A 144,179-nucleotide genomic window follows, 5' to 3' on the forward strand; every position below is an offset into this window, starting at 1 on the left:
TATGTACTATGTAGTGACAAATCAACAATCACTATGACTGCGGTTCTACTTCAAGGGCCGGCAGCACATGGGCGTACAATTCAACGTGCCGCAAATTATATTGAAATACATAATACATTGTCTCTTATGAGCCAAAGTAGACGAGGGTATGCGAGCATATACCTATAATACTTTTTTGCGTTGGCTCATAATAGACACTGTATTTCAAAAATGTCTGCACCGGGTCTCTTTAAGACTGATTTTCACCAAACGAACTCGCTTGCGACTAGTTTCGTTTTCAAAAACAGAAACAAAACACTTGTTTTAGTTTCGAAAACAAACTCGAATTCCACCAAACAGACAAAAACTAGTCTGAGTCTGAGGTTTTGAAATGTTTTCTGTCGTTTCCACAACACGAACAGTTTTTATCTTGTCTTCTCTAGGCGATGTTTTTATAATGGCCTGCGGATTTTTTAAAATTGGAAAAGAAAAAACAAGATATTGATTGAATGAGATCATTGTTAAGAAGACGAATATATTAAGGAACAGGATAAATTATGGCAAATTTGATAAATGATGACAGAAATGAATGGAGAACTGGGATCATCGAAATTATACCCACCACTGATTAACACTTTGAATGAAGTAATAATCTCACATGGAGTCACACAGTTAAACAAAATGATGAATGGAATAGTTTGTTGTTGTCGCCGACCGTTTCCACATAGCAAACTCTGATTACAAAAACAGAGACAAAACACCAAAACCTTCTAAATTTTCCGCCTGCCGACGGGACATTTCATTGTTTACAGTCGGCTGCGACACAAAGTCTTCAAAAATGTTTCTTATTTTGAAAACTCAAGTTTTTGTTCTGTCGAAACCGACGACACAGTTGGCGTTTTGTTGTGGTTGTTGTCCGTTTGGTGGAAATTCGATTTTAGGTCCGGTACAGATGGTTTAAACTACATAGGCCTAACTCATAGATGGCGCTAGTCTTATTACTTTCACCGCTTTTTCAGTTATAATAGTTATTATTATTATTATATATATATATATATATATATATATATATATATATATATATATATATATATATATATATATATATATATATATATATATATGCCATAGGCGTACTGCATTCAAATTATTTACTCTCAACGAATTGAATAAATGAATGTATACGACGAAAATACAATATTTATTCTTGAAAAATATCATTCATAACAAACAAAATAACAAATCTATTATGACAAATGTTTGAATATGTCCAGTGGTAACCAAAACATTCTCCAACAAATAGGTATTTAGTTGAAGGGGATTGAAAAAACATTGTTTTTTTGAAGGCGGTATAAATAGATATTCCTTTGAATTATACTGTCAACAGATACATCGCACCCATCAATAAGACTGACTTGGCTTTTTAGAGGGGTTATTCGTGATATTCTTCAGTTTACTTCGAGAGCGCATTGAATAAACAGCCATACAACATGGAAGCTTCCGAAATTGTCACCATTGAATATAAATGAAAAAACAATTGTTATGAATGTACATAATTGTTTAAGAATACAATATCCGCCCGAAATAAAAAGTAAAGAGGAAGTAGTGCAAAAATGCGCGAGTATGACTGGTGTCAATAGATCGACAATTTTTAGAATTCTCAAGGAACTCAAGGAAAACCACAACTTTGTCGAGCCTTCTTTTTACATAAAAAACAAAATACCTACATTAAATAAAGTTTTGTCAGTTATTCGTGAAGACAGTTTTTTTCCTGATATAAGAAGAACTCGATTATGGAACATATTACATGAGCTGAATTTCACTTTTGGAAAGCAAGATAGAAAGAGCGTGTTAATAGAAAAATCAGAGATTTTAGAATGGAGAAGAAACTATTCAAGAGAAATAAAGAAAGCCAGAGCACTGAGTAAATCTATTTTTTATATGGATGAAACATCGGTCAATGAGGGTCATACCGTCTCGAAGGTTTGGCAAGATCAGAACATCAAAAGTGGAAGACAAGCCTTTATGGAAGGTTGGTCCACTAGTTTGAAAATTCCAGTTGGAAAATGTCGTCGTCTTATCGTTACTCACATATAAGCAGCAGTGAAGGATTCGTGAAAGATGGATTGATTGTGTTTGAATCGAAGAAAAATGGGGATTATCATCAAGAAATGGATGCCACGGTATTCGAAGAATGGTTTGAAAACATACTTGTAAAACTTCCGCAGGGATCCGTAATAGTAGTGGATAGCGCAAGTTACCACAGTAGACGAGTCGAGAAGCTGCCGACGTCGTGTTGGAAGAAAGCAGAAATTACTGAGTGGTTACAAATGAAAGCTATTCCTTTTGAATCGACCATGTTGAAAGCGTAGCTCCTCAACTTGGCTAAACGTCATAAGTCAAAATTCGTCAGGTATGTCCCCGATGAGATGGCGAAGACTAAAGGAATGTCGGTTCTTCGGTTGCCGCCCTATCACTGTGAATTGAATCGAATAGAGTTGGTTTGGGCTCAAGTTGAAGGATTCATCGCAAGGAATAATAAGACCTTCAAAATGTGTGGAGTAAAGAAATACCTACACAATTCTCTGGAAACAGTCGACCAAAAAGCTTGGGAAAAATGTATCCACAAAACAATCAGAATCGAAGCAGAGATGTGAGATCTGGATGATCGCATAGACTCATTATCAGAAAAATGATTCCAGTTGTCATCAATCCTAATGAAATTGATTCTGAATCAACTATACAATCCAATAAGGAATATGATCTTCATTTCCAAACCAACAAGAATATATAAAGTGTATCTCTCAGTGCAGCCACACTTTTCTACTTCCTGAAAATGTCGAAGTCGAAGCCGAACGTCGAACAACGCAAAATTTTGAACGCGGTTCAACTCGAAATCAGATGTTCAAATTTCTAACCGCGGAAATCTATTCTATTTGTATACTTATCCGGTGATGTTTCGAATACTTTATCCATCTTCATTATCATACCGATGATCAATTTGATATTATCACTGTCAATGATAAAAATAATATCAAATTTATTTATATCAAAAGACGAATCATAACTACAAATTATAATGTTTTGATTTAAATAAGTTGGATAAAGAAAATGGATAGGGTCTTTAAAACGTCACCAGATTATACATATTTCTTTTAATATGCAAAATTTTTTAAATTTAAGTTAATGACAAATTAAATTTGATTCAATTCTGTGATTATAAAACAACGATAAAATTTTTTTTTCCAAATAGCTAATTCATCAAATGCAGTAACTTTTTGCCCTTTCTACATTTGTATTTATTCGTAAATTTAATATTCTGATTATTTTATGGATCTGTAGAAGGTAACAATTTTAAACAATAAAAAACTATTTCAAATATAAATTGTCCTTCCCAAAATAAAATATATATACAAAATTAGTTTTCAACGTATTTTAATTATCTTCTCATCATACAGAATATATCAATGGAAAATTTATATTAATACCCCCAGTCCGACGCCTAATATTATCTTAAACGTAATATCAGAAAAAACCTCGAGCGGTTCTTTTGTTGGTATTTTCGCATTCTTTGTCGGTGTTTTCACGCTCTTTGTCGCATATCCCTATTTTAATGGCTCGTTAGCGGCGTCCTCTAGGGATATATAGGGTAGACATATCTCAATGATTTTGTGAGTGAATTGCAGTGCTATATAACGACTATGTTACTTTCTTTGATGTAGCGACATGTTTGCATTCTTGAAATTCTTTTACTGTCAGACAATACTGAACGAACTATAGTACTAACCTTCAAAAGAAAGCTGTTACAATTTCATGATATTCTACTCATAAGTTTGTGAGTTATTGTGCTAAGAGTGACACTACTTTTGTTATTTTCAAAACAATGGATCAAAAACAATTTCATGTTTTAATTTCACACTGCTTCTTGATGGGAAAAAATACCGTTCAAGCGAAGCAGTGGCTTATAATTATATAAGCCATAATTCGAGAAGAAGTAGAACAATATATCAGGCTCCTATTATCAGAGCTTATACGGACTTCGATCGTACTTCAAAGATAAGATCCTCCTCATTTTTTTTTCAGCTTGTTTGAATGCTTTTATGTCCATATTAACTGGGGTCTTATTTTCAAATCACGTGAACTCTCACACCGAAAGATATATGTCTCCGTTTTAAGGTGAAATTACATCTTGAAAGGTATCTTCAGAGTAAATCCTAATCGAAATTTGAAATACAAAATGTAGATTCTTGAAAATTTGACCCCGTATTGTAGGTATTTTTGTGTACATCAGTTTATTAGGCGTCTACAAATCCATAAAAAATGTAGAAAAGAAATATACATGAAGGACATACATAGATATAGGACATATCATCGGCTCATTAGAAATAGCTATCTATTTGATGAGTAATTATATATTGAATTAGGTGTTGGGGGACTTTTTTTCCCTATAAGGGTTCTTCCTACAAATACTAGGTAGGGTAGATCTAGTCCAATAGTATCACCTGATTGAACGGTTTCAATTGCTCTCCGAAGATTTTCGGCCTCCACTTCGATAACTAGAAAAGGATTATCTCATTATCGGCATGCAATGGTACTTTTATTTTGGTATCAATTTACGAGAAGAAAATCGTGCTTTTGAAAAAAGGTGCCGTTGACAGGTAGAGATGATTTTCTTTGATTTTGAATCATGAAACAGACTAAACTATATAATATTATGCTTGAATTTATTTTAATACTAGATAATTTTTACCACTCATCTATTCTTTAGGCGTATTATGACGTGTCATGTCTGTCGAGCACCAAATAATTTATTATTATTTATTATATTAAATCGACTAATATAAAACTGTGCCGATAATAATAGGTTTGTTCTAGCAGCGATTTCAAACGATACGGAATCGTACGAAGCATGCGCATACGAATATAGGCGTTCTAGCAAAGCAAATCCAGGATTCGAACTAATAGTCGCATGTTCTAGCGAAGACGAAATCCAGTTTGCAAACCGTATGAGAACTGTCGAAGTAGTCCAGAGGAATTCGTAAGGATTTTCAGTTTGTGACATGCGCAAATATTCGGAGTGATCAAGTGATCCGATATCACGTTTGTTATGATTTTGGAATATGGATTTGTTGATTATGTTATGTACTAAAGAAATGAGAAACCAAAATAGAAATATTTAGTGGCCTGATAATTGGTTTAAAAATCTTGTTTTTTATAGAACGGCAATCCTCAAAACTGTCAATTTTTTCATATTTGCGTTTGGAAATTCAGGTAAAATGATTTTATGTTTTTGAATGAAAATCAAGCAAGCATTTGGTGATTTTCAACTAAGCATCAACTATTCAACTCCATTATTACAGGTAGGATTAACCGAAATGTCATCAGAGTCATGAAGCTCTGAATCAAATTGGGGAAATAATTCTGAATCATCCAATGATGAGGAACTTATTATCGAAATGCTGTTTCATCACCATGAGGAAGAGGATGAAGATAATCACATCAATAGAGATGCTGCAGACCACAGAAATTTTGTAGCTTGACGAGTTTTAAGATAGGAATAAAATTGTAATATTTCTGTTTGTTGATGTTCATTTCATTGTTTGGCATAAATTAAATAAACATCCATTCAGGTAAAATAAGAATGATTTTTAAAACAGTATAAAAATATAATTTGCTCAAGGGTGGGTACTTTACGACAGGATTAAGAGTCAATTAAAATAATCGGTGCTGAGAATGACACCACATCCTGTCATTTGCTAGAGAGACAGCACAGCCCCAGCACTGATTATTTTAACGGGCTGTTAATCAGGTCGGTAAGTACTCGTCCTAACACATAAACTAATAACTTCTTTCTATATAATATCACATAACAGGAACCCTATGTATGACATAAGATATCAAACTAAATCCCTCCTACTAACATTGAATTCAGAATATTTATCAACATCTAAATTCTTATTTTTGCTCATTTGTCTGAGCAAATTATTTCTTGTTTCTAATAATTCATTTCTCTTCTTTCTTATTAATAACTTTTCTTTTTCCAATTCTAACATTTCTTCTATTTTGAATTTTTCCATTTTGACCAAGCCGATGACTATTCAAGCCAATTCAATATGTTCATTTTTATCGGTTTTCACCTTCACTTTTCGCTGCACAAAATATAAATTTCAAATTTCCAACTAATAAGTCAGTTTGAATGACAATTTGACAATTGACATTTATCAACACAAATAAGCGTTCTAGCAGGACATGAATCCCAAACTATTTGCAACCAGTCTCACGGCATACATGCGCAGTTGGCCAGTCCATAACACTAGCTTCAAACCATCCGAAATTTCTTGCTAGAACAAACCTAATATAGCCAGTGCCAATAAAATGGGCATTTATCCGAGAAGGCACTGTCATGTCAGTGTTTGTTCTCCATCAAAAAATACCTAATTGGTATTGTTCCCACTGAACGGAAACAAATTTGAGCTTACTGATAGGTATTGAAGGTATGCAATTTACAATACATATACTCTGTATAAAATGTGGACTATAAATATGTACATGTAGAAACTATATTATGTACCTTTAAAATAGTTATTGTATTTCTTGAACTGTCTTCAACTTTTCTTCTTCGAAATGAATTTTGTTTTTGGAAGTTTTGAGTTTTGAAATTAGTTTTTATTAAATTGATATATACATTCTGTGTGATGAGTACCGATTCATAGGTATAGTAACAAGTTTTCACGTTCTTGAAATGCCTTGACTTGTAATAGTGAAAAAATGTTAAGACGATCATTTTGAAACATTTGATTTGGAAATTCTGGGAGCAAATTAAGATTTTTTCATTTTCAGGTATTCTAAAATTTTGCCCAGTCCATTTAACTCATTTAAAGGTGAAAATATAAAAAAGATTTTTAGAAAATAAAACAATTGATGGAATTATGAAATAAATTATTTTGTACAAGGGGAAATTACTGATGTGAATTCTTTTTTAAGATGAATTTTGATCGAAATTTGTTTTTTACCTAAGATAGGGTTTTATTCAACTGTTTATAGTAAAACCATACCTTATATTTTTTACAAACTGACAAATAGTAAAAAACTGGACAGGTGTGTGCAATGGGAGGAGGATTGAAAGTATTGTAACAAACAGAAAGTACAAAAAAATATAGATGAAATTAGGATGCTGGATGGAGGAAGATTGGCAATGATATGTATAAGAGTTTGAATAACAACAATGCCCAGAGAAATAAAAACACAGAAAAGAATGGGGGTATATTTTTGAAGAATTAAGTGAAATGGAAAACGAAGAAATACAAACAATCTTATATTCGTATTGAGAGGGGAATCTTCAAATTTTTTGTTAACAGTAGTTAGTTTAGTTTACCAGACTCAATTGAAAATGAAGATTCAAGAACCGTACTCTACAGAAATTCTTCTAAAGACGGAAGGATGAATGTAGGGGGGACAGGAAGGGGACGCGCCCCGGGCGCCAGTTTTGGGGAACGCCAAATGATGAGGTTTCATAACCAGAAATATAAATTTCAATGTCAAGTTCAATTATTCAAAATGAACAGACGACTGAAGTTATTACATATAAAACTTATTCAGGAATAAAGACCTGAGATTTGTGAAAGTTATTTGGATTTATTTACTGTGAGTGAAAAGACTGGTGAAGGTATTTTCGGAGGTATTATTGAAAAGCTCAAACAAGGTGGTCTTGCATTTCATTAGTTCGGACTTTCATTGTCTAATATATATATATATATATATATATATATATATATATATATATATATATATATATATATATATATTTATTCGAAAATTCTTTGACAAAATAAACTCCGGTTTGATACCAGGGGGGGATACCATAGTTGAAAAAAAAATTATACAGGGTGTAACTAAATAAGTGTAAAACATTCAAGGAGGTGATTCCTCATCGAAAAAAAGATAGGATCTTTCATATAAAGAAATTTCATTGGAGCATCTCCTGTTAAGATACAGCCCCTTAAAGGGGGTACATAAAATTTGTATAACAATTATTTTCACAAGCACTAAAAAAGTTACAATATTGAAATTAACCTGAAGTTTTGTGCTACCAAAAAGACACTTAGCCAGAAATTTATTTGGTTTACCCCATGGTTGTAAGGGGTGGAAAACGCAACCCCTAAAATTTATTTCCAATGTAACTTTTTGTCTTATTATTTGTTTAACATTTAAAAATGTATTTCCGATAGCCTGTTTCATTCTAAACAAAAAATGTCTCTTGGGTTTTTTTCCCAAAATAAACCAGTTCGCAGCAAAACATTATTTTAGGAACAACTACAAAGATACATCGTCATAAATGCGAAAATACGAAACGAATCTATCTAGTAGGTCGTTATTAGCGATAGTGACAATTAAATTGGTATGACGCTGTCAGTTTGTGAACTTTCGAAATTGAAATAATACTAATTGTGTGTTCTGTTCTTAATTTGTTACTTTAATAATTCACTTGTTATTAAAATGGCATACACAAATGAGGAAATGGCTGATATGCATTACGTTTACGGTCTGTCGCAGGGGAATGAGTTAGAAGCTTCTAGAAGATATGCTGAAATGTATCCTCAACGGCAGCATCCTTTACATAGAATATTTGCTCGACTTCATCAACGATTACGAGAATATGGTTCATTCGACAAAAGAACCCAGGATTGTGGTCGCCATCGAGAAGTACGAGCACCACAGCTTGAGGAAGCAGTACTTAATTTGATTGAAGAACAACTTACTACCAGTACTAGAAAGATTTCTTTCCAGCTAAATGTTGATCATATGACGGTGGAAGGTCATCCTCGTTTCCTTCAGGTTTGGAGTCCAGCTCCCCTACCCTTTCGGCTGATTATTGGTCTCAGGAAGGACCAATGGGTTCATGGCTGATTTGTATGACGGCATGAAGTCCTTAGACTTCAGTGCCGTCCTTCACGGGATACCCCTACCTGGCTGGGGTGGGATGGATGAAAAAGTTGTTCATCCGTTAACGGGGGACATGAGGGCCTCATTCGACAGAGTGTTGGGGCCTTCTATATCGGGAGGGGTCGTCTACAGCATAATCTGTGGCTTCCCTAAATAACGGGTTTTCATGAGTTTCCGTTCTTTCAAAAACTCTCTCATTCCTCGACTGAATGGACTGCCGAATGGAAGGCAGCTGCAAATCTCTGCGGATGGCTTCATTCCGCACGAACCAAGGAGCATTCACAATCATCCTTATTAACTTATTTTGCGATTTTTCCAGAATGGAAATGTTGGACGGAGCCGCTTGTCCCCAGACGCCTGAAGCATACATGATGACAGGCTTGAACATCGTGTTATAGATCATGACTCTGTTCTTCGTGCTTATTTTTGATTTTCTATTGATCAGAGGGTACAGACTGGCTATCCGTCCCTCGATCTTAGACTTAACGCACATGATGTGCGGGTTCCAAGTGAGCCTATGGTCTATTAGAAGGCCGAGGTACTTTACCCGCGCTTGCCAGTCAATCTCCCTTCCAGAGATTCTCACTTTTCTGGCCGGAGAAGATAGTAATCTTCCCATGGTTATCGCCATATCGCCTGAGTCTTTTCCGGGTTTACTCGGATCTTCCAATCGAGGTACCAGCGCTCGAGGTCGTCCAATGCACGTTGCATGTAGACGACGCCGAGCTCTCGACCCATGGAAGATGAGAGAAGAGCCGTGTCATCGGCGTACAGGAATATCTTCACTCGCTCGGACCTAGGCAGGTCACTGGTGTAGAGTGAATACAGCGTCGGAGAGAGCACGGCCCCCTGTGGCACTCCAGCGAGGATCTCTCTGCTATCAGACAGAGAGCCCTCTACTCTGACCTGAAAGGTTCTGTCTTTCAGGAAAGACCCGATCCACCAGATCAGGCCTCGAGGTAGGTCGAACGCGTTTAGCTTGTACAGAAGGCCTTCGTGCCATACTCGGTCGAAGGCCTTCGAAATGTCTAAAAGCACAATATGCACTTTTTTGTTGTTGTTGAGCTCGCTGATGGTGTTTTCGACCAACCTCAGAGCCTGTAATTCATTGGAGTGATCTCTCCTGAAGCCTAATTGTTCGTTAGGCAGAACATTTCGGTCCTCAACTTCTTCGTTGAGTCTTTGCAGTACAACTCTTTCAACCAGCTTAGCCGCCGACAAGAGTAGACTGATCGGGCGATAATTCTGCGGGAACAGCTGGTTTTGACCCTGTTTTGGGAGACGATCGCATGCTTCCACCTTCTAGGGAAGTGTCTGAGGGCCAACGAACTGTTAATTAAGTTTAATAGAAATTCAACGCAATTCTCCGGGAGTCTCTTCAACAACAAAAAGTTACATTGGAAATAAATTTTAGGGGTTGCGTTTTCCACCCCTTACAACCATGGGGTAAACCAAATAAATTCCTGGCTAAGTGTCTTCTTGGTAGTACAAAACGTCAGGTTAATTTCAATATTGTAACTTCTTCAGTGCTCGTGAAAAAAATTGTTATACAAATTTTATGTACCCCCTTCAATGGGCTGTATCTTAACAGGGGATGCTCCAATGGAGTTTCTTTATATGAAATATCCTATTTTTTTTTCGATAAGGACTCACCTCCTCAAATGTTTTACACTTATTCAGTTACACCCTGTATTAAGCAGAAAAAACTGGAATTACAATGAAATGAAATACAAACAACAACCAAAAAATAAAAAAAATTAACTATCACCACGAGATTGAAATTAAAAAAAATATTAACAAGAAATGAAAATTAAAAATTAAAAGATTCCAAACCAAGTTACTTCACGGCGTTTCGATTGTTAGTATACACGGTTTTAGCGGGAGCTGACCGTTTGGCGGGAGTTGGTCGTGTTCCGTTTGATTAGAAGTTTGCATATGTTGCGTATCTCTACGCTAGTTTGGCTAAATGTGTTGTTTGACAACATATATGCGACTCCTTTCAATTTTCTCCTAAACCAGCGTTCTTCCTTGTGGATTATTTCAGCTTGAGCCCACTTGATGTTATGTTGATGAGTCCAAACATGCTCTGCTATTCCTGATTTACTGGTTTCTCCTCGCTGTGTGTGTTTCTTGTGCTCGGCAATGGGAATTTTCAATGGCCTCTTAGTTTCACCGATGTATGATTCTCCGAACTTGCAGGGTATCCAATAAATGCAATTTTCGGAATCGTAGTCCGCGTTTGGTGGCCTGGTTTTTGTGAGGCTGCTACGGAAAGTGTTCCCAGATATGAAGCAGATTCTGATGTTATACTTGGACCCAATTCTTCTTATCTTTTCCGACAAACCTCTGATTTGGGGAAGTACAAGTACTGGTTGTGGCGGCTTCTCTTCCTTGTGGGGCTCTTGCTGTCTCCTAGCTAAAGTCTGTTCCACCATCACTTTGGAGTAACCATAACGTTGAAAGTCATTTTTGATGATGCCTAGTTCCTTTTCGAGACCTTCCTTTGTATTACAGAGCCCGAAAGCACGGTCTGCTAGAGTCTTGATGATTCCTCTCTTAGGCGATTGATGGTGGTTGGATTCCTGGTTTAGATCCTGTCCCGTATGAGTGGGTTTTCAGTATACAGATGTTTTCCATTTAGTGTCGGTCCTCTTCACTACGGATGGCAATTCGTTGTGAACTTCCTTCAACATTGTGAAAGTGATGGAAGGACTTACGTTGCTGATGTGCTTCAGGAAGGTGTCTAGTTCAGCATTTCCACGGTTCCATATTATGAAGGTGTCGTCCACGTATCTCAACCAGACTGGGGGCTTCTTGTGGCCTTCTTCAATGTCCAGAATTTCAAACCACTCCAAATATATGTTGGCTATAACCGGTGAAAGTGGCGGTCCCATTAGCAGTCCCTCATCTTGCGTAAAAAACTCGTACTTCAGTTGGAAGTAGCAGTTTCGTACACAGCATCCTAGTAATAACATGATTACTTGTATCGGTAAGTTTGTTCTATCTTTCAGGTCCCTATTTTCGGATAGGAAGCTATGACTGACTACCTATATCCAACACTCTGTGGCAAAAGGATAACTCCAATGCCAATCCTCCCATACACACAAAACACAAGTAAACCTCTCGCTGCCAAGTTAAATTGGTTTCATTTGGTTTTTTAACAGTCCTTAAGGGGAGTTTCCCTCAAAAACACCCTAATAGGTCACTGTAGTATCGAAATAACCGTTATAATATTACTTTCATTTCAGGTTGCCTGAAATGTCTTCGTCAAATTTTTCATCAGCTCTTGGATTATTGAATATCTCAGCCCAATGTAGGTAATTCACAACGTTGGATTTGAGTAGTTGAATAACTTTGTTACGAGTGCTAGATTATTTTTTATTAACGGTCTTGTGTAATAGTTGTACAGAATCATCTACAAGAGAATCCTGTTTGTTTGGTCACCAGATTGTCAGTAAAAATTTATTGCCTTGAACTTTGAGAAACATCCAACCAGTGTCCTGGTGTCCATTCGATTTTTATCGATGGAAGTAATTTTTTATAAGGCTAGTAGCGAGGGCTTATCGTTAACTAAGATAACAAATATGGATTATCCAAAATCAAGTACTTCTTTTTTGTCAATATCCCTGTCTCAAGGGAAAATGTTTTGAAAATATTCACTGTGATATATTGCAAAGCAGAATAGAAAGCGTTCGCTTTGTTCCAATAACTATATAAACTTTCTAATACCTTGTAACGTGGTTCAATTCGATTTTATGGTATTCTTAGTTCCTACAGTAGCTGTATAGGTTAATATCCTTTTTACTTACATCAACAACGTCGATTTTCTTAATTTATTAAGTTTAACTTCCTACACATCGCGACAGCTGAAATGTAGGAGGAGCACGAGATGAATGTGGAGGTTAGACAAATCTACGCATATAACTTTCTGTATACAAACTTTGCACCTCCTTGCATCTGGCAAAGAACAGATTAGAGTACGCAAATTTGTTTTTTTTTGAATAAACAGTGATCGATATAACTGAACAAGATATTCAAAAATTGTGTTTCGAATATTAAATGAATTATAGGAAAACAATCAAGTCATTCGATTAGTATACATAATGATTTGCCAAATAATTTGTAAATTTCCAGAAAAATAAGATTAAAAAATTAAAAAATAAATATTTCTTATCATACACTGTTATATTATTGAAAATATTGTATCAATTACATAGACATTTTAATTTTTCGCTGAACTTTTTAACGATCTTTTGTAAATTGTTAATTTTTTCCCTAGTATAAACCCTATGTTTTTAGGAAAACACTTACTGGAAACATATATAACGTAACGCCGTTAAAAACTGTTGTAGTTCCTTGGGATGAATAAATAAACTGAAAGATATCATGAACGTATTCATTACATCAGGTCCAATCACTCTTGTGGGGCTAGCCAATAGACGAAAAAATATTACCTCTTGAATCTAGACTCGCTCCTTTTGGCTCTTAATAACTTGACACCAACTACAGCAAAAACAATACAAGCTTTTCTTTGAGGCATATTGAAACTCCGGTTATTTATGTCCATTGAGTGGTCCCTTTTTGAAGCAGGATAAAAGGCAAATGGTATCAATTTAACCATAATTAGTTCTTACTCATTCTTATTTTTTCACTGGCTCCTTTGGGCCCTTTTCCCTGAAACTCCGATACTACATCTGTTCAAAAAAATCTGTTTAACATTTGTTTTTCCGTTAACCAGCTGTCGCACCCCTACGAACGACTACCCTCAGAAGTCGAAACTTGTGCGAACTAAGGATTAACGAGGTCTTACCTTTTAACGTGTGCTTCCTAACACGAGGTTAGTGATCATTGGGCTCATGTGCCATGAGCCCATGGTTCTTGGCATACACAGAAATGTTGAAATAACTCTAGTGCTAGTGTTTATAGATAGAACAAGATACATGTTTCACATAGGTCAGAAGCTCTATGGGTACCATTTAGTGAGGGAACTCGTGGTAGTGATCATTTAATTTCCTTGAATATTTTAGGTTCAACGACCTCAATCTTATAGCTTTTTCTCTAACCGAGCAGTGCTGCTGATTAAACCTGTTTCGTGCTCCTACATATTGGTTTTATTATTTCCACACAGAAATTCTGGAGAGCTGAAGATTGTCGTTGCTTCAAAATGTCAACATTTGCATTAAAAAGTTCTCCATGCCAATGAAACGGAGATTAAAACGAAGTACTGATAAAAATATATTTTTCCTAAGGAAAATTTGCGAAAAAGGGAAAAGAAAACTTGCATTTCACCACATTTACCTTATTTTCTTTAATAAAAATTAATTTGTAAATTTGAATTTTGAAGCTCGCCACGTATTTCGATCACCAAGTGATCATCTTCAAGAGGACAATCAAACTCATCATACTCACAAAGCTATCCTTATTTATACCCTAAATACCTGTTCTAGGTACCTGTGTCTTGAGTGTCTTAAATTAATTTTACAGTTTGCCTTATCTACTTTCTTAAATTAATTTCACAATGTGTCCTTATGTAACAGTCAGGTAAATCTAATAGTTGAAATATTATAAAAATTAATTTCACATATTGCCTTATCTATACTAATAAATTTTACAATGTGTCCTAACGGGTTCCTGGACAACTCCGCAATACCAAAGATGATTGTGACAACATACTTACCCCTCAACTGAAACGGAACCTACCTACCAAATGGCAAAGTGGTTCACTAGGGAATTTGAAGGCTTGTATATTGCGGAACCAGGTTTTGGTATAAAAAACTCGTTAGAGTTCATACAACATACAAAAAACATCGTTCGCCTCAATTCCACAGACCTTACAATACCTCAGGGAATCACTAGAGAAAAATAATTTCAATAACAACGAAATCGATGAATTAGTTTTCTCTCACTAATTTGTGTATGAAACAAAATAGGTTCCAGGTAGAAAGTTGCTTTTATGAACAACAGGAGGAAACGGCTATGGGTAACCCCTTGTCCCCCTACTTGGCAAATCTGTTCATGAGCAGATTCGAAATGTAAACCAAAGAAAAGTCGAAGTATTTTCCTAGGATATGGCTAAGGTATGTGGATGATATTTTCGCGATATTCAATAACGAAAAATCGAATATTGAGGACTTTGTTTCCTTTTTAAATAATAGATTTCCATCAATAAAATTTACGTATGAGTAAGAAAATAAAGAACAGATTCCATTTCTTGACGGGTTGGTAATGAGGAGCCAATGTGGAGGGTTAGAATACGATGTATTTAGAAAAGAAACAAGCACGTGAGGTATATTCCTGACAGCACAAACGTGCTGGGTTGAATTTTCTAGTGCATCGTCTTTTGACAATTCCTCTGATACATGAGAGGTTCATAAAAGAAAAACGTACAATACAGGAAATAGCAGCCACTAACGGTTACTCGAGAGGTATTGTAGATGAAATAATAAGGAAGAAGAAGTTTAGGTCAAGAATAAACAAAATTTCGACTTTTAGAAAGGACAAAAACCAAGATAAATATACCTCAGTTCCATACCACCAATACACGAAGAACTTTGGAAATATTTTCAAGGAACTAGGTATGAAGCTGGTTTTTGAAACAAGTCATACACTACAGAGCCTTTAAGGAAGTCCAAAAGGCAAAGTCGAGAATTTGGAAAAGTTTGGAATTTAAAAATTAAATGTAAGAACTGCGATGCAAAATATTAGGAACAGACAAAAAGATCTATTAAAATAAGATATAAGGAACACTTAGCACACTTAAAATATGGAAGACTTGAAAAATTAGCACTCGCCCATCATATTTTGCAACAAAACCATTCCAAAAATATCAGTTCAGTTAAGATTAGTTAGACAAGTTAACAACAACAGGCATCCAAATGCCTATGAGAGTGTAGAAATAAGTAAACATAATAATATTATGAATTACGATGGTGGACCAATACCTAATAGTATACTACATAGCTTGTTAAAATAATATTTTATTCATTAGATTTACCTGACTATTACATAAGGACACATAGGAAAATTATTTAAAGACAAGAAGATTGGGCAATATTGTGAAATCAATTTTATATAGCTTATAATATTTCAATTATTAGATTTACCTAACTATTACATAAGGACACATTGTAAAATTAATTTTATATAGCTTATAATATGTCAATTATTAGATTCACCTTACTATTACATAAGGACACATTGTAAAATTAATTTAAGACACTCAAGTCGCAGGTACCTAGAACAGGTATATGGGGTATAAATAAAAATAGCTTTGTAAGTATGATTAGTTTGATCTTCCTCTTGAAGATGATCACTTGGTGATCGAAATACCTCTCGAGCTTCAAAATTACGTTTTGGTGTTGGAGAAAAACTCCAGTAATATTCATTACTACACCAAAGGTTCCAAACAGTGCATCATATGTAATTTCTGTAATAAAAGTTGGAGGTTCTAACAGGTTTGACAAGTTACTTCAAGATGTTTCTCAAGAGAAGAAAAGACACCGTAAGACTCATAATATCTATGATTAGAACCATGCAAAGATTAGTTTGTATTGGTAGAGACTGCATCTTTACTATCATTTTTCTATTCCTTCATTACAATGAGCATCGCTCAGGAATTGTTGATTAATGTCAACGGCGATCAAGATTTGCTTAAAAGGGTCATAGCCGGTGAACAATCATGGGTATATGGTTATGACATCGAAACCAAAGTCCAATCGTCCCAATGAAATACCTAGCTCTGGAGAACCAATTTCAAAAAAGGCACGTCAAGTTTGATCAAATGTCAAGGTTCTGCTCACTGTGCATCAGGAGTTCTTTGTACATGGTCGAACGGTCAATAAGGGGTATTATCTTGAAGTTATGCGTCGCTTGCGAGAAGCAATACAAAGAAAACGTCCGGTTATGTGGAAAAACATTTCATGGTTTTTCATCACAATAATGCACCTGCTCATTGCTTGTTTGTGATTTTTGGAAAAAAACAACACCGTATTCATGCCTCAGTCACCGTATTCAGCAGATTTGGCCCCTTGCGACTTTTTTCTGTTTTCAATATTGAAGAAACCCATGAAAGGATGTCGTATTGTGATAATTGAGCAGATTGAAAATCGAATCGCTGGGAGAGCTAAAAGACATACGCAAAAGGCATATCGAAACTTTTTCGAGGATTGAAAAAACGCTGGCACAAGTGTATTATATCTGAGGAAGACAACTTTGGAGGTGATAAAATGAAAATTGATCAGTAAATAAATATTTTTTTGGGAAAAATGAAAATTCACCTTTTTCTTTGAACAGAGTAGAATTAAGGAATTCAAATTCGAGTTTTTGCATGAGGATCACCTAAACGGTGAGAAATGGAGAGTCTGTTGAATTATCGCAAAGTTGACACCGAAAAATCGACTTTTACTCTTTTGTTTCCGGAGATATATGAGAAAAACAGAAGATTTCAAAATTCTATTATCGTCTATTATATTATCGAAAGTTCCTTTGCACTTTTCCATTAAAACTTCCATTATACTTTTTATTAGTTCGGACTTCCATTGTCCAATATGATATAAATTGATTGAAACCAAACACAAAATCAAAAAACTGAACTATTAACACGAGATTAAAATTATCACCAGAAGACGATTGTGGATACTAACATTCGAAACGTCGTGAAGTAACTTGGCTTGGAATCTTTTATTTTCATTTCATGATACTTTTTTTTATTTTTTTAAATTTTCATCTCGTGTTAAATTCAAATTTTTGTTTTTTTGTTTGGTTGTTGTTTGTATTTCATTTCATTGTAATTTCAGTTTTTATACCTAATATAATTGGTATTTTTCAGCTAATCTTTTTAATTTTTAACAGATGCTTTCAGTGATTTCAAATCAATTTATATCATATTAGACAATAGAAGTCCGAACTAATGAAATGCACCACGAAACAATGTCAACCACCTCCAAGCAAACGTTTCATTGTACTATCAGAATATGAGCATAAAATTCTTATACACGGTGTGGTCAGACTTTGGGACTCCCTCAACTCTGGAATTTTGAATACAGACCTGTATTTTTTGTAGCAATTTTTTGATCAGCGAAGTTCATATACTATCGTAAAATTAATGGATATTTTTTCCATACAATTGAAAACAGTTCTCGAATAAATATAAACTCCGTTATTGAGGTCTATGAATTTTTACATACTGTGACAAATTAATGAATGAACTGTCTTAAACAAATGTATTTCCTACAATATTTCAATAATCACAAACTAACTCCTTTATTACAACACTTAGCAACTAACACTTAATTTATTTCCACTATTTGAACTTTCTGAACTGACCTCTTGGGTCTGGAAGACGGGTTTATATCAGTAAAGGTCCTTTCGAGATTTCTGTAGTCGTTACGGTAATACAATTTTACCGGCGGTTTCCGACTGCATTCTTTTGAGGTGAGGTCATGTGTTTTTTCGATGAATCGTCTGGCGTATCGGTCAGGGGCGGCTTCAGATTCGTTACAATACATTCAACCAGTGGAACTGAAATACTGAACATTGTTCACAAACTGAAAAATTCTAGAGCCGCAGATATTTATGGGTTGCACTCGGTTCTTATCAAACTCATAAATAAAAATGAGGCGATTGCTCTAGCGAATCTATTTAACCTATGTATGAGAACAGATATTTTCCCAGATGTCCTCAAGGTTTCCAAAGTGACATCCATCTATAAAAAGAGAAATCCCAACAGCCCAGATAGTTACCGGCCAATTTCCATAATACCTGTCTTGGGGAAAATTTTCGAGGTTATCCTAAAGAAAAGGCTGATTGCTTTTTTGGAGGGAAACAATATATTATCCAATAATCATTTCTTCTACAGATCAGGGGAGTCGACAATAACAGCTTTATGTGCGTCTTCGAACATCGGGAATTTCGCCATGCGAGTTGTACGATCTGAGAGAGCATTCATGATATCCTTTTAACAAAACCCGAAAGGTATGGAATTAAAAGAGTTACTTTGAACCTTCTCTAGTCCTACTTGGTAAATCGTACCCAGTATGTAACATCCGAAAACCAGATGTCCGCATGTCATGCAGTCAACTTTGGGGTCTCACAGGGGTACGTCATAGGGTCCCTACTATTTATTATATACTTCAATGACCTGTCCTCGAATCTGGACCAGAGAGTTATATCAATTTTTATGCTGATGATGCAACCTATGCACAAACTCTCAACCAAGCAGAAGAATTATAAAAAAACTGGTTCAATTGTAATTATTTATTCCTTAAAGTTTTCTTATGAGCACCACTTCTTCAATTGAGGACCACGTTAAGCTTTTACGGCTAATACTGAATAACAGACTAAGATTTGCTCCTGATATTGAGGATCTATCTAAGCGCCTTGCGAAAGTTAACTATGCTCTCAGGCAACTGAAGCTGAGTGTGAATACAGGCAAATTTTGCTATGTTCCATAGCATAATAATAATCTGTGAAACACAGATCACAGCCACAAATTATTCGTGGCGCAAAAAAGTCATTCGAATAATAACATCCGGTAAATATGACAAATATGATGATCACTGTAAACCACTGTTCAGAAAATTAGGCATCCTACCATTACCAACTTGCTACAATATGGAGTGCCTTCTTTATGTAAAAGAAAAACATAATATGTCAAATAATTCACTGTTACACTTGCTCTTATGATACAAGGAAAAAATGATTTCTGCCCTCCATTATTCAGACTTACAGAATCACAGGACTCTTATAGATTTCTGGGCATAAGTTGTATAATGCTATGTCTTGTGCATCATTCAAAACTAAGATCCGTAAATAGTTAACACAGCACTGTTTTTACTCCGTAGATGATTATCCAGATCATGTAGTTACATGTGAGTAGGTAATCCTCTTCCTCATTGGGATTACCATCATGTTTTTTGGTTTTAACTTCATTCATACTTCTTGTCTTTAATTATGATATGTACCTTGTTACTTGTATGTTTACACTATTTCATCTCATTTCATTTTATTAATCTTATGTGATCTGGACGAATGTATACATGTCTACTTTTTGACATCTGTCGAAGAAGTTGAGAAACAAATAATCAGCAAAGGAATAACTGCAGATATCTTGGAATTTTTTGTCCATTTCTGAAGACGGAGTAACTTATTGGAAAGTAAAAATACCCAAAAGAAGGTCGATAAAAAACTGATTTTCCTCCAGAAAAAATGACTTTCGTTGAATATTTATTTCTATTTCTATCGATAGTATAACAAACACACACTATCCATTGCGTTCCAATCCACGAGAAATCCAGGATATTTATTAAAAAATTTACAGAAATTTGTTACCGTTTCATGGTTTACGCACTAAAGAACATTCGCATCAAAAACGAATAGGTAGATGTTCCCAATATGGAAATTATTGATTCACCATATGCACCTTTTAATTGAATTTATATGAAATAATTAAATATTTTCTAATTTCTCCTTAACAGAATTAACAGAAGCCGACACGAGCGAACTTAACACATTAACCCAGTTTTTCAAATATGTGGGTATCCGATAAAGAGAAAAAACTTGTGTAAAAGTAAAACCAGCCACTTTTCAATTGTTTGTTGAGTTTAACGCTTCATGATTACCGAGTACATACAATTATACTTTTTGTTCGAGGTGAGGGGTTTAGGCATTGTTAAGTTTCGTATCCACAAATGATGCACTTCAATGATGATGATACGTTTTTCTCTTGTTGTCGGCGTTAATAGGTTGAAATAACGGTACAGTATACCTACCTGTTTGATGGAGCAATGGTGTAGGTTATTTACAGCGTAGAAATGGCACGTAGGTACTAGTGTTTTTTGGTCATCTCGGCGATGATATCAAATTCTGACAACAATTTAAGAAATATTTTAAATCGCTCTTTGTTCATAAGTACCTATCACAAATTGATTCATTCTACCTATACCTCTATGTAAATCAATAATCTATATAAATAATTAATATTGAAGTATTCTTCTTCCCAGCTTTTGGGGCTTTGTTCACAAGGTGAAGCTATTACTAGTTTCAGTTTAATCTTCCTTTCGAAGATGATCACTTGGTGATCGAACACGTATCGAGGTGTTAAAATGACGGTTTAGTGTTGTGAAAAAACTCAAGTTCTGTTACTAGTTAACAAATATTTCTCTTACACGAAGGTTTCCCACATATGGTAGAACAGTGTTGAAGTCAGCCGAGTTGAGATGCATGAAAAAACACTAGAGTTTAAACCGATTTGCTTTTGTTTTCTCAAAAACTCTCGACGCGAGAAATGAGATTGACCCAACTTTGTACACATGTTGTTAGATAGACAGAATCGAAATCTGTTGCACGTATTTTGTTGACACTTTCAATCTATTCATCATAATGTGAAAACAATCTTTCACCATATGAAAATTCATTTCAAAATGTGAACAACGTTGAAATTTGAAGTGTCAGCTGGATATTGACAAGATGCGCCACTTGAGTTGCTCAGCACCTCTGTTTTTTTCCGCAATCTAAAAAATAAACAAAGCTAAATCAATAGAGAATCTAGGACAAACTGGAAAGTTCACTTCGAAGATTTACTGCGTAATACAAACTTCTGAAGAATCCAATTAGTAATTGGACTCAACTCCCTACACTGTAGGTTAATGAAACATTAACTCCCTCTACACTGTAGGTTAATGGACCATTAACTCCCTACACTATAGGTTAATGGACTATAAACCTACAGTGTAGTGAACCATTAACCCACAATGTAGGGAGTTGAGACTGCCCTGAACGACTTGTTCCTTTAGCTGATTTGATTTATGGCCAGTCTTTAAGTATGCCCACTGACTATAGGTGGAAAATTTTCTTTCCTTATACGAGGAACTGGGCAAATTTCGGATATGCGGTTGGTTACCCCCTTCACAGGCAGAGAAGGGCGATGACAAACCTGTCATTTGTTGCCCGCTTCTGCCTAGTTCGAAAAATTATGCACTGAAGCAATTCGATTTTCAATTATCGGAAATCATCGATTTTATGTTGATGACGCCCTTCGTGGTATTAGACAGGGAAGAAGTTGTTTTCTGATAGATGTCAGTCCATTAAATTGCAGTGTAGGGAGTTGGGACTGCCCTGATTATTGGGCATTATTGGGATTATTTGTATTATTGAATTTCTATGAAAAAATCAAGGACCAACCGACTTGAGCCCTTGCCTTCGTAAATCAAGAGCTAGTCATTTCAACTGGGCACATGTGCCGCTTTCTTGCTCTTGATCAAGAAAAGAGTAAGGAAATGGCACACTGTCTTCCGGCATTTCAAGTCTCCGCATACGATTAATAGGCCTACGTGTGAGTAGGCCTATTAAACAACGTACAGCTTGTCAAATCTAGGAAGCGAATTGTAACATATCACCACCTGCGTATACTACTGACAGGGAACGCATTAGGATATAAGGATGAAATCTACCGTTCGACTTGGTACGCCTATTTGGGTTTCACAGTGGCCGGAGAGTACAATCCTCGCAGCAAGTAGCAATAAGGGTTCATGGTTTTTTAATGGATGGTCAATTTAGTATGATAATGCGCTATTTACGTAATTGTTGACAATAATTGAAATTGTTGCAAGCATCCCTTCATTCGAATTATTATTCCAACTCTTCTCATGCGTATGTGAAGCATAGATATATGTTTTTTTTTCATTATTTCAGCAATTAACTTGTGAAAAAATGCAGGAAAATTGTGAAAAATGTCAATATACAATAAAGATTGAAAAAAATTGTTATAGATATTCACATAAATATAAATACACACATGTTTACATACATAAATACACATTAATTCGCATATACATGAAAATCATATTGCCTACATATTCCATTTAAAATTCTAGTTCCCTAATTGAAAAATTCTTCTATGGTGCAGCAGTTTTTGCGAAGTAAGTGTTTTTGCAGGAGAAAAATTGTTAAGGAAGCTGCATTCTTTATGTGATCTGCCAGAGAATTATAGCATTTGCATCCAATATATCGAAAGTTTTTTTGATACCGGACGGTGGTATGCCGGTGGGGTATAATAAGGTTTTTTCGTCTGGTATCATGTTCATGGTGTGTTCTGATGGCATTATAAGTGGCCTTATTTTTGAAAATGAAATAACATGCTTCGAAGATGCATGTGCTCATAACAGTCAAAATATTAAATTTTTTGAAAATCTCTCTGCATGACTCTCTTCTATTCGCTTTTGCAATTATTCCGATTGCGTATTTTTGTACAGAAGAACTTGCTCCCCAATTCAAAATTCCGTATCTAATATGAGAATGGAAGTGGGCAAAGTATAAAGGCAGAAGGATATTTTCAGCTATAATATCCCAAGGACATTGATAACTAACAAAATAATTTTATCACAGTTTTCGAAAGCACGTTATTTGGTAACATCCCGACGCCGAAGGCGGAGGGATGTTACCTAAAATAACGTGCTTGAAGAAGTTGTGATAAAATTATGAGTTATTTATCAATGTTCGAGGGATATTCGGTGAGAAAATTTTTTGCAATTCGAACAAAATTATTTATTGAACACACAGTTATTAAAAGAACAATTCGTATAATGATATTCCGTTGATCTTGCTGTATTTGCCTCGGTTACTGCATAGGTGTTTCCACGCATACTATTGATTATTTGGTTATGGAAGGTTTTATGGAATTTCCATTATTGTGCCCAGTGATTTTCAACAATTGCTGTTCTTGAACTCCACTCTTAGCTAGTTGACTGACTGCAGTTGCTCTATTAGAGTGATTGGTTATTTTCCTCTGTTTCGTATCCAAGCCAATTGCTTCAGCAGAAGATTTCGTCCATCCGTTGATTATATTTCTACCCAGAGGCATATTGTCATACCAGTTATCGCTTCCTATCTTCCAGTGACGATTTGGCCTTGAAAATAGTCTATTTGTCTTGATATTTGTGCCTCGTTTTGATAATAATTTAATGAATAATCTGACAGGACAAGCATTGTTATCACTATTTTGAACTAACCATTTGCTAGAGGCGCAGTTCTTTGAACCCCCTTGGCAGGTTTTACTGAAAATTGGATTATATTCTATCCTATTAGTTGGAGATCCCTTGTTGTCCTTTTCGAAATGAAAATAATCAACTAAGCAAGCAGCACCTTCACCACCTCTCCAAGCCAATTCCACCGCTGCTATGTGATAAAATTTGCGTAGGAGTCCTATAGGGGTATTTTCATCCCAAAAGTTTATAATTTTACTCATTTCATTTGAAGTTAATGGTACTGAGCTTGTTTTGCGTTTAGTGGGATCTGTTTGTAAATTTCTTCGTGCTGCGTCGCGTGCATTCCGCGCTTGTTTGAATGCAACACTTTTAAAGGGGTCTAGCATGATATTATACTCCTTGTAATACTTTTCTTGTAATAATTTGCTTGTTATATTCCATACGGTTTCAACAGTAGCCTCCTTAAACTCTGTGCTATCCTTTTTTCTCATATTAATCGCCCAATCCTTGAGTATTAATGCAAGCTCTTCGAGAGTACGATTTCCATCCAATTCATATTTTCTGGCGTCACAAAACTCCATAAATATTTTCCAAGTGTATTTTTTACTATTGACAGTATTTTTTGGTGTATTTTCTTCAATGATTTTGTCAATTGCCGCATCATTTTGAACACCAAAGCGAGGAAGTGACATTTTCGAAATAAATTGAATTACTGAAATGTCAAACAACTTTATTGTGTTGGTTGCTTAGCAATGTCATGACATAAGTGATAACTACCCGTGAAAACTATCCATGGGTAGTTATCAGTGTAATGATGGTTTCATTGGTTATTTCGACACACATGACTAGAAATAGATAAATTTGATAGGATAATTTTTTTGGCAAAAAATTTTCACTGCAATGATTCGACATAAACTTGAGTGCATAACATCCTTTTCTAAGTTTGCCGCAGACAATATCAATATGTGAAATCCATGAGAGTTTTTCATCCATATAAATCATTGTTTGACCTTTTTCACGGCATTTCTTCATGTCTCTGAGAAAATTTCTTCGTACCTGCTCAACCGCCGGTTTTTCTATGAGCGATTACTTTTTTTTTTTCGTTTTCCTCCATCTGAACCCTATTTCTTTCATCACTTTCCTCAGAGACTCATAAGATCCCTTATAACCATTTTCGTCAACGAATTTTTTATGTATGCGGCGTAAGGTGGGATTTTTTTTCTCTGTTATGTAATATTTGATTATATATCGACGAAGAAGGCCTTGTCGAAATCATCAAAATCTGATTTTGATGCTTTTCTATGTCTTTCATTTTATTAGGCGTTGAAAAAGAGGATGACCATTTTCAATTATTTTCATTTCACGAGCTATTCTTTCAACACTACCGAAATTTATACCCGCCGCTTTTGCACAACGCTCTTGAACTTTTTTCAGGTCCATGCTTAAGCCATTATCAGCTTCTTGTTGCATGAAAAAAAGTACATTAGCAATCACTTCTGTAGCTTGACCACGCAAAACTTTTCGTTTCAATTTCGATTCGAATGCCATTTTCTTAGAGCACAGACTTTTGTCGCGTACCGAAGTAGGCACTACAAGATTGTCGTTAAGACTAAGCTCCGATCATCTTAGGGGAGATCCTAAGCCGAGACTTTGATGTCACTTCCTAGATTTGATAAGCGATACATCATCCATACTGTAGTGTTACAATAACATATAAATACCTTGGCTTATTGGACCAATCGTTTATGAGAAGTCTGAAAGTCTTTTTGCAGTACAGGTGTTCACTATTTGTTTGACGCAACTCAAAGCGAAGCCAATGAAAGGTTCAGATCATGTGAAAGCGCTTTCAGCGCCTTCCCTTGCTCAGTAGCTTCGTTACCTCAAATGTGGAAAAGGTACTACCACAGTATACTTATATACAGTAATTCCACTTCGATTGATTTTTGGTTTGAATTTTCTACACGCAGACTCAGGAGTTGCAGTCTCAGGTCTGCGCAAACGCAGACTGTGAGACTGTGAACACTACACAATTACTTTTTTACTTTTTCAAGTCCTAAATAGTACTACATAATTATTCAAAAAGAAAAGGCTCTACAGATTCTTAAATCTTGGGTGATGAATTCGATTAGGAATATTTTTAATAATTGGCCCTTAATATAATCGAATCGGCAAACTCGTCCCATCTTGAATTCTCAAACCAATAAATGAATATGCTATATTTGGCCCCAAAAATCACTACAAAGAAATTTCGCATGGATTCGTACCATGATTCATGAATAACAAAAGTCGTTCTTCATCTTGTCTTTTTTCTTGTTGAAATGAAAACATATTTTGTTGCCGATCCCATGAATTTTTGAAATCTACTTGAAACATACTTCATCATTGTCGAAATGATCTGTTACTTGAATATTACACAAATGCAAAATTATTATTTGTACAATTTTCTCAGGTGCCCAACATGGTTTTCATCGACTGTATTTTTTTGAGCAGTTTATATGAATAGTTGTTATGTTGAGCAGTATTTAGACGCTTTGGTTGAGATTGTAGTAGGGAGAAATGTCATTAGTGTCAAATACGTCAGCATTGTACAAACTGAAACTCCTGGACACCAACATCAAAGGGACCAACGCTAAGTGGGACTACTGTATATAAGTATACTGTGATGTGCGAATATCATGGAAATATCAAGAAAAATAATGAAACTGGATTATACTGAAACTGATATTGACCAGTGACTCAGAATTGGGACATCAACAGAAAAAAAAAATCGTGTAGTATTTTTGAAGTTCTGAACATCCTCCATCAAAAACCTCATATATAAAAAACATTGAAGAGAAGTGGCATCACTGTGAAAGAAGACCTTACCAATGAACAAATGAAAACTTTCAATACGGCTCTCACCAAAGTAGGAAAAAATGAACGAGGAATATTCATCAAGCTCGATAATGAAGAAGAAATTCGTAGGATCAACACTGAGGAAGATTTGAGCGACATATTATTAGTTGCAAATTCGCATTCTTTCTATTTATAAACTTTTTCCCAAGTGAGTTCACGTTCTTTATATCATTAAATTGATTCTTGTATGTGCAATTGAGCTTCACCCAAGCTCCCTATTTAATGTTTAGATGTTTTCGTTTATTTATCAATAAGAAATTTCTACTTCTTTTTTGTGAATATAAAATATCCACGTTAATTGTAATTTACATTTATTTTCATCATTTTCGTTTTAGTTGAATACTATAAATATGAAAACATTGCAAATAGCTAGTCTGAATGTCAGATCTTTGGTACCATCTATGAATGATGTCAAACTGTTGATATATGATCAATCTTTTGATCTAGTATTAATTTACGAATCCGGGTTTAGCAATCAAATAACTGATAATGTTGTCAATGTGCAGGGATATACATTATACAAGGCCAATAGAATTAATAGAAGAGGCGGAGGTGTCTGTATCCATTGCAAAAATGAATTAAAAACTCAGCTAATCAGTACCCCTGCAGGCCAAACTAGCTACGAACAATTTTCCCAATTACTCATGAATTAAAATGCATGGCGAATTTGTATATTAATATGTTAGATGTAAATTCTTCGAATGTGGAGAGGTTCTTACCTATTTTGGAATCATTCAATATGTATCAAGTTGTGGATGGTCCAATAAGAATAACCAAAACAACCTCTTCCCTTCTAGATGTAATAATTACTAGTACCAAAGAAACGTTAGAGTGGAGAGTAAATGACACAAGTGGAATTTCTGACCACATACTTGTTGTCTATTGCGAGGTGAAAATACACAGAGAGAAACAATGACTTAAATTTCATACATACAGAAATTTCAAACACTTAGATGAACAGCTCTTTCAAAATAACCTTTTTAATATATCATTCTTTAGAATATATGATGAAGATGACATTGACTCAAAAGTTTCTTATCTTGTGAACCCGCTGCTGGATTTATTTGACAGGCATGCACCTATCAAAACATCGAGAAAAACGAAAGATAGGGCGTCTTGGCTAACTTATAATCTAAAAAAAATGACGAAAACTCGAGAAAATGCACTAAATAAATTCAAACGAACGGACTCTGAACCACACCTTCAACTTGACGAATATATGCACAATTATGTAAATAAGGCAGTGAAACTGAGAAAAAAGGCATATTTTGTTCAACAATTTAATGGAGTTGATAAAAAAGAAATATGGAAAATTATGAAAAAAATTAATTGTTGCCTAATAAAACCAATGACTTACATGAAAACCTACAAGATGCTGATATAATAAATGATTTTTGTGTATGAAACTATTTGTAGTATCAAGATCAATACTTCTGGATGCGACAATCTCAATATGAAGATGATACAACTCTGCTCTCCTTCCATTATTCCATACACAACACATGTTGTTAATTATTGCTGTCTGTCAGGAAATATTATACCAGATACTTGGAAAAGAGCAGTTGTGAAAGTTGTACCAAAAAAACCTAATCCAGTGGAATATAAGGATCTCAGGGGATTGAGTGTTCTTCCAGCTCTATCAAAGATACTGGAACGAGCCATGGATACACAGTTACGGAAACATCTGAGTGAATACTCATGCACTATTACCAGTAACTCAATCTAGATTCAGGAAAATATACAGCTGCACAATTGCTCTTCTACATATCATAGATGATGTATTTAGCGCTAAAGATCAAGGTTTACGTACGGCACTGGTATTGCTCGACTTTAATAGGGCTTTTGATGCCATAAACCACGGCTTATAACTAGTTATTCTCCATCTCTTAGGGCTTTCAGTTGGAGCGATATCACTATCGGGAATATCTCAGTGAGAGGCAACACAAAGTCAACATCAATAGCAACTGCTCCCCATACCTCACTTGGAAATCTGGAGTTCCCCAGGGATCCACACTTGGTTCTTTACTGTTTACAATATACATCGCCAACATTTTGAAATGTCTTGAATACTGTTCTGCACATTTGTATGCGGACGATACCCAGCTTTATTATCATTTTCCCATCGTCTAATGTAATTGATGCTTGTACGAAAATGAATATTGATTTGGAATCATTCATAAAAGCCGCTACTGACATTTGTTCATTCATAAATCCGAGTAAATCAAGTATAATTGTTTTTACACCAAGAAATGATCGAAGTAGTGTACACGATATGAACATCACGATTAATAGTGAAAAACTTGAAATAGTGAATGAAGGAACACATAAACAAACTGATCCCCAACGAGATCCTTTCTCTATAAAAATAATATATAGAAACAAACATTTTTTTCCAACTCAATAAAAATTAGTTTATGTGAGGCCTTGGTTGTGAATGTCTGTGCGCTATTTTATTTTATGATGAAGATATGAAGGTGCTTTATCAGTAAGTATTTTATGATACATACATGCACTATGGAGATATCTCCTGTTTTTCATACTCAACCATCTTGTTTCTTTTAAATTATGTGCCTCATTGTTCCATGTATTAGCCGAAAACATGAGTTCTGTACATGAGTACTGGATTTTATGTTCATAATTTGTGGTTAGATTTGGGTTAAAGATATCTGTATAATTGAACAAGGAATGAACCAGTGACAGGTGAAATGTGAAATATATTATTCACTAACAATGTATATGTGCATACATCCATAATTGAAGGTAGATAAAATTAGGTACAGACTACAAACATTTTTGGATTCGGTAGTTCATTTTATACACAAAGTTTACTATCAATTATTAATAATGAGAAGTTGAAAAAAATTACAAAATTGAAGAAACTAAAAGTTAAACTTTCCCTCGGTTATCTTAAAGGCGCGATTTTGTTCCATCCTTTAAATAAAAGAGGACGTATGCTTCTCCACTCACAAGCGACTTTGGTGAAATTGGTGACACGTGTGAATCGTTGTATTTGTGCCACGCGCTAGTATACGGGTGTCTGCAGTATGCTGTATAATGTCCTCTGTTAGTAGTCCCACTGTGATTTAAAAGTGCATATAGATTATAACAAGTAGCCACATTTTCTCCTGCAAAATTGTCCATATCCAATCCTTCTAGAGGAAATTCGATGACATCATTCAATTTGCCTCTACTTTCCGTTGGAGAGAATCTTTTTAAATGTATTACTAAAATATAGGGAAACTTGTGGATTGATAGACACTTTATGCATTTTCTCCTTTCCTTGCATTTCGAACACGTCGGTTTTTCAATTCCATCCAAAGTTTCTTCTCTTGTAAAATAATCTAAGCATTGCCACAAACTCAATTGGTCGGTTCTTTGTGGTATGGAGAGAGACAAATCCCAGAAAGGATCAAATGTTACTGAAGAGTATCCACAGTGTGTGCATTTCATCGTGGATTTCAATTGGCCAACGAAATTATCTACAATCTTAGAGTTATGCATCCTCAAATATGTGAGCCATGACTCTTGTGCATTTCCGCTGTCGCTCAATTTTTCGTCAATCTCCGTTAAGATTGGTTTAGGTTTCTCATTAATTATATTAACCTCTTCATGTAATCCTTCTAAAAGATAACGGAGAAACTCCTGGGCGTCTTGATGGGAAGTACCCATGAATCGAGGAGCAAAACTTTGAATCTGATTTTTTAAGGAGGCTGTATTTACTACTTTATCAAATGAATCTTCTGACCACAACTCCTTGATGACTTCTGCAAACGATTTTATTAAAGCACCCTTCATACTAGAAATACTAGTATTGATATCTTTCATGAATTCATCCTTTTTCAAATATTCCAATAACCATCTCGTATTTGATAAACATTGAATTACGCTGTTCATGAAACAAGTGTTACCAATATTTTTTAAACCATTTAACCCAAAGGTTTTGACTGAAGAATTTATCACTGAACAATCCGAAATATCTTTGAAACCCATTTGAGAATTTTGCTGAGATAAAGTATTTTTTTCATTTGCTTTTATTTTAATTTCATAAAGTGGTTTTTTATTACCTCTCTTTTCTTTATAAAATTGGTTTTCAGGAAACAAGTAAATTTCATCAAGTTTTTTGGAATCAGGGAGAGTACCGAAAAACGAAGCTGCATTTCCTCTTTGGATGGCAATACTAATTTTCTGAATGAGAAAAGATGTGGCTCTTGATTCGTGGGTTTCATCGGTTACCTTTTTTCCAATTTCATTGATGAAAGATAAGGCTTCAGGGCCAAAAACACCAAACGTTTCAATAGCTATTGGGCGAAAGATATAATTATTTCCCAAATTCTGATATTTCCGTAGTTTGGAACTTTCTCCTAAAGAAGCAGCAGCATCGGCTTTCGCAGAAGTAGCAGGAAGATGGCAAGTTGCTAATGTATCTACACATACACAAATATCCTATTTTGGTGAGAAAATACTGCGAAGTACTGTATTGAAATTGTCTAGGCGGTTATGATCACTAATTTGTTTCCATGATCTATGTGGAAGTCAATCATTACTTCTTGTGATACTATTGGAACCACCAAAATTCCACATTGATAACTATACAGATGTAAAGTACTGGAAGTTTTTTATGTGTTTTCTCCAACAGGCTAAATCCACATATTTGTTTCATAATTTTTGTTCAATTTCAAATGAGACAATGATCATGATTCTCCCAGTTATTCGAATGAATAGATAAAAACCAAATCAGCAACAATTTAAAAAAAATCACAAAATGGACTAGTAGTATAGAACCGAGCTGAGGTTGAAAAAATTAATTTTTATGGAAGTATATTATAGATTGAATGCCAAATGTTCTGAATAAAATGTGTTCTACGAAAGAAAACGAGATATCTTTTTGTAGATGCACCTTCGATATCGAATAAAAAAGCTCCATTCTGATTTTCTCTTGACTTTTCGGGGGTTGTTCTAATGAAAAGGTCTAGTGTAAAAATGGTAAATATTCGTTTTGAGGGCACACGGCGATTTTGAAAAAATGTTTGAGTGTACTTACGTATTTTGATGCATAGATTACGAATCCGAAAGAAAAAAGCGGCGCTCTCCTTTATTTACAAAGTTACGGCCCCTCAAAGTTCAGAAAAGGGAAACTTTTCAGCCTTCTTTTTCACAAGATAAACTATTTAAAAAAACAAGCATTTATTCACTAGGTCACCTTTACATCTTATTCCTCCTTAAATTACACTTTTCAATTCAACAATCAACATTTTTCTAATAAAAATGTTAAAAAATATACGGAGCTGCTTTTTGGTTATATATCTCTGTATTAAGGTTAATGGCATAGTTGGTACGACTGATGCAAGCATTCGTTTTTAAATTGAGTTTTTTATAAGATAAATGTTGATTGTTGAATTGAAAAGTGTAATTTAAGGAGGAATAAGGTGTAAAGGTGACCTAGTCAATAAATGCTTGTGTTTTTAAATAGTTCATCTTGTGAAAAAGAAGGCTGAAAAGTTGCCCTTTTCTGAACTTTGAAGGTCCGTAACTTTGTAATTAAGGGGGAACTCCGCTTTTTTCGTTCGGAGTCGTAATCTACACATCAAAATACGTAAGTACCCTCAAATTTTTTTTCGTAATCGCCGGGTGTCCTCAAAACGAATATTTACCTATTTCTATAACTACCTATTTCTATAACTTTAAACTTTTTTTCTCTCTAGACTACTCAATTATGTGTCCCAATAAGTACATCTGGATGAACATTGCATTCTGGGAATTCCATTTTGCTTCCCAGCATCTCCCGCAGCGAGATGAGATCTGCGTCAATCGAAGAGTGGGACATAAAATAGGCCCGATGACGTTTACCTTGATTCAGGTGCAAATGATCGAGACCCCCGCTTTCCAAGAGCAACCAAAAGCCAGTTTACGTTGAATCTGCGTGGAGTGCACACCTTGGGATTTCCGCCGCGAAACAAATCGATTTTCACACTGCCCTCATGACAATAAGCAGAGGGATTTCCTAATAAATTTGATCTCAAGGTAAGATTTGGAAATACTAATAGTTATTTTAGTCCCTTGAATTGAGCTATGAATCTCTGTGTGACTGTTGATTTATTGTCAGTCTTTTGTAATACCCAACAAGTGAGGAAGATATAATTCTTTCAATTTTATTTAGTTACACTTTGACAACAGAGTACCTACTTTTGAAAGAGGAAATAATTTTAATGAAAATTTATAGTTTTCTTCAAGAGATCTATCAATTTGATAAATTATTGTGCCCCAAATTGACTTTAATTATAACCAGGACTCCTGAAGAAAATGAATTGTTTTATGTTTTATAAATTATATATAATAGTTACAAGAAATGAAATAAAAATTTGAATATGAAAAAAATTCAATGGAATATTAGCCTAAAAATTGAAAAAATATATAATAACCCGAATCTTTACAGAAAAAATACACAAAGTATTTGATAAATTTTACATTATCAATATTGTTTTGAAATAACGGGCTGAAGAATCTCGCAAAATTAGTTGAAGGTGAAGATTGGGAAAGTAATATTGATGGAGATTTTTGGAATTGTTTTATGTTAGGTCTTTGCAATTTATGATTGGAATTTTGATGCTGGATATTTACATAGAATTTTTTTTATATTTGTGACAGAAAGTGATTGAATATATTGTAGTTAACTTGAAATGAAATATAGTTAGATTGTAAAATTCAATAATTGTTTATTATGTTTTCTATAACTGAATAAATGCATTTGGATTCATTGAAATAGTCCAAATCAATTATTGAAACATTTTCCAAAGGATGATATCATCATCTAAAGCAATTATAATTATTCAATAGTGTATCGTATTTTGAAATTCGGAAATAAATCAATTCGTCAGTATTTGCCAAAATGAACATTATACAATCATCGTTAAACTTATATATTTTCCACAGTAAAACCGTCATTTGATTTTTTTAATAAGCTCAATAAGTATGAGACAGACTATTTTTACTATTTACGAATTCAGATTGAAAAATATCTAGAAAGTGGATATGATTGTTCTTAAATCACTAAGGAATGAAAATATATATTCTTCTTTCTTAAAGTTTCGAATGACTTCCGGTAATCTGTGGGGTTGGGTATTGAAATAAATCATTATTGATAACTTGAAGTAGATGAAAAAAAAAATAGTGAAATCCCAAACGATTGTTCAATTGTAAAATATTGATACAAGTATGTCAACAAGAATTGAAAATAATCTTTACTATGATAGATTATATTTCGAGGAATATTCCACATATGACAAATCCAATGGCGCACAGGCACCGCTCTTAGAGCGCCTTAAGGATTTTCCTGTAGGCTTGTGTTTTGTCCTTAAAAAAAACGTTAATGCAGATAAATTGATGGGTGTAGCCGTTACTACGTGTTAGGAAATCATAAGGAAACTTTCTATGTTTTTTTACCACTTTTATTTGTAACTAACGTTACTGCATTTTCGTCCTATAAGGACATTTTCAAACTTGTAATGTATAAGTTTTAAAATGTCCTTATAGGACGAAACTGCAATAACGTTAGTTGAAAATAAAAATGGTAAAAAACATAGAAAGTTTCAATTCTCTTTTCTTTGTCAATACAGATACTTTTTTTGGAAGGAGTCATAACAGATTCAAGAAAATAATAGGCGTCTTGGCTAGCCAATTACAATATTATTAGAAAAAATTCGATCTATCATTTTCCGAAAAGTAAGATATTGAGTAACTTAAAGATATATACTTGAGTATTTTCAACAATGGGGGAAAACAATGAAAAAGTCGAAAAATAGGTGGATTTAACAGAATTTTGTCATCAGATATTTATGATTCTCAAAACTTAATAATTTTTAAGAAGTGTTGAGAAATTGAAGGAAAGGCAACTTCTACAGTGCTTTTCATCGATCAACTGCTTGGGATCTATTAGACCGACCAGAAGGGACAGAAATAGAAAGGAGTTACTATGATTTTCAGTACTTAATTTTAACTTTTTTTGCATAAGCCCTAAAAATTTAATTTTGAAACTGAATTTGAATCACTATGTTATGCATTTCTGGAATTGATATCAAAATATATCCCTTGTACATCAAGCTTCATCGATCAAAAGCTTCATACATTTTCAGAACCTAACAAACACAGAGGTACTGAGAAATATTAAATCGAAACATAATCTTTTTCCTATTTTCAATCAAACTGTGAGAAGGCTTCACTTGAACTTTTCTTATGGTTTGCTTTGATCTTTACATCCAATTCCATCCTGCTGCAGTATTAACTAAAATGATGAATATTGTCCCTTACTAAAAAAACATAATAAAAATCAACACAACGTTTTGACCTACAGCCAAGTGTAACCAGGATTTAACAATTGAGAAAAAAATGTTAATAGAGAAAGCGTATTCAAGTATATTATGTATTTTCTTGGAACTCCTTTTATTACTATGACGATTTAGGAGTTTCCAATTTGAAGAATATGAAAGTTTAACAAACATTGACTGAATCATCTACACAATCCTTTGTTACGCAACATTCTTCGGATTCATTAACTTTATTTCCCGTGAGTCGCAGTATTTGGTTCCTTTTAATTTAACTTGCATTTCTGAAGATATACGATAATCTAGATTTTAAATTGTGCCAGTATCAAATCTTTTTTAAAGGAGATAAAGCAAACAGCTTCGTTTTTGAATTATGAATATATATTGACTCCATTATCCATGATAATATTCAAACAATTTGAACGCTATCAACTTTTTTCGAAACGCTTTGTTTTCCATAAAACAGAAAACATATTCGTTTTTCAGTAGGTCTTTCGATCCAGAATTATCATTCACCTCAACAAATGTGTTTTTCAGGCTTTCAGAAAATCGTGGTTATTATTATTAGGTTAAAACAGGTCCTTCATCGTTTGAAATAGATATAAAGATAATGAGAATATATTTGTATCATTATTTTACATTCTGTTCTCATATATTAACGGAAAATTAGCCCACCCTTCTGTTAATATTCAGATCTAGAAAATTGGTAGATGTAAGTTGAAAACAATAAATATTTGTCGTTAGTTCTTCAAGCAACCCAATAAATAAATCTCTTTATTATTTCAGTTATGTGGAATTCGAGGCAGTGTACTAAAATTTCATAGAACTTTTTTTATGTTTTTCGATGTTTCTGATTGATAGATATGAACAATCAGGGTTGAATAAGTTAGTTAAATTTCAGAAAAACTGAAATATCTCGTGAACGGTCGATTTTTGACGAAAGGAATGCTTCATGAAAATGAGTCAAATCATCTTGGAATTTCAAAACTATCCTAAAATACAGGGTGTTCCATTTGGAAAAACTGAGTCTTGGCTCATGTTTATATCTTCAGAATTAGTAATCGATTCCGAACACCTTGTATAACATTTTGAAATGTACTGCAAGACGAAGGAATCCAGTATTTTGATGAATCAATAATAGCTTATTTATGTATTTTATCAAACTTTTGAATTTAATGGAGGAATCACTCGAGAGCCGAATTCCTAGTTTTTTGAGTAAACAAATGAATATCTTTAGAATGGTTTATTTTTGATATAGGGTGTATCACATAAAGTAGCATTAGAATTATGCCTGGCATTCAAATATATAAAAATATACAGGGTGTCGTATTTGAATTGAGGAAGTTTGTATCAACTTCCGGTATAACCGGAAGTGTTGGAAAAACACCATCAATTTCATTTGATGAAGCATATTAAAAACATATATTTGCCAATTTTCAAGATATGAATCCTATTATTTCCCAGAATACGGCTAATTACGTAAAATAGGTATAGTTCAAGTAAAAGATATAGTGCCCCCTACCTTCCAGCAGTTTCCCATTAATAACACACAAAACGGCGGTATTCATCGCTACATTCTGTTGGTCACCGTAACATGACTTCAAATTTAATTTTATGACTCTTCAGCCAATCATAAAACTCGGTTAGTAAAAATTATCCAATACGAACCGCCAATTCTTCAGTCCACGTGGACTAATTCGTTGCGGCATAATTCCTTTGTATTGGTTTTTTTGGCCTTTGACTTCGCAGACACCTTTAAGATTTCTATATCGGTTACTTCGACTATACATCAATATTTTTGAACAGAAATTGTTAAAATTCATATCTCTTTTTTTATTGAACGTTCGATTTTAAACTCAAATAAATCGATGTAGAATTCTAAGATGTCACAGAATTTACCGATGATATAACTAACGTTTTGCAGTATTTTGTTTCAATATTTATGATGGAATAAAATTGTTAGGATTTTTCAAATGTATTTAATTCAATAAAACATCTAAATACATGTTATCAGATAGTTATGAATATATGCGGTGACACACTTATATATTAACTGGGTGAAAAACAAAATAGTTGTGTTTCTATCGATTTAATTAATTCATCTTATTGATACGAGGCAGGCGAGCAGCTCGATGAATTGATGATTGCTGGCATTATGAAACCAACATAGCCTTGTTTTCCTGAACACAATAAAAATATGCAATATTGCGATCACAATTCTGATTTAAGTATAGCGAACAGGAAATTTGACATACATTTCCAAAATCGAACTCGTGTAATAAAGTGGAATAGATCGTGGATTGTTATTCCAACGCTTTACCGTTGATTTTATTACTGTAAATATTTCATTTAACGGTTTTTAATATTCCCGGAAAATAAAATTGTTTATAACACAATTTATATATACTAGAAAAGAAATCTATATTGGTTAATATAAACAATCAAAATTGATATCAACAAATTAGTTGTAGGCAAGGATTATTAGTGGCTAGATGAGAGGTCAATCTGCTGATGGAATTTCCTATGAAAGTTTGTGTTTTGATAGTACTGAATATAATATACTAATTTTTAGGCGATAGTATTTTTACAGTTTTAGTTAGCAGTTTTTTTCTTTTGAAGTGATAACTTTTCATGGGTGGGTAAACCGCTTCGTTACCTGATGCGTTACGTTGCCAATCTGTCTCCCACGCATACGTCATCGGAAGGCAGGCTCCTCCTCTCTTGTCGGACAGAAGCTCAGTGTTTAATGTGCCACAGACATATATTGTTAACAGTATTATGAAAATCCAACCAGCAAGCACGTAATATTCATTTATTACGTAAAACTGGCTTAAAAATGATGATACTAATTTTGTGTATGTACATTATTAGTATCATTATTTAATCCTCTAAAAGTAACAATTGGTTTATGGTAGCTATAATATATGTACATACACAAAATAATCAATAAAATATTTTTATAATAAATAACCTTTCCTTACATTGTCATATTAGATCAGTGTAAGTTATTGGTTCTGTCGGGCGTCCCAAGATGCACACATTTTTTTATTTTGAAACTATGTGATGAAATTGACCGATACTTTATCATAAGATTTTCTGTTAACAGGGTTAACAGGTCACAAAAATGCCCTAGACAATGGCTTATTCATTCTGCTGCACTATCAGTTTGGTTTAGTGTTAGACACACACGTGTTTTATGAGTGGCAGATAAAATCATCAGATCTCTTCCAGTTGTTTCAAATTCTGATTTATTAGAATTCAAAAATCACCCATTTCCTGTACTTCATTCTCCTGAATATAGATGTATAGATGCATATGAATTGATTATAGTATCATTATAAAAGAGACAATTGATATTATCTTACATTCACAGTTTTAAAATTCCAAAAATAATACCTTCATTTGAAAAAGCGTCTGCTCGTTAGAGGATAACTATGGTTATATTGCTATTATCTGCATTTTTTACAAAATTATTGAAATAATGCCAAAAAAAATCCGTACTCGTATTTCAAAGAAAACATTTTTTTCAATAAATCACAACTGTAGGTTCACCTGATATGTACCGCTCTTGGTGGAATCAAATGTGCCACGTCACTTGAAAGTATCTATTGCAAGTGATGTTCGTGTCTTCAATCAAGCGGATGGTTTTTTTCCGGTTGGAATCCAGCAGCTTCAGGGTATACTTAGAGGCGGAGCTCCATTGATGAGAACATTACTTCAAAGAAGGTCTGATCTGAGCTTTATAAGGCACCAACCGTTGCTGGAGGTTGTATAGTTTCCTGGTTCGGAACAATGTTCCAAGCTTTTGAGGAGCCTTTGCATTTCCAGCGACATGATTGGGCCAAGACATATTGGTGTCTATTTTAACCCCTAACAAACTTATCGAAGCAGAAATATTCAGTTCGGAGACATTTATCTTTTTTGGAGAAAACCGATGCCTTGGTTTACGTGGCATTGAATTGAACCTGAAATAACCTCTAGATCCTAATTACCTGCGGCCGGTGAAGATGTGAATCCGCAGCCTTATGTCCTGGAATTAAAATGGAATGACGAGATAAATGTTCTGTCGTCAGCAAAGCAATATATTGGATTCCTGTTTTTTTCCCCATAAGTCGTTGACATACAATAAAAAGAGAGTTGGGCAATATGGGGGACACCAGCGTGGATGGTAAAAGTAGTCGAGAGATATCCATCGTCGGTCACTTGCAGGGAACGTTCTTTCAAGAAGCTGCAGAACCACACCCAAAAATGATCAGCGAGAGATACAATCAATATTTCAGGGTACAGTATGGAGCTAAATTGAAAGAGGTATATTTTTAGGAGAGAATTAGTTCCCACAAAAATGTGGGAAACTTTTGAAAAAAGAAATGAACCAATTAATTTCAAAATAAACTCTTAACAAAAATTTTTAGATCATGTGAAGCACAAACTGAAAATAAGCCCTCTCCAAACAACTACTTCCATATGAACCTTCATTTTCACTTTTTCATTAAAATTTTCAATCATGATAAAAAATTTGACCTTCAATGATTATATTTTGAAAAGTGGGAGGGAAATGTATTACCTGCATTGATTTTGATTAGCAGGTAAATACAATCATTCCATATGCCAAAATTTAAGGACAATGAACATCAAATTTGCACTGAAAATTCACATTTTCATACCTACAGCCTACATACAAATTTACCCAAGAACAGATAACAGAAAATGTTGTTTTGCACTTCAGCTGCAACTGCAGCTATACGTTTGGGAGGGGGCCAAAAAGGAGATCCCACGCCATCTGAAAAATAATGTCAGGCCTTTTCTGTCCTTTAAAATTGTGTCTTCTGACAAAAATGTATTGAACCTTTTCCGAAAAAAAATGTATAGCAAAAAAGGTAATGGCTTTCGTCGTACTAGTATCGGACATATAAAAACTAGTTTTGTTGTACTTTTGAAAGATTGTTAAGAAACAATCGTCTAAAAAATAGCTTATCATATTCAGTACTATCAAAGCAAACAAATTACTATCACGAAAAGCTTACAAAATAGTTTTTTGCCGAAACTGTATTGAATTTTGCTTCATAATAGGAAATTTACATGTGTAATTTGTACATTTGAACTATTTGAACTAGTAAATTATCAGTTACAAATATCAAATGAATTTCAAATGACCAATTTTACTAATTTTATGGGTTATATCAAAGTAATGAATGATAATCATATTAGGGTCGAAAACCATACGAAGAATATGCAAAACGAACTAGAATAAAATCTGTTGATTTATATTGACCCATTTTTTTAATAGAATAATTTATGTGTATCCTCAATAGTACGTTAGGTATTTGGCTCATTGACGTTATGATAATTTCTTCAAGTGTAAGTAGGGTAATAATTCACATGATGAAAATGAATTATCTGTCTGATATGAGTCAAGGACTTAAGTTGTGATTTCACAAGGATTAAGTGAAGTTTCAAATCTACGTAACTTTTAGAGAATAAACCCGTTAACTAATTCAAAGATGTCTTAAAGATGATAATAACAGTGCACTTGCACACCTCTCACCTCCATCTGGAACTTTCCTAAATGGAGAGTATATTTTTGATTTTTGACAGATTACCAGGAGTTGTCAACAAGTAGATACAATCTATTCTATTGTAATATGTTAATAACTTCAGTATCAAAGACGTTCTCAGAGGACTGGCACAATGTGCACCTGTATTATTCTTTTCGGAAAATGGAATAATTTTTGCATTCAGTTCTGGGTACATTTAGCTCCTGAGACCCAATTTAATTACATGCTTAGAGGTTATCCGATTAATGACTTTTCAATTTAAAGGTAAGCAAAAGACATTTCATATTCATTGCTTTTCTCCATTCATTTTTCTGAAGTTTTTCTCATTAAAGTTTTCAACTGTTGAGAATTAATCACAGAAAAAGGATGGATTCACAAAAAACAATATCGTTAGTACAAATGGGAGAGATGTTATTTCCGTAAAAAAATTCAAATTTATTGTGAATGATAAAGAAAATAAAATGGTAATATTTCATTTTTTGCAAAGTATATGTTCTGTAGAGATAATGCATATGAGGTATTGCACAACGTTTTTAATGCAACTATTTACAATTTATGGGGAAAAGAATGACTATTACCATATACCTCTTTTATTGTTAATTACCAAACAAAGAAGAAATTATCTACAACAATCTAAAATCTGTAGAATTAGTTCATGGTTATTGGTTCCTAAATATATTATTTCTGTTAAAATGAAAGGGATATATTTTTAGGATATGTTCATTTTCGGAAAAGGAAGGTTTTGGCTTTCTACTCCTTCATTTTGTTACAAAAAAAATGTTGGAATCTTTTAAAGGGTAAGCACTTTGAAACACCTTCTGACATTGTTATGGTTATATAAAGAAGCAACTACGTTGAATATCGTTTCCCTCATGCCTATACAAGTATACCTAAATGTATGTATTTTAATGCAATGAATACCCATTAGTATTATTGATTTCAGAAGTGTATCCTTGTGATATATTTTTCGAAGAAAAAATTATATGAACATATATTTACTTTTAGATATACGTGGGGTATTGAAAGTTGGGTTATAGATATATAATTGCATGGATATATATATATATATATATATATATATATATATATATATATATATATATATATATATATGTTATCAATCGAAGTCAGAGATGAATAAATGGGGATAGAGAACATGAAAATTTGAATGAGGGATCAATGGTCTGTTAAGCTTTATTTGCCGTTAATACTAGCCATAATGTAAGTTCGCTATATCTGTGAAAATAAATGAGGTTTAAAAAATTTCAATGAGAGTTCATCTTCTTTTACAAGATTTGGAAATTTTCATGTCTTCAGCTTCAGCTTCATTTTAATTCAGATCTTCGAGTATTCAATTATTTCATGTAATTTTCATTCCGTTTCCCAATTATTCTCACATTTTCTAAATAAGCCCGTTTTACGGTTTCTTCAAATTAGTTTCGATAAAATTCGTATGTTTAGTACTTGTGAACAACTATAGGAATGAAGAATGCATTACATCTAATCGTGAATCGGAAAATGCGGAACGGGAAGCCAGTTATTTAAAAGTCGAATACTACTAGTCATCTCACGTGAATGTCAATTGACACGCATGAAAGCAGAATCAAATGAGCTCCAGCGTTAAAACCACGAAATGATATCCAATTTTTTGAAACAAGAGGCTGACGAAACTATCACGTATTTATTTTTTTCGGTTTAGGTAAATTCTACAAAGCGTACGTCTCATTCGATCTATGAAGTATATAGAGATTATTGGATGTATTGAAAAGCATTCTCTTCAGGCCCCCGGCCAAAAAACCTTTTTAGCCCAGGTTTTTACAACAAACGAAATTGATATGGAAAATGTATATCGATTCGACCTAATGTCGATCAGTTCACAAGCATTAGTTTTTCAACGTTTGTTTGAAGGTGATTGACAATTTTCCATGATGAATTTCATTAGTTCGGACTTTCATTGTCTAATATATAAAATGATTTGAAATCCCTAAGAAAACTATAAAAAAAGGAGAATTAAAAATGAATAGCTGAAAATAACAATTATATTAAAGAAAAAAAACCTGAAATGAAATGACAGTGAAATAAAATACAAGTGAAAATAGAACAATTGAACAAAAAATAGAAATAAAAAATGAAAAGTTAAGAGATTCCAAGCTAAGTTACTTCACGACGTTTCGATTGTTAGTATCTATAATCGTCTACGGGTGATGACTGGACTAATTTCTCCCAGAGATGACCATTTATGGGTCATTCGAGTACTTTCACGTATCTCCGCTTTCCTTTTACGACTTCACCGGTTTAGTGGGAGATGACCGTTTGGCGGGAGTAAGCCATTTTTCGCTTGATTATGGGTTTCCATATGCTGCGTATCTCTACACTAACTTGGCTGAATACATTGTTGGACAACATGTATGCTGTTTCTTTAAATTTCCTACTAAACCAATGTTCCACCCTGTGTATGATCTCAGCTTGGGACCACTCGATGTTATGTTGATGGGTCCAAACATGCTCTGCTATTCCTAATTTGCTGGTTTCCCCTTTGCCAAGATTGAAAGCAGGTGCTTGACGATCCGCCAAGACATGGAGAATACCCTTGTGCTCGGCAATGCGAATATTCTAAGACTAAGACTAAGAGGCCATTGAATGTTCACATTGCTGAGCACAAGAAACATACACAGTAAGGGGAAACCAGCAAATCAAGATTATCAGAGCATGTTTGGACTCATCAACATAACATAGAGTGGTCCCAAGCTGAGATCATACACAAGGAGGAACATTGGTTTAGGAGGAAATTCAAAGAAGCCACATACATGTTGTCCAACAATGTATTCAGCCCAGCTAGCGTAGAGATACGCAGCATATGGAAACCCATAATCAAGCGAAAAATGGCCAACTCCCGCCAAGCTGTCATCTCCCACTATACCGGTGAAGCGGACAAAGGAAGGCGAAGATAAGTGGAAGTACTCCAATGACCCGTAAAGAGTCACCTCTCGGAGGAATTAGTTCAGTCATCATCCGAAGACGATTGTTGATACTAACAATCAAAACGTCGTGAAGTAACTTGGCTTGGAATCTCTTAACTTTCTATTTTTTGATTTTTATTTTTTGTTCAATTGTGATATTTTTACTTGTATTTTATTTAACTATCTTCTCATTTCAAGTTTTTTTTTCTTATTTGTCAGTGGGCTATACTTGAAGAGTGGCAGTAAACAAATCTAAAGAAATGAAATTTAAACGTTCAAGCCAGTCTCGAATATACCTACACAGTAGGTTGAATGGACTGCCGCTTATCAGAAAACAACTACTTCCCTGGCTAATACCACGAAGGGCGTTGGATTATATCTGACAGGCGTCAGTGCAGGAATCTTCACAGAAAATTTCCTGCATATGCAGTTGGAAATACAACTGATAGAGTCGACCTTCAACTTTGGGACGGGCACACTTGCAGACCGGTTTCGGGCTCATTAGCCACTCGTCAGTGCAAGATAGTGGTCATCATCGATCTAAAGTCAATGATATTCCATAATTGAAAATCGGAATTCTTTCAGAGTATTTCATTCCTCCTCCTAAGTTGGAGCGAACAACAAAATGTCACTCCATCTAGTGAACGAGGTACTAACCAACTGCATATCCTAAATGTGCCCGATTCCTCTGTAAAAGGAAGGAAAACTTTCTTATTAGTCAGTGGGCTATGCTTGAAGACTGGCAGTAAACAAATCTAAAGGAATGAACTTTAAACGTTCAATCCAGTCTCGAATATACCTACACAGTAGCTTGAATGGACTGACGCCGATCAGAAAACAATCACTTCCCTGGTTAATACCACGAAGGGCGTTGGATTATATCATATCATCGAAAAATCTCAAATAGCAGCATTTGATACATCTTTCATGACGTTATTTTCTAATTATTTATCCAATTTCTATTCATTCGTTCAAAAATCAGTTTGCTGGGAACAATCGAAGACAGCATCATATTCCTTATAGGCTGTTCTTTTTTTTTAATAGATCGATATTTTTTTGCAGCAGGTACATATTTCTGTGATAAATACGGCATATTTTTGAAGGTATGTATTGTAACAACTGGGCTGAAAAGTCCCGGGCTTAAGAAAGGAAACGCGTTTTTTTTTCAAACTTGACTTCATTCATCAACGTAATCTCCATCAAGAGCCACACAAGCATTCCAGCGCCGCTCTAACATTTAAGTACCACTTTTGTAGAACGATTCATCTTCTGTCTTACAATAGGCCTCAGTTTCAGCAATAACCTCTTCGTACAAGCAAAATTTCTTACCGGTGAGCATTTTTTGAGGACTGCGAACAGCCAGTAGTCGCTGGGAGTCAAATCTGGCGAATATGGTATATGCAGGAGCAATTCGAAGCCCATTTCATGCAATTTTGCAATCATTTTCATTGATTTGTGACACTGTGCACTGTGAATATAGAACGAAATATGGATTGGAAACTATGAAAATACTCAACAGACTCAAATATATTCAAAAGAAAATAATTCAATACAATCCACTTATCAATCATATATCAATGACAGTAACTTGACAACTTGTTAGGGAGAATACAATGTGTACAAAAAAAGTTACCCAAATTCAGAAAATGAGCTATCTGCGACATGCCCCAATAACGCTATATAATATTCACTGTTGATGATATATTCCTTCTCAAGATAGTCGATGAATATTACGCACATCCCAAAATACCGAAGCCATAACCTTTCCAGTCGATTGTTGTGCTTTTGGGCAGTTTGTACGAGGCTCACCAGTTGCTCTCCACTCAGATGACGATCATTTTGATACCGGAGTGAAATGTTTCATCCATTGTTACATATCGACGCAAAAATACCGATTTGTTATGTTTAAACATGGCCAAACACTGCTCAGAATCATCAAGATGTTGTTGTTTTTGGTTATTTCGGTATCAAAACGATTTTGTGGATTTTTTTTAATGATTTCTGGTGTTACTCCCTCATTTGGACGTTCACTGCGTTCTGCGGAGTAGTTATAACACTTTAAAAGCCATTACTTCGCTCGAACGGTATTTTTTCTCATCAAGAAGCAGTGTAAAATTAAAACACAAAATTGTTTTTGATCCATTGTTTTGAAAATAACAAATGGATTGTCACTCTTAGCACAATAACTTATAAACTCATGAGTAAAATATCATCAAGCGTTAAAAGCTTTAGAAAGCTATTGTATAGCGAAACACGTAGGTATCTCGGTTTTTGTAAAACCCTTTATAGGTAGTGAAAATCATACAATAAACTGTATTAATACGTTTTTATAAATTATTCATTATATTCGTCAGTCTATAATAAATGTACAATTTTTCTTTCTAAATTGTGATATCTCTGCTGAAAATATACAAAAAAATCAAAATATCCTAATTTAGGAACGTAGAGAAATGAAGATTTCAAATGAATAATATCAAAAAGTAATAAAATTTACTGAACAAGGAAAATAAAAGTACTTATATTTCTCTCGATCCTCTTTTCATAGAACATGACAAAAACTTTTTTCATTTTGGAATGTAACCTTTCACGGTTGGCGTCAATGTTTTCAAATGTGCAGTCGCTGAACATGCACACACAAGATTCTGTTCGAAAATATCAAGAGGCTAATAATAACGTCGAATAATTATTCAACAAGAATGTGTTTAGAAGCCATAGAAATACACAAACACCAAGAGAACTTCGACAGAAAGGAAGAGAGTACATATTCACCAAAGATCTGGCACACAGCATGGTAAAGTAAAGTTAACCAAATCGGCAGAAATGAGGATTATAACGAAAGAAGACCGGAAACCAGCCAAAACATTTTGTATTTTGTTTCTGCCAGTGCTTGTAAGGAGGCTCCAAAATAAAATTTTCTGTATGCTTCCATGCATGTGTCACTTTAACAAACGTTTTTATAAGTACTTTTTTTGAACTTGAGAAAGGTATTGAAAATATATCATAAATTGAAGAAAATAATTCCAGTTCCCAAAAAAAATCTTTAGAATGTGATCATTATTAGGATCATTCAACATTCAGTAACAAAAACTTTCATCTTCTAATAATAAAAATGGTGGTTTCAGCACTTAATACGCTATTCTTTGAAGTTCAAATAAGTAACTAGGTCTTAAAAAACAATCGACATTTTGGGTCACCCCGTAACTTATATGATTGTTTGATGGAAATAGTCCTTATTTATATTCTACGACATCAATATACCTCATTTTCCCATTATGATTTTGTACCAAATTAAACAGTTTTTGAGGAAATCTGGATATTTTCCATGGGACAACCGTGTATATATCCTATAAAGATTATAACACTTCCTTCGAAGATTATAACACTTCGGGAATTAGAGGTAGATTCGCACTTCCAAATATTTTTTAAAAGACAGTATTCTAATATAATATTTTAAAGCCAAAAAAAGGAAAAACAAGTAAAGTGAATTCGGTAAGCAAAATAAAATAAAAAAAGCAACAAAAATATCAAGATCAAAATCTGACAAACGACAGAATTGACCCACTGGGTTAATTAATTTCATATTTCTGGTTCTGACATAACATAAAGCTGAATAAGCCTCATACTGTGGTTTTCATATATTGATAAACTACCTGGAACATTATGTACCTGTTATAATTATATAAATAAATGGGAACATCGAATCACTTCATTATAGTTCGTAGGTAGGACTTCGCCAGACTCCTAGAACGCCAAAAATACTGGAGAAGTGTTGAATAAATATATGACAGTAGTGGACGTTTCTGATTCGCAAAGTTTTTGATAAAAATAAGTAATCATGTGCACTCCGAAACATTTGTTGAGCCTAGTGAAATGTACAGATTCGTCTGAAACAAAGTGTATGAAATCAGAAGATCCTAGAGATAAAGTGGAGTTTTTTAAAATACAGGAAGCTTCCAAAAAGATATGGTGGTTGAATAGAAGATTCAAGGATGAATATCCACAAAAATCGAAAACTCTTGCAACAGTTCTTGCCAAGCATCTCCAGAAAATGATTCGACAAACTGTCAAATATCGTTGGTTGATGAGGATGGATTTTGAAAAGAAATATCCCATCCTTTATGAAGGTACTCGTTCTGCCATTCAAAAATTGATGATTGTCCATGATGAAATGAACAACATTGAAGATGAGTGAACACATATGCATACATACAAGTATTCAATTCAATCATTATTTCTACGTTTTTGTTGTAAAAATGCTCTAATATTATTGATTATACGAATAATTTGAATGAAATTTTCTTTATGATACTTTTGCTTTCTTTAATGTTGGGATATTCGTGTTTTACGGTCCTGATCTGTAATATGGATTGTAGTTTAGATTACCAACATGTGAAAAGACTCTGTTATTTGCACTTTTTCTCCCTTGAACGTACGGAGGTAGTTCGCGCTGAAGTCGTTAAATTCATGAACATCAGAGATTGAACATGTATGCTCTCAGTTCAGTTGTGGACTAACTATCTCGAGTTCAAAGACCGAAACCTTTTTTCAATTGTATATGGCTGTATTTCGCAAGTAATCATAATACTATGTGGCATTGAATCGACAATCGTTGATGATGAATATTTTATCAACTTCTTCTGTAACGAACTAATAACACGCTTTCCTTACTATGATGGCATATCGAAACCGTTTATGAAATAACCTAAATTCTCAGAAATGACATTTTTACCGTAATCTTAAATAGATGAGGTAAAATGATGATAAATTATGTAAAATCACAACCTTGACAACAATTTTTTCGTTTTAACGCAATACTATTCCTGAGAATTTAGTACCTACTATTGTGGAATTATATTGCAGTACTGGTGACGCTTCTGGTCTCTGGAAACATAAGTCTAAGATCCCGAGTAAGGTCGATCTTCACCAATTTGATAACCAGGTGAGAATTATATTTTAACAAATAAAATATGTTTGTGGACATGTGCTAATAGGTTTGTGGTAAAAGAATATGTGCATGCGACTATAATAAATTTAAATTGTGAAACATTGTTTTTTCAAATTTGACTGTCATGGTTGCCAAACGATTCATAGTCTAATCGAAAGTATACAACATACGCAATATGCAGTTGGTCGTTAGCTCTCCTTTTTCTGTTACCTATTACCTGGTAGCCGCAGCATGGTAGGTTATATCAGAAAAAAAAGTAAAGGTGCTGAATAACATATCAATAAGGAATGACAACAATGAATTGATAGAAGATCCAACTTCAGCTTCGATAATTTTTTCATAAATTTTCCATTGAATATTATAAAAAATCCCAGGATACCACAAACTTGTCCAATCCTCATTCAAATAAGCCCTTACTGCTACCTTATAATCAAGATGAATTATACACGCGCTTATGATCAAAACTAAAAAACATCTACTCATCTGGATTTGATGAAGTTCCAGGGTTTCTATCGAGAAACATTTTAGGTTCTATACTCTCATCTATAACATGTCTGATAAATATTTCATACGGGAATTTTTTCAAATCTCCTTAAAACGGGTAGTCATTCCTATATATATATAAAAAAGGCGATCCGACTAACATGACAAATTTTCGACCGATCACAGTGCCACCTGTTTTCTCTAAGATCTTTGAATATGCAAATTTGAAGAGACTGAACATTTGAATGATAACATAATATCCAAAAACCAATATAGTTTTCAGTTTTCAAAGTCAACAACCGATACGATTCATTATATTCGATCGCCTTGAATACAATTAGCAAGAGAGAGTGCCCTATCGGGGTCTTCTGTGTCCTTAGCAAGGCATTAGACTGTGTTGATCACGAAAATCTTTATATAAATCTCCATAATATTTGCATACAAGAAAATGCATTTAAATGGCTCAAAATGTTTGTCTCAACACGGAAGCAATATGTCAGTATCATCATCGTTAATAATGATGTGAAAAAGTTATATACATCCAATTATATGGATATTAATATTTGTGTTTCACAGGGCTCAGTGCTGGGCTATATAATTTTTTATTATATGTGAATATTATGAAAACCATCTCTATATATGCTCATTTCACACTATGTGCAGATGACAGACACATCACTAGTTATGTCAGATACAATAAATCAAATTCTACAAACCAAAAGTAATTTAATCCCGCGAAAGTTAAACACCTGGTTTAGGAAAATTCCCTACGTTTGAATACTCAAAAAACACACTAAATGAGATTTCATGCTCGTCAAAAAAATTGCCAGTTTCAACTTGAGAATTGAGGAAAATGAAATTTCTCCGTGCTCTACGGTGGAGTTTTTAGGTGTACACTTCAATGAATTTCTCAGCCGGAAATTGTGGAACAGTTATATCAAAATTGAACTCCAGTCTCAACACCCTACACTGTAGGTTTATGGACTGACATCTATCAGAAAACAACTACTCCTCTGGCTAATACCACGAAGGGCGTTGGATTATATCCAACTGATGTTGGTGGTATTAGCCAGGGGAGTAGTTGTTTTCTGATAGGTGTAAGTCCATTAACCTACAGTGTAGGGAGTTGAGACTAGCCTGAACAAATTGTTCCTTCAGATGATTTGGTTCCATGAATTATCTTCTTAGAAACCTTCGTGATATGCCTGCCTGAATATATTGGAATTATGTTTTTTTTATATATGATAATCGTAAGTGTTTCATAAGAAATGAAAATTTGCATTCTATCAATACCAGGTGTAAGATTTTCATATGCCATATTGTAAAAATGCACTAACTTGCAATTCCCCCAATGTATTAGGGCTCAGATTTGCTACCCCTTGCTTCAAAATTACACTTAAGTATTTCCTACTAGAGAAAAACTATTACTTCCTTCAGGAAATGATTGAATAATGAAATAAAAATTCCAATGAATGTGTTACTCTTAGTATATTGTCTTTTAGTTTTATTTTTGAGCTCTTTTGGATAATAAAATTATTATTATATTACAATTAGGTAAATTGATATTGGTAGTTGCTCTCATCTGCTTACCACTTGATGCATATATATTGAAATGTAGGTAATTGCGAGTAGAGTAGTATCTACAGGGTTGCTCGTGAAAATATGTTCATAGATAACGGCAGCAAGGCTTTGAAGTTTAAAAAATTGGAGCAGGCAAATATGAGTGACTGTACTGTTTCATGCGATAAAGGAGGACGTTACAAGAACACTGCTATTCTCACATAACTCACCAAAATTGTGTTATAAAAACAACTGAAAATAATTATGTGTGTTATCACGAAGGGACGAATACAACAATGGATTTTCACCCTTACAAAGCATCACCAGGTTCAAGAATTTGAGTAAAATCAGTTGACACCGATGTTCTGATAATTTTACTTGGCAATATGCATAAAATTCCTGATTCTGTTAGTTCAGGGACAAAGAAAAAAGTAGTAATGTCCCAAATTGTATCAAATGCACGAAAATACCATTGAACTTGGGATTCAGTATGTGCCTGAGTCTATCTGCTTTCCATACATACACACTTACACAGGTTCCGAATACACGGCTGCGTTTTACAATAGAGGAAAAGTTAAAACGTTTGAAGATCTTTCGAAAAAACGAGGTATACCAAAAAATGGACGTTGTTGAAGAATGTATGGTGGCTATATATGGTATCAAACATTGTACTAAAGTGAACGAAGTCAGAAGTTTTGGCTCAAAATCATACCACCATGATGGAAACCACTGAAGCAAAAATTTTTACCTACAATTTATGGCAATTCAATGTGGTTACATGCAACTGAAGCTAATTGCATTAAATTTTGTCCAGAATATTGTGGTTGGTTTCTTGATGATCATTTGATGGAAATGAAACACCTTTAAAAATAAATGATATTTTGCAAATAACCGAGAAAGCAAAGGACGAAGCTTTTTACGACTATACATGTGTTGATAAATTTATTTTTGAAAATACTTTTTATTTATTTTGAGGGCGTTTCTCAATTATGCTCCAAAGTAATTCTCTATATATAAGTATAGTATAGTATTTTCTTCCTTTTCCATACTTCGAATAGGAAGCATGCGTAGTTTTCGCACTCTATCATATTTCACAGCTGATATGATGCGTCCTCCTTTATCGCATGAAATAGTTTGAGCAACGCTTCCTAGTCACACATATTTGCCTGCTCCAATTTTTTAAACTTCAAAGTCTTGCTACCGTTATCTAGGAACAGATTTACAAGAGCAACCCTATACTAACTGTTTGTCTGCGACTACCAGGTACCTAATAGGGAACAGAACAATTGCATATTGCGTATGTCGTATACTTTCGTTTGGCAACCACATTTGAAAAAAACAATTATTTTTTATAATTACAATTTTTAATAGCCATGAACATTTTTTTCACTACAACTCTATTGGTACACGTTCACAAAAATATTTTATTTGTTAAAATATAATTTTCACCTGGTTATCAAAATTCTGATTATAACATTAACAAACAATCTTATTTACATATATACAAACCAAAAACATTCTCCCACGTGCGGGAGCAGGGATTGGGAAGGAAGGGGGGTTATCAAATTGGTGAAGGCCGATCTTACTTGGGATACTTTACTTCATCTAGTTGCCTGTTTGCAATGCAAGCTGCGGAGAAATACAGAAAACGATTACTCATCTGGTGGTTGTTTTTGAAGCTTGGGTATGCAACGTACTGCCGTATGGGCTCTTGCATTAGCAAGGTTTGAGTTTTTTATGGATATCGTACAGATGGCATCTTTAAAAGGGGAAATGTCCATGTTTACTAACTCTCAAGTTTGTCCTTTCAGGACTGTGGAGTCCAACAAAGAATTGATGGTAAAGCCTAATACCACTTATGCGACATATGGCAATTTGGCATAGCACTGTATAGTGCTGGATCATGATGGCTTTGTTTTTGTGTTCCCGTTTCATCTATCCTACTACTATTAAAAACTATCTTTTACATGCGGCTTCGTTGGGTGAAGATGTAAATAAAAAATATGTGAAAAGTAAAAAATAATAAGTACAATTTTATTTCGGAAAATGGAAATAGTATAAAGCTAAGGATTTTTGACAAGAAATATAAATTTTCCACTGGTTTCATTAACTACTTACCTGAAAAGTCCATTAATAGTAATGATAGAAACGGATGATGCCTTGTTTGTGTTAAGGTATAACATCATGATCATAGTAGTACTAAAAACCTCACTTCGTGTCTTTGGGCGGAGCAGTGAAAATTATTAAATGTGATACTCTTTCCGACCTGCAGTTCATACTTTAACTTGACCTCTTTATAGGAGCCACGCTAGGTCAAGGTCCTACAGTAAATCAAGTCGTAAAATTACGGTTGACCACTTCACGATTCTCTCGTTAACAATACTTAGAATGAGGTCGAAAAATTAGTGTCATAAGATCAATTTAATACCTTTAAGTATATCTGATAAAAGGCGCATTTAAATTAAGTGATTTGGTTTGTTAGAAGAGAAAGCAAAATGTTACACATTATCGTAAATGCAATGAAACAAATGAAAACATTCAATTGACATTTTTATTACATACGGTTCGTTAAATCGACCGATTTAGTTGAAATTAAATCATATTTGCAAATTGGATTTGTTTGGAAATAACTGCTATTACATTCACGTCATGATGTTTTTAATTGAAATTGGTGTTTTAATATTGAATTTTTCTTGCAATTGTTGTAAAATTATTTTTCTATAGTTTTTCCATTCGAATGTGTTTTCCAATTTTGCGTGTCTATGGAAACAGACTTGATTTTTTTTTTGTTGCGAACCAGAAAGTATTTCGGATAGTGTAACGTGAATATTGGATTACTTAGAAGAAACGTATACATTTTTTTCACGAAAAACTGAAAATCAACTGAAGAAATTCAAATTCCTGACCAATTAAATAATGATAGAAACACCTGATTATAAGTATCTCATACCAAGAATGCTCAGGATGTGGAGTATACTCCAGATCACTAAGCCTAAGGATTGAATGAGGAATGGGAAAAATACCAGCGTGGTTCAAACAGAACTGGCTGGTATCTCAATCGCCACAAAAGAAATAACCAGAAAAGGAATTTCTGGCAAAAACATAACAATCTGCACTGATAGCAGACAAGCCCTATTAACCTTGAACAGACAACGTGTTACCTCAGGTCTAGTAGTCTAATCAACAAGTTCAAAAACATGAAAAATAGAGATAAAGGTCCTAAAAACATGAGCGATAGCTCATTCGATTCAGAATCACCTCTAGAAAAATGTTTTTGAAGGATTTTGGTGCAGGTCAAAAATTGCAATTGTTAATAACAAAATAAGATTAAAAAAATGGCATTTAGTTTTTCGTTAATAACTCAAAAAATATTAATATTTAGACAATTTAAAAAAAAGCTCGTTAAAGAGGAGGAAATTTCCTATAAAAAAGTTCCGACTCCCGAAACTCTATCTCCATTATTTATAATTTTAATTTGACTTTGAAAATAGGGTTCCACGCGGCTGTTACGGCATGCGCGCGCTGCCGCTAAAGAGAGTTTATCAAAAGGAATAATTTTTTTATGACATAAAATGTCATTTTAAAAATTTGAAAAAATTCTAGTATCTTCTTAACATTTGAATGAATGGAGTCCTGTAAAAAAAAGTTTTATCACCATTTTTCAAAAAGTTATTCAATTGTTAACTAATACATTTTTTCCCAATCTTCGTTGGTATACATAATGGGATAAAAGGTATAACTAATTGGCCTATAAATTTTAAACTTCGTGGAGCCCACTTGATATATATACTTCATACGATCCTGCGATAAAAGTTCATAAAAATTTATTAATTTGTTAATTATGATTTTTTATAACTATTGCAAAATGAAATATTCAAAAATTGTGGATAAAATTTTTTTTTCAGTTGATATTTAGCTATGTCTGTTTTCACATTAAACAATGGCAGTTATTAACATAGGATATGCATTTTTTACGTAATTTATTTATTACATTGTTTTGAACAAATAGAGAAATTCAATATTTTTGAAAAACATTTTTTCTGCTATTTTGTTGTCTAGAGATAATTATAATTTTTAAATAACATTTTCCTTCTTAATTTTAATTTTTAATTGTTTAAAATCGATTTTTTTATATTTAGATTGTTCAAATAATTGGTTAAGAAATAATTTTGCTTTTAAAAATCATATTTACACTTTTAAATAGTTTGGCAGGAAAAAAAGTTTTTTATTTATTTTTTAATTGTTTATTAGTTTAACAATTTGTTATGAACAAATATTCACCAACGTTATATTTTTTTTCTAAAGCAGAAAGAAATTATAAAAACAGCTATATTTAAAAAAGTGCCATAAAAATATTTTTTCATTTATTATAACACTTTCTAATATCATACGATACGATAAAAAAAAATTATGGCATTTTTTCATATATAGGTGTTTTTATAATTTTTCTCTGCTTCAGAAAAAAATATAACGTTGGTCAATATTTGTTTATAACAAATTGTTAAACTAATAAACAATTGAAAAATAAATAAATTTTTTTCCAAACTATTTAAAAGTGTAAATTATGATTTTTAAAAGCAAAATCATTTCTTAACTAATTATTTCAATAATTGAAATATAAAAAAATCGATTTTAAAGATTCAAAAATTAAAATGAAGAAAAAAATTTTTTAATCATAATTATCTCTAGACAACAATGGGTCATATGTGGCCTAAGTGCGTGGGCTTACACTCACCCTCCCTACTCTACAGATACAGATCTCTAGACAACAAAATAGCAAAAACATTTTTTTCAAAAATATTGAATTTCTCTATTTGTTTAAAACAATTTAATAAACTAATTACGTAAAAAATTCATATCCTATGTTAATACCTGCCATTGTTCAATGTGAAAACAGACATAGCTAAATATCAATTGAATATATATATATATATATATATATATATATATATATATATATATATATATATATATATATATATATATATATATATATATATATAGATATATATATATATATATATATATATATATATATATATATATATATATATATATATATATATATATATATATATATATATATACTCCATACGATCCTGCGATGAAAGTGCATAAAAATCTATTAATTTGTTAATTATGATTTTTTATAACTATTGCAAAATGAAATCTAAAAATTGTTGATAACATTTTTTTTTTCAATTGATATTTAGCTCTGTCTGTTTACCTGTTTAGCAGGTATTAACATAGGATATGAATTTTTTACGTAATTTGTTTATTAAATTGTTTTGAACAAATACAGAAATTCAATATTTTTAAAAAAAATGTTTTTGCTATTTTGTTGTCTAGAGATCTGTATCTGTAGAGTAGGGAGGGTGAGTGTAAGCTCTATGAAGTTTAAAATGTATAGGCCAATTATTTATACCTTTTATCCCATTATTCATGCCAACGGAGATTGGGAAAAAATTTGTTAGTTAACAATTGAAGAATAACTTTTTGAAAAAAATGGTGATTAAACTTTTTTTCTGCGGGACTCAATTCATTCAAGTGTTAAGAAGATACTAGAATTTTTTCAAATTTTTAAAATGACAATTCATGTTAAAAAAAATTATTTCTTTAGCGGCAGCGCGGAACCCTATTTTCCACGTCAAATTAAAATTATAAATAATGGAGATAGAGTTTCGGGAGTCGGGACTTTTTTATCGGAAATGTCCTCCTCTTCAACGAGCTTTTTTTTAAATTGCCTGAGTATTAATATTTTTTGAGTTATTAACGAAAAACTAAATACCATTTTTTTTATCTTACTTTGTTATTAACAATTGCAATTTTTGACCTGCACCAAAATCGTTCAAAAACATTTTTCTAGAGGTGATAACGAATCTAATGAGCTATCGCTCATATTTTTAGGACCTTCATCTCTATTTTTCATTTTTTGAACTTGTTGATTAGACTATAGTACTAGAGAGCCAAAGCTTCGGTAGATAATAACATTATCGTGAGTTGGATTAAAGCGCACTACTGGATTAAAGGTAATCGCATTGCCGACTCTTTAGCCAAGGAAGCGGTTGGACTTAGAATTTTAGGACCCAGTGGCAACTACGGCCTGATGAATTCGACAATTGCGGAACTAGCCAAACGTTACAACCATGTTCAATCCCTAAAGAGATAGGATGAAATCAAAGGAGGAAATCTTGCCAGAATCACCCTGGGCAACTCTGGCAAGCTGGCGCCGAAGAAATATCTGGCGATGACCAGGAAAAATCTACGCTACGAGGAAACACCTCCATAATATGGGGCTAGTGGACACACCTCTATGCAGGATGTGCGAACAGGAAGATGAAACCGTCAGGCATGTACTATGAGAGTTATCGGAGTTATCGTCAATAAGAGAGTGTGTGTTCGGCGAGTCTTGGCCTACACCTGCCGATATAAAGGAGATGTCTCCTAGTGACCTGTTCACCTTCCTGGAAAGGACAGGATGGACGATGACCTAGAAGGACAACTCCTCGGGAGGATGTACATGTGGCCTACGTGCTAAATTCTGAGTTGATTTCAAGTATGAACACGCGTTTCTGGCTAACCGACCTTCACCAGGCGATATAGCACAAAAGACACTCAATGTGGGTAAATTTGAAAAATACGAATTTTTGTGATATGAAGAAAGTTGACACGATTTTGCTATGATTTTTGATTGATTAATTCATTCGAAATGAAGATGACAGATTTGCAAACTAACTCAAAATGATTGATATAAACGACTTGTAGTCCTTCCGCTTCATAGATAAGGATTTCATGAAAGAATAATTTCATTAATTTATAAAAATAATGACAATACTTGAATCATTATTAAATTCTATATTTTGATTACAGGTTGAACATAATGAATATTTTCCTAGTAGTATGGCTAACATCACTACATTATCTAACGATAAAAGCACAGGGAGATATTCCGGATTCCAATTTAATCAAGGATAAAATAGCTTCTAAGGTCATAACTGAAGATGGATTAACCTTTGGAGGCGATTTTGTAGATGTAAACAACAATTTCCAGTCGACGGGTGGTCAGCCACAAACAATTCCAGGGATTTCAGATCCGGTAAACTCGTTGACTGATGTTCAACAACGCAACTACCAGAATACCGGCAGTATTAATTTGGACAATGGTCAGTACGTGGAACCATATACTATCGACTTCAAATACCACAAATTCGAAAAAATGACAAAATTTTTAAGACAAACCACGTCCAGGTACCCTTCTCTGACAGCGCTTTATTCGATTGGAAAATCTGTTCAAGGTAGGCTATTCAATTCATTTATTTAAAAAGGTTTTTCATTTGAGTTTATGTTCTAGGTAGAGATCTGTGGGTAATGGTAGTCTCCTCATCTCCTTACGAGCATATGATCGGTAAACCAGACGTTAAATATATCGCAAATATGCATGGAAACGAAGCAGTTAGCAGAGAGCTCATGCTACATCTGATTCATGTAAGTTTCTATATGTATGCGCATGATATTCAGTTTCTGCATTTTTGTATTTATTAATAAGTCTAAAACAATCTCTCTAGATATTAGATTTAGAAATGACACAAAATTATTCAAATAGAAAACAGTACATTTTTATTGGCAATGATAAATTTTGCTTTTACAACTATAATATAAATATGATTTATGCAGCTCTGACCCTTTTCTGTAAGTTGCAGTTCCTACTTGGTTTTAGAAATATAACTGGTTTTGGAACAACAGAACAACAAAAAATAATAAATGTTCGTGCTATATTTTGATGACTACGTGTAAAATTTATGACGCATAAGATCTATGACATTTTGAAAGAATTCAGCTTTACATAGAAATAGCTAAAATATTCATGAATTAACTGCATAACCAGATCTATTTTTATGAGTCAGATGTACCTAACTGATATTGAATCTGACCGTTATGAGTGAATTTCGATGTCCTTATTTAAATATGTGTGATTGTTGTTTCGTAGCGGATTCTTTCTAAATGACATGAATTTCTTTCGTCTTTTGAATGTTATACGGGTTTCAAAAAATCCTAAATGAGCTTTTTATATTAAGTGAGTGATAACTTTTTTATCACGACAATGATTTATGACAACAACGATTTGCTAGCAATGCTGGACTTCTCAGAGTGTTAGTGCTTCACCCAAGAAAGACCCTATTTTCTTCGGTCATGAACTGAATAGGGTACATATTGAAAGGAATATAGAAATAAAAGACCTAGGAGTTACATATAATATTACATTAACATTCAAGAGTCACATAAGAAATATTTCAAGAAATACAAATAAAATGTTAGAGTTTATTATCAGGCAAACTAGAAATTTCAGCAATATCCAGTAGATCAAACTACTGTACTATACATTGGTTAGACGTGAATTGGAATTTGAATCAAATATATGGTTTGGCGGGTATCACTTCACATCATATGAATTGGATAAAATTTACAACAAATTTTCAAGATATCTCTGCTACAAAAAATATAACTTATGGCTAGAATACCGTTTAGTCAGAACATCTCACTTGAGGAATGAATTTAGGATACTACCTACCTCTCCAAAATAGGCGCAAAACATGTGTAATATCATTTCTTCACCTCATCTATGATCGTAAGTTATATTTTACTTTCCAACTAGAAGGACAAGATTAAATACGATGTTTTATATACAGAATTTCTGCCCTATAGGTGCCCCACTTGCAGGTATGTTACGTCTCGCAAATGAATTGAATGTAATAATCGAAATAGATTGGACAGATTCCCTAACAAGTTCAAGGAAAAAAGTCATTATACAACTAGTGGCATGTCTTCGTAAGATCATCACCCTTTTTAATCGACCCCGTCAGTAACTGACTTATTTTTTTTCTTTTTTAGTGTATTATATTGTAAGTAATATTAAAGTCATCCCTGTAATTAGACCTACGTGGTCTGTTTGAGTGAATAAATAAGAAAATAAAAATTGACAAAAATTATACAGACCAGCAGGCACTTGTACTTGTTATCATCAGACTGTAAGTATCCATCACAAATAGTGATTACTTAGGCTCAGTAAACTAGTTTAACTCATTTACAAAGTTTTGTACCTGTAAAATATGCAGCTTTGATATTTAATGAGAATTACCTGACCCTGTATAATTCAATATAACCATATGTTATGACAATATAATGCAAGATTACTTACCATTTTGAAAAGTATTTTGAAATGAAATAACTATTAAGACGACTAGCAAACCCGGCGAACTCCGTTTCTCCACCAGATGGCTTCGTTTTATGTAACATTTCGTTTGGTGATTAAAAGATGAAGAAACATTTTTTTTTTGTTTTATATTTGAAAAGGAAAAATTTTATTTCATTTCACAACAGTAATGAAAATGCAAAATTGAATGAATTGTTAATGGAAACCAATTTAGTGTTTGAATATTGTACCTGTGATTGGATCGACCATCTTCAACGTGATGTCGTATTCATCTTGCCCTTGCCAATAAATGATTGGATATTGTAACGCATCGTACAAACGATGTGTCTCGTTTACACGATGCATGATATTGCTTCTTCGCTGAACGACAATGTCTCGCGATTTAGTTGGATCGCCAACAATAATTGCAGCAACATCATTAACGGTGGGTGCATTGAATCTTCGCACATGTTCACCTGTTGGGGTACAATCCGCTCTTATGACAAATTTGTGCGTATCCGATGGCATTCGTTCCAATGATGTTTTGAACATATTAACCACAGCGTTATTAGCGTGAAAAAATGCTTGCAACTGTTCAATAATTCGTCTCTTTAACTGTTGTGTTTCCTGTATATTGCACCGCACATTCAGCTGATACACCATCGACGAAATGAAATATATTTGCAGAAATTGATGCGGGTCATCTGGTTTTGGCACCATTGAACCATGAAAATGATATATTTGTCCTTGTATCTGTAATTGCAATCAATCATTTGTTGAAGAATACGGTGTAACTTCTGATCGTGTGATGGTGTAGTGTGTGGTGTATATGTAGTTGTTATGTGTTGCAATTCATTGTGTTGGTGTGAGTGATTGGTTATGTGTGTTGTATCTTTTACCTTGCAAGTCGGCATGAAGCCGCCTTCTCGAATGATATTAGCTCCAAAGGAAGTCATGAGAAAGCAGTTATTGTATTCAAGGATGTGTTGAAGAAAATGGCTGGAATCGGGATCACTTCCATCGAACAATGGTTTCAGTGGCTGTGGTGGTGTAAGTAATGGATCCAGTTTGACTTTTCCACTTGCGCAGCACAATCCAGCCGTTTCTCTTTCGAACTTTAACGCATTGCAATATCGGCATACAGTCGTCATTGATACAATATCTAAATTTTCATCATCACTGTAGTTCGCAGTGGAATCATATTGGAATGCCAAGCGATTGTATGATGCCAATGATCTTCGTGTGCTCACGCGTTGTCTCAATCGGGCATTTTCTCTTATTATATTTTGTCTTTCTTCGCTTAAGTTCTGTGAATACACTTGTTGCTGGCTTGCATGTCTTGTGCGGCGGCCGATGTTCGCACGTCGTCCTCTAGGCATTTTGGACTATGGACAGAGTGGTGAATTTAACCTCAAATGCACGATTCACCTAATTTACACAGTTCAACTTACCACCTTAAAGACAAATGCCTGCTGTTGAAATTGAATACAAATTTGCACAATACACGTGACTGATTTGATGGTTTCCAATTGAAATGTTAGCAAACGAATTACTTATTTTTTTTTACTTTTTTTTCACAATTTCACACTGAACACAATACCGGTTTGTCACATGAAATTAACTGAGCAGAGAACAATGAGTAGCTGTCAAACAATGTATCACTCACCGGCGCCATCTACTTAAAATATTGGTTTGTAGTACATGCTATGTATCAGAGATGGCGCTGTATGTGATAAATGATTTTCCCGCTTTTCTGTTGAATTTTTCCTGAATTTTCTTTGCTATAAACCTCACGGAGCCCGAGACCTTTCCAACGAATGCAAAACCGTGGAAATCGGTTCGTGCGTTCTGGACTTATAGCGTCAGGAAGGAAAACCCGACTTATTTTTATATAGTAGATGATTTTATAATTCAATATTTGAAATCAGAAATTATTATGAACTGAGTTATAGAACAGTATGCAATGATTGTATCAAAAATGTTTGAATTATTTTTTTCTAAGAATAATGGTAACTGGAATATTAACAAAACAACAAAATGCGTTTTTAGTAAAATTTTAAAGTCTTGGTAGATTTTCTAGTGGTTTGACGCTTATAAAAATTACAAAAGTTTTAAATAATTAGCTGAAAAAAAAGGTTTGGTATATAGATGATGTAAATATTCAAAATTTCTTATTTTTTTTATAAACAAACACTATAAATGGAATAAATAATTGGGTGGGAGTTTAAATTTTGGGCCAAATTTGTTTTTTTATTAACAAAGTTTTTTCATCGTATCTCAATTACTTTATAAGTTATAACGGTTATAACGGGTGCGGCGTTACCGGCCTCCCGGCCGGTAAGCCCGTAACCGTTGTGTCCCTGCATTTCCAATCTGTAATACCGTCGAAAATATTCAATACATGCTGTAAAGGGCCATATTGATCTATATTGAATGCACAATGTATTTAAGATACATAATTGGATATGGATTAATACTGTATTGCTTGAAATCGCTTCGTAAATAAGCCATTATTTCCTGAGGATGGAAAATCGTCATTGTGGGTTATCCTTAAGAGATAGACATATACCATCGCGGACTTTTTTGTAGACCTTTTCAAGGTGTACAATACTGTAGTACATATTTTGTAGGGTTCAGCCAGCGTTTGCAATGTAAGGGCAAAAAATGTGTTTATTTACGACATCACATTAGAAACCTTTAAAATTACCAGTGTTTGTCTACTATATTATGAATGTTATATACTCACTTACTCAATCTATTAAAAAACCGCATCACAATCCATTGCGTAGTTTTAAAGATCTAAGCATACATAGGGACAGATAGTAGTGATAACTGTAAAACTAACAACTGTGAATAGTCTTATATTTGTGTCTCAATCACAGAAACCTGTAATATTACAGTTAATAAACAAGTTATCAATATTCAAATCTAAATGTCTCCAATTTAATGAAAATGGATCTTTCTGATGTGCAAATAATTTGTGAATATTCTATCCATTTATGTGCAAATTAAACACTTTGACATTCTTCAGATATATGTGCCATTAATTTTTGTCATGGTCATCCAGATTTCGCACATTAAGACTCATTAAATTGAAAGGGTATATTTTTAGGAGAGATTAATTTTTGGGGAAGGAAGCTTTTGGCCTTCTACTTCTCCATCTTGATACAAAACATGTGGGAATCTTTATAAGGAATCAATTTCAAAAATTAACTCTATACAGAGATGTGTAGATCATGCAAAGAAGTAACTTTCAGACACAAAATGGAAAAAACCCTCCTGAAACAGCTACTTTAATATAAACATTGAATTACACTAAATAAAAATACTTTCGAAACAAATATTTTTATATGATCGCTGAATTATACGAAAAACACTTTTCTCTATACCGTTAGTATTCCCAACATTCTTTGGAATACATCCACATTTTTTGTATCAAGATGGAGAAGTAGAAGGGCCAAAAACTTTTTTCTAAAAACTCATTTAATCTTCATGAAACAATTTTCAGGAGATGTACATTCAATTCTGATATGAGTTGAACAGAGTTTAGTGGACCAAAATATTATTTATTCTGCTAAAAATTTATAGATGAAGATATTTCGGCCAACAAATGTAGATGATTTCTGAAAAATACAAGTGGCACTTGCAAAATTTATCAACAACAACAATATACGTCGGATGAAAAGTTATATGAGTGGAATAGTCATTTCATATTCATTATAGTTTATAAGATATTCAAACATAAATACAATACAAATCAATTTTTATTTATACAGTGGGATAATGAAATTAATGCATGAATACTTTATTTTGAAGTGAAATTGACAGATGAAACTTTCAAGATGGCGACTGGACGCCATCTGGAAAAAAATTAAATGGAAAGGGGGTCTTGTGAAACATCTTTTTGAGGCTCCTTACGAATGCTTCACAACCCTCGAATATAATGTCAATATCTTCAACTACTACAAAATGGCGGAACTTTTATTTTTGATAATTGCCTGAATAAATTGACATTTAACTACATAATATGAAGTAATAAGCTTGAGGCCAGTTCAGAAGATGCTCGAAATGGTTGCCTTGACAACCATTGACATATGAACAGCCTATCCGATATTTCACGCCTAACATTTTCGAACACAGTAACGTCAATATCTCTACAAATATTTATTATTCTCTGCCGTATGTCCCATATTGAAGTAAGTTCAGTTTAGTACACCTTTTGCTTCAAATAGTCCAAAGATGTCATATCTGGCGAGCGGGCTGGCCATTCTGAAGAATCTCGACGGCCAATCCAATGACCGGGAAAAATAGTATCCAAATAGTTTCTTACTTGTCTGAAGTATTGTGGTGGTATACACTATCCATATCGAATTCATTAGGATTCGCTTCGACGATTTCAGGATGAGAGGGTCAAAAGTAGTTTCCATCATACTCAAATACAGTTCCCCTGTTGAATTTTGATCAATAAATAGAAGTCCTACAATATGGTTTCCCAATATTCCTGCCCAAACGTTAATTTTTCTGGATATTGGGTATGTGTTTCCCGGAAAACGTGAGGGTTGATGTCACTCCAATAACGGCGATTTGGTCTGTGAACATTGCTGTTTAAAAAAAATCTACATTCGTCACTAAAACAAATAATGTGCAGATAGGTAGGATGCCGTGCATCTCCAGTAGAAGGAGACACCTCACAAACATTCGCGACGGAATAAGTAGACTGTTCAGGATTTATTACCATCTCACCAATTATTTGCACCTGTTATTCTTCAGGAATGGACGGATGACCTGGGGGATTTTTGATATGTACACTACCGGTAGTTGTGAATTTGGATACAAGTTCCCTCAAATATTTTATACAGATAGGACGATTCGGAAAACATTCATTGAAAATCCTTTCGGTCTCGTGAAAGTTACGCGTCGCACTGAAAATAAAAATCGCTTCAATTTTTTCTTCCAATGGACGAGAATTGACCATTTTAGAGAATGTTGACGTGGTACCTTTCTACTAGTAAAACCAGAAACTACATGAGAATATTCTAACTGAACATTGATGTTCATTGTCGTACTGACATTTTTTGTCGTTTCTATAAACAAAAAATAATTTAACAAACCTTATCGGGTTGTTGGAATTGCCATATGGCAGATAAAAAGGAATATTTATAGAAATATCGATATTAATGTATATGTCTTCAGGAAATTATTAAATGTACCGCAATTTTGTAGTAGGTGAAGATATTGACTTCATATTCTATGATGATGAATCATATGATGTGTCACAAGACCCCCCTTTCCTTTTAATTTTTTTCCCAGATGACGCCCAGTTGCCATCTTGAAAGTTTCATCAAAATAAAGTATATGGATAAGTATATGGCATTAATTTCACTATTCCAAATTTCAATTTTTTGAGTTGACCCGTTCAAAAAATAAAAGGGAGGAACATTAAAGGCATGCACTGTATATACTCATAAATTATTATAAATAATTATTTGAATATCTTCCAACTGCATTTGTTGTACATCCAAATATAATTTTATTAATGAGTGCTTCTCCTTAGATATAGGACAGAGAAACCACAAGTTAATTCGAGAACGATTCAATAAACCGAAACCGGTCGTAACATATAAAAATCTTAGTAGACATTATCTATCGAACATTTAATAGGAATTTTCACAAAATAAACAGGTAACATAGTCTATTTGTTTTCAAGGAATTTATAAACAAATGGCGCTAATTTCTTTTTCTATTCACTGAATGCTTTTATTTGGTACAAAAACGAAAATATGAAGATAAATATAAAAAAAAAATAAGACTACCTACGTCGATTAGTAATTTTTTTACTATAAAAAAATATGATAAACAAAATATATATTTTTTTAAAACTTTCATAACGTAATTTTATTAAGTACACTAATGAAAAGAGCTCTACGAAGCTAAACATTTCTTGGAAAATTATTTAAACATTTTTGGTGGTCTTTAATGGAGACTCAAGTCAAGTAAAATATTGTTAATTAATAATTACCTAGCTTTTTCAATAATTCACTTTTTTCCAACGAGAATCAATTTTTCATAATATTCAGAATATACCCTAATTTTAATAAATTTTCCAATGATTATCAAATAGTTAAAACCAATTATTTTTTGTAATGTACTCGCTTCAGATGTCGCATCCGCATCCACAACTTCACCTGCGGAGGCCTATTTTCGGCTTTAAATTAAAATTATAAATAATAGAGATAGAGTTTCGGGAAGTGAAACTTTTTTGTAAATTTCCTCCACTTCAAAGATTTTTTTAAATTTCTTACTTCAATATAGTTTTGAAATATTTGCAAAAACCTCAATAATTTTTTTACATCTTAATTTCTTTATAACTTTTTCAATTTTTCATGTGCTGAAAAACGGTTATAGCAAAATTGTCGAGATATCATATCATATCATTTCAGTCATCGCACGTATTTTTCCGACCACTATCTCTGTTTTTCACCATTTTCAACTTGTGAACTAGACTAAAAACATAATATCAGCAACATTGTTCCAATTTTTGATTGCAAAAATTAACTAATTTAGAAATCCTTTAAAAAATAGTGAATACTTGCATTTTTACTGCAAGTCGATAAAAATACTGACAAATGCAGTAATTACTTGCCAATTGGCGTCACTGCTGACGACCATTGTGACCAATCCAATGAAGTTGTTTTGCCCGAGGTTGTTGTCAAAAATTGAAAAGCGCGAAACAAATTCATGAAAAAATCACAAAATGTAGTAAAAAAAAGTAACAAAAATAAACTAATAGATCAAATGTCTAGACTTGTCATTGTAAATGAGACAGACAGATTATATTTCTTCAAGTCTAATAATGGAGATATCCGACTTCGCAATAGTTTTGGTAAAGGAAAGGTCTTAATACATTCCATACTTTTTTCTTACGAAAATACAGTAATTTTTTTTTACTTTTCCTATTACCCAAGCGTACTATCTAAAAATCAAACTAAATCAATACTTAACCGATGTGGATCGTTAGATGAAATCTTTACATAAGTTTCTATTCAATCACTGGAAATATTGTTGAAACACGGAAAACATGTTTTGATTATTGTTGTTTTTTTTTTATGTTATTTCGACGTCTTCATATACAGGGTGTAACTAAATAAGTGTAAAACATTTAAGGAGGTGATTCCTCATCGAAAAAACGATAGAATCTTTCATATAAAAAAACTTCATTGGAGCAGCCCCTCAAATAGGGTACATAAAATTTGTATAACAATTTTTTTCACAAGCACTAAAAAAGTAACAATATTGAAATTAACCTGACGTTTTGTGCTACCAAAAAGACACTAAGCCAGAAATTTATTTGGTTTACCCCATGGTTGTAAGGGGTGGAAAACGCAACCCCTAAAATTTATTTCCAATGTAACTTTTTGTCTTATTATTTGTTTACCATTTAAAAATGTATTTTCGATAGCCTGTTTCATTCTAAACAAAAAATGTCTCCTGTGTTTTTGCCCAAATTAACCAGTTCGCAGTAAAAAATTATTTTACGAACAACTACAGAGATACATCGTCATAAATGCGAAAATGCGAAACTAATCTATCTAGTAGGTCGCTATTAGCGATAGTGACAATTGGTATGAAATTGGTATGACGCTGTCAGTTTGTGAATTTTCGAAATTGAATTAATACTAATTGTGTGTTCTGTTCTTAATTTGTTACTTCAATAATTCACTTATTATTAAAATGACATACACAAATGAGAAAATGGCTGATATGCATTACGTTTACGGTCTGTCGCAGGGGAATGGGTTAGAAGCTACTAGAAGATATGCTCAACGACAGCATCCTTCACATAGAATATTTGCTCGACTTCATCAACGATTAAGAGAATATTGTTCATTCGACAAAAGAACGCAGGATTGTGGTCGCCATCGAGAAGTACGAACACCACAGCTTGAGGAAGCAGTACTTAATTTGATTGAAGAACAACCTACTACCAGTACTAGAAATATTGCTTTCCAGCAAAATGTTGATCATATGACGGTATTTCGACGAATTTTAAAGGAACAACTCTTATACCCTCACCATCTGCAACGAGTACATGCACTGTTACCGCGAGACTTTCCGAACCGTCTTGAATTTTGCAATTGGATGCTGGAAATGATTGGAAGAAATTGTGAATTGTGATTAGTTTTCTCTTAACGTCTGGCTCAGAGTTATTGGGGATGATTTAATTGGGCCTCATTTTCTACCTCCTCGATTAAAAGGTGAGACATACGTTCAATTTTTAAGAGAAGTGCATCCAGTACTGCTGGAGGAAGTTCCTTTGGGCATCAGAAGGGATATGCTTTTTATGCATGATGGGGCTCCCGCCCATTTTAGTCAAGTAGCACGTCAGCATTTAACCGAAACATATGCAAATCAGTGGATAGGTAGAGGAGGACCACAGAACTGGCCCGCTCGATCCCCGGATCTCAATCCTCTCGACAGCTGATTACCGGAAAAACAGATTTTTTTCTCTATTTGGGGCCATTTACAGCATTTGGTTTATCGTACTTCTGTTCGCGATGTAGAGGACTTAAGAAACCGCATCATCGATGTGTGCAGGGTAATCAGAGAGACTCCAGGAATATTCGAGCGAATACCTGGCTCAATGCACCGACGTCTAGACGCATGCGTAATGTCTGAAGGTAGACATATTGAACTGTTACTATGATTTCTACATGTTGTGTGTTTTGTTATTAATAAATTAGTTTTGTTTATTACTCTTCAATCGTTTAATGCAGGTACTAACTACAAAATAACAATAAATCCAGTTCGCATTTATGACGATGTATTTTTTTAGTTGTTCGTAAAATAATTTTTGCTGCGAACTGGTTTATTTTGGGAAAAAAACCCAAGAGACATTTTTTGTTTAGAATGAAACAGGCTATAGGAAATACATTATCAAATGGTAAACAAATAATAAGACAAAAAGTTACATTGGAAATAAATTTTAGGGATTGTGTTTTCCACCCCTTATTTGGGTAAACCAAATAAATTACTGGCTAAGTGTTTTTTTGGTAGTACAAAACGTCAGAAAAATTGTTATACAAATTTTATATACCCCCTTTAAGGGGCTGTATCTTAACAAGGGATGCTCCAATGAAGTTTCTTTATATGAAAGATCTTTTTTCGATGAGGAATCACCTCGTTAAATGTTTTACACTTATTCAGTTACACCCTGTAGATAGCCTAACCAAAATATTAACAAGGTCGCTTAAATTGGACAAGAGTTTTCTATTTTGGGAAAGTAGAATAATCTCTTTCCATATCGACAATATCAGTCAGTGGTTGTTTTTGAAATATTCGGTAAAACATAGAATTGTCGAATTTCGTATTTTGGCTGTACGGCCTCCATTCAAAATTATGAAAAAAGGCAGAGAACTTCCGATACTACTTCATATTTGTGAAAATTTTATATAAACCAATTTGCTACGCGACGTTTCGTTCATTAGATTTCGTTATCAACTTTTTTTCAACACTGGCCTTTAGTTTTTTTCATCGATTTTTGTAGCCACAGGAATAACAAATTCAGCTATGTATTACAATGCATGTCCGTATTTAAAAACAATAAGTTGACGATGAACGAAACGTCGTATTGCAAATTGGTTTGTATCCGATTATATCAAAGATAAAACGGTATTCAAAGTTTCTCTGCTTTTTTATTTATTTACTTCGAAATGGAGGCGGTAGAGCCAAAAATCTAAATTTGACGAATTTAGTTTCTGACAATTGCTTCAAAAAACAACCATCGATATTCTCGGTGTGAAAATATGTTATTGTGGCCTTGATGGCCGCACTTTTTTCAATACTTAGCTCGAGTGACAGCTCATTGGTATCCCGCGAAAAGGGTAAATTTTCGATATTTTGCTTCGCGTTGGAGATACCGAAATAAGTTATTTGAAAAAGTTTCTTATAGATCGATTTTGACCCTACATTCCGAATTTCAACGCAAAATACGAATTTCATTTTCATATAATTTTCAATTGATAGTTTTAAAAAGAAACTACGAAAATAACAAATTCGTTATAATGAACTTATTTTGATATCTTCAACGTGAAGCAAATTATCGAGAATTTTCCCTTTTCACAGTATCGCAGTAGTCTGGGTTTAGGGCTGTCACTCGTGCTAAGTATTGCGAAATGTGCGGCCCATGAAGGTATACGTCTGTACCAAAAATCAAATCTCTGCTTCCAAAAATGACTAAAATACAGGGGTGTCTGCATCTTAAATGTCACACTGCATTAGAAGTTATTTACTATTTGTAATACCTGTTGCAAAAAATGTATACGTACAATTCATATTTAACGAATGACCAACATTTCCTAAAAATGAATTATATAAACTGTCGATTTTGCCTTTATTTACAAAACTATTTCTATGTTTCAGTATCTAGTAACAAATTATGCAACCGATCCATTCGTAAGATGGCTTCTAGATAACACCAGAATCCATATCATGCCCTCGATGAATCCTGATGGGTTTGAAGTCTCTAAGGAAGGAACGTGTGAAGGAGGTCAAGGAAGGTAATATCTCTTGAGTTGGAAAAACTTGCTTAAATATTAAACATTATGTTTTTACATCATTCAGGGAATATAAATATTAGTTTCTTGTTTTTTGTGGTGTATTTAATCTAGAAAATAAATCAGTCTAGATCAACATGGAATCTGGTTAGATATAACAAAAGCAAACCGAAACATTCATCCCAAAAAGGCACTGCATTATATCAAAATAAAAAATTAATTCAATCAGTAACTTATAAATTTTGCCTATGAAATAACAAGAAATTCTGAGGAAAATAATGAAATTATTCAGCTTTTCTCTGTGAATGTTTAACGTTTGGTAAAACTATCACTTCCCATTCCCAAAACCCTATTTTTTGCATTGACAAAAGGGTCACTAATTTCATCTTGAATAATCTGAGTATGACGATGGACTATACAAAAGATACAATTCACGAATATCAAAAATAAAAAAGGCTCTTCAAGTAGGTCCGTTGCCAAGACTCGACATTGATCCCTAAACGTCGTTATCGTTTTCTGTCTTTGACTGCAGCTTTCACTGCAAGGATGCCATATGAAACCGTAGCCCCAAAAATAATGCATTCATGATCAAACACGAAACTGCGCTGTTTTGATCCAACAAGGTATCGTCAGTGGTGCTAGGCTAAATCACGAATGCAATGCTTTAAGTACTCAACTGTCTTTTGGTATTGGAATTTGAAAAACTAAAATTTTTTGAAGGTTTTTTCCCTGAATATTCACATTATATTGTTTTGAATTGGCCTACTACACGCTTTTTTATTGCACTAAGGGTTGTTTTGGAATACAATATCGCGGTTTCCGCTGCCATCAGATTTGTTCTCTTACAATATTCCATATTGTTTTCATTAGTTCTTAAAACACAAGACTTAATCAAATATAAACATTATTTTGAATTGAGCCCAGTTTTTTCAAGATCAACCTATATGACACAGAGTAATTGCAGTGACGAATGCGTTAAACCTTGTTCAAATAAAAAATTGAAAGGACAAATAACTTTCTCTCAATTATACAGTTACTTATCGAAAAGAAAAACAAATTTAACAAGAGTACCTACCTCTAGTTAGTAATTCCTCTGGTTATTGAAATTGCGAAGACCTACAGAACATCGTTTTTTGAGTTGATACATTGAAGTTGGGCTAAACAGTTAGTAGACTAACATAGAAAAAAACATGTTTCAAAAATATTTGATTCTGTTATTCAATACCGTTGCCTTCGAGGGCGATACAACGATTATAGCGGTTATACAATTCTTCGATACCATTTTTATAGTACGAGGTCTGAAAACAGGAAAAATTCGCTGGGGACCATCCTTTTTTGAGATGTACTATAACAATTTTCAATTGAAGGTAACTCATATACAAATTGAACTGAGATGTAACGGTATCAAATCAAATCAAATCAAATTTATTTATTCCATGTTAATATACAATTTGTTGTATGACATACATAATTGATAAATTTCAATTATCTTGAATGAGTAACTTTCACCTAGACATTGAAATGCCTGTATTGTGATCTGTTACTCACCAAGATAAGAGCTCCGTAAGTACATTTTATAAAATAATAAAAAAAATATGATAATATTATAATAATCCATGGTAATACGATCAGTGAGGAAGAGAAAAAAATAAAATAAACATTTTTTTTTCAAACTCTGAGGAAACAAAAACAAAAAAAAATACAATATACAAATGGTATAGGAACTGCTATTCAATCTGTAAAATTCTTTTTTTATTCCTTTTTTTTTTTTTTTTAGTATATGTAAAATTTTTGATGGTTTTCGATTATGAATTGTTTGAGCTTTTGTTTGAATTTATTAATTCTTTTGATAATTTCCAATTCTACTGGGAGTATGTTGTATAATTTCGGACCATAATAAAACACGAATCTTTGTGTATGGCTCTTCTTGTAGAGAGGTATTTTGATATTTAAATTCTCGGTTGCTCTAGTTCTTACCGTTATATGAGTTGAGTAATTACTAAATTTCGGGAACATCCATATTAGACACAGGTAACTGTATAATGATCTTACGTTTAGTAATTTAGTCTCTTGATATAAATGATCCGTTGAAAATCGTCTATTTTTTTTTAAATTATTTTCAAAATTGAGTTCTGTGTTATTTGTAAGCTGTTAATGTGGTTGTCGAAAGTACCCCCCCATGATGTCATGCAATATCTTATAATGGATTCTGCCAAAGACTGATATATTAATAATAAGTTTTTTTTAGAAAGAATATCTCTGAGACTATAAAATTTACGCATGAGTAGTCTCATCCTTTGTATTACATATGAAATTTGTTTGTCCCATCTCATATGTTGATCAATAACAAGACCCAAATATTTAATGGATACAGTTTTTTCTATTATCGGGCATTTACAATTGTAATTTTTTGTGCATGTCATTTTGTGTAATTTCAGTTCATTAATATGCGGCTGATCATCTGAATTTAGTGAAAAAGCCATAAATTTTGTTTTATCCACATTTAGACTCAATAGATTATTATTCAGCCAAAGAAGAATTTTTCTCACAATGATTTCAGCAGTTTCATAGACTGTATCCCAACTTTCACCAGTGAAGATCAAGGCCGTATCATCAGCATAACACACTATATGACCGTGAAATTCATTAATTTGTGTAATTGCGTTTATGTAAACAAGGAAAAGAATCGGGCCAAGTACTGTACCCTGGGGTATACCAACATTGATTTGTAATGTTGTACTGAGCTTGCTACCAATTTTAACAGTTTGAGTCCGTTCTTTTAAATAATTCTGCATTAGTTGCAGAGCATGACCTCTACTACCATAATTACACAATTTTTGGAGTAGGATTTCATGTGACACAGTATCGAACGCCTTTGCCAAGTCCATAAATACCGCAAGACATTTCGAAGACTTGTCCAAGGCCCCTACTGTTTGTTCTACGAAGTCGAGCACGGCATTTTCTGTATTCGATTTGTTTATAAACCCGAATTGTTGTTGTGTTATAACCTGATGTTTACTAAAGAAATCCATTATTCCATTTTTGACAGATTGCTCGAATAGTTTCGCAAAATTATTGATGACAGAAATTGGTCGGTAATTGCATATTTCACTTTGACTTCCAGATTTAAAGACTGGAGTTATTCTACTAACTTTCCACTGAGACGGTACATTACCCTTTTTGTAACACAAATTAATCAAATGAACTAGTGGTTTCAATAGGTATTGATGTATATGTTTTATCAGTTTGCTAGTTATTTCGTCAGGACCTGGTGCACTATAGTTTTTCAACTTAGAAATTAGACATATTATTTCATTTTCTGTCACTGGTTCGAAAAATAAGAAGGATGCTACCTTGGTATCATTTATAAAGTTTTTGGGTAGGTCACATTTTTCAATTTTTTTTGCCATATTTGCACCTACACTATGAAAAAAGTTATTAAACAGATTAGCTTTTTCTTCATTACAACTTACGGTTTCACCATTTCCTTTATTGATTGTTGTGCTTTCTACATTATTTCTATTTGCATCCATGTTTGTGATATCTTTGATTATTTTCCAAGTTTGTGATATCTTTGATTATTTTCCAAGTTTGTTTACAGTTGCCATTAACCTCTTGTAGTTTATTTTTATAATAATCATTTTTTGTTCGTTTTATTAAGTTATTGAGTTTATTTCTATAGTCCTTATATTTTTTTTCATTTTCTTGACTATTTTTAAGCAGAAATGTTTTTTTTAGGCTATCCCTCGTTTTAATCGACTGTATCAGTCCTAATGTTATCCAAGGTTTTAGCTTTTTGTTTTTTTTGTTATTTATAATGTTCGTTTCAGTTGATTCCGTGATATATTTTTTCAGTTTATCTATAAATTCATTGTATGAAATTTGTAGCTCATTGCATGATAAAATTTCATTCCAATTCTCTCTATTCAATAGTGCTTTCAGTTTGCCGAAATTTATTGTTTTGAAATTTGTTATTGTCGGTGGCGTATTCGCTTTCGGTAATCGGGAGATATATATAAATGTTGCATAATGATCTGTCAAGCTACTGTGAATAACAGATGGGTCAACATTAATTTTATGGTTTATAAAATTATTTTTGTTGATAAAAATATGATCAATGATGGCGTTACAGTCTTTTGTTTCTCTTGTGGGAACGTTAATGCATGAATGGAAACCATTTTCGCTCATTATATTTTTATATAGGTTAGTGTGTTGTGTAATCATATCCTGTAGATTAATATTAATATCTCCTAAAAAAAGTTCAATAGTTTTTTTATTATAATTTAAAAAATAATTCTGCAGATCAAGTAAGTAGGTTGGCAAATCGATAGAAGGGGGCCCGTATGAGGCTGTAATTCCTATTTCAATATTGGTATTCGAATGATTCTGGAAAAATGTTATCCTCAATAGTTTTGTGTCGGTTAAAGAAATGATTTGGACATTAGCTGAAATAGTTTTTTTGATATAAACAATCAGCCCGTCATTTTGATTTATTTCAGACTCATTATAATAAATAGCAAAATTCTGTAAATTAAATTCACTCACCTCTTCTACTTTCCATGTTTCTGATAGAACAATTACGTCCAATTTGTCCAAATCTTCTTGTAAATAAAGAAGTAGCTCATCAACATTTTTTCTTATACTCCGAATGTTAAAATGAACAATTCCTTTATCACCAACTCGTCTGATTTTATCTCCACAAAAGTAATCATGTAGGTAAGTCATCATAAACATTTGTTTTTGTTTCCTCATCGTTATCCAAACTATTAAGTACTTCCAGCATATGTAAGTAAATAAGCTAATATATGTACAAATTTTAACATACACCCAAACTCCAATATTTTAATGTAAATCTAAAAAACATTATATATAATCATATAAACAGAGACATAAACATGAATATGGAATAATATATCATCATTATATCAGTTTATTGAAATCTTCAGTCTTGACAATAATTATTTTAACCCCAGTATTAGCATAAATATTTCCTGAATCTGTCCATACATTATTTATACCATATTTTCGATAGCTCTGGCTAAAAGTTCCACTCTTAAACTCGTCAGGTCCTCTCTTATTACTATTCCAGTTCCCTTAAGCATTTTTTTATTGCTGTAAACTTTCTTTTTGGTTTCATGATTATTTGCTTTAATGAAAACACCTCTAGTTTTATGCTCTTCTTTCCTTCCCACTCTGTAACATATCTCTATATCTTGGTCCACTAAATTGATGCCCATTTTGGAATTGATTAAGCGTATAACTTCTTCCTTGATTCTTTCATTCGGCTTTTCTCTAAAGTTGAATATTCTTAAGTTACATCGTCTTGTATTTTGGTCTATGTAATCAAATCTTTTTTCTATGGAAGATTGATCAGATGTTATTTTCGCTACTGTATCTTCAAGTTGTTTCGTTCTCAGATTATATTCGGTTTTCATGTTAGAGAGTTCACACTGTACACCAGTAATTGTTTCTTCGAGTAGTGATAATTTATTTTCCAGCGTTTTTATTATAGCCTCCGAAACACTGTCTACAATTGTTTTTATAAACGCTTGACTACTCAGGCACTTATTTATCGATGAATTAACTGACGATTCTATTTCTTCCCTGATTTCTCGCGTGATAACCATTTTTTTTTTACGTTTCTATCAAAACAGTTGTGTTGATTGATATACAATATAGCAGCAGGATGATTTTCACCTTCCGATTAGCTCTACTAACCTTGTATTTATTTATTTCAACGGATCTCGGGTTTATACGTCCGCACTACTTGCGTACTACCATCATCAATGTTACCGTATCAATGTTAGAACTAAATTCTCACCGGGGTCATTTTTATTGTCTATGCATCGCCATTGTAAATAATTGAAAAGTAAGATGATTGTGCAAGCTCCAAAAGTACATTGTGGTGGTAGAAAAAAATTGAATTGGACGAGTAACAGAAAAAATTTGTACGCTATACCATTCATTCTTTCTTTTTTGATTCCGTAAATCTGTCTTAATAGAAAGAGAAGATATAGTCTCATGGCAACGGATACATCTTCGCTCTATTAGAGAAATGCATTCTGCTCACAAAAAGATTTATTATCTGGACAAAACGTGGGTGAATGCTGGTCACACAGTATCTAAGATCTGGCAAGGTTCTACTGTAACTAGTTATCGTCAAGCATTTGTGGACGGTTTATCGACAGGGTTACGCTAGTTGCACACACACCGATTTTGGACGGCCGACTTTGTACCGGTCGTCCAAATTCCAATAGTGAACCACATGAGGGAACGGGACCATGCATGCCTACCGGTGATCGGCGTCGATCACCGGTAGGCATGCATCATATGGATTCAATAGTAGTAGCGCCATCTGTACGTTAGTCTACGAAATTTTCAGCCCACCTAATATATATTTTTCAATTATCCGTTTTGGATCATTTATATTATTGTAAATTTCATCTGATCATCAGGTATAACGCAAGAGGATTCGATTTGAACAGGAATTTTCCCGATTATTTCAAACAGAATAACAAAAGAACGCAACCCGAGACAGAAGCAGTGAAGGAATGGGTATCCAAAATTCAATTCGTTCTCTCGGGAAGTTTACATGGTGGAGCTCTGGTAGCAAGCTATCCGTTCGACAATACACCAAACTCTCGTAAGTTTTCTGACTGCAGGCAAGCATTATAGTACCTACTCCCTACTTTTGATGTAACATTATTTTGAATATAATCATTATTGAGTTTTATATGCTGCTAAAAGGAATATGTAGATCTTCAGCTTTATGTTCCCGTAAGTTGAAAATATTTTTTTGAGTAGGCTATTTACGAAAATTCTGTAAATAATAGTGTGAGGGTATAATATCAAGAGGATTTGAGAGACATTTGGGAAGTAACTAAAGGCACAAATTCGAAATAACAGTTTAGGAGTCCTCAGAAATGTTTATCATTTTTGAAAAATACTAGTCAATATAATTCCACATCTTAGTACTTTACCTAAAGTGGGAATACATTAATGATATAATACTTTTTGAGATCTAGTTTAGTAAATTTTACAAACAATATTAGAGTCTACAAAAATCACAACACTTAGCCGATGTTTTTTTTTCATTTTTTCGATTTAAAGATTTTTATGATGAATTTTATTTTCAAATCCAAGATGAGCTATTCGACTATTCAAGTAGACTACATATGTCGTTATTATCTATGTCAAACACCAAAAGAAATGAACAAAAATAACAGGTTGTTTCAAAAGTTTTGTCCGTTTTTATGAGTCAACTTTGAACTGTAATATCTCAGTGAATACTTATTCAATTTAATCGAAAGTGTCATTTAAATCATTTCATTTTTGTTAACGTAACACAAGTCGATTGATTATGTCAGCATAAAAATTGAGTGCTCGGGATTCGATAAAGTCGCCTGGTCTGCCTGGCGAAGGTTCTACCAGTGAGAAAGTTAACGGAGTGCTTGAAAAGATGGTAGTCGGTTGGCGAGAGGTCTGGGTAGTATGTTGGGTGAGGCAGAACTTTGACGCTCAATTCGATTAATTTTCGGACGGTGAATTGTGAAACATGCGGACGGGCGTTGTTGTGGAGCAGGATCGGGCCTCTTCTGTTGACCAGTGTCGACTGCTGCTGAGGCAATTTCTGGTACATTTCGTCGATTTACTCACAATTTGACTCTGCTGTGATGGTTGAGCCTGGTTTCAGAATTTTATAGTGAATCGCACCAGCCGCTGGCCACCTAATGTAACCATGATCTTTTTTTAGTGAGTTTTCGCCTTTCGAAAGTACCTGGATGGCACATCGGTGTCCAACCACTGTGCTGACCGTTTCCTGTTGTCGTAGAGGATCCACTTTTCATCACATGTGACGATCCGATAAAAAAACCGTTTTGGTTGCGCAAAAGCAAAGAATAACAGACCTCAAACCGTGACATTTTGTGTCCATCGTTTCAAATGGTCTAGCACCCACTTTTCGAGCTCTTTGACCTTTCCAATACGTTTCAAACCAACAAAATCCGCCTGAAAGCTGACGCCCAGTTCTTCCACCATCCGCACCGTTGGTGATGGGTCAGTATTCATCAGGGTTCCCAAATCCTCATCCTCGATTACTGTAGATCGGGGCTCATCTTCGAGGTTATAATCTCCGGAACGAAATTTCTCAAACCAACGTCGAACAGTGCGTCCATTAACACTATCATTGCCAAAAGCCTGGTTGATTTTTCGGGCTGTTTCGGCAGCGCTTTAGTTCAATTTTAGTTCGTAGAAAAAAAATTACCAAAAATCGCTCAACGACATCATATATAGCAATAAGCTGAAAAAAGGAAAAAAAAATTCTGGAAAAATTAACATCATCAATGTACAGAAGAGTACACAATTCTTTATCAATCAGTATACACCGCGATAAAGTAGAATGAATATTTAATGAGATATGGAGTTACAAAAACACATGAGTTTAAAACGGACAAAACTTTTGGAACAACCTAATACTAATTGGTGAAATTTATTGAAGATATACATGGGTATTCCATTCAAGATGGTCTATTGGTCGTATCTACAGACCCAAAAAGATAAATTCTCCTAATTTTGGTGAATATAAGAGAGCGCCGTGGATATTTTCATTTCGGCATTGTTGCCACATCTACATGTAATATACATCAACTTGGAAATTTCATATAGAATACCATATATATTATACTATTTCTGACTTTCTATACCCATCTCCATGTCATTTACTTATCTCTCACCGTTCTACAGATATTATTCATTTTGTATTTTTCTAAGATGAAGTAAAAATTCAATATCGCATAACTCAAGTAATACACTTAACTCAAAAATTGATCCAGTATTTTTGACACCCTGTATGTTATTCAATTTTCGAATTCAATTAACCAATGTGAATTATTAGTCTAGTTCACATGTACTTTTTTTTGTAACATTTTTCAGCCCTGTCCAAAAATTACGACCAAGGTGTCATTCGATTCGTATTTTTGCCTAGAAAGTTTAAGGAAAGGTCCGAAAACGCGCCGATAAAAATTACAAAAGTTATAAACAATTAAGTGAAAAAAAAATGGGGCTTTAGTTTTTTCTTAATATATCGGAAAATTTTCAAAATTTTGGAAATTTGAAAAAAGATTTGAAAAGATCAATGAATTTGCGTAAAAAAAGGTCCTAACTCCCGAAACTGTATCTCGATTATTTATAATTTTTACACAGCCCTGAAAATAGAGCCAAAAGCGGGTAGTCTGGCTTCCGCGCGCCTTTCGTCACTCTGACATAAAAACAAAAAAAAATTATTTAAACATATTAAATGTAAATATCAAGGAATGAAAAAATTCATGTATTGTTGGGATACATCAATAAACAATAATCCGCAGTCAAAAAATTTTTATCCCAATTTTAACGTTAATTATAAATTTGTTAATTAATAACTTTTTCTGAATTGAAAGTTAATATAAAAATTCGTATAATTAATAAACTAAAACCCTGGAATTTTTTTCCTTTGGTGAAGTTATCCTTAATAGGCAAAAAAATAGATTACCGTTGCCAAAATAAAACAATTCTCATTTTCTATTTTTTTATTAACAATTGAAAATTATAATTTTATAAAAAATACATTACAATTTTTTTTTATTGTTTCAATGTCTCATGGCTAAAAACTAATTTTTCACGTATAGTCAGTGGGCATACTTCCTTATACGAGGAATTGGGCAAATTTCGGATATGCAGTTGGTTACCTCGTTCATAGGCAGATGGGGCGACGACAAACCTGTTGTTTGTTGTAGTCTTCAGCTTAGTTCGAGGAATGATACTCTGACGGAATTCGATTTTCAATTATCGGAAATCATCGACTTAATGTTGATGATATACACTACCTTGCACTGACGAGTGACCAAACAGCCCGAAACCGGTCTGCAAGTGTGTTCCAATAATTGAAAATCTATTGCGGCAGTTTTATCGCCAACAGCATATGCAGGAATAACTTCAGTGAAGAACCCTGCACTGACACCTGTCGGATATAATCCAACGCCCTTCGTGGTATTAGCCAGGGGAGTAGTTGTTTTCTGATAGGTGTCAGTCCATTAACCTACTGTGAAGGGTGTTGAGACTGGCCTGAATGAATTGTTCTTTTAGATGATTTAAAAACTAATAAATAATATTTTTTTTACAGCTATTGTTGATAAATTTATTATAAACAAATACATTGTTTATAAGCAATTCGACAATTTTTTATTTGCATTATGTTAATTGAAAAAAATCATGATATTTAGAAAAAAAATGGTTTCTTAAAAAAATTTCTGTTTCTTTTAATATTGTGATATTAAAAAAAAACACATAGTTGATTTTATTATAGAACTAAGTAAAAAAAATGGAAAAAAAAATGTTTGTAAAATTTTTTTTAATAAACAATTGAAAAAAAATAAAAGAAAGTTTTTGAAAACCTTAAAGAACAATAGAATTTATGAATTAAAAAAAAACGGTTCCTTAATTTTAATAATTAGTTGCAAAAAACGATTGTTAATTAACAAACGCATTTTTTAGCAACAAAGAAATTTTTTTAAGGAACAATTTTTTTTCTAAAAATCATGATTTTTTTTCAATTAACATAATGCAAATGAAAAATTTTCGAATTGCTTATAAACAATGTATTTGTTTATAATAAATTTATTAACAATAGCTGTAAAAAATAAAAAAAAATTATTAATAAGTTTTTAGCCATGAGACATTGAAACAATAAAAAATAAAAAAATAATTGTAATGTATTTTTTATAAAATTATAATTTTCAATGGTTAATAAAAAAAATGAAAATAAGAATTTTTTTATTTTGGCAACAGGAATCTATTTTTTTGCCTATTGAGGATAACTTCACCAAAGGAAAAAAATGCCAGGGTTTTAGTTTAATAATTATAGGGATTTTTATATTAACTTTCAATTCAGAAAAAGTTATTAATTAACAAATTTATAATTGACGTTGAAATTGGGATACAAATATTCCTTGTATTCCTTGATATTTACATTTAATATGTTTAATATTATTATTATGTTTAATATTTACATAATAATATGTTGTGTTAAAACAACAATAAAAATAAAATAAATACAACAATAAAAATTAATTGGCGCTCCGGGGCGACTTCATTGATTTCAGTGGCGCATTTGCTTTTTCAGCTGCAGGAAAACCCGGAAAAACCTGCAGCACCACATCATATTTATTTTATTTTTATTGTTGTTTTAACACATTGTAATAATTTTATATATAATTACAATATGTTTAAATATTTTTTTTTGTTTTTATGTCAGAGTGACGAAAGGCGCGCGGAAGCCGGACTACCCGCTTTTGGCTCTATTTTCAGGGCTCTGTAAAAATTATAAATAATCGAGATACAGTTTCGGGAGTCGGGACTTTTTTTACGCAAATTCATTGATCTTTTCAAATCTTTTTTCAAATTTCCAAAATTTTGAAAATTTTCCGATATATTAAGAAAAAACTAAAGCCACGTTTTTTTTCACTTAATTGTTTATAACTTTTGTAATTTTTATCGGCGCGTTTTCGGACCTTTCCTTAAACTTTCTAGGCAAAAATACGAATCGAATGACACCTTGGTCGTAATTTTTGGACAGGGCTGAAAAATGTCACCAAAAAGAGCTAAATCGAGTACATGTGAACCAGACTATATTGTTTATTGACTATGTGACTTATCTCTTGACTGTTTCTGGATTATTCTATACACTTTTGCTAGTATAAATTATAATTCCAATTTCATTAAATATAATAATAATAGTGAGTTTATTCCTCTACAAAGCTACTAGATACAAATATCGAATAACACAATACAAACAAATTATTATAATTGGATAATAAAATGAATTATATAATTATAAAATTATATTATTCTCAACTCTGTACGTTAAAGGAAAAAAGCTGGAATAAATATTTTAATTGAAGTTATCAAATCATTACTCAATCAATCAATGTTATTTTGAAAAAAATTTTACATTTTTTTTAATTTTACAAAATTTTCACAATTTTTTATTCTTAATGGCAACTTACTATTCTGTATTTTACTAGTTCGGACTTCTATTGTCTAATATGATTCTAATATGATTTGAAATCTATGAAAGAACAAATAAAATTATAATGGATAGCAAAAATAACAATTATATTAAGCAATAAAAAGTGAAATGAAAATACAATAATGAACACAGAGTGAAAAAATTAAAAAAAAAATTAAAATAGGCAAAAAATAAAAAATAAAAATAATATTTCGTTTTATTGTATTTTCATTTCACGTTTTATTGCTTGATATAATTGATATTTCAGCTATAGATTTCGAATCATATAGAATCATATTAGATAATGGAAGTCGGAAACTAGTAAAATTCATCATGAAACATTGTCAACCACTCTCAAATAGATTTATTATGATTTTGCAAACCTTTATATAGTAATTGATTTTGTCCAAAACTTGTTATATCTCTTTAATTAGATATCAGTTGTATTTCTTGTATTATTCGGATGGCTGTTATTCGAGAACTGTATTTCATCTTCGAGATATTCAGAAACCATATCATTCATTAATTTATATAAAAATATGAATGTATCACACTCAAAAGTTCAAAGGACTCTTGCATCCACGTTACTTTCGTATATATCATATCCTTATTTAAAACTAGCTTTTACCCGCGGCTTCGCTCCCATTTATGCCATTAAATAAGTGGCAATACAATAGAAATTAATCAATATGAGAACTTTATTTTAATGCTTGGCTGAGATTATCAATTTTTAAAAATTATTACCTAACCTAACCTAATCTAACCTAACTTACTCTATTCTACTCTAACCTAACCTAACCTATCCCATCTTATCCTAACCTAACCTAACATAACCTAACCACCTAAACTAACCTAACCTAACCAACAAAGTGGCTAGATTTTGAGATTTTTTTGACAAACAACTTTTTATGTTACATAAAAAAATATTTTTTTGATAAAAAGTATTCTATGTTACTTCTAATATCTCCAAGAACATGTGTACAAAATTTCATGATGATCGGTTGAGTAGTTTTCGCGTGAAACCGTAACAAACAAACTTACATTCTCATTTATAATATTAGTAGGGACGTAGGGATAACTCTCAAAGCCCTATTCTGTAATCTCTGTAAAATTTCTATCTGATTCTTATTTGATGAAGATTAAATTGTTTGACAATAATGAAGTTTTTTCCCCATGGTTGTGCGATGAACAATTTAACGACAGTTCATCTATCTACACTTTCGTTTCTGGAATTGTTTTGATATTCAGTAATATTCCGGTCGAGGATATTTGTAATCAAATCACACTCATTTTCACTTCAGAAATTTTTACAACAAAATTGAAATTTGGATGTATGATCATATGGGTTTCATTTAGTCAATTTCTGTTCATGAATGTTTTTTTTGCAAAATGAGAAGAGGATATCAGCTTCCACATAATACGCTTAAATACATAATTCGAAGAGTATTTATTTTGGATTGATTGTTTTGAATCTTTCTATGATTTCCTCCGTGTGTGTTGATTTATGTTCATATGGAGTTTGTCTTTCTGTTTATTAAAATGGAGAAGTTGAAACCAAAAATAGATCTAGTTGTTTTGAATCAGTTTTCAAAATTGAACCCTTACTCAATTCTATTAATAGTATTTCAGAGTTATTCTTCTCCTTCATTGACTCCTGACGATGATGTATTCAAACATTTGGCCCTAACATATTCCACGAATCACGCTAAGATGAGCAGAGGTGTATCTTGTAAATCATCACAGACATCGTTCAGAAGGGTAAGTGAATTATTTCCCCAGTTCTAATGATCAATAAATTTGACTCAATTTCAACAGGGAATTACCAATGGTGCCGAGTGGTATCCACTCACTGGAGGCATGCAAGATTTCAATTACGTCTGGTACGGTTGTATGGAAGTGACTCTGGAAGTTTCTTGTTGCAAATATCCCCCTGCACACGAGCTACCGAAATACTGGGAAGATAATAAATTGGTGAGGAGATATTATAGATAATTGGTGAAAATATTTTTCTATTTAACTATACCTTGAATACTACTGAAGTTCTATATCAACACCAAATCGTTATTTTCAACATCTCGACAGGTGTTTCAATAACCAAGTGATCATATTCAAAAGGAAGTTCAATCTTCCTCTTGAAGATGATCACTTGGTGGTTGAAACACGTGTTGCGGTGTTAAAAATAACGGTTTGGTATTGGGATAGAACTCCAGGAGTATTAATTACTACACCAAAGTACTGTATCTTAGATATATAGAATGTTAGAGCCCTAGTGAGCAATGAGGAGACCTCACTGACCACTTAAAAATAAATAAGAAGAAGGAATGCATGTTTCGTTGAGTCAAAAAATTGTTTTATATCATGTAATATGTGATGTTACAACGATTCTTTGAGTCCACGAATAGATATTTTATTTTCTAACATCTTCATTGGGTCAGTTAGGTGATTGAACCATTTCAATTCTGTACATTGGGGCAGTTTATTATTTATTTTTGATGGGATAGTTGCGTATCACGACGTATCGGAAATATCCCTTACCATATTCATGTGCCCTGGCATGTTCAGCATATGCTCGTAAAGCAGATTCGAATACTGGGCAGAGCCGCTGTGTTGCCAGATTTTAAACAATTTCCTCAATTCAGAGGAAAAGAAGATTTGGAATGTCGTGTTCATTAAATTTTTGTGAAAAAAATCATAACTCAAAAATCTTACGTGTTAAGAAATTTTTAGTATCGTTTTCGCATTTAGGGACCAAAAATCAACAAAGATCTGCCTTTGGCATTATAGTCGTAAATTGGCCGTAAACTAGTGTAATTATAGAATTTTCATAATGAATTTTATTTGAAACGTTATAATTATCATCATGGGTAGTGTTACTAGTTTTCATCAGGTAACGGGTCAGAATATAAATGTTTGACTGATGTTGTTTTCACTTTAGTCGCTGCTGAAATACTTGGCGGAAGCACACAGAGGAGTTCAAGGATTTGTTATTGATGAAAATGGTAATCCAGTTGAAAAAGCTTCTTTGAAAGTAAAATCTCGAGACGTTGGTTTCCAGACAACAAAATATGGAGAATTTTGGAGAATTCTTATGCCAGGAGTTTATAAAATGGAGGTAACCACATATATGGTGCAGCATCATCATCAAAATATTCACTGACACTTTTACTTTCAATTCTAGGTTTATGCTGACGGTTATGTGCCGAGAGAAATTGAATTCGTGGTAGTGGAACAACATCCAACTTTACTGAATGTGACTTTACATGGAGCCAAGGTAATAAGAATTTAGTGTTAACCTTGTTGCAAAATGGTGTTGGTATCCTGTATATTTTGTACATATTTCAGCCATGGCAATACTTCCCACCACCTGTGACCTCTCCACCAAAAACTATTTTATCTATCGATAATGCTAATATACCAACATTTGAAGATGCTCCTCTAACTTTTCCCAAAGAATAATACATATTGGCTTGTGGTGGAAATGTAAGTAGAAATGTAGAACTGCACAAGATAGTAGATCTGTAGAACTTCAAGCCCATTTTTCATTAACCATTCTTATATTGTTTATAAATATCCTTCTATTATCACCAACTATTTCGAAGAGATCTCAATTCCAGTGTACCATTACGTTACCGATCCATAAACTTTTCCTATGAAAAAAGTATTCGATTCCACATACATAGAGATCATTTACATTGCCTAGTTATCGACAAACCGTTTGCATGTGTAGATACGATTTAATAAAATTCTCGGAAAGGGTAGGTGACTTCGTTAAGAAAGAACAGTTATACTGTTGCTGAGAGAATCTTTTTATAAAGATTTCAAGGAGAAGCCGAGGACTGAAATGTGATGCTAAGATGAATAGTTTAGATTCAGAAGACCATGTTCCACTATTTTCCTGGCTCTAAAGTTGGCCGAAAGTGCCTTAAACAGGTTTAATTGAAATAAAGCCACCACCCACTATTACCACACTAGAATCCACAATTCCGGAAATTACTTTTCGACAGCGTCTACTCAGGCGACTTTTGAAACAGGCGTTTGGCCCTGATGAAGTGCCCGTCATCGTACTTAAAAAGTACGCAAATGAACTCGCACCAATATTTTGTAGACTTTTCAAGCTGTCTTACAAGAAAGAGGGTTTTCCTTCTTTATCTTGAGTGATCATCAATATGGTTTTCGTTAACAAAGATCAACAGGCGACCTTCTATTGTATATCACCCATATTTAGAATAACGCAATCGAGAAACATGGAGAATCAAGAGCTGTTGAGCTTGATATTTCTAAGGCCTTTGACCGTGTGTGGCATGAGGGTTTGCTGGCCAAACTTCGATGCTATGACTTGCCATATCATTTCTATGTATGGCTCTTCAGATTCCTGAAAGAACGTTTCCTGCAAGTGACCGTCAATGGATATCTCTCGAATACTTTAACTATCAACGCTAGTGTTCCCCAAGGAATCTTATTGTCTCCAACCTCTTGTCCCTTTTTATTGTATATCAACGACTTATAGGAAAAAACAAGAATCCAATATATTGCTTTACTGACGACAGCACACTTTTATCGTCATTCCATTTGGATTCCAGGACATCAGCTACGGAGGCACATCTTCACCGGCAGCAGGAGGTTGCATATCTTAATGAGGATCTAGAAGTGATTTCAAATTGGGGTGACAGTAACCAGGTTCAATTCAATGCCACAAAAACCCAGGCATCGGTTTTCTCCAAGAAGATGAATGTCTCCGAACTGGATATAATAATGTTAGGTCAGACAATTCCGCTTTCTGCTTCGATAAGTTTGATGCAAAGACTGCTTCTCAAAAGCTTGGAACACGAGTTCCGAACCAGAAAACTATACACAACTCAGCAACTTTTGATGCTTTATAAATCAGACCCAGTTTGGAGTATTGTTCTCATGTATGGAGTTCTGCCCCCAAATATACCCTGAAGTTGCTGGATTCCATCCAGAAAAGAGCAATCCGCCTGATTTGAGGCGCGAACATCGCGTGCAACCTTGATAGCCTGGAACATCGAAGAAAGGCACCGCTCTGAGAGCGCCTTAAATAATTTTCTGTAGTGCTTGTGTTTTGTCCTTAAAAAACCCAGTCTTTTGTCTTGTTTGGAATAAAGAGCATTTTGCGATTTGGTGAGAGCGGACTGTGTGATCAAAGGCGGAGGAAAGTGTCGCGCCCGTCCATGCAGAAGTTAGGAGCAGCCGAAGTAGCTCACTATGTCGAAAGCATTGATGGAAAAAGGTTCTTTGTGCCTTCTAAACAATAATACGTGATTTTTGATCACAGTTATATTCATAACTAGGCTACTTGAGAGGAACGTATTTCAATTTAATGATTAGGTCATATATTTCTAAGATTTGATTGTGTTCACCATCACACTTGGTATATACTCGTAAATAACTTTTATGTGAATAGCGTTTGTTACTATTTTGATACAAATTACTCTGTTTTCATCAAAGTTAGTATTCATAACAGCTCATATTTTTCAATAACGAAAACTGGATTCAATATAATCTTATCAAAGGCTGAGACAGCCTTCAAAAGACAATTTTTCTTGCACATGGTGATAATTGCAACTTTTTGGACATACTCTCATTTTTTTTAATTACAGAGAAAGGACGGCCATTTTTACCGACCACCACCTCAGATCTTCCATCGTCCAGTTATACAACAGCAAGCTCAAGAAAGTGGTATATTTTCGTCAATTACCAGTGGTTTTTCAAATTTGGTCAATTATTTCGGGTAACATATAGAAATGAACTGGCAAGTTAGAGTTGAATTTTGTTTGAATTTATTATTTCGTGAAATCAAGAAATTATAAAAAGGGGTAGTTTCTAAGGAAAGACTATGCAACCGTACTTTCTTGAATTGTACAAAAATTACATTCATTCATAGTGACTTTCATGTATTTTTATTTATCTTGAGTTGGAAGAGGTTGCACATTTAGGAAAATGTAGTACTTACTACAACACCATAATACACGTAAATGCCTGGGGATTTTCCAGTTCTCATTTAACCTCGAAAGGTTTTATTATTATTAAGGCTGCATGTCGGAGTACCTTTGGAATTATTTATTTATGATAGAATTGCATTGTTTTTTGAGCACTCTTTATTTATTGTTAATATTTTGTACAAGATTACAAAGCGAAAATATTACATTCTATTATATTATATTCATCAGTAAAAAGACAAACTATATACAACTCACTTTGAGACTCAAATTTTTCAGTTTCTTGTTTTATCAATAAGTTCTGATTTTTGTGACGATTAGAACTACTACAACAGTGAATATTTTTTGATCTCTTTGAAACAAAAGTCGTGAAAATTCAAGTTCAATATAGTTTGGAACAGAGATGTATTGTTGAATTATGACTTCTGTTTAACAATGTTTTATTTGAAAGAATGTTATATTAAAAATTATATATAGAAATTGAAACCACGTGAGATTTAATTTTCTTGCAGTAGTATTATATAATATCGAAGCAATGTGAAACCAATTGCACAGACTGTTATTAGTGTTTAAGCTCTTTATTGCAATAAAGTACCTATTTAGTTGAAATGTTTTTTCATTTATTGAAACTACCACTATTACTAAACATATAAGGTAAGTATTGAAAGTAGATTTGAAGTTATGCAAACTGATTTTACAAAAATCTGCGTTTTTGTGAAATTTCCAAATAACATTAAAAGGAAAAAAATTTAAATAACCGCTCGTCAACTCCATACAAGCAAATGGAAGAAAACATTTTGATGTGAAAAACTAACAGAAATATCCTTCAGATGAAAGAAGCATTTATTTCCAATATTTTAATGATTTCTCTCAATCCTGATGATGAAAATAATCCTAATAAATTGGGTCTCCTGTTCAGTACCATTCCACCAAATTATTCACTGAAATTGCCTTTCTAAATTCAGTAGCTAGAAAAAGAAGTGAAGATTATTCGGAGTTTGAGAATCTAATTCTAAAATATCTAAAATAAATTATAAAGAAATGCCAACCAAATGAAAATGGGAAGGTTTGAAAAACAGCTTGAACTGATAATCTATAGATTATTTCCTTAGGCAGCAGATTAATAAATCATTTTTATGTGCCTATTTAATAGTCGTACATAACTGAATTGGTCAAAAATTGCATTAATAAGTAATACTTTTTTTTTTAAATGAACACCCAAAATTATTTTTGCTTTTGAATTTCGATTGAAATTTTCAATACTTTCTATGAAAAGCCCTTTTTAATGCCTGAACCAGGCATACCTGACATATTTTAAATTTTCGCTGTAAAAGAGGCTTGTGTATGATTCACTGAAATGAACCTTCATATGCTACCAAGAGGTAGTTATGATTAATTTTTTTTTGAGTATTTCTAATTTTTCTTGTTTCGTAATGAAAATGGTGGTGTTACTCTGAAATATACCCTTTCTCTTTTCTTTCGGAAACGCTTGAAGATTTTAATTACGACAATCTTATTTTAGGCAATAATATTTCGCTTTTCAATATATGGGCCTTATTGGGACATCTTATATGATTATATTAGGACTCCTGGGCCACAATAAGACTAATGTGTAGAGTTTGCTATAAAAAAACGGCATCACTAAGTTTTCTACTAGGCTTATTGTATTCGAGACAGAGTACGATAAGTACAGGGTTATTCTCATGAACAGAAAAAGAGAGAAACGGTTAATTCAGAGTGAAGTTGCTCCCTATATAACAAACTATTGAATTATACAAAAAATCGACTGTGGATTTATTGGTTCCACAGGTATATGGAAAATACCTATATCTTTGTTGCTACAAAGATAAATGATAGAAAATAGAACCACAGTTGAAGAAAGATAAAATTTTACAATAATGATAATTAATAAGTGTGACATGAACGTTTAAAAAATACTCCACAAATAGACATAGATATCTGTTTACGAAAAGTACTTTTTATTTTAAAAAAACAAATTGAATATATCAAATTATCTGCATTGAACTTCCAGAGTCAATTTCAGGACCGGACCACTACTAAGATGGGGTTATATGGTAGGTGCCTAAGTATGTCAGTGCTTTCAAAGGTGACTAACGTATTTATTATTGTTGAATAAGTTTCCAATCAAGACATTATTTGTGACCATTATTTCAAAAATTAAAATGAATATAGTAAGCTATCCAAAAGATAACATTCAACTGTCAAAATATGTTTAGTTTATTTCTGTTTGTGAAATAAAACTTTTCAGTTAATTTTTATGAACAGACAAGCTGATTTTCGGCTCCTCTGCTGGGTAGTTGCGCAATATTGATAAAAAAATAAATCCTTGTGCGTGAGTTTCCTTGAATTTTGGTGTAGTAACAAATTTTTTTCGACAAATAATCATGATACTATTAGAAAAACAATAAAAAGATGTGCCACTCCCCTTTCCTTTTATGATTCTAAAAATCAACATTTTAACTTAGTAGAGGAATGAATCGCGAGGTTTAAAAATATTCCCTGAAACTGTCCCACATGGAAATGAAATTGCCTTTCCGATACTTTCCAACGATATTAAGGAAAGCGAGCTTTCAATTCACAAATCGAATGACCCCTCAATCACAATTTTTTGTGAAGGCGAACTATATTCAGTTTTACGAATGGTGTATTTGTATTCCAGTAACTACAGCCAGCGTATGAAATCAGCGCATATATTTTTCTCTATGAGTTATCTCCGATACTCAGGATAAGCCTCTGAAGAAGCTAGCCGCTCGCACCAGGCAGCGCAACAACAGGAAAAAAATTCTAAAAATCGGCGGCTTTCAATTCCGAAAAAAGTGACACTGAAAACCTCGGCCACGAAATCCTTAACTATTTTGTCAACTCTATGTATTGTTGACAGTTTAATCGATTTTTATTTACTCGAATATAACATAAATTCACAAAAATTGCCACACATATCCTAGAAGTAAAACAATTCATAATTACGATGCACGGATCATTTCTTGTAAATAAAAGATACGTGCTAGAGACCCCATCTAGAAATAGGCTGAACCTTAATCTTTTATACTTCTAATGCTTTGCCAGAGTCTCATAAAATGTGGGTGATACCGAATTCAAAATTAAACTGAAAAAGAGACTTGATAACCCGCAGTCTCTACTCGGTGAACGAGTTTTTTTTTTCAGATACTCTCAGACTATATTCCGACCAGTAATTATTACTATTACACAGGGTCAACTCAAAAAATTGAAATTTGGGATAATGAAATTAATATGAAATGAAATTAATTGAAGGAGAATTGACAGATGAAACTCTCAAGATGGCGACTGGGCATCATCTGGAAAAAAAATTAAATAGAAAGGGGGGTTCCGTGACACATCTTTTTTAAGCTCCTGACAAATGCTTCACAGCCTTGGAATATAATGTCAATATCTTCAACTACTACAAAATGGCGGAACTCTTAATAATTGCTTGAATACATTGACATTCAACTACATAATATAAGGTAATAAGCTTGAGGTCAGTTCAGAAGATGCTCGAAATGGTTGCCTTGAACTTCTTGACATATAAACAGCCCATCCCATATTTCACGCCGAACATTTTCGAACACAGTAACGTCAATATCTCTACAAATATTCATTATTCTCTGCCGTATATCCAATATTGAAGCAGCTTCAGTTTCGTACACTTATTGCTTCAAATAGCCCCATGAAAAAAAGTCAAAAGGTGTCAAATCTGGCGAGCGGGCTGGCCATTCTGTAGGACCTTGACGGTGAATCCAGCGACCAGGAAAAGTAGTATCCAAATCGTTTCTTACTTGTTTGGAGTAATGTGGTGGTGCTCCATCTTGTTGGAATACAATATACTTACATATCGAATTCATTAGGATTCGCTTCTACGATTTCAGTGATGACAGGGTCAACAATAGTTTCCAGCATATTTAAATACAGTTCCCTGTTAAATTTTGATCAATAAATAGAGGTCCTACAATATGGTTTCCCAATATTCCTGCCCAAACGTAAATTTTTTCTGGATATTGAGTATGCGTTTACCGGAAAATGTGAGGGTTGTTGTCACTCCAATAACGGAAATTTTGTCTGTGAACATTGCCGTTTAGAAAAAATGTACATTCGTCACTGAAACAGATATTGAGAAGATAGGTAGGATGCCTTGCAATGGTTTCCGTCATGATTTCGCAGAATTCTGTTCTGATCAGGTAGTTTGAAAGTTATTATAATTATAAAAGCAAAGGAGCGAATGAAAAAGACAAGTATCAAGGTATCACAATATTAAAAGTTTTATAAAAAATTGAATAAATTTAAAAAAACACATAGTTATTTTTATTACAGAACAAAGTATTGAAAAAAAAATAAAAAAATAATTTGTTTATATTTTTTTTAAATAAACAATTAAAAAAAAAATTCAAAACCTTAAAGTACAATAAAATTTATGATTAAAAAAAACGGTTCCTTAATTTTAATATTTAGTTGCAAAAAACGATTGTCAATTAACAAACGCATTTTTAGCAACAAAGAAATCATTTTTTTCCTAAAAATCATGATTTTTTTCCATTAACATAATGCAAACAAAAATTTTCGAATTGCTTACAAACAATGAATTTATTAACAATAGCTGTAAAAAATTTTAAAAAAATTATTAATAAGTTTTTAGCCATGAGACATTGAAACAATAAAAAATTAGAAAAAAAAAATTGTAATGTATTTTTTATAAAATAATAATTTTCAATTGTCAATAAAAAAATAGAAAATAACAGTTATTTTTATTTTGGCAACGGTAATCTTTTTTTTTGCCTATTAAGGATAACTTCACCAAAGGAAAAAATGCCAGGGTTTTAGTTTAATAATTATAGGGATTTTTATATTAACCTTCAATTCAGAAAAAGTTATTAATTAACAAATTTATAATTAACGTTAAAATTAGGATAATTTTTTGACTGCGGATTATTGTTTATATTACATGAATTTTTTTATTCCTTAATATTTACATTTAATATGTTTAAATATTTTTTTTTTGTTTTTATGTCAGAGTGACGAAAGGCGCGCGGAAGCCAGACTACCCGCTTTTGGCTCTATTTTCAGGGCTCTGTAAAAATTATAGTTTTAGTTTTAGTTTCGGAAGTCGGGACTTTTTTTACGCAAATTCATTGATCTTTTCAAATCTTATTTCAAATTTCCAAAATTTTGAAAATTTTCCGAGATATTAAGAAAAAACTAAAGTCCCATTTTTTTCACTTAATTGTTTATAACTTTTGTAATTTTTATCGGCGCGTTTTCGGACCTTTCTTTAAACTTTCTAGGCAAAAATACGAATCGAATGACACCTTGGTCGTAATTTTTGGACAGGGCTGAAAAATGTTACAAAAAAAGTACATGTGAACTAGACTATACGTTATGTTGAAAACATTTTCAGCAAGTCACAGTAGGACTCTGCTGTGATGGTCTGGCCCGGTTGCGAAAAAAGTTATGGTGAATTACACCAGCCGCTGACCACCATACAGTAACCATAGTCTTTTTTTGGTGGGTTTTAGTCTTCTGGAAGTGCCTGGGTGGCTCATCGGTGTCCAACCACTGTTGTCGTGTGGGATCACATGTGACGATCCGATCCAACAAAGAATCGTTTTGGTTGTAGAAAAGCAAAGAAGAACTAACCTTGAAACGGGACAATTTCTGTTGATAGTTCAAATAGTGTGGTTTTTCCGCCATCCCACGCACCGTTTGTGATGGGTCAGTCTCTACCAAGGTCCTTAAATCGTCGTCCTGGGTTACTGTAAGTAATCCCCGGAACGAAATTTCGCAAACCAATGTCAAACGGTACGTTCATTAACACTATCACTGCCAAATTCCTGGTTAATTTTTGGGGCTGTTTCAGCAGCGCTTTGATTCAATTTGAATTCGTAGAGAAAAATTGGCCAAAAATAGCTCAACGACATCACACAGTAATGAGCTGAAAAAAAGCAAAAAATTGAAATTTGGAAAAAAATAACAGCCTCAACGTATACAGTACAAAATCCTATATCGATCAATATATACCACAACACAGTCGAATGAATACTTATTAAGATATGGAGCTACAAAAACACATGATATTAAAACGGTCAAAACTTTCGAAACAGCCCAAAATACACTATAGGTGTATCGTACAAGCAAGTGTCGCCCATCCTTGCTCTTCTATAGTTCGATGTTTCAAGATTTGATTTAGAAATTCGTAACTCATTTGATTTATTTTAGTTTCAGCTCCTTAATGTTTTTCTTTCAAATTTCGCCTTTTGTAGTTTATCTACCCAATTTTTTTCAGAATCGTTTTTCATTCATTTCTTGACATTCATTCACAATTTCATTATTTCGGACTTCCATTGTCTAATAATATATAAAATGATTTGAAATCCCTAAAAAACCAATACAAAATAAAAATTAAAAAGAATACCCGAGAATAACTATATTAAGCAAAAAAAACCTGAAATGAAATTACAGTGAAATAAAATACAAGTGAAATATAGAACAATTAAACAAAAAATTAAAATAAAATTAAGAGATTCCAAACCAAGTTACTTCTCGATGTTTCGATTATTAGTATCCACAATCGTCTTCGGGTGATGACTGGACTAATTCCTTCGAGAGATGACTATTTTTCGGTCATTCGAGTACTTTTACTTATCTCCTCTTTCCGCTTCACCGGTTTAGCGGGATATGACAGTTTGGCGGGAGTTGGCCATTTTTCGCTTGATTATGGGTTTCAATATGTTGCGTATCTCTACGCTAGCTTGGCTGAATACATTTTTGGACAACATGTATGCGGCTTCTTTGAATTTCCTCCTAAACCACTGTTCATCCCTGTGTATGATCTCAGCTTGGGGCCACTCGATGTTACGTTGATGAGTCCAAACATGCTGCTGGTTTCCCCTCGCTGTGTGTCTTTCTGTGTGTCTTAGTTTCACCGATATAGGATTTTCTGCACTCACAGGGTATTCGGTAAATGCAATTCTTGGAATCGCAGTCTGCGTTAGGTGGCCTGGTTTTCGTGACGCTGTTACGGATGGTGTTTCCAGATCTGAAGTAGGTTCTGATGTTGTACTTGGACCCAATTCTTCTTTTGCTTTCCGATAATCCTCTGATGTAGGGAAGTGGAAGCACTGGTTGTGACGGCTTCTCTTCCTTGCGGGGCTTTTGCTGTGTTTTAGCCAAAGTCTGTTCCACCATCGCTTTGGAGTAGCCATTCCGATGAAGATCATTTTTCATGATGTCTAGTTCCTTCTTGAGACCTTCCTTCGTATTATAGAGCCTGAAAGCACGGTCTAATAGAGTCTTGATGATTACTCTTTTGGTCGATTGATGGTGGTTGGATTCGTGGTTCAGATACTGCCCCGTTTGAGTGGGTTTTCGATATACAGATGTTTCTCACTTAGTGTCGGTCCTCTTCACCAATACGTCTAAGAATGGCAATTCGTTGTGGATTTTCTTCTCCATTGTGGAAGTGATGGAAGGTCTCACGTTGTGGATGTGTTTCAGGAAGCCATCTAGTTCACTATTCCCATGGTTCCATGTTATGAAGGTATCGTCAACGTATCTCAACCAGACTTGAGGTTTCCTGTGGGCTTCTTCAATGGCCAGAGTTTCAAACCACTCTATATATATGTTGGCTATAACTGGTGAAAGTGACGATCCCGTTGGCAGTTCCTCATGTTGTGTAAAGAATTCGTCCTTCAGTTGGAAATAACAGTTCCGTACACAGCATCCTAGTAATTTCATATTTACTTTATAGGTAAGTTCCAGGTCCCTGTCTTCGGATAGCTTCCTCTGTATGATTTGAAGTGCTTCTTCAACCGAAACGTTGGTGTAAAGACTTTCCACGTCGAAACTAATTAGTTGATCTTGATCTGTGACTTCGATTGCCCCTAGTGGTTCGACAAAATGCCTTGAATTCGCCACAAAAGATGATGTTCTTCCTTGCAATTGTTGTATTTTCGGGAGTCAAAATCTAGACATGTTTTGAGTAGCCGAATCTCAGGAGCTGATGATCGGTCTGATCGGAATATCCTTCTTGTGGATTTTGGGTAGTCCATACAAGTGAGCGGTGTTAGCGATGATCTCTCCTTTTCCGAAAAATAGACATGGTGTTTTTTTTTAAATCTGGTACAACTTCCTTTCAAGTGATGCAATAGAGTCCGGTACGATCTTTGTGTATTGCCCCTTCTGAAGAACCTCTTCGATCTTCTGTTCATAGAGAGCAGTATCCATCATCACAGTAGCTTTTCTTCTATTTACAGGTAGGATCTTGATTTTGTTGTCTATACGTAGGCCGTTCAGAGCCCTACGTTCTTCATTGCTGATGTTAAATGTTGAAACTGGTTCTCGATCCAGCTATTCTCTGATTTTCCATTTGAATTCTTCTGCCTCAGTCTGGTCAATAAGGGAACTGGTGGACTCCACTGCAGTAATTATCTCCGAAGGCACATATGTTGGCGCAATGGCTAAGTTTAAACCTTTCCTCAATAAAGATTTCTCTATGTCCGTGAGCTGGCGGGAACTCATGTTGATGACGTTGGCGGCTTCATAGTTGTCCTGTTTTCGGTCTGCATTTGGGCATTGTTTCCTCACTAACTTTTTCCACTTTCTGTTGTGGGTATTCTCCATGTCTTGGGGGATCGTCAAACACCTGCTTTCAATCTTGGCAAAGGGGAAACCAGCAAATTAGGAATAGCAGAGCATGTTTGGATCCATCAACATAACAGTGAGTGGTCCCAAGCTGAGTTCATCCACAGGAAAGAACACTGGTTTAGGAGGAAATTCAAAGAAATCGCGTACATGTGTTCCAACAATGACGATTGAGTATCCACAATCGAAACGTCGTGAAGTAATTTGGTTTGGAATCTCTTAATTTTATTTTCATTTTTTTGTTTAATTGTTCTATTTTCACTTGTATTTTATTTCAGGGTTGTTTTGCTTAAAATAATTGTTAATTTCAGCTAATCTTTTGAATTTTCAATTTGTATTGGTTCTTTTAGGGATTTCAAATCATTTTATATATTATTAGACAATGGAAGTCCGAACACAATCTTTGACATTACTGATTAAACAATAAATCACAGTGACTTAAACTTTTCTCAAATGAAATTTTTTTGTATCTGCTTATCCTTCTCTCTTGACAACATCCTCAATTCCAGATACAGAGATAATATTCAACGTGATTCTTCATTTCTGTCAGTTCTCTTTCTCTGTTGGTTCATGTCGTAATAGAATGACAATAATTTTAATTCATATTTGAATATAACTAACCATATGAATGGTATAAACTTGAGAGATTTCCACAATTCCTTATATATATACACTTACGATTCTCAAACAAAATCGTGACAGGGAGGCAAATTCCTTGCCCGTACTGCATACTGAACAATTCTACAATCCTGAAAGCGATGTACTCCGATCCTTATATAAAAGGAATCAGCCAGAAGGAACACCCATCATACTGGTTCAGCTTGCAGACGAGAAAATGTCGAAAACTGTTTCACTATCTATCTTATTTTTGGCAGTTTCTGTGATTTTTGTTGAGAGTTGCTTGATCACTAACTGTCCAATAGGTGGCAAAAGAAGTGGAAAATTCAGTTTAACTGAATCCAACATTAAACCAGTAAGTAATAAGTATTAATTCAGTAGTAACTAGGCTCTATAAAGAAAAAATGTTGGGATAGTATTTTAATCTGTCATTTTATATTTCATTGTACTACAATGATAAACGAACAACATTATCAAGAAATTGATTTAGGCATTCGCGGCCAAAATTTTCAGTGTTACTATCTCCGTTCGGATTTGAAGGCCGTCGTAGTTTGGAACTGCATCCTAAAGTTTCGCCATCACGAGTGGCTGGCTTCTTCAGAGGTGAATCATCAAGATGAATAAACCTCTGAAGAAGCCAGCTACTCGTGCTAGCGAAACGTTAGCATGCAGTTCCAAAATTCGGCGGCATTCAAACCCGAATGAACACTATCAATATCCTTTTGACTTTTATTTCTCCATCCACTTCGTAGCTGAAAGTGACTTTTATACATGATCTACACATCTTTGTGAAGAGTTCATTTTGAAATTAGTTGCTTTCTTCCTCTCTTTGAAAGTTCACCACAATTTTTTTTATATATAAAGATGGAGAAGTGAAAGCCAGAAGCTTTCTTTGTCAAAAACTATTCTCATCATGAAAATATGCCCCTTTCATTGTAACTCACCAAACACATGTTCATGCATCTGCAGTTTCGTAAGAATGTATCGTCTTTTCCTCCAACCGATTTCCTGGAGTCTTTGAAGTCCACTAGATACTCGTTAGGAAAACAAGAGGATTGTTCCGAATTCTTGAGGTTCTTGTTGAATACTCTTCGTGGGCAAAACAATAACAGAATCAATAATCCTGACCGCTCTGGATTGACTGATTCTGTACAGTCTATGTAAATGTTCAAGAGGTAGCAAAAACGTATATGAATTTCTGGAACTTCAACTAGCGTTTCCTTATATGACTAATAACCAGTCCGTGCAAAGCTTGTTGTTAAATCATCTGAAAAATGGAACTTTCAACTGGTGATGATCGATTGTATTGCCAAACATGCGCCAAACTAACTGACTGTCATAAGAAAATGAGTATAGCTGAGGCACCAGTCAATCTAATAATAACACTGATGATCTTCAAACATGACTCAACCTCTAACGGAAGCACCAAACTCTAACGAATGTTCGAAATAGATGACCACTTCAATCTAGCATACCACTATTATAATCTTCATGCAGTCATTGTTCCTTGTGGTTCTGGCGTTGAATCTGGTCATTATTACGCCTTGGTCAAAGACGAAACGGACAAGTTTGACGATAGTCGTGTCACTAAGTGTTCTGGTGATGTATTGAATTTATTGGAGCCTCTGGAGACACCCTACATTTTGTTTTATTAGAGATAGGACATTGGCAGATCAAGATCTTCAGATGATGTGGTGCTGCAGGTTTTTCCGGGTTTTCCTGCAGCTGAAAAAGCAAATGTGCCACTGGAATCAATGAAGTCTCCCCAGAGCGCCAAATAATTTTTGTTGTTGTTTTATAATTTTATGATTTGTATTTTGGGAGTGTAACTATTAATGTTATGAAAGATTCACCAGAATTTAACTCAATTTATGCCAAATGCTTCGGAAGCAAAACCTTGGCTTTCAAAGTGTCCCCATATTTTCTAACTCAATATTCCGAATTACGTTTATCTGAAAAATATCTCATTATTAGTATATCAATTTTTTTTAGTGGTGAAACAATCTTTCTGTGAAAATTTGATAGTTCATTCTGGAACCTCTGGCATGAAATGAATCTATTGAAAACACCAGAACAAAATTACGAATTTTCATTTTTGTGTAAAGAACGGAAAATGTCGAAATTGTTCTCAAAAATAGAACTATGAATGATACTTTTTAAGTGCTGCTTTCATAATATGGTCGTTTTTATTGATATAAATGAATAAAAAGGTTTTAGGCTTCTACTTTTTCATCTTCGTACAAAAAATTGTAGGAATCTTCAAAGAAAGGAAGAACGCAATTAATTTCAAAATGAACTATTTACAAATAGTTTTCCCATATTTACTAACACAACATTATGAATTACGTTTAACTGAAGAATATTTCAATATCAATATGTCAAATATTTTTCAGTGGTGAAACAAACTATTTGTGACTATTTATTTTTCCGTAAAAAAGTTAAGTAGAAAACGAAAACCTTTCATTCCCAAAAAATGTATTTCTTCGAAAAAAATATACCCCTTCCAATTTCAATGCATACAATACCGAATTGATAACATAAAGATGAAAGTCTCCACATGATTTTCATTTTATTATTTCATTAATAAAGTCCACCGGAATATTTGTGAAACATTTAATGGCGCCAAGTAATATTGAAATATAGTCATCAGTATTTTGAAAGAGTTGAAGAGATAAAAGAGTGCTTCAAATAATATTCATTTTTTCAGAATTGTTTTTTCAGTATTTCACTTCTCAGTTTAGATATACGTTGCTGTAATTTTCCACTTGTAGTGTATTTCTTGTGGACCTGGACTGATAACATGAAGATGAAAGTCTCCACAGAATTTTTATTTTATTATTTCATTAATAAGGGCAACCGACATATTTGTGAAACGTTTAACGACGTCAAATAATATTGAAATTTAGTCATCAGTATTTTTGAACGTCGTCTGAAGTTGAAGAGTCAAAAGAGTCCTTCAGACTCTTTTGACTTTCAACTTCAGGATTAATATTCATCTTTTTAGAAATATTCTTTCCGTATTTCACTTCTCAGTTTTGACATACGTTCCTGTAATTTTCTACTTGCAGTGTATTTCTTGTGGACCTGGACATACAGGCCAGTGTTTTGGACCAAATATCTGCTGCGGGCCGTTTGGTTGTCTAATAGGCAGTCGCGAAACGTTTGGATGTCAAAGAGGAGGGTTTCATGAGAGTGAGCCCTGCATAGCTGGTTTTTCCTCCTGTAGAAAAAATACGGGGCGCTGTGCCACTGAAAACATATGCTGCACTCAAGGTATTTTTGAAATTCGTTCATATACATAATAACAATCGACAAATCAAAATGTGAATTGACCACTGTAACGAAAATTTTCCATATATCAATTTTTGCCTATCTTGGGTGACGGTTTTTCTAAAAATGTTCGATGAAATGAATGTCGAATGATTCCATTTTCTATTCAACTCAAATTAGGAATATTGTGTAACCTTCGTTGTCGTAGATTGAAACGGGTTACTTTGTTACTTAGGAACTAAATTATGGGCTGCCGGGATAGGGGAGAATAGTCTCCAGCAGCACGATCCTACCCCTGTACGCAGTCCACTCAGGCAATGATCTTTTCCATGCAGAATACTTGCTCCTCGGAAGACCGTAATCAGAGATATAAGGGGTGTAGTGGTCTAGCCTTGCGAGAGATACACCACGATATAGTTCACAATATCGACTTGAGGTGGTAATAAGAAGGCCTAAAATGAGATTAAGGTTTAGAAGGATATACCCTTTAGGGTATTTTCGGGAAGTGGGTTCTTACCGTAGTTGTTGTGTGAAACGGGTACTTAATAAAATCCCCAATACTGTGAGCGAGTTATTCCTTTAGATAACCCAAATATAGTTATTCCCGTATTGAATATTTTGGTTTCTTCAAATCCACAAAGTGATGAGCTCAAAATTCTTGCTCCAGAGAAGATAACCAAACTCAACTCTCATTACCAGAGACAAAACCCTTTTCTTTTTCCTTTCCTTTTTTTTCCCTATCAACGTTATTCAAGGTCGAATTATTCTGATTGTCTTTAGGCACAAAAAACTGAACTGAATTGTTTTGAATGTTATACAGGGTGGATGCTGTGCATAAATATATGATTTCAATACATTACTTTTCTGTTATCTTATAAATCCGCTCTTGCATTTTGGGAACCGTAACAATTGTTCGAGAAGTTATTGATTTGATCATCAATTTTCAAAAAAATCAAAATATCCAGGTGTGTTTGAAAGTGATTGACAATGTTTCACTGTCTAAAAAGATGTCAACAGATTCAAAAGCTATGGTAGCACAAATAACATAAAAATATTTAAAAACTAAAATAATCGGACCTAAATATTCAGTTGAGTTAGTTATGACAGAGGTTATGGTAAAAAAAAATATAATGTGATCTGAAATGAAAACGAACGGTTAATGGGTTATGGTTAATAATAAGTGAAATGTCAATCATATACAAATAATAAAAATATGCAATAAAATTAGAATAAATAGAAATATTCAAAATAAATCATGAAAAAAAAACGAAAAAATTAAATGGTCCAATTTCAAACCAATTGACTCCACTACTTTTCGATTGTTAGTATCCGCAATAGTTTTCGGGTGATAACTGGCCTACCTGATAGTGAGATGATTCATAGATGACTTGGGCGTTTCTCCTCTTCCTATCCGGTTCAGTTCAACGTAGATTGTTTTGCCGCTTGATTAGAGGTTTCCGTATGTTGCGTACTTATCTCCACATGTTATATACGCAGCTTCTTTGAACTTCCTATTGAACCAGTTACATCAAATGGCCCGAAGCTGAGAATGATCCCATCTTCAGACCATTTGATTTTATGTTGAGGAGTTCAGTCATGCTCCACTATTCCCGATTTGATAGTTTCTCCTCACTGGTGTTTTTCGTGTACTCGCCACAAACTTTCAACGGCCTATTGGTTTCAGCAATTCTGGAAATCGCAGTCCACGTTTGGTGGCTTTGTTTTTGTGAGAATATTACGGATTGTGTTCCAGAACCTGAAGCAGGCTCTGATGTTGTACTTGAAATTCTCTCCAACAGCTCTCTGCCTGATGGTGGGATAGTAATGGTTAAGACGGCCTCTCTTTCTTCATGTCTTCAAGCCTAAGTCTTTTTCACGAGCTTTTTGGAGTAACCATTTTGCTGAAGATCTTTTCTGATGTGACCTAGTTCTTTGTCGAAACTTTTCTTCGGGTTACAGAGCCTGAATGCTCGATCACTTAGGGTTTCGACGATTTCTCTCTTGGTAAGTGGTTGGAGTGGTGATTCAGATACTGGTTATCAGTGAACTAATTTTTCCCAGTTACTGTCGGTCTTATTCACCATAACGTCCGAAAACAGCAAGCCCTTGTGAACTTCTTTCTCCATTGTAAATGTAATGGCAGGTGTTGCCAAAAACTGCCCAGTTTCGTGTTTTCATGGTTGCATACTAGGTGTCATCAACGTATCACAACATTGAAAGTCTGTATTGGCGAGCACAAAAATTACCTAGCGACAAGAAACCAGCGAATCGGAAATAGCGGAGCAAGTTTAGACTCTTCAGCATAACATCAACAATAGTCCAAATCCGACCAGTGGTTTAAGAAGAAGTTAATCAACGACGCATTCAGCCAGGCTATTGCAGGCCAGTTATCACCTGAAGATGTGTGTGGATACTAAAGATCGAAAGGTCATTGAAGTAACTTCGTTTGATATTTTTTTCTTATTTTTAATTCTTTGGCTATTTTCATTTATCTTGATTATTTTATTTTATAGTAACTTCATTTCATCGATTTATTGTTTGTATATAATTGGTATTTCGCTTTGTTCATTTAGATCTGATTATTTAAAATTTTTCCAATAACTTTTAGTTTCATTCAGATATTTTGAAACAATTTTAGACAATGGAAGTCCAAACTTGTAGCCTTTTATAATATCTGTCTTCTGACCCATCCAGTAGAATGGTCCGTAATATGAAGGTGAAAATTTAAGTCTGTTGGAAAGTGTTTCTTGATGTTTTTTCGGGTTTATGATCTTCCAAAATCAAAAAAATAAATAAATCTTAATCAATAAAACTTCTGAAGTAGTGTACTTTGAATAAGGTAATCATTATTGTGAAGAAAAACGTCATAGAATACTGAAATACAGTCATATGGAATTTTTTGACCCATTGTTCCGTATTTATTCTTTTTTCGGATTGTAAAATAGGTTATGAACATATACTTGCCAAATAATATATTTTTTGTTACAGTTTCGTGCCACACGGACAGACAATGTTCAACTGACCGAAGAATGAGACCACTTTCAGAAAACGCCGTAGAAATGGATATTTATAATTTGGTGAACAACTACCCTTCAGAGCTATCTATTGAAAAATAATTATTCAAACATATATTCCAAATGTAACCTCTCAAATGCTACCATGAAAACTGACGACCAAATTAAAATTATACACAGAATCAACAGAATACAAAAATGTTAATTTTTTCAAAATCTTTCATTTTTTGTCCACTTTTCGAATATATGAGTATGTCCTATCTTTCCTTTCTTTAGCAGTATCTACTGAGTAAGCTACCATATTTTCCATTCCCGACAAGCGAAGAGAAGCAAGCATTAATTAGCATTGTTTGTCGAATTATTGAGGTTATTTTTTTTTTCAAAAATTACACCTCACGATTTGATCTACACAAGTTTGTGGAGATCAAATCGTGAGGTGTAGTTTCTGAAATTACTATGGATCTTCATCAAGTAACGGCCGAATCAATCAGAAAATTACTGAGATTATTTCTCTCAACAACATAATTATTCATCATCTAAAAGCAAACATTATTTGGAGTTTTGTTTTCATGATCGAGGGTGACTTATCACAGACATTTTTCGTCCTCTGGTTTCCTTTGCAGCGTTTATTCATTGTTGGACTCATCCGTTCTAGAATAACAAACCTTAGTAGGAAACGGCAATGACAACTCTCCTTTACGAAGGGATTGATAGAAGATCCGATCCACGAATATCAATAATAAACGAGGCTCGTGGATTACTGAGTATTCGTCTTCGTAAGAGGATATGTCATCGCGTTTTCCTGCCGCTTGTTCATTGGGAACAGTTAAGTCCAACAATGCATTCGTGGTTCAACCCAGCACTAGTAAGACCTTTGGCGAGTCGAAACAGCGCGGTATTGGATCCCGCATCTTGTTTTTTGAGCTGTGATTTCAACTAGTTGCCCTGCAGAGAAAGCTGCAGAGGAAGACAGAACAAATCCGGTTTGGCGGAACATGCAACTGACGTTTTGGAGAGTCTAGTTTATCTTCGATATATTCGTGAATTGATTGATCTAACTGATGGCATCTTCGTGAAAGGAACGGCCATCACTAATTCCTATTATTTGTGACTATGGTTTACCATGGTAATAATGTTCCCCAGAGTTTAGCGTTCGAATTATAACATCTAAATGTGAATAAAATCAATTAAAAAAGGACTAATGAATAACACAATGTTTAATATGTACCTCCATTTTTTGGAATAGTTCCAATATTTCCGATATCAGTCGTATGAGGATGAGAAACTTTCCAATAAGAAGGTGCACTTTCAGTGATTATCCTGTTCATACCATCTTCACATTTTATTTTGAATCCCAAATATTTTGAGCGAATCGAATATGATATGTGAATGTAATATATAAAAATGGATGTTTGCTGGTTGGTTGGTTGGTAAGTGATAAACTTCTACATCGCTCAACCGATCGTGATGAAACTTGATTGACATGTAATTAATTTTTCATACAGAAGGTTTTAAGGCTATCAATTTTTCTGTAACTCGCTACTAGATGGCGCTGTAGAACAATTTTTTGAAAGCACCGTTCTATAACGCTGCGCACGCACAAGTTCGTTGATTCTGATTCTGTCAAAACAATGGAACAACAGCGATACAGCTGCTGTATAATACTATGTTTCATATATAAAAAAATTGTGACTTGAATTAATTAAACAGGGGCAATACATACAGTTTTTTTTTTATAGATTCGTTCTTTTTTCGTCAATCATATAAGTAGGTAGGCATTTAATTTTGATTAATTGATCAATACTAGAAAAATAATTACCGTAATGATAAGGTCATTGATGATAGTTCACCCAGCCTGATGTTGGAATAAGTTTACATTTTTTATCGAAACGTGCACCAAAAATAGATAGTTTTTTCGGTGTGTGAAAAGTTGAACTTGAAACAGAACTGTTTCTATGAAAGTTTCCGTACTAACAGGTATAATTGATATACAGGCCGTATCGTGGTGACATTATTTTCTAAACCATAACAGATACGAAGACGATTAAATGGGAAAAATGGTAACTGTCATTGGGAACAATACGATGGTCGACGAAAATTTACGAGAACTCTCGCCCTTGCCTAAGCAATTAATTCACAATCCAAGGGTATACCACATTTGATATTTTTATAGCGTTACATTTGAAATAAATACTATTATCGGTGCCAACAGTTTCAAATTACGGTCCTGTCGTTACTTCTTCTGTAAATTATTTTGATTTCTTCAAAATATAATTCAGATAACCCAATAAACTCGGCAGGTAGGTACCCCAACACAATGAAAATTCGTACTTTTTCGTTTTGGAAATTTATGTATTGCCATAATCCTTCTTTCAAGGCTTATTTCTCCCTAATTAACTATAATTCGTGATATTTTCATAATTCTCAATTCTGGAAGTAACGAAAATATCACTTTTTGGTCAAAAATTCAATTGTTGTATGATTTGGATATGATAAAATAGCATCTCAATTCATTTACCATTTTAAACGCGTAGGCTTTGCTTGGTTTCTATGGCAGGAAAAATGAATGCGTTGTTGATATCTGTTAAGAACTGTCAGACGTTTATGAACATATCAAAGATGTATTTAAATGATGAAAGGACTGATATGCTATTTAGTAATGCAAAATCGAAAAGAAATCTTTTTTTGGCAAGGAATATGTATGTTGAGCTATACCGGATCGTCGTATTTCGAGCATACAGTTTAGACGATTAGAAAGAAATTTGAGGGACTATGGTGCATTTGACAGAAAGAAATCAAGAAAATGTGTGGTTACTGGAAGTGTGAGGAATCAAATAAAATAAATGTTATGGGTAAGCAAATATTACCACATAAAAAAGTGCACAGTGAAAATATACTTTTTTTATTTATGATTGGCCAGTTTCAAAAATAATGCTAATCAAGATTGTTCTTCACGAGAACTTGCCCACAAAATGGGGATTTCTGTAAAATCCACCAAAACTATTGAAATAAAAACAAATATAAATGCTACAGGATACGCAAAGTTCATCACCTCAATGAAAGGGATTTCGGAAGGAGAGTACGATTTGCGAAGTAGTTGAGACGTAGAAATAGGGAAGTTCGAAATATTTGTGAAAAAATAAAATGAGCGGACGAATCAAAATTCACCAACAAAGATTGGTTTAACAGAAATATCCATTATAGGTGGAATAATACAAATGAACATTTACATAGGGAACAAACATCCTTGGCCCTTTCTTTCACGATGATCATTTGAATTGTCAAATGTATCTTCATTTTCTGTTCAATGAACTCGATGGATTGCCACTGAATATCCGCCATGAAATACAATATTTTCAACAGGACGGCGCTCCTCCCCATAAAGCAGCAATAGTAAGGGACCATTCAGATGCAGTATTCCCAAGAAAATGGATTGGAAACAATGGACCAATTAACTGGCCAGCTCGATCCACAGATCTTACTCTTGTAGATTTTTTGTTTGGGGACACATAAAGGATAAAGTTTTTTCAACACCAAGTACAGATATCGACCATCTCAAACAAAAAATAACAGATGCATGTATTAGTATTACACCTATTATGCTAGAAAGTTGCCACAGAAATTGTCTGGACCGGCGACTTATATGCATTCAACAAAGAGGTCGTCAATTCGAGCATTTAATGTGGATTGCCATGTAGCTTTGATTTTCCGAATTGGTTTAATTCTTCCCAAAAATTCGTGATAAAATAAACTGTTTTTCTGTTTGATTGTTGTCACTGATGATGGTGGTTATTTCAAATGAAACGCTATAAAAATATCAAATGTGATATACCCTTGGATTGTGAATGTATCGCTTTATCAATATCTGTAGTAAAAAAGACAGGTCCGTATTTAAAACAAAAAGTTGATGGTAGCCATGTTGACACGAAACGTTTTATCGAATATTTATTATCACATCATCATAGTATACAATAACATTTTCCTTTTCCATTTTTTGATATTCTCCGAAATAACAATTCCATTCGAAAAAAAAACGAAAAACAACATTTTTTGTTTTCCCCGTATAACTCGAGAAGGGCAAGAGTCCTGGTAAATTTTCTTCGACCATTGTATTGTTCCCTATGACAATTACCTTTTTTCCCATTTAATCGTCTTCATATCTGTTACGGTTTAGAATATAGCAATGTCACCACATGATGAAAGAAACTGCCTGTATATATTATATTCTTCTTATTGTGCAAGATACGCGAGTTCTCCGATTTTAGAAATATTTGATGATTTCTTCATCTTCGACAGTTTTTGCTAAAACCTACGACTATAATTTTTCACAACAACTAACAGTTGAGATGTTGCATCATCATCAAACAATAATATTATTTAATGAAACGCTTCCGGACATTCATGGAAGATTTAAAAGTCTGCTTAACATCAACAACAATTCCATCTTACGATGACAATCGTAGAATTTTTAACAAAAAATAGTTCATATCCTAAATGATCTTACCTCTACGAGAGAAATAAACAGGGTTTTGAATTAAAATAAGTAATTAACGTTGACTTTTGCTGTATTAAAAAAATAGAGAAAATCACATGCACATTATGTTAACTGGTTCAGGCCTACTATGATTCTTCTGTTGGACTTATACTCTTGAGGTGTTGGAATGCAGATACCAACGCTGTGAGTTGTATGTTCTCATTTGCTCCAGAGCAAATACGGTATTCAATTTCAGCCATTTTGTCTAACAGATCGGTCATCAAATCGAACGGAAACTCAACTGAAAATAAATATTAATAGAGAGCAATGTTTTTAAATGACAATCAACTCACCTCTGTGTACATATTTGTGTACTTCGGTTATAATATCATGTAGAGCCAAACCTTTAACCACCTTCAGTTCTTTTATATCTGGAAATATTCAATTAAGGAGCATTTACGATATTGACAAATGAAATATAAACCACTAGAGAATACCGATATTTTGAGTAAACGACAGAGAAAAACTACTTCTCGTCATTTATCTGGTAATGAAAAATAAGAGGTTCACTTTGCCCAATTGGGCGCGTCAAGGAATACAATCAGGCAATCATCTGCAATCCTCAGAAACAACTCAGATTTTGATGATTTTTTTCAAAATTTTGTTTTTTTTATGTTGTTAAAAATCAGGAAACTTTTGAAGAGGTGACTGAATATGCATTTTGAAAATAAATCTTTGTATTTTAATAAATATATCAACAATATACCATAGCACCAACGTTAAAGTTTGTTTAATGGATGTAATCATGATCGAACTGAAGCATCTGAGATAAATCGTAGATATATAATTTATAGTTCAATCGATTATTTATTTGAAGAAGACATGCCTTTAAAGGAAAACATTTAGAAACCAGCTGCATATTGCTTCATTTCGATTGGTTTGTGCAAAGGCACAAATATTTAAACGCATGTGTTTGGCATGGCATTTTTTGAAAAGTTACTTAATATTTTTCAATTATGTTTCGATTGTTTGTTGATTCTAGGTCAGACAATCCTGCCTGAAATAAGATATTTTTGACAGTTTTACTGCCTTATCCTTATCCTTCTCCCATTTCACATTAAAATTAGTTGAAAAAATATGGTAGTTTTACAGGATTTGTCATTAAAAAAAGAACACAAACACTCAATTTTCAAATTGCGGCCTATACACTTGAATAGTTATTTTTATTAGCCCCATTCTTCGGGAGGAAACAAAGTGAGTTGTATATGATAATGTATTCCTGAATGATTGGACCAGAAAATGAGAACACAACATAGATTGAAGTTAAGTATTGATAATAGATGTGATTTGCTTACAAAAGGTCCAACAATAATTCAGTTCAATTCATATCGATTACCTAACTGCTCGTTTCATCATTCAGGATCAAACAAAACTGTCATTACATTTATCTTTGAAGACTCTTTTCGCATTTGTTCTTTGAAGTTAATGGGGTGGAACGTTAGCAATTAATTCTTTCCTCTAAATGTACCTCTTTACGTGGTTCCTCAACCTTGAAAGTTTCAGCTGCTGCACGAAATTTCCGAAAATTAATAAAATTTCCAAGGAAATTATGTTCCCTTTCATTATAAATGCATGAATGCATGGACGAAGAAGACATGACTTGTTAAAATATTGTGATATTTCATTGAGATGGTTTTTTATGGAAAAAACTCGTTACAAGGAATTATTTTTGTCCTGTTTCGAATGCGTTTTTCATCATCAGGTGCTGAAGCCATCAATTCCACTGACACACCAATATCCTCTGCTAGAACAACTGCATCATGGAAGTTACTAACTGGAGATGATTGTATGATTGCATGATTCACATATTGATTTTTGAAGAAGAAACTTATAAACCTAATTATGTTCTGGCTGTTTCCTAAAAATTTTTCTTTAGATGTATTCAGAGGCATTTTTTCTTCAAATTAATAATTGATTAGAGTATAACTCGTATATCTTCTGTTATACTATATATTCTGGCATACTTATTACCTACATGAATATTCAATATACTTTTGTTATATTTCATTTTAGAAAAAAAGGTTCTGGCTTTTTACTTTTCTATCTTTATACAACAAATGTGGTAATCTTCCAAACAAAGGAACAAATCAATTAATTTCAAAATGAACTCTTTACAAAGATATGTAGTGCATGCAAAGAAGTAATTTTAAGACACAAATTGGAAGAAAAAGCTTTGGATTACACGAAAGAGAAAACTTTCCGAACATCTTTTGTATGAACATTGATACAATAAATTCTTTTCAGTGCCTCTAAACGATATAAATGATTCTGAAAACTGTAATCAATGCTGTAAGCAAGTTTGGAAAACAATAAATTTTATAAAATCAACTTTAATAGATGATTCAAAGATGAAATCCACAACTAGGTTATTCCATTAAGAATCTTACTGAATATAATATAGCATACTCTTTAAACACTTGTTTTTAAAAGATATGCATAAATCGAGTTTCATGCCTATTACTAAAAGAGATACTTATAATTTTGAGTAATGCCATCATCCACAATCTGTGAAAAAATCAGAAGTTAATAAGAGGAGTCTACCGTTAAAAATAGTTTCTTCTGATGTTGGAAACTACAACAAATATGACTGATAACTTATATTTATAAAAAGGAAGAAAAAGTCTATTTTCCTTTTATAATATGAAACTGTTCTTATTCTTATTTTGTTCTCGGCAAAATTATAACAAAACAATTTGCCGACTAATCTGACATCACATTTCCTACATTTATATAGATGTCTTGATAATTTTGCCTATTATAATATTTCTCTAAATTCACCATGGAGGTTCTGAAAGAAATCTAATCAGCTTTTGTTTGTTCTGGAGTTGGCAATATAATATTTACTCTGTACTTTGGTATTCAAGGATACTTTTATAAGTAGTTTGAAAATCCTCATTTAGCAGCCATTTCACAATATTCTCAATATCTGTCCTCAACGGATGTCCTACGCAACTATACACATTGTCCTCTGTAACATTTTTATAGGCCAACCAAGTACTTTGTAGAACGTTCAGCACTTTACGCATATCACCATTTGCCAAAGTTAGCAGAGCATTTTTTCCATCTTCTGTTATGGTAACCCTACAATAATACAAACATACAGAAAAATATATATACAGAATATATATGCACTGAAAATATGTCAGCTTGAGAAAAAGCAAACTTACTTTTCTTCATCCGCTACGTAGCTTAATCTTGGTAAAATCTGATCTGGTGAAAGTGGGCCGAACCTGAATCTGGTACAACGAGACTGCAGAGCAGGTATTATTTTACTCAAATAATTGCAGATTATGCAGAATCTAATGTTCTCAGTGTATTTTTCTATGACTGAAAATAAGAATATTTAGAAAGTTATAGTAAACATCTAACACATCATATTATATCTTATTAGATAGATGAATCTTTATTGAAATAGGATATTCTAATACAGGGTGGGGCACCGAAAACTAAACAGATCGAATATCTGAAAAAAATGCAAAAACACGTCAATTTTAAATCCAAGAGGGACAAATCTTATCGTTACCTCAACTGTCATACTTCTCTCCCCACCCCTTGTTCACTTATACAATTTGATTAGGGAAAGTACTAAGGGTGACACAGCATTGAAAAGGTAATTCCATAAGGAATTCAGACATGTGAGTGTTCACTACTTAACTTTTCATTTTGGCGCTCTATTGCAGGAAAAACAACCGTTTCGTTTTCTGTAGTTTTGGAGCATGTCTAGGGTTATTTGACAACATTCGGTAATAATACGTTGACGTAACTCTGCTAACGATCTGGCTGAGTGGCGTATATTTTACTTTATAAATGGCCCCACAAAAAGTAATCTGAGGGGGGGCATTCAATGCATTCTCTTCTTCCCATCCAGTGTCTGTGAAATCTTTCATCCACGTATTGACGAACCGCTATAGCAAAATGTGGAGGAGCTCCGTACTGTTGGAATATTAGGTGGTCCTCGGTTATCGTTTTTTATTATGTTGGATCAACAGTATCTTCGAGTAATTCCAAATACATATCCCCAGTTAAATTACCTGGTAGAAAAAATGGTCCAGTAATACGATCGCCAAATATTCCAGGTCAAACATTCAATTCAATGATAGTGAAATAACCTACAATTTCATTTCAGGTTTATTGTTGCTTAATATAATTGTTATTTTCAACTATTCTTTTTTAATTATTCTTTTTTACTTGTTTCAGGGATTTCAAATCATTTTATATAGTAGACAATGGAAGTCCGAACTAGTGAAATTCATCACGAAACATTGTCAATCACCTTCAAACAAACATTTTTTATTTCACTCGTTAATGTACCTGACGTACTACTGTCAAGAAACTAACACAAATAAGCACTGAAACAAAAAGTTTTTTATTATACCAATACATAGGCGTAGTAAGTCAATTGTTATTCCAAAGGTACGAATGTCATCAAATAACTTCAGAAATGCTCAAAAATGTCAGACGGCGTTTCGAGAATAACTTATACTCATTTATGCGGTTCATGGCGAACACTTTGAGCATCTACTGTGAATTAAAGTAGTAATTTTATGTAATTTTTTCAATTGTTTTTTTCTTGAATTTTTCACATTACCTTTCAAATAAAATGTGAATTGAAAAACGAAACAGTTGTTTTTCCTGTAATAGAGCGCCAAAATGAAAAGTTAAGTAGCGAACACTCACACGTCTGAATTCCTTATGGAATTACCTTTTCAATGCTGTGTCACACTTAGTACTTTCCCTAATCAAATTGATTGAGTGACCAAGTGGTGGGGAGAGAAGTATGACAGTTGAGGTAACGATAGGATTTGTCCCCCTTGGATTTGAAATTGACGTGTTTTTGCATTATGCTCACAATACATGTGTTTTAAAGAATTCGTTTTCGGTGTCGGGTTAAATCGAAATTTCGTCCGCCATTTTGGAGCCACCATCTTGATTTTTTGCATTGAAAAACAATTCATAATTTTCGACCCTGAAAACCACCACTTATCAATTTTGAATCAAATCGGACCATAATTGCAAATCTTGTCCGCCATTGTGAAGCCGCCATCTTGTTTTTCCCCTAGAAAAACTCCATAATGCATTGTCACCGAATTTATGTCAAATTAGCTTGCGAATGGGGTATCATAATTTGAAATTACGTAACAGTTTTTTTTCCCGCAAGAAGGCGCCAGAATCGAAAGTTAGGTAGCTAAAATTAACATGGCTGAATTCCTTATGAAATTACCTTTTTAACGATGTGTCACAATTACTACTTTCCCTATTCAAATTGTATGAGTGATAGTCACCGAGGGGTGGGGGAAGAGGTATGACAGTTGAGGTTATGATAGGAAGATGTCCCCCTTGGATTAAAAATTGACGTGTTTTGGCATTGTTTTCAGAACATATGTGTTTTGAAGATATTCGATCTGTTTCGTTTTTGGTGCCCCACCCCGTATACAAATTAGCTAAAAAGTATAAAGTAAAAAAGGCATGTGATACATATAAAAATTACTCAGATTATATGACAAAAACAAGTTCAATGAAATATGAAATATTCTATAATTCTTCTGATTCGAAAAACATTTTTAATTCTATTAGAAAACTGGGTTAAAACTAATATGTATGTTATTCTCAATATACTTGTTTGGAAAAAATGTTCAGTATGTTATTTCAAAAAGTGAAGCCAGCAATATTTTTTAATAAAATTTGGTATACCACCATTTGAGAGGGTGACCAGTCCAATGGTGATTTTAAATTTTTCCTAAAAAAACGCTAATACGATTTCTTGTATTCAAACCTATGAAAATATTCGCAGCATGCCTTGGTCGTTGTAGAAAGTACAGTTTTTCGAACTCTACAATTCAAAATAAAGTTCTTAGAAATCGGAGAAAAGATGGAAATTTTTGGAAGGTGTATCGCTTTCAAGTGAGTCACAGTGTATATTCTATTACAAATTATTAAATTTATCCGGAAATGTTTCTTTTTTGAGCAAATATCATACTTATTGTTTTGAATCATTCCCTGAAAAAAATAACACCGGCCGTCGCTGGTCGTCGTAAATCGATTATGACTTGGCCAAGATCGCGCTCAACTTGTCTTGTTCTAGTTGGATGCCGCGTCGCTTCGATAGTCTTCTAGCGCCTTCCCTATCGGCTTCGGGAGACTTTGAATAACATATATAAACACTTCCCACACGTATATCGGGGAAGTCTAGTTGGCAGTTCGTTATAAAGCTATCTAATAAAGCGATAGACATTTGAATATTAGTTTGAAATTTTAGTTGAAGTGTTTAGTCGTATTGTCAGCGTAGAAGTGAAATAATATTGAGTTTTGTTGTACTGTGTAATCAATTATTGGCAAATCCATGGGGAAAACGTAACAATCAAGAGAATTTTCATAGTTCCGATATTATCGTAGAATAATATTAGTGTTTCAATAAAAATAGGGGTATTCAAATTCAGAGTCTATGCGAGGAGAAAGAGAGTAGATTAAATTGTGCTGAAGTTGCCAATTTTTTAATACTATCGAATGACCCCAAAAAATTTACTCTATCTTTTTTATTCCGAAGATATGAAACTATTGAAGTATATTAGTCAGACTGAATCCGCTATTAAAACTCGAATCAAAGATCATGCACCTTTACCTCATCTTGAAGGCTTTCGAAAATCTGGAACATTGAATTGTAGATCCAAATCTATGAACCCGACACAAAAACGATTTTGAACAGTCCCTAGTTCACTCTATTAAATCATTCTTTTGAAATTAGCGGATAATTCGCCGAAATTGTTTATAAATGAAAGTGAAATTTTTCTCTGTTGGATATCAATTAATATTTAGGAATCAGTATAGTTCATCTCCTGAAAACTCCACTTGATTGGTGAAACATGCGTGAAGAATAGTGTATATCGGAGCAGTGTTTGTGTTGGATCCATTCTAAGCCAGAATTTCCAGCTCAACCTGTCAATCTCTTGTTACTAATGTTATTATAATTCACATTATTCATGTCAAAGTGAATTCTAGTATTCTGTACCCAATTTATTTATTTTTTTTCGTATAGATGAAGGCCAACCTAGAAAACGTTACATACAAGTTGTTCCGGATTCAAAGTTGGAGTTCGTGCAAATGAAAATAAAATATGGAAATAGACAGTTGTGCTGCGTACTCTATGCTACGTTTGATTTCAACTTTTTCCTTAGACTAGAAAAATTTATTCAGCTTCGAAGTTTTCACAGAATGAAATTAAAATGCTAGCAATATTCAAAGTTCATGTATGGCAAAATCAAGAAGATATTGCATTAAGTAATTTCGCAAAAAAAAATCGATTTGTTAGTGATATTAGAGTTACTCCTATTTCCCTAAATCTCGACCCTGCATTACTTAAAATTGAAAATTTGCCGTTTTCATTGAAACCAATTGTCAATGTTAAAAAAATCAATAAGAGCGGTATGTGAAAACAGTAACTCATCCAGTGGGCATCACTTATCGTTTATGTCGTAATATATTGATTTATGTAATTATTTCGACTTCAGTATTTAGATTAATACCGGTTATGATGACATCAAAAGTGGCATGTTTAATAGTTGTCAAGAGTATTAAAAGATGATGTTTACGAAGTTTGGGTTTGAAATATTTTCAACACTAGTGTTGTTAAATTCTTTTACAAATGTATTATATACATTAATTACGTTATTATTATTTATGAACATCAATATGAAAAGAACAATTAGAACAACTGCTGATATTAATACCTTGCGATGTTTAAGAGCCTTGTAATACATTTGATTATTCTTTCAGCAATGGCCTTTTTATAAGAAATAGATTGATCTTTGTAACACTCAACTACTGTTGTAAACTTCCATCCTCAGTGCTTCTTAATATCCGTTATATTTGCTCCTGATTCTGCTAGCAAAGAAGCAGAAGAGCTTCTGAAACGGTGACCCGTATATTCCTTTGGTTCAGGGTGGTTCAGAAACTCAGTAATGGTAGAGGGCATTTTCCCAAACGTGTTTATACCAACTGGTTTGGCACTGCATTTATAATTTTGGTATGTCAGAAAAAAACGTTGATGCCACGTATGCCACGTATTTATCAAAATAGTCAATGTTTTTCCAACGATGCAAAAAGAACGATCTATTTTCGTTTTTGTATTTGGAATTTGAACAATTAATGATTTATCCATTAATTTAATGTTTTCTATTAATAAATGGCACAGCTCTTCAGGCCGGCAGTCTCCATATATTCCGAAAATAGTAACAACTTTTATCGTCAAATATTTTTCATCTGGCGCCTCGTTTATAAACCTCTGGACTTGTTCAAACTTGAGAGTTTTTGATTGTTTGGGCTTATAACTTTCATTTTTCCGCTTTAAGAATGCTATTACCTTGAAATATTTGCTTGTATTAACACCATTTTCAACGAGCGCACTCAACTTTATCATTGAAAACTTGCTCCACAAAGTTGACGAATTCCATAGTTTTGATTTCTCTTCTAGATAAGAAAATTAGAATATGCGATGTCGTACTGCTGTGCCGAGTTCTTTGTTAACAATTCAATTGAAGCTCTTTTTGCAACCTTTCAATATCGTCAGGAACACACAATTCCTCACTATTGTTCTTCATTATGCAAGACATTAAACACCAGCAAGAACTTTAAATGTGACTTTAAATAGAACGCGTGAGCTGTAAACAATACTGTTTGTTGGTAACCAGTTGATTCGGTGTCACCTGACACGGTAACTTCACAGCAAATGCGATAACATGAAAATAGTTAAGTGAAAAGAAATGTCAAAATGTGTTTTTATAGAAATATTAAATTTAACTATTTTATTATGAAAACAGGACAGTTGTACAATAAACTTTGTATGATATTTGTGTTAAAAGTAAGTTTTATTTTGTTCGTGAAATTGCTCAACTCGCTACGCTCGTTCCGAAAACTTTTTCACTCACAAATTAAAACCATAAATAGCTATTACAGTATTAACGGAGAACAAAACACTGATAAGATGTTTCATAAAGAATTGAAATGCGTAACACAAAAGTTTGTTTTCATTTATTTTGTTATGAAACTTCAACTGAAAGTAAGATACCAAATAATACTCGTGATTCATACATTAAATACAATTATACATCTTTTCGAGAGAATATTTTTTGATGACTTTAGGTTTTTGAAAAGTGAAATTGAACTATATTTGTCATCATTTGAGCACATACGATAGAGAACGGCAGATATATCGAACAAATCAAAGCTGTCGAAATTGATATAGTCTGCGTCACTGTAAAGAACAAACTGCAGAGTCTGTTTGTCCGGTAGTAGTAATTTTCTGTGAACGCTCCTTTGGACTGGAAATAGATGAAGACTGCTTCATAGTAGGTCGTTTCTGCCCATTAAATCGGCTCAACTCTACCCCGGAATGTCTGGCAACCAAATCTGTTAAACAAGAACTAACCTACAACAGAATAACACATTCATATCAATCGTATCTTAATTATACAGCGTAAAATATATACTTTTCTGTTAACAGAAAAGTATATATTTTGAATGTAGGTAATTATAATCGCAAGCTCTGTAATAACCATGACAACATGTGACAAAAAAAACAATCACTACGTGTTTTCAATGCCAACATAAGGCCTCAATTTCATATTAGTGCTTAACGGATCAAAATTCTTCCTTTCTTCAATGCAACACTAAACACAAAATCAACATGAACCATCTTAACCTGATAGTTACTTCGAACATACAGCAAATCACTTCCACAAAGCTCAGCTTTGCGTCAGTTGTGAAAATAGCATTAATATATTCAACAGTTATTGAATCACTGATTTCCCATGGTTCAAAAATTACTACTTAGCTGAATTTTGGTATACACCTTCATTATGGCGTTTTAATGAAGATGTGAAAAATCGACATTGATAAAAAATTGGCAAAAAAAGTTATAAGGGTCAAAAGGTCACGAAAATCAGTTTTTCGCGAATATCTCGCGACCTATGGCTCGGAGGTCAATAAAGGTCGTTATAAAAATTATTCCTTATACGATTATCTACAAAAAATGTCTCTTGCATTTTTCTGTAAAGTCAACCGTTGGCGTTGGAATGAGAAAAACTCAGAAATCAAAAATATATCAATACTTGGAGCAAATTAATTATCAATTAGTTTGTGATAATGCAACATACATAATTGATGGTGGATTTCTTATGCATCGTGTTGTATGGCAAAAAAAAATGATACATTCAATATTATTATTAACAAATATATTAATTAATATTACTGGAGTTTTTTCCCAACATCAAATCGTTATTTTTAACACCTCGACACGTATTTCGATCACCAAGTGATCATCTTCAAAGAGGAAGATTTAGAAGATTCAGTTTAATCTTCCTCTTTGAAGATGATCACTTGGTGATCGAAACACGTGTCGAGGTGTTGAAAATAACAGTACTATTCATTACTACACCAAAGGTTCCAAACAGTGCACCATAAGTAAATATATTAATCGTTTATCAAACAATTTTCGTCAAAATATGGTTGTCATTTTTTATGGTTAGGTGGAAGTCCACTAACGCTGGACGGCACGTGGCGCTGGACACTCGCGCTATCCCGACAAGTGACAACGCGTTCGGTTCAAAAATCGATGGGAGGGGCGCGGGGAAGGTAGTGATACAGGGACAGAGGACGCGGCCACCAGACACTGGCGGTTATCAATTTTTGCCGAAAAAACAACGTTCATGTGATGAGCTCACCACCACACACCACCCCCAAGCTCCAACCGCTGGACAGAACATTCTTGAAGTCATTCCAAGATGCTTTCAACCAACGATGCGACATGTGGATGAGAGCAAACGCCGGATCTCGGATAACCGACTACAATATTGCTGGTTTGGTCAAAGAAGCGTTTACTAAAGTAGCTCAGCTGGATATTGCGGTGTCTGGGTTTAAATGCACAGGAATTTACCCATTTGATAGGCATTTATTTTCTGACGTGGATTATTTAGCTGCAGACATGACCACTATTCCACTAGAAGAGCCAGAAACTTCCTTAAACGTACCAAGTTGCAGAGGGAAAATTTCCGTGACGTCCTGTGGTGCACAACTGTCCAACGATTTGGTTTCAAAAGAATCGACAGTCACTCCTAGAGAATCTATCAACGAACCAATAATCAGCAGTCCCAAGCCGTCGACGAGCTTTGATCCAGATGTTGTTCAGATTGTCCATAAATTGACACCATTGCCGGATGCTGCCATAAGAAAATCAGCGATTCGAAAGAGAAAAAGTGAAAGATGCGAAATTCTAACATCATCACCCTACAAAATTGCTGCTGTAGAAAAAGAGAATGAAAAACCCTCAAAGAATAAAAAAAAAGAATGGGATCCAAGTTCAAAACAGCAATAGAAGAGAAGGAGAAACGAACCAAAGGTGTGAAGGCCAAAGGAAAAATTGACATGAAACGGAGAAAAAGAACCATTAACTCAAATATGTAACATCGGAAACATAACTTGCGTAGTATGCTTAGAGGACCACGACGAAGACTGGATACAATGCTCTAGTTGTCAAGAGTGGGCTCACGGAGCATGTGCCGACATTCCTGAATCAAAAGATGTGTATGCAACCGATGCACGGCGTTTCAATAGTGTCCGGCGCTAGGGGTTCAAAGTTGAGTCCGTCCGGTACTAGGTGCCAGTGCCAAAATTTTTTTAACTCCGAAATATATTTAAGCAAAAGTTGTATTTTTGTTCATTGATTTTGATTTCATAATTGGTTGACTTAACTAATAAATAAATAAAGTTACATTTCTCGAAGTAGTTTTTATTTTATTTTCTGAAAACCTTAGATGTCCGCCACTAGGGGACTTCCTCCTACTCCGATACCAGTAAAAATATCAAAGCGATGGAACAACTAAGACGAACCGCACTTCACAATGAATCGATGGAAGTTCCGATCAGTCAAGAAAAATGTGTATCTAATCGATTTAACAAAAGAAAATTAATTGAAATGCTCATTGAAAATTTCGAAAAAGTTGGTATTTCTACAAGACAATCACGCGATGATGCTGGCGTCTTAATAGTTGAAACAGGAATTGAAAAATCAATAAATACTAAAATTATCGTTGGCGAAGACAGATCTATTGGTACTTCCCATAGCACGCACACAAATACTTGATCAATCTACATTCATTTTTTTAAGAAACCAGGGAAAAAGTTGAAACAGAAATATACTCGACTGAGAGCCTCAACAAGTATCCACACTGCAAGAAAATTATTCTGTTTCTACATGCTATGACCGGATGTGACACAACTTCAACACTTTTTGGGAAAGGAAAAATTAAAGTCATGAAGATGTTTGAAAAAAGACCCGATTTAGACAATTCTGCAGAAATATTCCAACAAGAAAATTGCGCTCGAGATGCCCTTGTCAATGCTGGAATACATTTTCTACTAGCAATGTACGGTGCTCCAAAATCAGAAAATTCAATTCACAATTACAGATACTGCAGTAGATAATAGATAATCGTATGAGGAATAATTTTTATAATGAACGTTATTGACCTCCGAGCCATAGGTCGCGAGATATTCCCGAAAAACTGATTTTCGTGACCTTTTGACCCTTATAACTTTTTTAGTCGGCACGATATCAATGTCGATTTTTCACATCTTCATTAAAACGCCATAATGAAGGTGTATACCAAAATTCAGCTCAGTAGGAATTTTCCCGCAGATAAAACATTAAATGACTGGACTATAAGTCGATGATGTGTTATCATAAAGAAGTACAGCGGAACAGGAGAACAAGTAGTAATCCTGGAGAGGCAGTCCCACAGAAATTTTGTTTAGAGAGCGGTTTGGTACAAGTGACGAAAATATCCAGGTTTCATCCAAGTATGTGTTTAAATTGATGGCATTATGCGCTTTTCAAACAAAGCATACCTTCTTCCTAATAATTCCTATATTTTTCACTGTCTTTGTCCACTCAACGACTGCTTTTATTTGTTTTACCTAAAAAACATTTTGTTTCATATATTGGTAGGACGGTATCCTGGTGGGTTGACGTGGGTGATCAGCTCCACTCAGTTAATCGACCGATGTGCGAACCGGTGGTTCGAACCGCAAGGCCAGACGATTTATTTTCACTTCCTATCGTCCAACCCGTATGAGGAATCACACGTTAATATATAAGACATTGTTAGTCCTTAGCTCGCACAAGTTTCTACTTTTGTATTATGTATTTTCCTTGAGGTATTCTGCATGTAGACAGATGAATGAGAGATGATAAGAAATGGAACTCCTTTTTTTCACAATTTTCATTATTGGATATAAAAAAAATCGCAATTGAAAAATTATTTCAAATGGAATTCAGTGTAAATGGCAATGTATGACCTCTCAAATTGGAGAGTGATGGAAGAATATTGACTCAGATTGTACCCAAACAGTTTAACTGATAGTGAAGGATCTATACCTTGACTTGGCGGAAACCCTGATTTCACCAGCGAATCGGTGCTGACATATTAGAAATCATAGATATTTCGAAAGCAAAATTGGCTAACGGTTATATGCTCTGTTGGTTAGAAAACTATTTCACGAATATCTCTAACAATTTCAGAATCCTTGAATATACAGTGTATGCGATTTCAAACCGCAAGACCCTGTTATTTTGGAACCCATTAACCGATTTTGAAAAATGACAATATAAAATTATGGTACTCGACGAGCTCTATCCAAATGTGTTGACAGATGTAAATTATTCTCATTTTCAAGGCTTGCTATGACCTGCAAAATGGGTAGAAATTTCGAGAAAGACCACTAGGCATTTTCTTTATCGGAAAAGTGGATACCCCATTCGATTTGGGCATATTTCAAACATCTAGATTCCAAGTTTCAGCCCTATATCTCATACAGGGTGTTAGTTATATGATGACAAATTTACAAATCCATGATTTTTGACTGACCCTGTATGAAAGTCTATGAACTTTACAGAAAAGATGAAGTAACCAATCAATGAAATAATATTTCGCATACTCAGCTACAAAGTTATATAGGTTGTGATCGATTCATGGAGTTGTCTCTAGTTTAATTAAAATCAACAAATCAAAAGTTGAAAACGTAGTTTTAGTTTTAGAAAAATTACCAACAACAGAAATAAATTAAATGATAAATGGAACAGTTTTTTTCAGATGTTGGACTTTTGACTATATCCTCCTTCAAGCTCTATACATTTTTCATATCGTCGTCTCAAATTCTGACGGGTCTTCCTCACTTGGCCTGATGTTATTTCACCATAGTTATACCTTATCCTCTCCTTCATGGTCTATTTCTATAAACACTTTCTTTCAAATATCCCCACAGAAAAAATCGAATGGAGTCAGGTCTGGTGATTAAGGGAGCCAACAAAGAAACGGGCTGTTCCTTCCAATGCATCGTCCTTGAAGCTTTTTATCAAGATATTGACTCACAGCAATCACATTGTGAATGGAGGCACCGTCTAGCTCAAATATAACATTTCTGCGTTCTTCAATGAATTAGTTCTCCAAGAATTTCGTTGTCAAAAAATTATAAAATCCTCCATCGTTTAGTGTGTTTTCTAAAAAGACTGGACCTGTTATCCGGTTTTTGAATATTTCTACCCAGACATTGATTTTTTGTGAATATTGTCTTTTTGCATTTACCATCCAGTGTGGATTCTCCCTTGCCCAGTGCCTGAAATTTTGAGTGGACATTGTACCGTTAGTAGTAAATGTCGCTTCATCGGTGAAGAAAATATTGCCTAGAAAGTTAGTATTATTCAAATATTCACCTTGGCAGAATAAACAGAATTCTAAGCTTCATTCCTCATCGCCTCTTTCTAACGTGTGCATGATTTTCGGTTTGAAGCAAATAATTATTTTTTTTAAACATGTACGAATTTTAGATATACTATCGTGTAAATCTCGTGAAATCTGCCGCAAGCTATTTTTCGGGTTTTCTTGAACATACTCTAAAATTTGTCCGTCTATCTCTTTCGGTACATGTGTTTCATTTACTCTCCCGGTTCTATTGAATAACGTATTGATCCTGGAGACGGTTTTAAGGTGAATTGGTTCACGATCTGGATGTCTTCTGTTGAATTCTTCCACGGCCACCGTTGATCAAGCATTATCGCCAACAAAACCCAATCTCAATTTTCTCGACTAAGTTGAGATTTACCATTTTAAAAACTCGCAAAACCCTTTTATAACTTTTTTCGCCAAATACTTGTGGAAAGCGTTTGAGGATACCTAACTCTCAAAATTATAACAACGAAAAAAGAAACAACTCAATTTCAAAGCCTGCTATGAAACCAGCGCCTGGCTTATTGATCTGATCATATGAATATGCTGTATGAAATGAAATCATGAAAATTTTGCCAAACTCTGTCATCGGGTTGGGATGAATGTTAAAAAAATTATATAAAAGGGTATTTTTATAATCGCTGATTGACTATTTATTATACCAGAAAATCAAACGAAATGGATAAAACATTTTCAACTTTTGATTTTTGGTTGAACTAGGGACATCTATCTGTAGATGTTACGATGTACATCGTATTTGAATATTTCATATGTTCCTCATTTCAATGGCTACTTCACTTTTCCTTTAAAGTGTACAGTTTGTTATACAGGGTAAGTCAAAAAATCATGAGTTTGGGAATTTGCCATCATATAACTAACGCACTGTATGAAATATTGGGCTGAAACTTGGTATATAGGGGTTTGAAATATGTCCGAATCGAATGGGCTATCCACTTTTCCGATAAAAAAATGCCTAAAGCCATTCTCAAAATTTCGACTCGCTGAGCAGGTCACAGTAGGCCTCGATTATAAGAAAAATTCATATCTATCAACAAGTCTCCTTAAATTCAAAAAGTTTATCTGTTCAAATTTTAATAACTAGTCTCAAGATATCTACAGGCCGTTTCTTTTATCATAACAGATACGAAGACGATTTAATGGGAAAAAAAGTAACTCTCATCGGGAATCGTTTTTTTTTTCGAATGGAATTGTTATTCCAAAGAATATGTTATTGTATTCGAAGTGTACCATGAGGATGTAATAATAAATATTCGATAAAACGTTTTGTGTCAACATGGCCACCATCAACTTTTTTTTAAATACGGACCTATCTTTTTTATTACAGATATTGATAATCCAAGGGTATATCACATTTGATATTTTTATAGTGTTTCATTTGAAATAACCACCATCATCAGTGACAACAATCAAGCAGAAAAACAATTTATTTTATCATGAACTTTTGGGAAAAATGAAACCAATACGGAAAATCAAAGCTACATGGCAATCTACATTAAATGCTTGAATTGACGACCTCTTTGTTGAATGCACATAAGTTGTCGGTCCAGACAATTTCTGTGGAAATTTTCTAGCATAATAGGTGTAACACTAATACATGCATCTCTTATTTTTGTTTGAGATGGTCGATATCTGTACTTGGTGTTGAAAAAACTTCATCCATCACCAGACAAAATATCTGAAGAAGTAAGATCTGGGGATCGAGCTGGCCAGTTAACTGATCCATTGTTTCCAATCCATTTTCTTGGGGATATTACATCTAAATGTTTTTTTACTATTGCTGCATTATGGGGAGGAGCGCCGTCCTGTTGAAAATATTGCATTTCATGGCGGATATTCAGTGGCAATTCATCTAAGTAGCCAACGAATTCATTGAATAGAAAATAAAGATACATTTCACTATTCAAATGATCATCGTAAAAGAAAGGGCCAAGGCTGTTCCCACAATTCCCAACCAAACATTTATTCCGAACCTTTTTTGGAAATTAATTTTCCATATTAATTTTTTACAAATATTTCCAACTTCCCTGTTTTTACGTCTTAACCACTTCGCGAATCGCACTCTCCTTCCGTAATCCCTTACATTGAGGTGATGAACTTTGCGTATCCTGTAGCATTTATATTTGTTTTTTACAAAATAGTTCTGGTGGATTTTACAGTAATCCCCATTTCGTGGGCAATTTTTCGTGAAGAACAATCTAGATTAGCATAATTTTTGTAACTGACCAATCCTAAATTAAAAAAAACTGTGTAACTTTTTCTGTGGTAATATTTGCTTACCCATAACACTTATTTGATTCCTCATACTTCCAGTAACCACACATTTTCTTGTGTTTTTTCTGTAAAATGCACCATAATCCCTCAAATTTCTTTCTAATCGTCTAATCATTTGGATGTTCGGAATACGACGATTCGGGTATAGCTCAACATACATATTCCTTGCCAAAAGAGGATTTCTATTTGATTTTGCATAACTAAATAGCATATCAGTCCTTTCATCATTTGAATACATCTTTGATATGTTCATAAACGTCCGACAGTTCTCAACAGATATCAACAACGCATTCATTTTACCTGCCATATAAACCAAGCAAAGCCTACGCGTTTAAAATGGCAAATGAAATGAGATGCTATTTTATCATATCCAAATCATACAACAATCGAATTTTTGACCAAAAAGTGATATTTTCGTTACTTCCAGAATTGAGAATTATGAAAATATTACGAATTGTAATTGATTAGGGAGAAGTAAGCCTTGAAAGAAGGATTACGGCAATAAAAAAAATTCCAATACGAAACAGTACGAATTTTCATTGTGTTAGGATATCTACCTGTCGAATTTAAAATTGTTGGCACTGATGATGGTAGTTATTTCAAATGAAATGCTATAAAAATATCAAATGTGATATACACTTCGATTGAGAATTAGTTGCTTTATCAATATCTGTAATAAAAAAGACAAGTCCGTATTTTTTAAAAAAGTTGCTGGTGACCATGTTGACACGAAACGTTTTATCGAATATTTATTATTACATCGTCATAGTACAGTTCGAATACAATAACATTTTCTGGGAAAGAAAGTTTTCGGCTTTCTACTACTCCATCTTGATACAAAAAAAGGGATGAGGGAATCTTCCAAAGAAAGGAAGTAAGTAATCAATTTGAAAATAAGTAACTCTATACAAGGATGTGTAGATCATGCAAAGAAGTAACTTTCAGACACAAACTGAAAGAAAGTCCTCCTGAAACAGCTACTTTCATATAAACATTAAATTATACGAAAGAAAAAAAATCTTTCGAAACAAATACTTCTTAATGAACACTGAATTATACAGAAGATTTCTCTACTCAGTATATAATATAGCATTGTTACCACATGATAAAAGAAACGGTCTGTATTTGCATTACAGTAGGCTATCACCAACAGTAAGAAAAGTGGACGGAGTCAAGAATCCGGATACCGGTGATCCGTGCTGAATAATTATTCTTCAACCTGTTTTATTTTTTCGTCTTTCTTATGATTCTTTCACCTCTTCAAAAAACTCAATTGTTCTGTGTATAATCGCTATTTGGATGTCATCCTTCTTCCTAATGTCATACTCCACACTTCCTATGTCATACTCCATCGATAACTTGATCGAGGACCTATTCTGTTTGTAAGTTTTTGATTCGTGTCTTGAGTCAATAGATTTGAAACACTAGTTTACATTTTTTTTTCTGAGATGACGAGAAACTCATTCAAGTAGACCTGTTTTTCAAACGTACAAGTAAATTAGTAATCAATGATTCAATAACTTTTCATAAATTGTCGCCTTATTTAACGTAGCTTTTTATTTTCAATAAAAGGGTGTTATTATAAATTACCTAACAAAGATTCAGAGTACAGTTTTTGCATCACTTACATTTTCACCAGTTTTAGCTGATACCAAAAAATGTACTAATTGAGTCTCAGCAACAAAACGTTTGGTTCTATCCAATCCCACAGTTCTTTTATGTTCGGAATCGTCTAAAACGGGGCAAATTTAAAACATACATATACTTTCGAGCAACAAAACTCACTCTTGTTTCCATAAACTACAACTTCTGTTGGATAATCAATTGCATTCTTGACAATATTCAACCAAGATACTAAATTATCAAAACTAGATGAACTGGTAATATCATAAACGAGAACTATCATCTGGAATGAAATGTTGTAATATTCAATAAATTATGTTGAAGTATATTCACATTGGCATTGAAGAGGTAATTTTTCAGCATTTGTCCAGTAACTTGTATGCCTCCTAAATCGAATATTCTTATAGAAACTTCTTTTCCTTTCGATAATGTCAGTCTTTTCATATAAAAGTCAACTCCAACAGTTTGACTATAATGTCTAGAGAACTCATCGTAACAAAATCTTCTGATCAGGCTTGTCTAAAATATGGAACAAACAAAAGACGTTTATGCACTACGAAACTTGAGTAATGGTGGAACATTAAAATAAAAAATATTCAATACAACGGTTACTTTTTTCTCAGTTAAATTTAAAATTTCAAATATAACTCCACAGAAAGAAGTCAAGGGATGGGAGTCAGTCATTGAAGAGGGTCATGCGTTCTATCTACAGGGTGTTAATTAAGTATGTACCATAAATTTAACAGACGATTCTTTAGGTAATTTTAGGACGAAATGTTCATATAAACATGGGTCCGCAAATCCTTCGTTCTCAAGATACAGGGTGTTAAAATAAAAATAAGAAAAAAGTTATTCGTAAATATCTTTTACCTAATTTTGTTGTAATTTGGCAATGGTATTTATAACATTAAGGAGCTAATTTAGCCCGAACGTGATTCAATTTATTAAGTCCAGTGGCGCCTCGAGCGGGATTTGAAAGAATATTTTTGACTTAAAAATGTACGCCACTGACATTTGTGCAATTTTTATTTTTTCTTTGCATTAAGCAATTAGAAATACAACTTTTTTGTCTCTTGAATTTTTTTCGTATCTTGCTTAGTTTAAAAAAAAAAAGTCGACCTAATTGCTGTTCCTGAACTTCACAAGGAATAATATAGGGAATTACATGTTTCTTTTGTAAATTATTATTTTTACAATTTTCCATTACTGATTATGTAACAATAACAACAAATATTAATTAACATTAACATCTAGACTAACGAATTGCACTAAATTAAGTGTTGGAAATGGCCTCCTTCGGCCTCAATACAACCGTCTAGCCGCCGCATCATTGAAAATACTTCATACTTCATCATACATTGAAATACTTCTGAAAATACTCTGCGTATTTTTCATTATTTCACATGAATTAATGATTTTATTCCGTAAATCCTCTTCACTTTGAATAGCAGTTTTGTATAGCAACGCTTTAAGGTGTCCCCTGAGAAAATAATCTAAGGGATTCATTTCGGGCGAGCGAGGTGGCCATGGGTGTGGGCCTGCTCTACCAATCCAGCGATTATGGTAATTTTCATCCAAAAATTGCCGTGCCACTACACTAAAGTGTGGTGGAGCACCATCGTGCATGTACCACATACGGAATCTTTCCATGAGTGGAATTTCTTCTATAAGTCCAGGTAATACAAATTCTAAAAACCTTCGTTATTCTTCTCCATTAAGTCTAGGTGGAAGGAAGTGAGGCCCAAGGAGATGGTCACCGACAATTCCAACCCATTCGACTTAGGAAAAAGCTAGTCTTACAGGCAAATCTCTGGGCAACAGAGCTTGCACACGCTGCATGTGATAGGGTTATAGCTGCTGGGCTCTTAAAATCTGCCACACTGTGACATGGGTAATATTCAGTTCTTCAGTTATTTTCCGACTACTGGTATGAGGATTTACTTCAATCTCATTTAAAACAGATTCTTATTTATGGTATTTTCAGAAGAGTGCGAAATTCAATGATGCGGCGGCTAGACGGTTGTATTGAAGCCAAAGGAGGTCATTTCCAACACTTAATTTAGTCCATTTCGTTAGTCTAGATGTTGATGTTATTTAATATTTGTTGTTATTGTTACATAATTAGCAATGAAAAATTGTAAAAATAATAATTTCCAAAAGAAACATTTAATTCCCCATATTACTCCTTGTGAGGTCCAGGGATATGCAATTAGGTCGACTTTTTTTTCCTTAAAAACTAAGCAAGATACGAAAAAAATCCAAGAGACAAAAAAGTTGTATTTCTAATTGCTTAATCCAAAGAAATAATATAATAAAAATTGCACAAAAGTCAGTGACGTACATTTTTAAGTCAAAAATATTCGTTCAAATCCCGCTCGAGACGCCACTGGACTTAATACATTGAATCACGTTCGGGCTAAATTAGCTCCCTAATGTTATAAATACCATTGCTGAATTACAACGAAATTAGGTAAAGGATATTTAACATATTTACAAATAACTTTATTTTTATTTCAACACCCTGTATCTTGAGAAAGAAGGATTTGAGGACCCATGTTTATATGAACATTTCATCTTAAAATCACCTAAAGAATCGTCTGTTGAATTTATGGTACATACTTAATTAACACCCTGCATGTATCACTAAACAACAACCACTAGAAACTGGTCTGATACATTACTTTATATTCATAAGCACAATTGCAAAAATTGGATTCATCCAACCATAAAATACAAAATGAAAATCATTCATATTCTGACAGTAGGTAATGGATACACCAATGTCTACATTCTACCAAAAGACAAATTGGAATACTCATATGGAGTGTGACCTGTGTGTTCTGTGACCTCGCTCTCTGAAGGACATTTATTTCTGCATACAAGATGAGCCTTCTGATCATCATAGTTTTCTGTGTCAGAGCACATCTGTCATAGCGAGAGCTGCATTGATACTTCTAATATTTGATCTGAGATCGTTTCCCATCCAAAAATCAAAGCGTTCAATCAAAGTAGCGCATATCATAGAGCGGCACGGCATACATGTATTCCTCCAGGAGTGTTAGCTTTTTAGCGCATTACTCTTTTCAATGACGGGCAAATGAAAACCAAAACGACTTTTTTTGGGTGTCATCGGCATCGACTGTATTGGTCATGCATACAAGATGAGCCTCCTGATCATCATATTTTCTGTGTCAGAGCACATCTGTCATAGCGAGAGCTGTATTGATACTTCTAATATTTGATCTGAGATCAATTCCCATCCAAAAATAACAGCGTTCAATCAAAGTGGCGCATATTATAGAGCGGCATGGCATACATTTATTCCTCCAGTAGTGTTAGCTTTTTAGCGCATTACTCTGTTCAATGACGGGCAAATGAAAACCAAAACGACTTTTTTTGGGTGTCATCGGCATCGACTGTATTGGTCATTAGCCTCGTGTCCTGGGTAGGCAATGCTAATAACTCCCCGAACCACTTAGGGAGCATCATGGCTATTTGCAGTCCGTCAGCCGGTTAACGTTGCAGAATCGTCCAAACTTCAACTAGATAAATTCTCTCGAAGTTGGTATCGAACTCACGACCTTCCGATCGTGAGTTGGGCCAAAACGACTTAATGCTGTCTCTAACTGTTCCACTTGTGACTAATTCAGATTTTCACTGTTTCATTACAAACACATTGTTTTGATTCACGGCTCACATACCTAACTCGTTTATTTTTAGCTTTGGATAAAGAGACATGCTTTTGTAATTGTTTCTACCAGTTTCTACCAAAAAATATTGCAGCCAAGGATTTTCATTGCAATATTTTTTTTGTAACTTGCGACTTGTTTTATTTTCAATAAATGTAAAAAATGCTACTAGTTTGGATCAGCTGGTATATCGAATGATTTGAAAGGCTGGCTATTGAAGAATCCTCCTACACGAAATATCCTGCCTGTGATGGAATGGAGGAAGAACTAGTGAAATACCAGTAATTAGTGTAAAAAATCTGACTACAAACAATTTTATTCGAAACAGTACCTGAATTTTACGAATCAGACCTTAATTCATCTCCCAAAAAGAGGAACTATAAGACTGAACTGAATCTCTGCATTTGGTCTTTCTATTAGGTTGTTTCAAAAGTTCTGTCCTTTTTAATGTCATTTGTTTTTGTATTTTCATATCTCAACAAATATTTATTCTACTGTGTGTTTCAAATTCGATCCTCACCATTGGGATCTCGGTAACTATGAGAGATACGAAGATGGTTAAATTAAGACAAAGTTGCGCATTTACCTGGCTTAACAATATTCTGTTGAGAAAGTTCTGAAATTCCGAGTATATCCGGAGATATCCTGAAAAAAAACAGAAATTTCGGAAAATGGTTTTTATTTTTTCTGGTTATATTTTTCGAAGGGTTCGAAAATACATTGCACTTCCACATTGCCACTTTTTCCTTGCTACATAATGGTATTTTCAAGTTTGCTATCTGACGTTTCGTCTTCCGGTCACCATCATCAAGTTTATTTTTTCTTATGGACGCTACATTGGATTATTTCTGTTTTGAATAGAACCAGATTTTACCTTTTCAATGATGTATCATAAGTTATTATTCTTTTTCAAAAAATTGGAGATATTGAAAAAAATTTATTGTCATCATAATAGGCTTCAACTTTGATCTTTCTAAATTTACCTTTCAATCTGTTACACTCAATGACATTTTGTTATTGTACAAGTCATTGAATTTTTGGCTAAAAATGGCTTTCACGAAAGAAGAAAAAAGAGATATGATACAAATTTATTACAAATACGATAGAAACAGTGTTAGGACATCGGAAACGTATTTAAACTTGTATCCCGAAAGACGATAACCACATCGAACTATATTCAGGTTATTGGATCAAAATCTCACCGAGTTTGAAAAGCCGAGTAAAAAATACGGAGACAGAATGGACCAGGAAACTAAAGAAAATTTGATAAATGAGGTATGTATGAGGTAAGTTAGACATTGTGTCCTTTTCAATAAAAATTAATAATTCGCAGATAAACATGAACCCAGGAAATCTACACGTCAAATTTCCTCCAGAATGAATATTTGTCATACAAGTGCTTGGAGACATCTCAAAAAAGCGGTTTAAAATGTTACACAATACACATATCTCAAAAATTGAATCCAAGTGAGCCCGAAAGGCGATTAGAATTTTGTAATTGGCCAATAAGAAGACCTGATTTTCCTGTTTTCCTGGAAAATGTTATTTGGACAGATGAAATCACTTTTACGAATTCTGAGATAATAAACCGAAATAACGAACACATTTGGGGCATAAACAACCCCAGGCAGTTCCGAGAAATTCGACCTCAAGTGCGATTTAGTATTAACGTGTGGGCAGGAATTTACAAAGATAGAATTTTGGGTCCTCATTTATTTGACGAAATTCTGAATGCAGAAAGCTATCACCAGTTTTTAATGTCGATTTTTGAAGACTATTTGGATGATCTACCTTTGGCTAACTATAACAACATCTGGTATCAACATGACTGAAAGGTTTGTTGATGAATGGATAGGGAATAATGAGCCGGTGAGGTGGCCTGCAAGGTCTCCAGACTTAAGTGTTATGGATACATTCTTATGGGGTTCACTGAAAAATATAGTTTATAGTCAGAGGGAATATCAAAACATTGAGGACCTTCAACACAGCATTGTTAGAGAGTTCGGAAGATTCAGGAGGAGGAAAATTATTCGTGCCGTGAATAATATTCGAAGAAGGGCACAGTTGTGTTACCATGAACAAGGCCAGCACTTTGAGCATTTGTTGAGATTTACTTTTGTCATTACATTTTAGTTAACTATTTTTATTTGTTCAAAGTTCTATTTTCATTGAAAAGGATACAATGTCTAATTTACCTCATACACACCTCATGCATCAAATTTTGATTGATGATTCTGTCTACATATTTCTTCATTGGCTTTTCAAACGAACCAAACTCGGTTTGATTTGATCCAATAACTTGAACATAGTTCGATGTGGTTGTCATCTTTCGGGATACAAGTTAAAATACATTTCAGATGTCCTAACACTGTTTCTAACGTATTTGTAATAAATTTGTATCATATCACTTTTTTCTTCATTCGTGAAAGCCATTTTTCGCCAAAACAAAATGTTCGTGAGTGTAACAAATTGAAAGTGAAATTTTGAAACATTAAAGTCAAAGCCTATTATAACGTCGTCGAAACGTCGGATAGCAAATCTGAAAACACCATTATGTAGCAGGGAAAAAGTGGCAATATGGAAGTGCAATTTATTTTCGATTATTTCGAAAAATGAAACCAGAAAAAAATAAAAACCATTTTTCGAAATTTCTGTTTTTCCGGATATCTCCGGATATACTCGGAATTTCAGAACTTATTCAACGGCAATAGGGAGGATCGAATTTGAAACACCCTGTATACATTGATGCTGTTAATGTTTTTTTCAAATTTCAATTTTTCGCCTCTTTTCACCTTATACTATATGATGTACAGCGACGATTTCATATTGAACCGAAGCGCTGCCGAAACAGCCCGAAAAATTAACCACAAACGGTGCGTGGGATGGTGGAAAAACTGGGCGTCAGCTCCCATGCGGTTTTTGATGGTTCAAAACGTATTGCAGAAGTCAAAAAGCTCGAAAAGTAGGTGCCCAACGATTTCAACGATCGACAGAAATTGTAAATTTTTGAGGTCTGTTCTGCTTTGCTTTTGCACAACCAAAATGATTCTTTCTGGATCGGATCGTCACGTGTGATGAAAGGTGGATCCTCTACGACAACAAGAGACTTTCAGGACAGTGCTTGGACACCGATGAGCCACCCAAGAACTTCGCAAAGGCGAAAACCCACCAAAAAAAAGACCACGGTTACTGTATGGTGGCCAGCGGCTGGTGTAATTCACCATAACTTCCTGTAACCGGCCAAAGAATCACAGCAGAATCCTATTTTGAGGAAAACGACGAAATATACCGAAAATTGTGTCCGTAGCAACCAGCACTGATCAACAAAAGAGATCCGATCCTGCTCCACGACAACGCTCGTCCGCACGTTGCACAAATCACCGTCCAAAAGTTGAACGAATTGGGCGTCGAAGTTCTGGCCTCACCACCTAGACCACTCGCCAAATGACTACCATTTCCTCAAGCAATTCGATAACTCTCTCACCAGTAGAACTTTCGCCAATAAGGACCGGGAAAGAATAACGGCCTTTGTCGACTTCATCGAGTAGACAATTTTTATGATGACGGAATTGATCGACTTGTGTTGCGCGGGCAAAAGTACACAGGCAGCAGCCGGCATTGGTCAACAGAAGAGGTCCGATTCTGCTCCACGACAACGCTCGTCCGCACGTTGCACAAATCACCGTCCAAAAGTTGAACGAATTCGGCGTCGAAGTTCTGGCCTCACGCACCCAGACCTCTCGCCAAATGACTACCATTTTCTCAAGCAATTCGATAACTCTCTCACCAGTAAAACTTTCGCCAATCAGGACCGGGCAAAAATAACGGCCTTTGTCGACTTCATCGAGTAGACAGTTTTTGAGTTGACGGAATTATTCGACCTAATAAAAACATTCTCAACCAGAATCTTCAACAGAAAGATTAGGCCAAGAAGTTAATAGAATAAGATAAATATGATTATCTGAAAGTAGCAAAAGAACTCCGAAGATGGAGAAAACTGAAGTTTTCTTCTGGTGATTGGGAAAAATACTTGATTTGGATTTATTCTACGACAGAGGTTCCAGTTTTACCTTTTTCCAAATATTTTCAATATTTTATTTTATTTTTAATCACATTTTCTGTTTTTTATCTCTTTTTTATCATTCTTTTCCATTTCAGCTTAAAACAATTTGCTTTCTTCTGAGACTTGGTTTTGAATTTTACACTCAACTCATTCATCCTAAAACACTAAAAAAATAAAACTCAGCAAAAATTCCATGCGAGCATACAGTATGTATAAATGTCGATTGACCTACCTTCCCTACATTACCATCACCCAAAAATACAACTTTGAATTGTTTTTCAGTTATTTCCTCCTCCGAGTCAGACATACTTCTATCAACTTATTCACGATTCGTTCTTCCTGTAGGTGGTCGTGTAATTTACCATATGAATGAGCTAAAACCTAAAGTGCTCTCTTAGAATCCGGCGGATAAATACTTTTGAATAGAAATCTCAAGAAAGCGAAATCCGTACAAGTGATACATATTCATCAATCTTCGTCGAGGTGGGCTAGCGAAATCCTCATCATATATAAAGGACATCATATCCTTGGAAGTCATCCAGACTCATATCCGTTAGAAATATGGTTAGAAGTGTTCCATTGACCATAATATATTTGTTCATTTTTGTTATGTTCGTTGAAAGTTGTTTAATAACAAATTGTCCGAAAGGTGGTAAAAGAGGCGGAGTATTCAGTACGAGTGAATCAAATATAAAGACAGTAAGTATAAACCTCAACAATTACAAAATTTCATATAAAATAAGTGGGCAAACTTGGAGACTGGCTGTAAATCTGAAAGAACAATTCGTTCAGGCCTGTCTCAACTTACCTACACTGTAGGTTAATGGACTGACACCTATCAGAAAACAACTACTTCCCTGGCTAATACCACGAAGGGCGTTGCATTATATCCGACAGGTGTCAGTGCAGGATTTTTCACTGAAGTTATTCCTGCATATGCCGTTGGCGATACAACTGCCGCAATAGATTTTCAATTATTTTAATACTTGCAGACCGGTTTCGGGCTGTTTGGCCACTCATCAGTGCAAGATAGTGACTATCATCAACATAAAGTCGATGATTTCCGATAATTGAAAATCGAATTCCTTCAGAGTATCATTCCTCGAACTAGGCTGAAGCGGACAACAAACAACAGGTTTGTCATCGCCCCATCTGCCTGTGAACGAGGTAACCAACCGCATATCCGAAATTTGCCAATTCTTCGAATAAGGAAAGAAAACTTTTCACATATAGTCCAATAATTGAAAATCGATTCCATCAGTTGTATCGCCAACAGCATATGCAGGAATAACTTCAGTTAAGAATCCTACACTGACACCTGTCGGATATAATCCATCGCCCTTCGTAGTATTAGCCAGGAGTTGAGAGTGGCCTGACTGAATTGTTCCTTTAGATTTTTGGATGATTTGATTTATAGCCAGTCTTCAAGTATGTCTACTGACTATATGTGAAAAGTTTTCATTCCTTATTCGAAGAATTCGGCAATGAAATTCGGATATGCGGTTGGTTACCTCGTACACAGGCAGATGAGGCGATGACAAACCTGTTGTTTGTTGTCCGCTTCAGCGTAGTTCGAGGAATAATACTCTGAAGGAATTCGATTTTCAATTATCGGAAATCATAGAGTTTATGTTGAATATAGACACTATACACATTATAGACACTATAGACATTAACCTACAGTGTAGGTAAGTTGAAAATGACATGAACGAATTGTACTTTTAGATAATTTGAATTTCAAAATTTTATAATTTATAAAATGTACGAATTCAAATATTTTATGGAAACATTAATTTGTTCAAACAATTATAAACTAACACCAACATTTTATGACTAGATTTCAGATCATTTGAACATCCTTCTGTTGAAATAAAAAAATTAACATATTTTACAGTGTATTTCTTGTGGACCAGGACACACTGGCAAATGTTTTGGTCCTAACATATGCTGCGGACCTTTTGGTTGCCTATTGGGCAGCCCTGAAACGGAAAGGTGCCACAAAGAAGGATTGTTCCAGGAGACAGAGCCATGTATAGCTGGTTTCTCTACATGTAGGAAAAATACAGGGCGTTGTGCCGCAGAAAAAATATGCTGTACTCAAGGTATTTGGACTTTTTTTCTAGTTTCTAACCGACTTTCTAACTTTCTGTTATAGAAAGTTTCAGTTTTCTTTTGTTCATTACGATTTCATACCTCCTAGTAACAGCTACATTCATCAATTTATTGACAAAGAAAATATTCAGCACAAAGTTTTGTCTATAAAAAAGTTTATGACGTCACTTGAGCAATTATCGAACTGTAGAATTTTTCAGGATTGAATGATAAGAATGATATGAATAAAGTTGTCGTAATAACAATTGCCGGAAATGATTCTGATACAAATAATGGGGATCTATAAATTAGAAAAATAATGTATGATCAATTGAGATACAAATAAATGGAGCATCACTGCCGACAAAAAAGTCTGGCATACTGACCGATAAAAGACTTGCACAAATTTCCATTCTAAGAATTACTTGTTTTCCATTAGACATTTGCCAAATCATGCTATGTAGAAAAGCTGAGAAAGATGAATATTTTCAATTTTCATTTGACTTTCGATATTTTAAATTTTCATCGGACCATTTTGATTCAATCAAAGATTTTTGGAATCATAATAATCATTTTCACGAAATTGTATATTCGTTATATTAGCTACTGTAGTAGAGCAATAAGTATCAATGTAGAAGACATCACAGTGAGACGACTAGAACATAGTTCTAGATAACCTGATTAATCACCTCAACACTAATGGATTCTACACAACTTCGTATGCAGATGACATAGTTATCTTCCAGACCGGCAAATTTGTGAACGCACTGTGCGATAGAGCGCAGGATGGGCTCAAATTAATAGAAACTTGGTGTAAGGAACACTCACTGTCGATCAATCCCAAGAAGACTGAGATGGTCCTTTTCAGCAGGAAAAGAAGTTTATCGGTCTTAAAACCTCCCGAAATCTTCAAAAGCAAACTAAAATGTGTTTAAACATCACAGGAGCCATGAGAACAACACCAACCGCGGCAATGGAATTAATTACTGGTCTGATCCTTCTGGACCTATACGTTAAGGAGGTTGTGTTAATGGCAATTTTACGATTACGCACGGCTGGTGTAAACCTCGAAGTAGGAATGTGTCGATTGAGGCTGAGCCTCAAGCGAGAAGCGCTTAAAGCGCAACCTCTGCTGCAGGCAACCACTGATGCAATTGTAGTCAGGTTTGTGTTTAATAAACCCTACAAAATACAAACAAAACAGAACACTGAGTCAGAAGGCTCAAAAATCAAAGACTGCTCAGGATGTGGAGTGTACTCCAGCAGATCACTAAGCCTAAGGATTAAGTGGGGAATGGGAAAAAGTACCAGCGTTATCCAAACAGCCCTATTAGCGTTGAACAGACAACGTGTTCTCAGGACTAGTACTAGAGTGCCACAAAGATTTAGCCAAAGCCTCGGTAGATAATAACATTATCCTGAGGTGGTTTAAAGGGCACGACAGAAGTAAAGGTAATCGCATTGCCAACTCTTAAGCCAAGAAAGCGGCTGGACTAAAAATTTTAGGACCCAGTGGCACCTACGGCCTGATGACTTCGACAATTGCGGAACTAGCCAAACATCACATCCATGCTCACCAGAGATGGGATGAAATCAAAGGATGCAATCTTGAAAGGATCACCCTGAGCGACCCTGGGAAGCTGCCGCCGAAGAAATATCTGGCGATGACCAGGAAAAATCCACGCCTAACAGTAGAATTTCTGACTGGCCACTGTCAACTAAGAAAACACCTCCACAATATGGGTCTAGTGGACACACCTCTATGCAGGATGTGTGGCGAGTCTTGGCCTACACCTGCCGATATAAAGGAGATATTAGCTACTGTCTGGGCAGATAGAAAATGATTATTTTCAATAATCCGCGTCCACAATAGATTCAATATCACCTGGAGGATTAACTCCTTATTAACAGGATATAACAAATTATTGGATTTCCAGCTTCAGTACTGACCTGAGATAATCCAAAAGTCAGGTGTTCTTTGATGCTTTTATGTCTGCACACTGAACGAATTCCAACAATATAAAAAAGGTCTGGTAACTTCATACATTGCCAAATCACAAAACAAAGTCCTAATCTACGTTTCATTATCACATATGTCAAATCAGAACCAATACATAGAAAATAAAGAAGTCCACATTGAGTTAGTAAGCTACTACTTTCGAGTCCTCTAAAGAGTACAGTAAGATATGAACTTTGTAGCAAGCGGCATTGTTTTTTATAAGAACCTGGACCTTAAGAAATGGTGTAGATCTTTTTCTCTCTCCACAGCCGGGCTTTTATTGTCTTTATTTATTAAGTAAATTTGAAAATATTTGTTATCTTTACAACCAAACTGAAAATTTAACTTTCTAGATGTTCAATATAACAGAAAGCTTCTTGTGCCCACTTCATTCAGAACTAACCTACACCAAAATAGTGATTTATATTAGGGATGCAAAGTTTTTAACCACCTTGATGACTATCCAAAAATCTCCAAATATTAATTTTTTCAAATTCAGACTTAAAGCATTACTTATTGAGAAAAACTGTTACAGTATTAAAGCATTTATGTCATAATTCTATTTATTTACAAGGGTGTTTTTTTATAATTCAATATATGCATTTATATAATTAAGTTATTTTGTATTCGTAACTTATGAATGTGTTCATACCTTGCTTGGAAATTCCTTTTTATTTCAATTAAGACGTTTTTGTCAGTTACTGCTTGGGTGTTTTTAATACATTTATGCTTTTTAATTGAAAATAAAAAATATTATCAATAATGATATATGATGATTTCAGATTCATGTCATAGAGACACGCAATGTTCGAAAGAGGAAAGAACGAGACCATTATCCGAGAACGCCGTAGGAATGGAGCTTTACAAATTGATCAACAACCCTTCAGAATTATTTATCGAAAAATAATCAATGATGCCAAATTCTTTTAATCGCAAACGATCAAGAAACCTTGCGGATGTAGATATTTGAAATTAATAAATAGAATAAAGATTAAAGAATGCATTACTCACCCGTTTATTCAATGAATTTTTTTCAAAAGGAAGCAGAAATATTTTTCATATGGTCATTTAGGAATAAACTGAGTATAATAGGGATGTTGCTAAGGCGATTAGTAGTGACCATACAAACATAAAATATATTTCATGCATATATTGTCTCTGAACTGAAAGGAGAGTTGTGGTTGGATTTTTTTCGGAGGGGTTATCAAAATAATGAGGAAAAATTCGAACCTTATATTCAATTAGCTAGCATTCAATTAGACATAATACGTAATCACAAATATTCTCATAATATTTATTGTAAAGATTCTGATATCACTTCCTATTTAAGATATAACTACCTAAAGGAAATATTCAAACCATCCACTTAATCAACATTTTTCAAATAAATCCATTAGAAATGTTTGTTCGCCTAACATCTGAGGTACCACAAGGTTCTAATCTTGGACCTCTTTTATTTTTTATTTTTATTATTGATTTGGTAACCTCTTTGAATATTCCTAGCCTACTATTTGCACACAACCTGAAACTATATTATAAAATCGACGACATTACTAACTGCCAACGTGTACAACATGAATTAGATGTAATCAAACTTTGGTGTAATAATAATCGTCTACAACTGAACGTATCCAAATGTAAAATAATATCATTTACAACAAGAAAGCGAACTTTAATGTACGATTATTCAATCAACAATACTACAATCATCCGGGTACACGAGATAAAAGATCTTGGTATAATGTACGACAGTAAATTAACATTTACAACACATATAAAGAATATGACTGCTGACGCAAATAGGATGCTTGGATTCATTTACAGAAATGGCAAAAACTACAAAAGTATTGCCACCTTAAAATTGCAATATTTTGCGTATGCCAGATCTAAGTTAGAGTATGGCTCTGTGTTATGGAATCCAGTTTAAGACTACCATAAAACATCAATTGAGAGCGTCTAAAAGTTGATGGATAATACCCCACGAGAGGCATCGATCATAACATTTTGTTGACACGATTTGATATGACATATTTGGAAAATAGAAGAGTTATCCTTGGTATAAAATTTCTGCATAAATTACTAAACAACAATATTGACAGTATGGTTCTATTACCTGAAATCAATTTCTTAGTACCAAGAAGTGAAGGTCGACACAATCTGAAATTCTAATGCGAAGCATCACGCACAAATATAATACTACGATCACCATTAAATTTTATGTGCTTCAATAAAATCTGCGAACATTGCGATATTCATTTCGACTCTCTGAACGACTTGGTATCATGTATCTACAATCATTTTTAATAATACTATAAATAACATTTGTGTCAGTACTGCTACATTGCATGATTTGCAACTTTTTGTGTTATATACTCAATTTTTCGTTCCTCTTTTGAAATTCTACATATACAAATATTTTATATATACTTTGTTTTAGCATTTACTTTCATATAGTTCTATATTCCATTATTTTTAATATTTATTTCATATATACTCTTTACAGAAACAACAGAACTATCCAAAACAGCCAGTATTACAAGCAACCTTAACAATCTGAGGCAATGAAAAAAAATTGTGGACTGTTCAGATGACTGAAAACTCTCACTTTCGGAGAACAGCCTCCCCCCATGCCCCCTCCCGGGTTGAGTGCTCCGAGATAAAATCTTCCCCACACAGTTACTGTGTGCAGAACATCCCATCTCGTCCACCCCCGCTCCTCCGAAGCGGTCCTCAACCTACTGACAGGCACATCAGCAAGATTGACATCTGACCTACTGCGGTCGAAAGCCAGCTTTTAGGTGCTTTTACTTTCTAATTTAGTTTTTTATTGAATCGTGACTTTACTTGAATGTAATTATTGCATGGGGCCCCCAAAAACTAACCGGAGACGAGTGTCTTTAGATCGCGAATAGGTGTTTCTCAGTGAATCTGCAAAATTGGGTTTGGATTCTGGTTAAAAAAAATTTATACTTACCGGATCCGCCTGATAGCGACTCTCGGGGGGTGGTCTCTTCGAATAATGTTTCCCAAATGAATGTAATCTATATCTAATGTAAATCGCTAATTTTGCAGAACCACTACTTCAATAAATTTCCGGCAGGACTTGTGCATCTTCATAAGAAAACTATGGAGAAATTTTCAGGTATCAACATAATACTCAACTGAAGAAACTAAATTTGTCTAAAAAATGTTTACACATGCACCCAGAGTTCTGAACACATGTCTTCAGTAGTATCCTGTATAGCTTGCTGAGGCCTGAGCCATCAGTGAAACATAACCCGCTTATCCGTAATTATTACTTTAGTTCACCCGCAGTCCACCTGAAAATGTTCATGACAAATGTTAGGTAGATCATAAATCTCTTCTCACAATACTTTTAGCAGAACCTTTTGTATTGAACTGGCATACAACATTTCACAAGGTGATGTCAACTTATCAATCACTAAATCTATATAATTTTATCCTACAGTGATATGTTCAAGACAGAAAAAATACATATGGGTTTCTTAGATAAAGTACTTGAACTTGTATAAAACAATATGATACTGCATTTTTTTCTACTTACCTCACAGGTTATGTATTCTTCTAAAGAACTCTTTTCACTATAACATACTTTATTTTGACTCAAAAAATATATACACTGAAACTCACCAAACCGTATTAATAGGTAAACGAAAATTGAGAATAATATCTTCAGAACGATGAAATTATGAAAAAATAAATAAAAGCTAGACCGCCAAAATAGACTTTTACAACGATAAAAAGTTTCTTCTAATCTGCGATAAAATAAATTACCAGCAATAAAATTTTCAGTGATAAAACTGATTTAACTTGATTCTTATACCATTGTATTCAGCTGAGAATATTTCAGAAAATAATCTTTATAAATATCACTTGAACTGAAAATGTTTTCAGAGAAATGTCCATTACCGTGTTATTTTTGAGCAACACCAACCGAGCAACCAGCAATAGATAAAACCTGCTGGTTGCCCACCCGGCCTATCTTTGTTGAGTTTTATCGCACTTATTTAGATTTGCTTCTTCCAGTAGTTTCACATACCTACTGGGGAATTTTCAGTAATGACCTAAGAGGTCCAACCATTATTATTTTCTTAGACCAGTTAGCAATTATGATGTGTAGTTAGGAAGGCTGGTTCAGCATATCGTAGCTTGATCTGAGTTTGATGGGTTAGAAATTTATCCTCGACAAATAGGTCTGATATTTATAATATTGGAAAAGTGAAATAACACTCCCGATTAAAATGAGAAATGAAATAGGTAAATTCACAACTCAACATCGTTTCGTTATTTCCTCTTACTAGTAGTGTAAAATTGAACAACAATATAACTATTGAAAAGGAGGTGTTTCAATTGTTACCAGTTTTTGGAAAAAAACCTGTTTGGTTTTCTATTTCTTTCATGATATATAAAGAGTGGAGAACTGTTAAAGATTTGAAAAAAATATCCTTCGCAGAAAAAGTGATTTCAATGTTCAACGAAACGTACTTGTTTCAGATAGATATTTTCATGTGCCTAATCCACATATCTTTGGAGATTCTCTTCTCTTTAAATATCAATGAAGAAGTAGAAAGCGATTTTTTTTTGCAAAAAGAAAATACCGAAAATTCTGAGTGTGGTAATAAGTCTCCATCGCCAGAGCATCGAAATTGGAGGAAGTTTTTGGAAATGATGCTGGAATCATTCAATTTAAAAATGAAAAAAATGACAGCAGCCTAAGTTTTTTGATTCAGTCGTTTGAAAAATCCCAGTAATCGAAAAACTCTTAAAATTTCTGGAAAAAACAAAAAACCTTTCAAAACCTGCCAAATTTTGATAACAAGAACATTCTATGACGTTTCGAATGCTTTCTTGAGCTGGGACGGATGAGGTATGTAGGCCTTCATGATATTTTTTTGTTTGGTTTAATAAATAACTTCTTTTGATTTTATACAAAATATTCTCAATATTATTTATAAATTTCATTGTCAAAAACATTTCCAAATAATTATACTAGCAGCAGCCGGGCTTCTACCTGCTGCCTTCCATAACTAAGTAAATTCACTCAGGCATTTGGACAAACCAGAAGTAAAATGTCAAGCGAACATATTTATTTACGAGTATATACAAGTTTTTGTGATTTGATTCCAACTGCACAAATTTTTCAAATCTCTACAGATCTC

The 144,179-nt window shown here is 33.8% G+C and overlaps 5 protein-coding genes across 12 annotated transcripts in view; 2 read left to right on the forward strand and 3 right to left on the reverse strand.

The window, feature by feature from the left end:
* The first annotated feature begins 32,584 nt into the window (after window positions 1–32,584).
* Window positions 32,585–88,968, forward strand: LOC111502302 (carboxypeptidase D). Of its 2 annotated transcripts, XM_023156362.2 has the most exons (11): window positions 32,585–32,819; window positions 57,490–57,914; window positions 57,971–58,104; window positions 70,229–70,365; window positions 76,818–77,005; window positions 84,024–84,160; window positions 84,218–84,373; window positions 85,338–85,514; window positions 85,581–85,673; window positions 85,745–85,882; window positions 88,021–88,160. In XM_023156362.2, exons 2-10 carry the CDS (start codon window positions 57,500–57,502, stop codon window positions 85,856–85,858), a joined length of 1,551 nt encoding a protein of 516 aa, XP_023012130.2. In that variant the 5' UTR covers window positions 32,585–32,819; window positions 57,490–57,499; the 3' UTR covers window positions 85,859–85,882; window positions 88,021–88,160. The 2 variants fall into 2 exon arrangements, with proteins under 2 accessions (XP_023012130.2, XP_023012129.2); XM_023156361.2 differs by lacking the exon at window positions 85,745–85,882 and having other exon boundaries at window positions 32,599–32,819; window positions 88,021–88,968.
* Window positions 59,235–61,701, reverse strand: LOC111502303 (uncharacterized). Of its 2 annotated transcripts, XM_023156363.2 has the most exons (3): window positions 61,261–61,701; window positions 60,709–61,194; window positions 59,235–60,562 (listed from the first exon to the last, which is right to left on the reverse strand). In XM_023156363.2, exons 2-3 carry the CDS (start codon window positions 61,186–61,188, stop codon window positions 60,041–60,043), a joined length of 1,002 nt encoding a protein of 333 aa, XP_023012131.2. In that variant the 5' UTR covers window positions 61,189–61,194; window positions 61,261–61,701; the 3' UTR covers window positions 59,235–60,040. The 2 variants fall into 2 exon arrangements, with proteins under 2 accessions (XP_023012131.2, XP_023012132.2); XM_023156364.2 differs by lacking the exon at window positions 61,261–61,701 and having other exon boundaries at window positions 60,709–61,251.
* Window positions 88,969–97,475: 8,507 nt separating the features above from the next.
* IT (oxytocin/vasopressin-like peptide) lies at window positions 97,476–140,004 on the forward strand. 3 transcript variants are annotated; one of them, XM_074179997.1, is made up of 3 exons: window positions 97,476–98,005; window positions 136,804–137,011; window positions 139,782–140,004. In XM_074179997.1, the coding sequence occupies exons 1-3, from the start codon at window positions 97,868–97,870 to the stop codon at window positions 139,904–139,906; spliced, it is 471 nt and encodes a 156-aa protein (XP_074036098.1). In that variant the 5' UTR covers window positions 97,476–97,867; the 3' UTR covers window positions 139,907–140,004. The 3 variants fall into 3 exon arrangements, with proteins under 3 accessions (XP_074036098.1, XP_023012107.2, XP_023012128.2); XM_023156339.2 differs by lacking the exons at window positions 136,804–137,011; window positions 139,782–140,004 and adding exons at window positions 100,719–100,923; window positions 103,909–104,143 and having other exon boundaries at window positions 97,486–98,005; XM_023156360.2 differs by lacking the exon at window positions 97,476–98,005 and adding an exon at window positions 135,285–135,608.
* LOC111502298 (replication factor C subunit RfC3) overlaps window positions 108,482–144,179 on the reverse strand; it is a 39,520-nt gene continuing 3,822 nt past the window's right edge. Inside the window, exons 5-8 of one of the 2 annotated variants that reach the window (XM_023156357.2) lie at window positions 111,636–111,795; window positions 111,338–111,549; window positions 108,762–108,839; window positions 108,482–108,709 (exon numbers count right to left, since the gene is read on the reverse strand). In XM_023156357.2, coding sequence (XP_023012125.2) covers window positions 108,555–108,709; window positions 108,762–108,839; window positions 111,338–111,549; window positions 111,636–111,795 — 605 coding nt within the window. In that variant the 3' untranslated portion in view covers window positions 108,482–108,554. Of the gene's footprint in view, window positions 108,710–108,761; window positions 108,840–111,093; window positions 111,257–111,312; window positions 111,550–111,635; window positions 111,796–144,179 lie in introns of those variants that run through there. The other variant, XM_023156358.2, reaches the window with a different exon arrangement.
* Window positions 112,127–142,304, reverse strand: LOC111502299 (ras-related protein Rab-28). 3 transcript variants are annotated; one of them, XM_074179996.1, is made up of 6 exons: window positions 140,011–141,946; window positions 135,142–135,283; window positions 127,491–127,676; window positions 127,320–127,440; window positions 127,163–127,266; window positions 112,127–117,889 (listed from the first exon to the last, which is right to left on the reverse strand). In XM_074179996.1, exons 2-6 carry the CDS (start codon window positions 135,214–135,216, stop codon window positions 117,713–117,715), a joined length of 663 nt encoding a protein of 220 aa, XP_074036097.1. In that variant the 5' UTR covers window positions 135,217–135,283; window positions 140,011–141,946; the 3' UTR covers window positions 112,127–117,712. The 3 variants fall into 3 exon arrangements, with proteins under 3 accessions (XP_074036097.1, XP_074036096.1, XP_023012127.2); XM_074179995.1 differs by having other exon boundaries at window positions 135,142–135,290; XM_023156359.2 differs by lacking the exon at window positions 140,011–141,946 and adding an exon at window positions 141,974–142,304 and having other exon boundaries at window positions 117,564–117,889; window positions 135,142–135,290.

This window comes from Leptinotarsa decemlineata, unplaced genomic scaffold (assembly GCF_025532065.1).
Source record: "Leptinotarsa decemlineata unplaced genomic scaffold, Ldec_3_MD MMD2_tig00026282_RagTag_RagTag, whole genome shotgun sequence".
Classification (NCBI taxonomy): domain Eukaryota; kingdom Metazoa; phylum Arthropoda; class Insecta; order Coleoptera; family Chrysomelidae; genus Leptinotarsa; species Leptinotarsa decemlineata.

Excerpts from the sequence above, each read along its gene's own strand:
- LOC111502302 (XM_023156361.2), top strand. The coding sequence starts at position 57,500 with ATGAATATTTTCCTAGTAGTATGGCTAACATCACTACATTATCTAACG. Across the intron at positions 58,105-70,228 it reads TCATGCTACATCTGATTCAT|TATCTAGTAACAAATTATGC; the intron begins GTAAGTTTCTAT and ends TCTATGTTTCAG. Across the intron at positions 70,366-76,817 it reads TGTGAAGGAGGTCAAGGAAG|GTATAACGCAAGAGGATTCG; the intron begins GTAATATCTCTT and ends TCTGATCATCAG.
- LOC111502299 (XM_074179996.1), bottom strand. The coding sequence starts at position 135,216 with ATGTCTGACTCGGAGGAGGAAATAACTGAAAAACAATTCAAAGTTGTA. Across the intron at positions 127,441-127,490 it reads ATTACCTCTTCAATGCCAAT|ATGATAGTTCTCGTTTATGA; the intron begins GTGAATATACTT and ends ATTTCATTCCAG. Across the intron at positions 127,267-127,319 it reads TGTAGTTTATGGAAACAAGA|ACGATTCCGAACATAAAAGA; the intron begins GTGAGTTTTGTT and ends GCCCCGTTTTAG.
- LOC111502303 (XM_023156363.2), bottom strand. The coding sequence starts at position 61,188 with ATGCCTAGAGGACGACGTGCGAACATCGGCCGCCGCACAAGACATGCA. Across the intron at positions 60,563-60,708 it reads GCTTCATGCCGACTTGCAAG|ATACAAGGACAAATATATCA; the intron begins GTAAAAGATACA and ends TTGCAATTACAG.
- IT (XM_074179997.1), top strand. The coding sequence starts at position 97,868 with ATGTCGAAAACTGTTTCACTATCTATCTTATTTTTGGCAGTTTCTGTG. Across the intron at positions 98,006-136,803 it reads CTGAATCCAACATTAAACCA|TGTATTTCTTGTGGACCAGG; the intron begins GTAAGTAATAAG and ends CATATTTTACAG. Across the intron at positions 137,012-139,781 it reads AAAAATATGCTGTACTCAAG|ATTCATGTCATAGAGACACG; the intron begins GTATTTGGACTT and ends TGATGATTTCAG.